Source organism: Diabrotica undecimpunctata, chromosome 4, assembly GCF_040954645.1.
Source record: "Diabrotica undecimpunctata isolate CICGRU chromosome 4, icDiaUnde3, whole genome shotgun sequence".
In the NCBI taxonomy this organism is placed as follows: domain Eukaryota; kingdom Metazoa; phylum Arthropoda; class Insecta; order Coleoptera; family Chrysomelidae; genus Diabrotica; species Diabrotica undecimpunctata.
The window spans coordinates 158,487,566-158,631,744 of record NC_092806.1 but is presented as its reverse complement, the minus strand read 5'-3'; the positions used below and the strand labels follow the sequence as shown (position 1 = coordinate 158,631,744).

The 144,179-nt window shown below is 32.7% G+C and overlaps 5 protein-coding genes across 12 annotated transcripts in view; 3 read left to right on the top strand and 2 right to left on the bottom strand.

The window, feature by feature from the left end:
- Window positions 1–22,145, top strand: part of LOC140440313 (bromodomain-containing protein 3-like) — a 90,300-nt gene extending 68,155 nt beyond the window's left edge. For all 6 annotated transcript variants that reach the window (XM_072530741.1, XM_072530740.1, XM_072530743.1 and 3 more), the window contains exons 15-18: window positions 5,050–5,138; window positions 13,778–15,084; window positions 15,819–15,990; window positions 17,449–22,145. In XM_072530741.1, the coding sequence (XP_072386842.1) occupies window positions 5,050–5,138; window positions 13,778–15,084; window positions 15,819–15,990; window positions 17,449–17,514 (1,634 nt within the window). In that variant the 3' untranslated portion in view covers window positions 17,515–22,145. The remainder of the gene's footprint in view (window positions 1–5,049; window positions 5,139–13,777; window positions 15,085–15,818; window positions 15,991–17,448) is intronic.
- Window positions 22,146–25,187: 3,042 nt separating this feature from the next.
- Window positions 25,188–67,034, top strand: GAPcenA (GTPase activating protein and centrosome-associated). Of its 3 annotated transcripts, none has more exons than XM_072530745.1 (16): window positions 25,188–25,346; window positions 25,617–25,733; window positions 27,715–27,937; window positions 28,058–28,235; window positions 29,780–29,994; window positions 32,485–32,639; window positions 32,841–33,029; window positions 34,634–34,921; window positions 47,614–47,779; window positions 47,954–48,201; window positions 51,872–52,060; window positions 55,115–55,426; window positions 55,750–55,924; window positions 61,302–61,582; window positions 62,424–62,591; window positions 64,973–67,034. In XM_072530745.1, exons 2-16 carry the CDS (start codon window positions 25,623–25,625, stop codon window positions 65,285–65,287), a joined length of 3,213 nt encoding a protein of 1,070 aa, XP_072386846.1. In that variant the 5' UTR covers window positions 25,188–25,346; window positions 25,617–25,622; the 3' UTR covers window positions 65,288–67,034. The 3 variants fall into 3 exon arrangements, with proteins under 3 accessions (XP_072386846.1, XP_072386847.1, XP_072386845.1); XM_072530746.1 differs by having other exon boundaries at window positions 28,052–28,235; window positions 61,332–61,582; XM_072530744.1 differs by having other exon boundaries at window positions 28,052–28,235.
- A 2,995-nt stretch (window positions 67,035–70,029) lies between these two features.
- THADA (Thyroid adenoma-associated protein homolog) lies at window positions 70,030–119,697 on the bottom strand. Its single transcript, XM_072530735.1, has 22 exons — window positions 119,415–119,697; window positions 118,396–118,727; window positions 114,825–115,071; window positions 114,449–114,675; window positions 113,103–113,323; window positions 112,776–112,960; window positions 112,541–112,722; window positions 111,213–111,393; window positions 106,625–107,173; window positions 102,856–103,163; window positions 101,921–102,307; window positions 97,723–97,855; window positions 93,121–93,351; window positions 92,406–92,666; window positions 89,548–89,736; window positions 85,251–85,405; window positions 84,817–85,091; window positions 78,890–79,381; window positions 78,160–78,304; window positions 76,143–76,296; window positions 72,355–73,806; window positions 70,030–71,931 (listed from the first exon to the last, which is right to left on the bottom strand). Exons 1-21 carry the CDS (start codon window positions 119,565–119,567, stop codon window positions 73,378–73,380), a joined length of 5,436 nt encoding a protein of 1,811 aa, XP_072386836.1. The 5' UTR covers window positions 119,568–119,697; the 3' UTR covers window positions 70,030–71,931; window positions 72,355–73,377.
- Window positions 119,698–119,781: 84 nt separating this feature from the next.
- Window positions 119,782–124,776, top strand: LOC140440311 (zinc finger CCCH-type with G patch domain-containing protein). The gene is made up of 6 exons (XM_072530736.1): window positions 119,782–120,055; window positions 120,106–120,468; window positions 121,387–121,857; window positions 122,077–122,197; window positions 122,614–123,101; window positions 124,649–124,776. Exons 1-5 carry the CDS (start codon window positions 120,020–120,022, stop codon window positions 123,078–123,080), a joined length of 1,458 nt encoding a protein of 485 aa, XP_072386837.1. The 5' UTR covers window positions 119,782–120,019; the 3' UTR covers window positions 123,081–123,101; window positions 124,649–124,776.
- Window positions 123,119–127,324, bottom strand: LOC140440312 (protein TEX261). Its single transcript, XM_072530737.1, has 5 exons — window positions 127,119–127,324; window positions 126,989–127,068; window positions 123,873–124,094; window positions 123,709–123,814; window positions 123,119–123,341 (listed from the first exon to the last, which is right to left on the bottom strand). The coding sequence occupies exons 1-5, from the start codon at window positions 127,186–127,188 to the stop codon at window positions 123,226–123,228; spliced, it is 594 nt and encodes a 197-aa protein (XP_072386838.1). The 5' UTR covers window positions 127,189–127,324; the 3' UTR covers window positions 123,119–123,225.
- Window positions 127,325–144,179: the final 16,855 nt, after the last annotated feature.

Sequence of the window (144,179 nt, the reverse complement as noted above, 5' to 3'; positions counted from 1 at the left end):
GTAAATATGTGGAAAAATTGTCTTTGAAAACTAGATTTTATTTGCTTTATACAATGAATTTGAAGGTCCTTGAGCTCTTTACTTTTCCTTTAGGTTGTTTTTAATGATCTTGTGGCTAAGAATGCAATTTACTCCTATTTTATATATAAATACACCAATTTTGAGTACTTCCTTTCGAAATTTTTTCAGTATTTCCAACTTTTGGTGCAGATTATCTCACAAAAAGGTTCAAAAGGTCCAAAGAGCGTTGTATATGCTTATCTGTAGTTCATAGTGGAGTAGGGGGAGACTATGTATAAGAGAAGAGATATTGAGGAAGAAAGAAAAACAGTATGACAAATCTTACGGAAAATGTTGACTTGGTTACATTTATATAGTTTTCTTCTGATATTTTCATACAAATGGATCTATCAAGCACTGGATCATTGTGGACATCTTTTCTATCTTTTTTAACCACTGAACAATTCCAAGATGATTTTGCTGGTCCAATGCCATTTCCCATAAAATACTAGTTTTCTTTTTTGACGTCACATGGTCCATGGTTCGATGTCATACTCATTTTTCAATATGAATACTCATTTCCTGAGAATGACTTGTTTTCTTATGCTGGTCATGTAGAAAAAGTTCCTATGTCTTGTGTATACACCGGCCAGACGAATTATTTTTCCTCATGATGCTACAGCTTTATTCACAAGTCTGTTTCCTTATCATATGTATTCATTATCTCAGTTTTCTGTGGCCTCCTTTTGGTGTTCTGTATTTTATTAGGGTACCTGTCAGTATGCCAGTCTATGGAAGAATACAAGTAAAAAAATACAATTGCTTTCCTTGTTGTTTTAGAACCTGTATCTATTGAAGACTTTGATTTTTCAGTTTAGGGAACAGTAGCTCTCAATCTCCGTACATAGTTTACCTTTGTGATAACTACAACTTTTTTGAGTCGGATTTCTGCTTATATATTATCAAATATAGAAAATATTGCTTAAATTTTATTAAGATTTATTACGATATAAAGGTTATTGAAAATAAACGAACAGATAATAAAAAATACAGTTAATTTTGGGTTATCACTTACGTTATTCCACCCCTCACGATGAGACATACTCTTACACCATTACATTCTGCACCAAAAGAGGTATGCAATTCATGAATTTTTATAAGAATAATTGAATCATTTCAGTAGGTGGTAGAAAGGTAAGCTAACGTGAACACCACAAAAAAAAGCTAGTCCGTGGTACTGTATGGTTTTAGATTTTTTTTATTATTTTTTAATGGTCGGCAAAGGCTGATATGTTGGCCTCCACCCACATTGTTTGCACTCTAGGGCTGTTTTGTTCTTTTGGAGGGTTTAATTTTTTCATTATTTTTTATGTGAAGTATTTGACAACATACGTAAAAGGTGGACAAAGCTGATCATGATCAATTTTGAGTTTATTTGGTACTTTATTGGTAATTTTACTTGAGAAGAGCAGCTTGTCCATTATATTTCGAGTTAAATGATCATCGACAATCTGCTAGAATGATTTTTAACAGGAATATAAAGGTTTCTTTTCCAGAAATTCGGCTTGTTTAAAATAGAATATTTTAACTTCAATGTGAGATTTGGCATCGATGTTCCATCAGTAGATGACCAACGTTCGTTCTGAAGCGGAAGTGACGTCACAAATAATTGTCAAACTACATAGGACCACGTGATTAATATGACTGTCAAGTAGAGATTGTAGAATTGATGAAGTGGAGAATTTTATTCTCTTTACATATAAATTGAATATCAGGCATTTGATTTTGGTTTCTTTTAAATTTGTTTTTTTTTTCGTAAATATTGATCTTAGTGAATTTAGATTCAGAGTTTGGTAATTTATATGAAAATACTTTTTCAGTGATATATCGAATGTAGCACTTGTTGAACGAAAATTGAGAAATTTAGAATTTGCTAGGGATCAAAAATTCTATACAAAATATTTTGATTATGATTAGAGAACCACGTACTAATGTCAACGCCTTTTTCTGATCATCAGTAATGAAGATACGACAGTGCTCTTTTTGATTCATTTGACCTCTCCACTTAAAACCACGCTCTGCTCTGCTTAAGGCCTCCAATCATTGATTATTTACTGCTTCGTCCACTTTACCAAAAATTCTTCAATTTGGGTGCTAGTGAACGATATTACAGTCGACAAAAATCTCCTTAATGTCTTCGAAAAGTTTCCAGTCATTGATTATTTACTTCTTCGCCCACCCAATGCTTTATTTTGGCAAACTTCCTCACACTCTGGTTGACAAAAGCCCCCCTAACGCCGTCTTTTGGCTTTCGACAACCCTTCGGTCATTAATTATTTATTTTTTAGCCACTGCCATCCAAAAGTCTTAATTTGCCCGACTCTACGATGCTCACGTGGTCATATACAGTTTTTTAGTGATGAGTGACGTCACTTCCATTCCTGAACGCAATTTTGGTCTGAATACTTGATATATAATAAAACAGCCGAATAAAAATCAATACAAAGTCCTATAAACTCAACAAAGTAATGAAAAAATTAAGGTGGCAGTTAACTTATTACGAGGCGAGTATGTTAGCAATTTTTAATGTCCAAAATATAGGTAGATTATTATAAAAAAAGATATTTCATATCAGGATTACTTATGTTGTGATGTAAAATGTATATAAACATATAATTATTTACGAAGGAAATGTAATTCAATTGTGACTAGTGTATTTTTCGAAAGAGAAGGAATTTTTTTTATCGATTAGAGCAGCGACTGCAGAATCTCGCGCAGCAATGTTAAGTGGTGTTGCTAATTTGTTGTTTTTGTATATAATCTCAATCTGCTAATACAAGGTGAGTCGTAAAGAATGAGTATTATTTTACCCGAAATTGATACAATAATATTAGTTTTTTGTTGAATATCTCAAACTCAAGCCTTAATAAATATTGAGAATAAGATTTCAGTATATTTTATTTTACTCGTAAACATAAATGGAAAATAAAAAAGGACGAAAGTATATTAGAACACATGCTTAATGTGGGGTCACCTCCAATTTCAATATATTTGCTAATCTGAGCAGTTATTTTCTTGCAAATTTCCCCCCTTTTGAACTTCTGCTTTAAGTTTATGTCCCAACCTCATTTTTCTTTTTCTTATTCATTCATATATGTATAGACGGTGTATGCGTATAATTATACGTCGGGCGTTTGACTAGTACTCTCTAGCGTACTTTCAGAGTCTCTTGAGCCCCAGATCACGTCAATAGTGCATTGCTAACTATTTTTAGTTGGTGACGATAAATTTATACAGTCTATAATAGCGTGTTTTGCTTACGTAGCATTGTGTAAGAGATGGCGTAAAGATTTTGGATTCTGGGTGCCGTTATATCTTTTATTGGCACAATTAGGGAGCTTTTATATCTCAACGGCTTCTAGAATATTTCTTGATTTATATAAACGAGATGTCACAATTATACCACACAAATAAAAAGATATCTTCAAATATGGTAGAGTTTCCGAAGATTTCGATTTGATTGGCTATGGTGATTCGATTTTCGACAATATCGAGACATAGAAGGTATAGAGCTGTGTCGTTACAACATAATGTAAATAACATTTATGTTTTTGTTATAAACAAAGACGTAGTCGAAATACAGAGATTAGTGGATACTATAAGTCACATCTTGAATCTTGCAGGCAAACATCAAAGTAAACGTTCTAGCTATAGCTAGACACAAAAGATCACAAAATTTTCAAAATTTCGATTTGGTGTGTCACAATCAAACATTTGCTCTGTCGTGTTTTAAAAAGCTGACAGAAGGATTTTCTTCTGTATTATCATTGTAAGAAGTATTTTCTTTTGAGCATTGTTGATTCGCAGTCGATTCATACCCATACGAATAGACTGCACTTACCAAACAGGTCTGTAATTTGCTTATAAAAGTGCAATATGTGGCCATTTCTGTAGTTTAACTGTAACATCAAAAAAACTATGTGTCGACATAACACAGTGGATATTTTTCACGACTGGATCTTTCGAATTTCTTGTAATCTTTTCATCTTTAGCGAATGGTGAACAGTTCTAAATCCCTTTCTGAAATAAGTTTACCTCATTTATAGTTATTTAGTAACTTCTAGATAAAATTCAGGAGTTTCATTGGATATTTTCTTTAGATTTGTTAAACTCTATTCTGTGCAAGCAACTAAAAAGTTGTAATGAAGTGGGAGGCGGTGTAAAAAATGTTGCATCAAGATAAATTTTTCCTGATGTATTTCCATTTTGATTCTGTAGTGTAAAATATAACTGAAACGTCATCAGTGAATTATGTTTATGTATTAGGTATTAATATTTGTCCTATGAGCAAAAAATTAATATACACGCTTTGAGGTCATCGGTAAAATGTTACACATTCTTTCACCCTGTATAAATAACGTACTTTTTTGATAAATGTAATATTTCTACAGTTGCTGTTTGATCTAAAATTACTTTAGTGCAGTATGGTTGTACATACTTTTTCTCACCTAAAACAGATTTTTTTGCACTCATTTATAATATTGTCAAATACTTTTATATAATTTTTGTCTTTGTATTCGGCATTCATTTTAAATTAAATATATTCTCTTATCAATTTCACTTCTTTTTGTTTTCTTTTTCTTTTTTTTTTTAATATAATTTAATATTTAAAGACGGGGATCACTGGGAATTGTTTACTATGTAAATATACTTAGGATTTATTTTGTAAATATAATGTGAACTTTTTAGTGTTCGCGAGAATAAACTTATATCTTGCCTCTAGAGTAGGTTTTTAGAGTTTTCCAGGCTAAATATTATTAGGAATTACTATTTGTATATTTATTTAAAGATAATGCGAATGATTTCTTTCAACAAAAGTAAAATGTAAGCATTAACACTGAACGATGTCGAGAATGAGATTTATTAAATTTAATATATAATGCAAAACCTTGTTTTTGTGGTAAGACCTTTTAACGAATAAGAATTGTCCGCACTCAAGGTATCAGAAAGCGATAACGAGAAGTGTTTACTGAGCAAAAAGTTTTATAGGTGGGACGGCGAACCGACAGGCCAAAAAGAAAGCGAATAAAAAATCACCTAATCCTTCTCTAGGAAGTTCCACCACCACCACCACTACGGTATGTATGAAACTTTATTTTTTTTTTATATATAAGAGATAAGTCTCTTATATAAAATCTTTGAAACGTATTTATTAGGTTATGTTAATTTAGTTGAAACGATTAGAGAGATGTCAGTAGTCGTTATTTTTTGGGAAAGCGACAATACTATTATTCCAGTATTTAAGTGTGAAATACAACTTCACTAGTGACCAAAATTCTGGAAACTTTACAAAAAATTTAGTTTTGTTATCAGCATTCCTTTTTTTTCACAAGACTTCACGGCTCCACACAGGGGGGGGGGGCAACGTTGGCCCCATGGACGTATAAACATAGATGGACCCAGCAATAAGATACCTTAAACACAGACTGTTTTAAAGCTTCGATATTCCTGGACAAGAGGGTAAAGGGGAGTAAAACGGGTATCGATAGACTGTGATACTTCCTCAATAAGCATAAGCGTGCTTGAATTTTTACTCGCGGGGATAATTATTCAGAAGTTAATAATTGGAAGTAGTAATAATGTATAAAAACACGTTTTTATAGAAAAAATAAAATACAATTTTATTTGCTTTAAAATTAATAGAATAAAATATAGTTGAGCTCAAGTTAATTTTTTAATAGGTATCAAATAATCCTACGATAAAAAAAAACAATTAAAAAATATACATTTGTCAAATTTAAGTACATACCTATATTTATTGATAATGTGTTAAAACATATTTTTTCAAATTGTGACAAATTTGTTTTAATACAATATCAATAGATTCCACGTAGTAAGGGTTTCTGCTACAAAATTATTTATTGATCATTCCAAAGCTCTTGCTGGCATTTGACATAAAATTATTAGCAAATATACCTACTTATTAAAAAGTAGACGTGAAAATGTATAAATTATTGGAAAGCTATTTACCGAACAGAAATATTAAAGTAAAAATGGTAAATAGACATAATAGAAGACGTTGGTATAGAAATAAATTTTTATTGATTGCGAAATAAAGCAGTCTTAGTAAGAACGCTTCTTATGCGCACGGTGTTAGCATCTAAAGTAGTCCTCGTTTCATGATGAATTCCAATTTTAAAATATTTCTCAAGAACCAATTTTAAAAGTTGCATAGAGTGACCATCGATTGCATCTTCATCATACATATGGTCACCAAAATGCTCATAGATTGATTTTGGGACATTTTGTATGGTTTTATTAATCAAAATATTCATAAGGTTTTTAACTAGTCTGTTGTAGATATTTATAGTTTTATTAAAAAATCTGAAATATTTTTCAGCTTCCTTACAAGTTTAAATAACCAAAAAGGATGCTTTTGAAAGGTTTTTTTATACTGTTTTCTCTGTTGAAGTTTAGAGTAAGTTTCATCATTAATCAATATTATTTGGAAACCTACATAGAAAAATAAATGAGTTTTATTCATTTCACTAATTTATTGTTAATTCATGAGAAATGTTAAATTAAAAAGCTACTAAACAGATCTTTTTAATCAGATGATGTCTACTTACAATTTAAAAATGTCTATACTAATTTCATAAACTAATATCTTGTTCAATACATTAATTAATATGAATAAACCCAATGGTACGCCTATGAAAGACATATTTTAAAATGTAAACACACAGGCTTCCTCAGTTCCTCATCTTAAATAATGTAAACAAACAGTACTTACAAATTAAATGAGACATTGGGATGTAAATATTTCGTTTTTTTTTGCAAATGCAAAACTGTATCACTTAAAATACAGCCAAAATATCGAAAAACAACTTTTCCTCATCTTGGGTAAAAAGTAAACAAAACATGGACATGACATGGAACAGCATTTGAAGTTTGACGTAGAGCCATAAGACAGAGAAATTTAAACACCGTTGCCATTAATAAATAGGTTTCAGTGCTTCTACATATAAAATAATTGGTTGATATCTGTTATCCGCTATTATTAAATGATATGCACACTATGTGCACATTTGATGTTTTAATTACAATTAAATATATTAATATAAGTAATAAATTATTATTTTGGTTTGATAGCACCTGTAGAGTATAAAATAAATATAGTAATATTTTCAGCGATACGTGAATAAGATATTGTAATAAAAAAATGTGACAACATTTGAAGGTGCTGAGAATGTGACCTAGTCAAATAATTTTGGCTTCACATTTTTATGTAAATAACTGAGTCCATCTGTGTTTATACGTCCATGGTTGGCCCCAACAGCGTTCGTCCAATGTGAGTACCGATAAAACTGTGTTGGGTCCAATGTTGGCGCCAACGTTTTTGACATGCTCCATCGTTGGGAGTTTTCCGTGGGTTGTCGGTTTTTGCGTACACATCAAAGGGATTGGCGCCAATACTGGTGTTGCCGTTGATGTCGACCACACATTGGCGCTACAGCAGTGTTCTAATCGGCGTAGAATTATGCAATTTGCGCATAATTTAGTTGTTGTTGAGTAATTTTTGCATTCTGCATAAAATTACCTAATTTTGCTTAATCTAGCAAAACAAAAGAAAATAAACCAATGACAAGCCACAGTTTATAAAAAGAGTCCGCGTCTTCTTTTACAACATGTAAAAATCGATCTTCGGTCACCTGAGCAACCTCCATTGAGTTGTTTAGGATTAGCACTCCGATACACGACGCGACGGTGGTCTATTAGAACGGGGTTTATGCTTCTTACATAAATAAATTATATATATATATATATATATATATATATATATATATATATATATATATATATATATATATATATACATCTGGTTTTTTCAGTACCTTTCAGGCACGAAAGAAAAATGTACTTATCTAAATATTTTACAAAAATATATTCTTTTAATTTTTACATATAGATCATTTTGTCCTAATAGACCGCCGTCGTGTGGTCACGTTACTTTTAAAACATGTACTTCCATGTATCGGCTGTGGTGATACATGGAAGCTTTGATGCAGAATATAGCCAAAATAGAAGGTTAAGAAATTTGGAAATTTAGTTAATAAAAGAGTAAATGGGATTTAGTGCCTCGACGTCAGGTTTACACTCATATATTCAGTCTGCAGTTGCCAAATACGGCATCTCTAAAGATCTAGTAGCTGGAGACAAAATGACATAAAATTCGCCTTTTTTGTAGCAAAATATAATCATATACACTCATTATCACGCTGTAGCCGCTGCAATTTCCATGTTGGACATGTTGACGTCAGGTCTAGAGGGAACAGACTGATTAACTAAATAACTCTTAATTAATTAACCATTTAAATTTTTATCATTAATAGCGACAAACTATATGCTTTTAAATATTTTCGGTCTTAAAACTACGTTTTAGATCACTTAAAATTAATTTGTACATTGAAAGCGAACGTTCTACATCGACAAAAATGTAATTGGAGCATATTTCAAGGCATAAAATAAATCTGGCGTGTAAATGTGTAATTCCCAAATTAGGCGAGTTATGAAGGTCCAAGTGCACTCAAAGTGGTTATAAAACAATAGATAAAAAAGTCTTGTTTCTCCCACTTTTTTTATATTTATTGCTATTTTCCAGATGAAGTAATAAATTTAAATATTTTTAGCCAGTCGTATCTTATAGAAAATTCAATTATTGCTATTTTATTTCATTGCAACTTTGCTCCAAAATGAATCGTTTTAAAGTTTGAAGCAATGACAGTAAAAAAAAAACAATGATTTTAGTAATTTTTAAATATTTTAATTTTTTTATTAATATTCCCGACCTATTTGAGAGGGAGGATACGTCAATTATTATTATTGAAGTTATCACACAACTTTTACTGCAAAAATCCGAATGCCACCTCTTACATTCACCTCAAAACAGATTCGCCGTGGTTTAATATGGATAATTTGATTAAATCATATAAATAATTCATCAGTAAATACTCTGCTTGAATCCCATTCTATTAATATTTCTATTACAGTTATATCCTTTTTGTAAATACATGCAGTTTGAGCTTGTTACTGTTAATCTGCGAGATTTATTTCGAAAAGAAAAAAAATATTTCTATGAGGCAACTGCAGTAGTCATCAAATTACGACCATGTCCTCTATATATAGAAGTTTGGTTATATACCTTTCCAGTATGCTAAAATAACTTATCAATCGCAAACTTTACTTAGGTGTATTAGGTAAACTATACATTTACATCTAGCCCGATCAAAAAACACTATGACCCCAAAAAAAAATTAAATCAAGGATAAAATTTTTGGAATAGGTAAATGAAAGTGTATATTTTTGTAGCTTTAGTAGTTTCTGAGATATAGCGCTTTATGTAACTGCTTATTTGGGTTACCTATTGGATGCGCGCGCATATAAAAATGACACATTTTTGAATTCACTAATTTTTTAATCAATAATTTTGGACAATTACCAAACATAAAAATTTACGAAGAAGACATAAAATGTATAAAAAAACCTCAATTTAATATGAATATGAATGAATTTGTATAATAAATTAGAAATTATTTAATTTAGAAAAGTATGTTTAAAGATACAATTTATACAATCATTTAAATTAAAATTCCTTTTGGATTTACATTCTAGAATGGTTATACAATAGTTATATTTAAAATTTTATCATATTATTTATAAGGGTAACAATTTGTGTTGGGTTAAAAGAGAGCAATATTTTTGATTTTATTTTTAATAGCATGTTTCGAAATTTAATCAAAAATATCTTTGTTGAAAGTAAATAAAAAGAAATGAAAATGTTATGGTAAGTATGTAAAAATGTGCTTTTTATAAATCAGTTTTTATATTTTTTGTAACTACACTGCGCGCCAAAATTAATGCCTAATTTTAAAATTATAATTTCAGTCGTAATGAAAAAAAATTGTTTTTGAATCGCGGAATTAAAAATTTTAAAAGTTAAAGAAAATTAAACTAGTGGTGATCATTGTCTCCTGGCATTTATTACTGTTTGACAACACTGAGAATTATCGTTCTTATTTCATCTTGATCAATTTGATCCCAAATTTCAACTAATCGCAAAAACAGTTGATCTAATCTGTTTGGTACGTTAAATAGTTGCTGTAGTCGTCTTCCTATGACGTCTCAAACATGTTTTATTGGTTTGAAGTCAGGACTTCTCGCAGGCCAAACTATGGCAGGAATCCCAAACTCCTCACGATATTGCTGCACAATTCTTGCAATGTGTGGCCTGGTATGCTTTTCAAAAATGTCTGCAACGTAAGCGTAACACCCCTAAGCGTACGTACCTGTGTGACGTAAGCCGCCCGTGATCTATTCTAACTCCGTACGAGCGTCCAAATTAATTCTACCTTACACCATTACCGAGCCTCCACCTGTCATCAGAAATAAGAGTATCTGGATTCATCTGTGAACAATATTCTTCCCCAATCGTCAATATTCCAAACATCATGTTCAGGAGCAAAATGCAATCTTTGCCTTCTATGATGGATCATTTTAAATGCAAAAAAAAAACACGTAATAAACTTGAAAAACCACTTGTAGATTAAGCACAATGTATTCCAACTCAACTAAATTCGAATTAAAATGAAGCACAACTATCATGTTTTTAATTTGCCTGCAAAAAATGATACAAATATCAGCGTTTTTTACCGTTCTTTTGATAAATTTTATAATATACCAGAGGTAACAGTAATATATTATATATTATCACAAAAATCAAAACATTAAAATTATTTGATTTACCAAAATTTTTAAAAGTATGCGTTAATTTTGGCGCACAGTTATTTTTTAATTAAAGTTCAATTATTATAAATAAGTTCAAAAACTGGTCATGTTTTAATAAAAATAAAGGTATTTTTTCCAAACTAATTTTTTGAAATGAAAATTGGAGAGCATATTAAAGAAGACTTTACTTATATAATAACACAACTGTTAGAAACTGTCAGTGTGGCTCTTGCGCTTTCTAAGCGGCACACAAACAGAGCCCATGCTGTCATATTCTTGTTGCAATACAAAGTTTTGGGATTTTTTATATTTTTAATATTTTATATTATGTCTTTTAGAAGAAAATTCTGTAAAATGAGTGTTGAAAAGGTTAAGCAGTTGACAATATTTCTTGTTTTATATATGGGAAAATATTTAGAATGTGACAGTGAAGATAAAGTTGTATTTGTTAAACGTGGGAAAAATATTTTACTATGCAAGAATTTATGGAATGAATACACTCGTCGCAAAAAAATTAAACTAAAAATTATTCAACAAAAATGAAAAATACATATCTATGAAATAAAGAATTTCAAGGACAAATTGAATATTTTCGTATTTGGTATTAGCACATCTGGCTCTAATGACGCCCCTCAGTCTCTGTTGAAGGCTTCAAAGACCTTATGTTCTCCAAATCCAAATTTTCTAATTTTTCCGTTAAAAGATATGGGCTCTTATGCATCTTTCTAGGTAGTCTTAAACTTGCTCAATTGGGTTTAGGTTTGGGCTGACTGCTGGCCAATCGAGAACTTGAAACCAACTTCTTGAAGATATTGCATTGTTATTCTAGCAACGTGCGGGCGAGCGTTGTCTTGCATAAATACGAAATTATCTCCAATAATTGGGAACAAAAGACACGATATTTTCTTCAAGAACCTCTCTTATATACCACACCGATCAGCTATCAAGGACTCCCAAGGAAACACTGTTAATTCTGTGACCTGCAAAGCAGATGCCTTCCCATATCATAATCGAGCCACCTCCAAAATTTCTGGCTGTTCTTATGTTTTTTTTTGAACCTATTCTCTATCCTTCCATTGTTGGATATAGGTCTCCCCCAGTTCTCTCCATATTTCCCTATCTTGAGCTGTTCTCTGCCATGTGGGACCTCCTTGTTTCCTGATGTAATCTTTCCACCACATCTGTGGTCTGCCTCTTGATCTCTTTGCATTGTATGGACACCACTTTCCGATGGCATTGTTCCATCGTCCGTCTTGGAGACGTTCATTGTGTCCAGCCCATTTCCATTTCAGTTTTTCTGCTTGTTCTATCGCGTCTACTGTCTTTGTTCTGGTTCTGATCCACTGGTTACGTTTTCTATCTTTAAGTGATATACCCAACATTTGTCTCTCCATCGCTCTTTGTGCTTTCCTTATCCTATCCAAATTGGCCTGTGTAAATGTCCATGTCTGTGCTCCGTAGGTGAGCACCGGTATTATACAGGAGTTATATACCTTGCTTCGTAAGTATAGAGGGATTGTTTGATTTTTTAGAACGTAAGAAAGTTTGCCGAACGCTGCCCATCCCATTCTTACTCGTCTCGATATTTATTCTTATGTTACACTGAGTTCTTATGTTACACTGAGCAAGTCGCTCACCGGCGCGTCTGTAAACTGGAATACGTCTGTCGAATCCACAAAGTGCAAATCTTATGCACATCGGAAAAAAGAATATTAGCCCAGTCGTTAATATCCTTATCGACGTGTTCTCGTGCGAACCTTAAACGAGCCATACGGTGTGCCCTCGTTAACAGTGGAGCAGTAGCAGACATTCTGGCTCTGATTCCAAATTCCCTTAATCTGTTTCTATCTGAATTGAGACTTATTCGAACATTACGGACTGAACATATCATTTCGCAGTTGTAACATGACGTGTACGCAAAGTCTGCAGACGTAAATAACGGTCATGTGCACCTGCGTCATCCTGAAATTGGTCTTTTTGTGTAACCTTCATTGTCTCTGTACTTTCTTAAAGCTCTTGAAACGCTGGATTGGTTGATTCCCATAACATCACAGCAACATTGCTGCGATCGTCGTCTCCAATTAAAGCTACGATTTGGGCTGCTTGTTCTGACCTGAAATTACTAATTTTTTGTAAGAATGCACCTCCTCGTTAAAAAATCAAGCAGACATAGTATACAGATCAAATTCTCCAACACAAATGTCCAAAATAAATATTTTCTCTCTAATTAACGTTTTGTTTACTTTCTTTTTCGGCAAAAACACGTTTCAACCCTGAAATTTTATGGGTTCTAGACACCTAAAGGAGACCATAGACGAGTATTATAACATTCTGTTAAAAAATGAAAATTACTTTTATGTTTTGTGATTAGTGTAGGTGAGTCAATTATTATTACAGTAATTATGTGAATTTTAAATGCTTTTATCATGAATTCTAATATTGACGTTGTTTTCACAGGTGTTCCATTTACGACTGAGAAATATATCTATTCCTCCATTATTTATAATTCAATGTTTTTGTCTATTTTTACCAATAGTAATAATTAATAATTCACATAACGTTTGAGGTTTTTTTTGTTATATTGACTTAATAATTCAATAATTAAAGAATATTATTTTTGGTGGGCGAGCGCAACTTTGGAGTTAAAAAAGTTTCCAAAAAAGGGTTATATCTCAGAAACTACTGAAGCTATAAAAAACTTTTTTAGCCAAATTTTTAAGGTAAAGTCACAATAGTTTTCATAGATAATAGGTTTCTAAAAAATTTTTATTATTATACGAAATACAACCCAATATATGAAAAGTCAATCCTTTTTGCAAAATTGTAAACTTTTTTTTATTTAATAATTACACTTTCTGCTTATTCCCAAATTTTCATCTTTGATTTTTGTTTTTTGGTTTTAGCAAAAATTTGTATATGATATGAAAGCTTAAATATATTATCGATATTATAGTTATTTATAAATATAAATGTTGATTATTGTTTCCTGCAGACTATAAAAGTACCGCCGCCTCAAACAACGGCAACACCTGCACCACCGTCACAAGCCGCACCAGCTATCACAACAGCAGCAACTGCTAATTTAACAACAACTGTCAGCGTACCACCACTTACTACTACAACGACAACGATAGCTGCACCAATTCAACCGGCGGCAGTTCCAAACGTCGCAGTTCCCGCGCAAACGACGCCAGTCGCACCCGCCTTTACGCCGAGCGTAACCGTCAAACCATCACTCCAAGCCGCTCCTATCGCTCCAACGGTGCCGCCTCTAATTAAGTCGATCGAGAAACTGCCTGTTACAACTCACTTACCTCCTACCGTTCCTACGATAACGCCTCCAACTGTACCTCAAGCTCCTAAGTCGGTAGCGTTACCGACTCCTTCGCCTGATAAACCTAAACCTAACATTATTTCTCCCATTGGTACTTTTACCGACCCTATCGAACAATCATTGGCTAGTCTTGAACACGATATTAAGCAGAACGACCCTATGGACGTTATAACGGCGTCTACTATGATGCAAATGCCTACTACGTTGAGTAATCCTGTCGTGTCACATCCACATCCTAGCTTAAACTTAAATCCAACCATTAACCATCCTATTTTACAGCCTAGCACACTTAGTATGGACTTGAAAGCGCCTATTATGGGAACTATGGCGCCGAGCAATACCATGTTGCATCACGGATTGCAACAAGCGATGGAAACGGATATCACGATACCTCCACCACCCACCAATATGTTACATGGGCAGAACAATGGTTTTGGCATGAAACACAATTTTGATCTGACTACAAATAACAACGGTCTTTCGTCGATGGGACTACCGATGGAAATGTCGATATCGTCAATGTTCGATCCGATTCCGCAAAATATTAACAATCCCATGATGAAGAACGATTCCCAACTTAAGATGGACGATCGCATGGATACCTTAGGCGGACTTTTGAACGATAAAAAGTCTAATCCTCTCATACAAAAGCCGATGTCGCAATCGTTTGGCTTCAAGAACGACAAACCAGATCACAATGTCAAAAACGCTAGTTCCTGGTCGAGCTTGGCCAAAGGAAAATCACCACAAAACAATATTCCGGGCGGCAGCAGTAAGCAGCAAGTTATGGATAGTTTTAAAGCATTCCAAAATAAAGCTAAAGAAAAGGCCGATCGCGAGAAACAAAGGCTGGAGAACTTAGAAATGAAGCGGCAACAGAGGGAACAAGCGGAAAGGGAGAGGTTACGAGCCGAAAACGAAAGGCGAAGAGAACGAGAAGAAGAAGATGCGCTGGAGAAAGCAAGGTAAGACATTTTGTAGTATATAAATTTATTTTTTGCAAAATCTAGCAAAGAAAAGATATTGTATTTTTTTCCAACGCCAGCATTGTATACATCTGTTCATTCTTCCTCATTCAGCTTCTTAAAGAGATGAATCCTATTATTTTACATAATCTACTTGTACTCGAACTTTTCATATTGCTTAGTGGGTTCCATTATCTTTTGAAGGTCTTTCACTGCTTGGTTTGGTCTTAGCACATATTTCTTTGCAGTTGTACATGGCTTTTAGGGATACTGCAACGGGAATAAAACTCTAGGTTCGATTCCTTTACACTATTTTTTTACTATCTGTACAATTGTTTTTGCGTTTTAAAAACACAGCTAGATCAACTCCATAACAATAACCGGTTTTTATATAGCTATTGAGTAATATTCTAGGTGATAATTCAGGTAACCAATGGAAAAATCCAGAAGTGTCATTGAGGTGATTTTCATAGGTGACTCATTGTGAATCTTTTGCTGTCTCACAATAAAATTTTTGCTGATCCGATCAAGGAAGGGGCCTAGTTCATCAAAACTAGACCAAATTGACAATGCACAGTTAAGCCTTAGTGTTTTATTCAAATTTAAGATAGGTGGAAGTATTCCACTTAAAAAAATATCGTTTGTTCCCACTTTATGAAATACCCTGTATATTTAAGTCTAACCATACTAGTTTTCCTTGTTTCTTTTATTTGACGACCTATTTGACATTATAGGAAAGCTGTAGCGGAGCAGCAACAGCCCATAGCAAGCCAAAGGGTAGAAGAGCTGAGGTCGTCGCCTGGTGAGGGAAGTACGTCGCCAGGTTCCTTAAGTTCTGGTTCCGAAAGGATATCGGAGAGAGAAAGGCAGAGGTTACAGGAACAGGAACGGAGAAGAAGAGAAGTGGTAAGTAATAGATATTAGAGATCGAGTTTATTTCAGACTATTGTAAGAGTATTTAAAATCAAAATTTCATCAAAATCAAAACATTTTAAAGCGATGTCTTTGTGAACCTGAGTGCATATCTTAAAAGCATGTGGACCTTATCGTTTAGTTTACTTACTATGAATTGTTAGATAGCAGCCTTAGAATCTAGTCTCAGCGTAAAATCAAACTATTAAACATTATTCAAGAGCAGGAAAACTCCCTAAGTTTTCAAACAAATTTTTTGGCAACTACTGTTGAGGTAATGGATTTTGACCAGAGCTACGACCTTGTAATTGTTTGCGCAGACTGCAACTGGCGCCGATTCTCACAAACAAGTGAAAGCTAGGTGAAAAAATCAGGCCCACTCGATGATTCTCTATAGCCCAAGCAAAGTAGGTTAACTTGTTAAACTGTTTGTTCGGGCTGTTAGGCCGTTGTCTTCTGAGATTATTTCTCGACGTTTCGCTAACACTAGGAGTTGGCATCCTCTGGAGATGTTACTGCTACGCTTGTAACCTGAAAATGACGCTGCGTTGTACGTTGTACTACGTAGGCAATATTTATATTTCCCACTCGCCTCCCCTCCAATGGTTTCGGCTTGAGGGGGCGTGTCGTTGTTTGTAATAGCTTTTCTTTCTTCGTGTTTGGCGGGAAGGGTGTTTGTGGATTTTAATATTCATCATTCACTTTCATTGTCACTGCCAGTATCTCTTATATTCATTATTAAATTTGCCACATTATTCATAACATATTTTCTATCTGTATAAGCATTTTCAACTTTTGTGACTTTAGCGCAAATATTTTTCAATGCTAAAAGTGACTTTACAAGAAATTTTTCTACACAAGTAATTTAAAAGTTACATTGCTGGCAACGACTTCATTCTTCACCAATGTCGAAGCATTATAATCTGCACCATTTTCTTGGGCCCATGTAATGAAGGTATTGAAACAATTTAATGCTGTATATGTTTTTACTTTTACAGTGTTAGTAGTTGATGGCTTCAATATTTCTACTAAGCTTTCTTCTTCCTGTACTGCTTCACATATTTCATCTGTCATAATTTGCTCTGTTTCTTTGGTCTCCTTAAACCAAGAATTTAAATCTTCACTTGTCTCGAATCCGCTTTCTGTTAAATTTAAAACCAATCAATAATAAGTAGATGATCTTCAGGATCACATTGTAGACCATATCTTTTTCCATGATGAAAATAACACTTTTTTCTTTATGAGATAGCTCCATATATGAAAGTTATTGTTCTAAAACAAAAACTTTTTTACCCTATTGCAATATGTTTCATATAATTTAATTTTAAAATATTTATTTAAAAAGAAAAAATTTAATTTGATGGTAAATTTGATTAACTGAAATTAAACAATACGCCATATTTTTAGGTAATGCTGTGAAATTGTTGTTATACTGTTTTTTTTTTGTTTCAGATGGCCAATAAGATAGATATGAACATGCAGAGTGATCTAATGGCTGCTTTCGAAGGTTCGTTATGAACGGTGATAGTCGTGTGCGTTTGACTGAATATTAAAGATAATAGTAAAAGAGACTCCACGAGCCAATTTTTTGTGTATTTATGTATTTATATGACAATTTTAATAGGTGTTAAATAAAATGTTAGACGCTCAAAAATTTTTGAAAAATGCTTCCATTATGATGAGTTTCGCTTCGGATATATACCTCTGATTTCTTTGAGTTGATCATTTTTTGTGTTCGTGGCTTGACTCTCGATTTTAAATATTTTTTTATATATAATATATAAGTTGGACATTTTCAACATGGTTTGTATATATAACACTATAAATTGATTATAAAGTTGTACATAATGATGTTGGGTTGATTATTGTGTTAGTTTTTACTTTATTTTCTATTCCTCCTTGTCATTGTTTTATTTTAAAGCATCTTTTGACTTTAACGGCTACAGGACGGTCCAAATATGCGGCCCAATCCACTTGCAGATCATTTCAATTATAATATTAATATTATTTTAAAATATTTGTACAAAACTAAGATGAATGTGTTAAATTCAAGTGATCAGCATTGGATTGTATACCTGTGCACACCTTTAAATTGTTGGCGTCAATGTTAGGACGACTCTTTCAAATAACCTTGTCCTACACATTGATCTACAGTGGGTATTTAAATTATTAAAGCCATACGGAGAGTATTTTTTATCTTAAAAGGATTTGTAAATGAATGCCAAGGTATATTAATTTATGTTCGTTCATATTTTGTTTCATAATCACACTTTATGAAGTTTAAAACGAGTAAAGAAATTGGGCTTTAACATGAAAATATTTAAAATTGTACCTTATTTATAATATTTGATAATATCACCCATTTCTTCTTACTTTATCTGTAAGCTCGACATTAATGAATTGGATATTTCTTTTTTTCATCAACTTCCAAAGATTTGAAGACTTTTACTAGCTAATTTACAGACCAGTCGAATATTTTTCCATATAGATAAGGTATATAAACATACTAGACATTGAAAATGAACATAAAAACGCCGCGTTATTTGTAAATTCGGCATGATATACACATGCTGCGCCTCTAATCGTTTCGCTGGTCTGAGGAATACACTAACTTAAAAATACGTCATTTTGCACACTTCAACGACGTTTGAGTGTCTGGTACGTCCAAAAATAATGCCAGCTTATTCATTTATTTATTTCATAAAGTGTAATTACCTACTTATTCGTAAACTAAGTATTAGTTACGTTTTGGCTCAATTGCAAATAATTTTCGATCAAGAAATCCAATTTTACTATGTGGCTCTAATAATTAGGGCATGCACTGTATACCTTTAACGATTGGTTAAAATGCGATACTCATAGTATTTAGTTTAGTAGATGATTACAGGTTGTATACTTGTTTATTTTTTTTTTTTCGTAAAAAAATCTTAAAAATGATTAATGTTCACATAAGAGTGTACTTTTAAAAGAATTTGTCACGAATGTAACGATGTTCGATAGTTTAAGGGATGCAATTAAACAATATATCATTAATTTAATTACAAATACCTATCCGATTTGGTTTTCCTCAATTCGGAGCCATCTGCCAGAACTTACATCTCACTACGGTTCTGAAAATGCATTTTTTGCTCTTATTTATGATATAAATTAGTCTGCTTGACAATAATTTAATACAAATTGTTTTTATGATAATTTTATTGGATTATTTTTAAAAGTTTGACAACTGACGTAACTGCATACACGAATTGACAAATGAACTACTTTAATTGACAAAGAAACTACTTGAGGTGATAAATGAACTACTTGAATTGATCAATCACCTATTTGATGGTATAGTGGTCTTGATAAATGGCATATTTATTAGAAATGTCATTAATATCATTAAAATTTGCCACTAAAAGCATGAGAATTAGAATAAACTAAGAACTCTACACTAATTCTTCCATAATTTGAGCTTGAGTGTCCAAAATTTTGACGCCTTCACTATATTTGATCACCACCTATACATTAGTGGGGGGATTGTACACAGATTGAAATTCTTATTTATCTATAGTTTTTTATCAAATTACGTGAAGATTATTTATAAAAATATCAAATTTCTATAGATAATTGGTAATTTTAGTGCTTTTTTAAAAAATTATATTTTTATATTTTCTCTAAAAAATGCATTTTTGGTTACCCGAAAATTTTGGTAAAATCTACCCAAAGGTTACGTGTAAAAAGCAAACACTTCTCGTTTTCTATATTTATATCTAATTAAAATTTCCGACCTATTCAGTAGATGTGAGCCAAAATTATAAGTTTTGCAGTTAGAAAATCGTTAAAAAAATGTTTTAGTAATCACATAAGGTCTATTTTTTTTTTCAAAAACATTAAAAAAAGTTTAAAAGACAAAAAGATTAAATGGAGCTAGCATTATTTGAGATTCAAGTTTATTCACTTATTATTTGGTTAATATAGATGTGTACACTTTTGTAATTTAATATTTTTGCAAGTTGAAACAAGTGATTAGTTGGCAAATCGAGATTTTTTGGATCTAGCAGAAACTTTTAAATTGTATTTTTCATCCAATGTTTTAAAAAGTAGGTAGCTAATCAGCGTAAACCTCTAAAGAATGTGTAGACAGGAGGGAGCTGTGCAAAGAACTTATTACCATGCCCTCGTATGTGATTATACAAGGACACGAGAAATCTTTTATTCAAAATTAACAACGCATGATTTGAAATGAATTAAAGTCGGAAGGAGCCAAATCTGCCAAATACTGAGGATATTATCATTATTTGTACTTCCAATTTCCATTTCTCAATCGTTTTGGGGGAAGCTTGATTGTAGGTTAAAGATGTCGTCTTTTGCTTCTTGTCCCTCTTGCTATACTTTTTAAACCAGTGGATATAGTATTATTTAAAAGATAAGCTTAAGTTAGATTTGAAGAACTCTGCCTTTGTACATTTTTCGTAAACATTAATAGCAATAATTTTTCTGTTCTCAGACACGCACGCGTTGTTTCGTCGCAGTTGTGTATATTTTCGTGACCGTCGGACTCTTATTTTAGGCTAATTACCATCCTCAATGAGCTCCGCGGACGAGAAATATTAGCGAGTGTTGAAATTACCAAAATGGTTTAAACGTAGACTATCACTGAAGCTATTATTTTAATAAATACGTACAATGGACCAGTCTTCATTAGTAATTGCTTGTTTTGGTGTCACTATTGTTGAAATGACTTTGTTTTAGTAGTTTAAATCAAAAGAATCCGTTTCAAACATGTTTTAAAATTAAACCAAACTTGTTTTACCGTTTGTTAATCTGTGATGTTGCTTTGGAACAGATGCTGTAAAGTAATCGATAGAAAATCGGTTGTGAGCCAGTACTGAAATGCTAGGAATCGGATCATCGAAAAGAATCTTTCATCGTGGCGGGTTTATAACATTCTAAAATAAACCATCGCGAGGTCGTAATTCAATAAATCATGACTTAGATTTTTCCTCAGTCTTAACAACTTAAATTTTTGTACAAAACAACGCAAATGAAGACTTCTTCCCATTATTAAAAAAAATCTGCCGCTATTAACCGTTTGGTATAAATTATTGACTCCTAATGACAGAAATATTATCTGAGAACAGAGTCGTTCTAGGAATTATGATAATGGTTCTCTTTGTTGTGTTTTTTTATTTTATTTTTGCTTTTTCTTTAAGAAAATATGATGTAAAAATATCTGTAACATAATATCCTGATTAGTGTGTAGAAAAGTGGTTCACATTACCAAAACGAAAATGTTTCCCCATTCGTTGTGTAAGTTTATTACAGTTTTTATGGCGTAACAGTTCTTTAAATATAAATGTCCGATCAATTATAAGGTAAACTTAGATTATTGTTTGATATATATTTTGTTGGTAACTGTACGGTCGCGAAAAAATGCCTTAGATAATTATCAATCGAGTAACGTCATCTGTAAAATGCTTTTGTTTTATTTCCACCAATGACGTATAATAAATAGACCCAGCAGTCGCCTTACTAGAAAACATTACTAAACTATTAGTAAATGACTCTCAAAAATTTAAAATAAAATATGCAAACACACAAATGATGACAAACACAATGTCAGCTTCGTAAAAGTCGTGAACATCTCGTGCAACTTCGTATCAAAACAGTAAACATTAACAAAGGCAATCATGTTTGTGACACATTATACACCAGTGGATGAGTCTATATATATTATACGTCATTGTTTCCCACATTTTACAGCTGCTTGAATTTTGTTATAGATAAATAAATTTTTGAAAATAATGACACGTTTAGACAAATAATTAAAATCAATCATGTTTTTGATGCAACCTCTTACAGCCAATCTTTTAATTTTATATATCTCTGTTGAAAAGGAAAGTTGCCAAAATAAAATATATTCATCCATTTTGTATTATTTTCAAAGTGATTTTTATAATGACCATATTTGGGGTGCTGTTACGGAGCCCGTTTAAAACGATTTCTACCATTTTTTATAAACTTGATGATTATGATTTATTACCACATTAATTTATGTAATAATTGTAAAATAATTTATAACATATGTATGGCTGTTATCTATTTTTTCATTATTTTGAATTAAAAGTCATGAATAGTGATGTTAGAATAAACATTTAAGAACTAAATCGTTGTTTTTATGAAACCCTTTAAAACTCCCGATTGAACTCTTCAGTCAGCTCGATATGGACGACGTGGGAAGCTTTTTTGGGACTTGATGTGGTACGAAAATGCCACTGGTGAGGTAAGAAAACGCGAATATAGTTCTCACATTTTTTTTCATTGGTCCATTTCTTTCTAATGCATGTACTAGATAGTGACAAACAATTGAGCGAATACTCGAATAACGAACTGTTATTCTGTGAACGAATATCTTAATGAGGTCTAAAGCACATAGGCGGATCATCAAAGTCATCCGTGTCGTTGTCCAGAACAGGTGTGGTAATTTTGAGTGGATCTATTGTTTTTTTCATGTGGTTTCATAGTTTCAAGTTTATCAGTAATAAACAACAGCCAGTATTGAACAGAGGGATACTACTTTTTGTAACTGTAGAAATAAATAGTTGGTATGTCGTCCGATATTATTATGCACAATATAATATAGCTACAGTAGGTCCGTTGGATCTTTGCACATTGTCATCATTCGAATTATAGGAAATAAATCAAAAAATGTGAGCCAAACTTAAGTCGCGTCGGTTATAAGAATTAGAAAATGGCTAATATTACAATGGACGTTTTTATACTTCTCTTTTCTTTCATTTATTGCATTTTGAAAACTTGATATACATTTATGAACGTGATTTTCCAATTTTTGGAAACCTACATGTTGCCCAATAAGATCTACATTAATAGACCAACCAAGTTGGTAAAAATAAGAATTTTTTCGTCACACCTGTATAGACTGATTTGCAGTTGAAATGTATATATGCCACGATGTAATATACTCAAGATGAAGCCTATGAATAAATACTTGCGTACAAGGTAACTAATAACAATGGCTGACTCTTGTTTCCGGAATGTTAGTGGTGTATGAAAAAAATGTCCATATATCGTCGGCTGTATGCAGTAGTGGCACAACACAAAAACCGGTAATTTTTCAAAACAGGGGTTTAAAGTTTGTGTGACAATAATTTTGTCTTATTTGTTTTATTACATGGATTGGGATTTTCAATAAATTTTGGTTTATTTGGGAGAGCGTTAGGTAGCCTTTAATGAATTGTAACAGACTTTCAAATTCAACCCTTATTTTGAGTTATGCCAATATTGCACATCAACATTTTGTCTTTCAAGACTAATTAAAGCAAAGACAAGACTGGCATTTTTTTTGTTATTCCTGTCAACTGAAATAAAGGTTCAATAAGAATACTACAAGTAACTTGAATGAGAAAATATGTTTATTAAAAACAATAAGAAGAACGAAATATAAAAGTATATATTAATAATACATAATAGGAAAAATTATGATTAACAATGGTTTAAATGTCGGTAGAAATCAGCTGAATTGGTGGAACACTCTTTGTTTTCATGAAGGCTAGTAAGGTCTTTTTTCTTTTCATTTCATGGCAGGCTGTCAGTGTAAAACTTTTCTAATTCTATAATATCCATGCTTTCTAAACATTTTCTTGGTGGTAACATACTTTTTTAATTTTGTATAACCTTATTTTAGGCATTTTCTTATTATTTCGTCATTAATAATATTAAATATGTAAAACAAGGTTCAATTTGTCTTCCTTGCCAAATTCAAAATTTGCTCCCATAGATACTCACACAGCTGGTAAATGGTATTCTAGAAAAAACCTTCAGTGATAACCCAGTCGCCAGCGCTCGTTCCACAGCCATATCCGACGCCTAAATGTTTCGGCAGAAACCTAAGGCTGGTATAGATAACACAACCTTTCTTTTGGAATATCAGTTATCTCGGCTCTTTGTGTGTCATCTTTCTCGAGAAAAATAAAATCTAAACATTTTAGTAATTTCAGAAAGTTATGGAGTCTTCTAAGTACGAGAATTTCTTGTTTTTTTTCGTAATTTCTTAGTTTTCTTCTTTGTAAGAGTGGTATAGATAAAACTGAATCTTTCTTCTGGAATATCAGTTATCTCGACTTTTATAGTTCCTTATCTTAGACGCAATTTTCTTATTATTTCGTCATCAATAGTATTAAATAAAACAAGGTTCAATTTGTCTTCCTTACCAGATTCAAAATTTGCTCCCATAGATACCCACACAGCTGGTAAATGGTATTCTAGAAAAAACCTTCAGTGATAACCCAGTCGCCGGCGCTCGTTCCACAGCGATATCCGACGCCTAAATGTTTCAGCAGAAACTGAAGGGTGGTATAGATAACACTGAATCTTTTTTCTGGCATATCAGTTATCTCGGCTCTTTGTGTAGCGTCTTTCCCGAGAAAAATAATATCTTCTAAACATTTTAGGAATTTCAGAAAGTTAACCTGAGTTTGGTTAATTTTTCTATGCAAACAAGATAAAATGTCACTGAGCAGCACTGGTTCCGACTAAAACATGGCTGATTCCGTCTGCGCGAACGAGATGCGTGTACGTATTTTTTAAGAAGAGTGGGCATTCGGATTGTTTATTATTCTGTTGTTTATTTGGTCTTGGACTCTTTTAAACCAAAAATCTCAATCAAAACTAAATGCCAGATATTCAATCAGATATCCAGTCAAAAACGTTCATATCTCCGCACAATGACGGATCATTTCGACGAACTGATATTAAATAGATTTTAAAATGAAATACATTCAGTCTTACAAAATCCCACACATTTATATACATTATACAATTATTTCTATTTCAAAGACAGAATAGGTAGAAGTAACCAAATTTCAATGTCAAAAAAATTACTCTGTCCACATTTGTCAAACAAACCCATAATAATATTGATAAAAAAATATTCCAATTTCTGTAATAACTTTCCCCGAAAGCAAATATTTGTTTTTAGTGTTATATATTAATGTCTTCTAAATCAATATTTAATTCTAGCGCCGCAGATTGACACTCTATACTGTGCTGCCACGAACGACAATTTAAAAAACTACTACAGTTATCATTCTGTTCTGTTTGTTGATATCAAACGAGAACTATGTTTTATCTCTTTCAGCACCTCTCCCCTTTCATATATCTTTTTCAGTTTTTCGACAATGACAAAGAATGCCATAATGTTTATTAGATTTGATTCAAGGTCAGTGGCCCAAGTACTAAAAGTTGTTATTAACTTTTGTATAAAAAAATTAATTTTGAAAGTAATAATGTAACGTTGGTTTTTAATGGAACAACAAAATTTTTTGGTGGAGTAAATACTCACTAATTAGGTAATTATTACACGATCACAGTATTGCTTAATTTGTTTATATACATGTGTAGATTTGACACTAATGCTAATATTTGTCATAACAATTCTATATTTTATTCTAAATTCCAGATATTATTCGGTGTTTACGATTAAAGTGTTTTAAAAACAAGTCGTTTTTATTTATTGACAGTAGTCTTTAGTTGTCATTATTAAATAGTTCCCGGGGGGTTCATTACTATGAATACAATGAAGTAAACATTGCAGTTTATCCTACTCCCTCTTTTTTCAGTACGTTATGGAGGATAGTTTAAGCGTAAAATCTACTGAATCGGTAGCCACTAGCGAGGAATTTGATTTTATTGGCGATAAACCTGGTGTTTCCAAAACTCCCACCTTAGATTTTCAGGTAAGTTTTTCCTGGCTTTATTATAGCCATTATTGGTTCTTTATTTGACAATAGTTTTAATAGCATAATAAACATTAAAATTCTTCTTCCCACCTTAGTTTTAAAATTATTGTAGGTATATGGTTTACATGTTATTTTGTACTCACAGAGTTGAAAGGGCATTAACTACAAAAGTTGTTATGTCATCCTCTGGTTGGTACCTTCTGCCTCTTTATAAATTGTCTGGCCACAAGTGTTGTGTTGTGTGATGCATTAAGTTTGTATAATATTAATGAGAAGATCAGTTTGATCTTTTTTATTGGTTTGTTTTGTCTTTTCTTCAACTGCTAATCAACCATAAATATTTATCTTCAACAGATTTATCTATTCAAAACAATCCAAGTCCACAAACCACAGTCATATATAAAATTTTGAGAATGATATCTGAAGTGGAAATTGAAATGTCAAAATATGCATTTTAACTGAACTTGTGGTTAATTCTTATTAAAAATAGTAAATATTTTTTATGGGTCTGTAGTAACCATAGACTAGGACTAGAAAGAGCAAAGAGAGGAACTGGTTTCTATATTAAAAGCTTCTAAACATTTCACAAATGTAGGAAATTAACGATGGAGAAGTAACTTGTTGAAATAATTCATTATATTCCTTTGATGTATATCTTTACAGTTGTTTTTGCAGATTAGAGTGGTTTTTTTACATCAATGCAGATTTTTGTTTTGAACTCTTTTTTTTTCAATGTTTGTATTTTGAGAACGATTTCCGAAGTGGAAATTGAAACTTCAATAAACATATTTTAACCTTTAATTGTGGCTTATTCCCATTTAAATAGTAATTGATATTGATGCTTGTAGATGAATTTTATGAACATAGAAAACAAATATTAGTTATTTATAAAGGTCACCAAATTTTGATTGCAGATTTTTCAATTGATCTAATTAATAAATGGCAATTTCAAAACAATCTTGTGAAGAAAATTGTGTGGTTGCTTAAAGCATTCAAGAAAACTTAATTTTTATTATAGTATTGAAAAAATTGAAATTATTTATATTTTTATCAATTTTTGAGTAGTTCTTATCATTTTTTAAAACTTAAATGTCAATAAGACAATAGTGTATACATTGTGTCCATCGAAAAAAGAAATTTATCTGTGAAAAACAGTTTAAATGATATTTAAACTATTTGATGAACTGCTTTGAAAATTTTACCACATTGTTCACACTATATGACCAAACTTTTCACACAGTAGCAGGTTGTAGATTGAGGTTTTACAATGGTTACCAAGATTTATTGAAAATTGAAAATTTTTAATTATTTTTTCTTTATTTAGAAGACAGGTATATTTAATTTTATTTTAGACCCTTTTGTTTTTTACTGATAAGCAAACATACTAACACACAAACTTAATTTTTCAAACTATAATTTAGATCAGGGAAATAATTAAAAAAAAAAAGGCAATTTTGGGATCAGGATTAAAGATACCATTAAAAGTAAGTATTTGAAATACAATTTCAAAATTTTGTCCTAAAAAACACCAAAAAGGTCAAAATGGCATATTCTAAAAGTTGTAAAATTAAGTTGTTGCTTTTTAAATTGCAAAGTAACGCAAAATTGTTAATAATTTATAAATCTTGTAAAAATCAACCTACACCTTTGATATGTATCAACAATATATCTGGCAAAGGGCAGATGATTTTGAGGTTGAGGATGATGTTGTTGACCCCTATTTGGCACCATTAAACTTTTGTATGATGTGGTTTGTGATTCAATAGTCTCTTGTCAATATATACCTGCATTTTCCTATTTGCTAGTCTGTTACCTGTTGTACAAAGGTTTTCTTGATAAAATTGTACTACATAACCTTCACAATCATGGGAAAATATGAATGAAATCATAATAAAATGTTTTATAATTACAGTCCCGTTAAATAATAGCTACATCTTGCATAATCATTAAACTTGGATATTGTAATTGAATGTTTTAGAACGGAGACCTAAATGAATTAACAAAAGCATTGAAAGAAGTTTTACAAGAACCAGACTCTGTAATGAGCACCACTGAAAGTGAAGAGAAAAAAATTGGACAGAGTACATTCTATGGCAAACCAGTACAACTAGGAATGGACCCATTAAGTCAAGGACAGTTCTCTCCAATTGACCATTCAGACTCTACTAGGATAGATTCTGGCAGTGAGGAAGAATGTAGTAGTATGTTATTTCAATATTTACCATTATTATTAATTTATTTGACGCTTTAGGTTCTTGAGTGAAAGTCATTAATGAAGCTTTGTCTTTTATAATATTGAGTTATATTTATAAAAGTTTCAGATGTTGATCAAGATTGTACGATATTCTCGGGAGTAACATATCTGGGTGCAGCTGCGATAAATGCCCCCAAATCTGAGGGAGAAATCCAACGGAATATGACAATTTTGAATGAGCAAAGTGTGGAACAAGGGATTAAAGTTGCTGTGTCTGTGCCGTCATCCTCTCAGGGACTTGTTGTGTAAGTTATTATACTCTTTATTCATTTTTAAAATTTTACTATTAGAACTGATAAAAATGTTATTACTATACAGTTGTATTGGTAGATTTGTTTTAAAAGTAAATATCAAATGCTAGTTTGTTTTTTACACAAAAAATTGAATACAAGTAATTTCAAACAAATTATTTTTTGTCCCCTTATACTTAATCTTAGGTAACCCTGCCAAGAAATAGAAGAAATCCAAAAGCTGCACCAAACACTGTTACCGCCAGTACAGTGTTGCCAAACTATAAAAGCAAAAACAGAACTCTCAAAACATTAAGAATAAGCATAACACAGAAGCTTAAGAACCTTTGAAAAGGACACAATTGTGAAGTGATGATTTGCAACAATAACATTTATTATAAGTTGTAGATGAAGGAAAATGTGAAAACAATACAATTTAAATTGTTTTAATAAGAAATATGACCTCCCTGGAAACTTTAACTTATGAAACTTTGAAAAGGACATAATTGTGAAGTGTTAATTTAAAAAAACAACATTTAATGAGTTATAGACAAGAAAATGGGGGAAAATACAATTTAACTTGTTTTAATATCCTTGCATGGTTATATGGGAAGCCACCTTGGAAGGAAATAGGTTGTCTTATTTTTGTTTTACAGTTTTTTTTTAATAGTTGTGTTCTTAATCAGTTTTTTGTTGTGCAATATACTTTACAAAGTCTAACTTTTGCAATAATTCACAGACCTTCAATCGCATTAAGATCAAATGAGTGTCCTGACCATTGTGGAATGATATGTTTTTGTGCTTGAAATATTTCATGGACATATGACACTGAACTGAATTTTGTTGAAAACTTTTCTCAGTTTATTTCTAGCAATTTACTAATATCTTTATAAGAAAGACACCTTCAGATCGTCTTCTTTAACAGTTATTAAACTATTTATCCAATATGAGTTATCTGTAAGTTTTTTTTTGTCACTCGTCACACTCTAACAAAACCAGATTGTTTTCTTTGTACCAGAAAATGGATCTCATCTAAAAACGCCACTTTTCTCTCATATTTAAGAGTCCAGCTCAGATATTTTTGCCAAAAATGTATCGTTTTTGCAGTCACAGTAACTTTTTGCAGTCTAAAATTGTTCATCTAACTTTTTTTATACAGCTGAGTCATGTGCAATAACTCTAGCATGTACTAGGTCTTGCTGAAGATCTTCGCTTGTTTTCCTAAGGTATAATTTACTTTCCATTGAAAAAGCTTCATATTTGGCTGCTGCCTTCCTTCTTTTTTTCATATTTCCCTTTTTATATTCTCCTCTGTGCCACTTTTTTGGTTCAAAATATTGTTTGTAGTGTCTAAAGCAACAGTACAAATCTTGGAAATAGCAATATCAATCTTAGTGCGCTTTTTGGTACACATCTGTACCAAATGTGCCGAATCTGTGCGCTTTTTTACTCACTGACACTGTCAAATATGATGTGTTCACATTAATTCACGCAATACTGTAAATATAAAAATGTTTTCAGTAAATTTAGTGTTTCTTACTAATGTTTTTTTTTTCCAGATTATATGATGCATTAAGCAATTCGGTAATATCCCGATATGAGATACATCGTATTCTGTTCTACGCGCGCGGACCAGCCGACAGTCCAGAGGCAAGTTGCTTCGCTTTTACGTGGTCCCACGGAGAGACCCAAGAATCAGCCATTTTTCAGTGCCACGTGTTCAGATGCGACATAGGAGAGGCAGTTTCGCGCGTTTCCTCTTGTTTCGCAAAAGGTAAGTGAAAAACATTTCATTAGACTAGATAATTTGGATGGGGTCATCACATACTTACAGTTTGAAATATTGACTTATCGGGTCTGATCGATATGTTTTCGCACAGCAGAAGCTTACAACGAAAATGAAAACATATGGAATTTAAGATAATTAAAGAGAGAAAATACCTTTTAAAAAAGGAAATGTTGATCGATAACTATTTTTATGTTACACGATGGATTTTATGCAACGATGGAGAGTGAAAAAAGTGATGAACTTTATGAACCACTTGTTGCTATTGGCGAACAGGAAGTAGACGATGAGCTGCTCTACAGCTTCGTCGATGCGTGGAATCCTCTCATAATATAAGTTACCCTCAAGAAAAAAATAGACAAATGTAGTAGCTGCCATAAAACTGAGCCTTGGGTTACTCCCAATATAAACAAAAGCCATAAATTAATAACTTCTCTAGTGACCTTATCAATATTTTTTTAAGTGCTATTGATTTAATGATCAATTACATCACATACTCTAAATAAGAAATATCAAATTTAAATGACCACAAAGAAACCAACAGCATATATTTATTTAACTAGAATTTCCCAGAAAATATATTAAGTATGTAGAATGTTAGATTGAGCTTGAATTTCTTTAATATTTCTCTCCTGATATTCGTCGGCGAAATCTTTCATAAAACGCTGAACTGTTAATAAGTTCCAGAACCTATTTATCACAATGAGCACAACAAATAATTGTCCGTCCTATAAATCAACAAAGAAATAATTCAGTGGCGATAAAAACGTGCAGCCGAACAAAGAAATAGCCATTATCTTTTGGTGTTTGGAATTCATAAAATTATCAAAGAGTAATAAATCAAATCCTTACTGTTTTGCTGCAGACATAATCAAATCCAACAGCTATTAAACTTTGAATAGCTTTTAATGTAACTTGATATCTCGTACGTGTGTTTTGATACAAACCCTTTTTTAATAAAGATAAAGTTTATGTGCAACATATTGTTATGCTACGGGGGTTGTTCTAGATTTTCTAACGACAATGTGATGTTTGAAGTAATTTGTTGGTCGTTTGAGGATCTTATAAAAACGCAGTTATGTGTATATTTAATAAATTGTATGCATCGAAATGATGCATTGAATAAAAAATTTTTAAATCACGCTCCTTTCGAATAAGAACATAGCTTAGATGAAGCTATGGTATCATATTTTGGAAGGCATCCCACGAAACAATTTATACGAAACCAACGAAACAAACCCATTCCTTGGGGTTATAAGCTTTGGATAGGTACTCTTCGTCTAGGTTATATTGTATGGTTTACGCCGTATCAAGGCAACTCAGTGCAAATGCCAGCCTCATACAATGATAACTTCTCATCCATGCTCTACTAAATGAGTTAAAAACTAGAGGTCTTTTCGGTACAGGTACAATAAGGGACAATAGAACTAAAATGTCCCCTATTCGCTCTAACAGCTATGAAAAAAAAAGGAAAGGGGAACTTACGATTACAGTATAGTGTCGTTACAATTGCATCAAACTTTTGTTCAGTAAAACCACAACACCTAGTCAAACGGTTTTCCCATAAAGAGAAGAGACACATTTTTGTTTCTCAACCAAATATGATAGAGCAATACAATTCTTTTATGGGTGGCGTAGACCGCTGTGACCAAAACATTAGTCTTTACCGGATCTCTATAAGAGGGCAAAAATGGTATTTTCCTTTAATAGTACATGGAATTGACATGGCTATTCAACACGCGTGGCAATTGGACCGGAAAGACGGAGGAAGCAAAAAAAACGAGGCCAAACAAGACGGAATCCCAACACGGTCTTACATTCAAGATATGATGGTATGATCCATTTAATTGTTTATCAAGAAAAACAATCTCGTTGCGGACTTTGCAAAAAAAGGTTTAATTTTTGTGCGAAAAATGTAAAATACCCCCTAAACAATGTTTTAAGAATTTCCATACTTTGTAATTATTTTTGTATTAATAAAATTTTACTTTCTAATATATATTGCTTCTGACAGCTGTCCTTTTAAAAGAACATGACATATTTTGACAGCTAATGCAAAAATAAGTAAAAGTATTTAAAGTACTTAAATTTCCTTTAAGTAAAGATAAAATTAAAAAAAAATAGTTTCAGTAATATGTGGGTTAAAATTGTTGAAAATATAAGTTTATAAACAATAATTTTGCAATAAATAATAATTGTTTTTTTTTTGAGATTATTATTGCTTTCAATTAACTTTATAAGAGGTTATCGATACTAAGAAACTCTTTTTATTAACGTTACATTGGAGTCCATCTATTCAAGAAAATCTTAGGCCTTATCTGTCACTGTAAAACGTGGATACATAAAATACAACAATTTTTATAAAAATACAATAAAAAAAGAATTTTTTTAAATTAACTTATCGAACAGCCCTCGTATTTAAGGACTACGTATAGTAAACACTACTTCTATATTGTAACACGTAGTTTTTTTAAACAGCTTTTCAAAGAGTGCCCAGATCCGTGAGTACAATGAGTAGTTCCATAACGTCTGGTGGTGACATTATGACCGGCTCTATTACCACGAATTCCGAAGCCAGGATATTGATGTATGTTTTCGAGGTTAATCTAGAAATAAAAGAAGATGATGGCAAGGTAAATACATTAAATTATCTTAAATTATTATTTATGAAAGTTACAAATTACTGAATTCTTATTGAAAAAATGTACGAAAACTAAAAAATAAATTTCTTATTTATTATTTAATTTAATATGAACAAATCACTCACTTTTTCAATGTTGTATTTGTTGAATTAATAACTAGTGGAGTAGTAATAAATTTCTGTTGTTTCTTAGGGTTCTTATTCGGCGGTAGGCAAGGATAAGAACGGATTTAGGCTGAAGGCGAACGTAGGAAAACAGCTGTGTCTAAGCATTCGGCAGGTATCGGATAATGGACCTCATTTGTTCATCGAGCGTTGTTTTGGAGTACTAGTGGCTGCCGGAAGACACGTCAAACATTCTGACATGAGACTGTTAGAAATGGTAAGAATATAACGCATGTTTACATTTGTTTGTCAACATTTACTACATTTTTATATTTTTTATGGCTTCTGTCAGCATATCTTTACATTTTTTAATTCGTCTATCAAAGGTATTTTTGTTCTGAAAATATTTTTTTACGTTTTTGTTTCTATTCTTCAAACGTTTTTAACTTTTCCTATCTCCCCCCAACATTCTACACATTTATGTATTTTTTAATTCGTCTATCAACAATTGTTGTAAAAACAACCTGTATAATATTGTAATAGTATAGTTATTTTATCAAATTGTGCGCTCAGGTCGTCAGCTATCGTGTTAACGTGTGTGCGACTGATTCCCTACATCAGGGACCCGTCCTCCCCTCGTTATATAACTTAGGACAGACAGTGCTAATTTGCCTCTCGGCAAGTAAAGACGGGCTGGGGTGTGATCCCGAAAAGTGCGTGGTGCGTAAGTGATAAATGCGCTTGTAACCCCGGTGTTTTTTGTTAAACGTATATCAGTTTGTTTCTCTCAATTCTATATATCTCTGTTACTGCCTCCCAGCACTGTAAAGCTAATGATATTTCTATAACTCTTTTTAGTATTACCAGAATTGCGATAATTATCAATGTTGAATTAGCCCTTAAGTTCACTATAAATAAATCGAAGGAAAAATACATTTTAATTGTTTTATTGCTTCAGTGGTCCTTAATAAATATTCTGAAGCAATTAGGTGTTCAAATACGCCTCTCTTAAATGTGGATAGTTTGGCAACAAAGTTTACCCTTTCCAACAATTATAACATTTCTTTTCGCTTTGTCAATATTTTTGGTTTGTTTTTTATACCCTTCAACATTTTTTTCCCATTTTTTTTTATATCCTTTAATATTTGTCCTTTTTTTTAATCTTCTGCTAGTATTTCTACATTTTTATATTTTGTAAATCCTAATACTAACAAGTTTAACAAATTTTTTTGCTGTCAACATTTTTTGCATCCTCTAGTAGCATTTTTTCCACATTTTTATATTTTATAATTCGTCTACTGTCTTCTTTAACTATTTTTTTGCTCTTCAACTTTCTTTCACATGAAAGACATTGACTGATATTTTTATAATTTTAAATTTGTTAAACATGTATGAACATGTTTGACCACTTTTTTTGTTTTCAAAAAGTTCAAAAGAAGTTTTTTTCATTGCTCAAATAATTAATGAAGTTTTAATAAGCTTACAGCACATGCGTTGGATATTTAAACGTCATTAGGATGACTTGCCTATGAGTTAAATATAATTTTAAATGACACACAATGTTTTTCGTTAATTCTAATAATATTAGTTCAATTATAAAAGCTTAACCCAAACGAAAATCCTTGTTTCATTGTTTAAAATTGTATTTAAACATTTTAAATTAGTTTCCCAATTGAAATGTCTTGCCCAACTTTTACTTTATCTGATTAGTGATAATCAGAAATCATAATGATTAGAATCATATTAATGAATGAGATAAATTGAAACTTTTTTCACCAAATTTGCTTAGAATCTTGAATCTGAGCAGTTTGCGGGGTGTTAGTAAAAGAAGCTATTTTTGCCGGTATTTTCAGTACTATAATAGCAATTATTCTCTTTCAGCAAGAACAGACTGCTTCCGGAGCAGCTGCATCACACGAGCGAAACTGTACGTTGATATCTGCGGACTGGGATCCAACGGAAGACAATTTTGAGCTACTGAATACCGAAACCCCGAAAGATTTCAAACAGTTTATGACCGTGGCCGTTGATTTGGTCATTAGAGGCATACAGGAACCGGTGAGATTTTTAATCGAGACTCCTGTCCGAGTGCATTCCCAGGGGGAGAGGACTTTTTGGTATTTCCAAAGGAAAAGTCTGGTTCAGCAGTTTTTCTTAAACTTAAAAGAGGTAAGTACCATTATAATATCATTTGAATTTCAAAAATGTTTGTCCTATTTCTGCTTTTTAAATTGAAACGAAGTTATATGTTTACTGGCAAACTGGAAACTTCTTAAGATGTTAAGTGCTCCTTCCTGCGCTTTTTTACAGTGATGAGTGCGTTAACACCTTGCAAAATAACGCAAAAGATGGAAGACATATTAAGTTGTGAGATAGTACGAGATAAAGCTAGTTCTTATACCTGAGTTGACTTCCGTCATAATTAATGATATATATATACCCGGTATTTAGGCGGCACACGCCCTTCCGGTAGGGATCTATGGAGGAGTATCACCGAGCCGCAAGCCCTTATCTCTTGCCGTACTGCTCCACCATAGGCCGATCAGATATCAGCATATTCTAGACTAAGCCGCAGATTCATTTTAGAATTTTAAACTGCTGCGTTAGCCTTTTTGTTTTCTGTCACCGAGCTGGGGATCGAACTGACATCTCTCGCAGTGAAGCGAAGGAGAAGCCAGCCGCCCAGCCCGCTTGGCTATCCGATCGATCATAATTAATGATGCTAGTAAAAAATAATAATTAATGATGCTAGTAAAAAAACATTAATTAGTAGCCATTTTAATTATAAATCAAACTAATAATAAAAATAACTCAACAAGAATAAAGTAAGTAAGTTCTGGAGCCAAGATATTCTTCTTCTTCCTGGTCCCCTCTTTCCGTAGACCTTTCCCTGTAATATAAGTTGCAGCAGGTTATATCTATGATCGTTTCGCATTATATGTCAAGGATATTCTAGCTTGCGCTGTTTCACTGTGGATATAATTTCACATGTTTTATCCATCCGACGTAGAACCTCAATGTTTGTTATTCGGTCCACCCAGGAGATCCTCAGTATCCGTCTATAACACCACATCTCAAACGCCCTGAGTTTTCCCATGGATGACTCGGTTAGTGTCCATGATTCAACCCCATAGAGCAGCACTGTAAACACGTAGCATCTCAATAAACGGATTTTCGTTTTTAAGGGTAGGTCGTGGCTCTTAAATATCTTGCTCATTCTGACAAATGCTGACCTGGCTTTTTCAATTCTTTGTTTTATCTCAACTGAGTGGTCCCATTGGTTGTTTATGGTGGTTCCTAAATAGTAGTAACGGGGCACTTGGAGTATTTGTTGTTGATCTACCAGAAATTGACCAGGTGGAATATGCTTCTTACTGATGGCCATGCACTTTGTTTTCTTGATGTTAAAATCAAGCTCGTATTCTTGATTGATTCTCCACTATTGCGTTACTAGTGTCTGTAAACCTTCTAAACTGTCTGCAAAGAGGATGGTGTCGTCTGCATATCTGATGTTATTCAGGCGCTCACCATTTATGAGAAAACCCTCTTCGATATGCTCTAAGGCCTGACTCATGACGTTCATGACGTGTTCCGAATAGACGTTAAATAATAGGGGAGAGAGTATGCAGCCCTGTCGTACTCCTCTCTTTATTCCAACTTCTTCTGTTAGTTGGTCTTTCATCCGAATGGTTGCTGATTGGTTGTAGTGTATGTTCTTGATTACTCGAAGGTCTTTGTTATCCAGATCAGTTGCCTTTAGTATATCCATGAGCTTATCGTGCTTGATTCTGTCGAAAGCTTTCTGGTAGTCGACAAAGCATACATAAATATCGCAGTTGACGTCTCTGCACCTTTGAAATAATACCTGAACCGCGAACAAGGCTTCTCTTGTACCTAATGCATCCCTGAATCCAATCTGCGTTCGTGAGCTCATGTGGCTCAATGCACTGATAATACGATGCTCTTATTTCTTTTAGGTATAGCAATAAATGTAGATTTTAACCAGCTCTCTGGGATTTTTCCCGAGTCATAGATTTTATTGAACGTTGTCGTAAGTCATTTTACTCCTTCGTCTCCCATGATTTTTAGAAATTCGGAATGAAAGTTTTCGGGCACTGGTGCTTTGCCTGCTTTGGTAGCTTTAATTGCGGCTTCGACTTCGTCTTGAGTGATTGGTGGTCCTGTGTCGTATTCCATAATTATCTGGTTAGGTTAGGTCCTTAAAATAACCGGCCCTGGCCTACTACTCCACAGAATCAACACAAGAGCAAAATAATTTAATATGACGAGCTCAACTCAGGAATCCAAAACAATAGTAATCTTATAATTATGGAAATAATTAAAAGTGAGAGGTTGATTGTAAGAACGATGAATTAAACTATATAAATTAATTCGACGACGGAATGAAACTTTAATAAAGTAAATACGTCCCTGGAAAATATACAGATAATCAACATCCACCCAGTATCAAATCTACATAAGTCTGTTATCTTGACAACAATAAACAATTCGATCTCTAATCAATTTCATTCAAATAAATATTTCTCTTGATGGAATTATTTTAAGTGGTGATGTTATAAATTGTCGAACGTCAAACATCCCGTAACATTTTTATCATATTTGTTATGTAATTTTTTGTAAATAAAAACATTTTTCGGTAATTTTTTAATACGATATGACTGGTTGACAAGAAAAAATGACGTTGTTGTTGTGGATTTTAATTAAAGTAGAAAAATACCATGTTTACATTAAATTAACAACTGTAGGAGGGTGATTGATAATGTTATGATATATTTTTTTCTTAATAGTAACAACACGATCAGTTATTATGAAGTTTTTTTTAAAAATAATCGACTGTCATTTAAAAATCACTTCATTACTTGATCAGACACAAGAATTATCAATAAATTTTAAGGAAATACGGATACAAAACTTTTAAAATTTGATAACGAGAAATTATTTATATTACAGTGAACTTCTGGTAATCCGACTCCCCTCTAGTCCGTCGTCTCGTATAATCATTTGAACAATGACAAATATTTTTCACAATTTGTAACTTCTTCCGCCACGCCATGATTTTTCCTCGACAAGATTGTGCAGATTGTGGTCTGTTGAAGGCTGAGTTCTTGGGAGCGACGTGAAATCGACTGCCTCGATTTCTCCTGTACGCTCTCATGGACAGCAGCGATGTTTTCGGCAGATCTTACGTATCGTCGACGCACGGTGTAGGTTGATTGTTTTCTAAATCAGTGCACTTAAATTTATCCAAAACACGCGACCGTAAAATGTTCGAAACGCGCGGCATATTCTAAGAACAAAACACCCATTTTGAAAAAACAATTTTGTTATTTGCGTACAATGTATTATTGTACGCTTCATCGATCCATAGTGATTTGACAAAACAGCTTGATTAAATGACAGCTAATTTGACAGATGAAGCCTTTGAAAAATACATAAAAATTTTTCATGTATCATTGTCCAATGAATTTTCGATAGTGGTGAGAGCTGAGAAGAAATCGTCACTTGTGCCTGTTGTGAAAGCGTAGGAGGGTAGTATAATAAGAGATTTTCTTACTTCGCTCAATGTGTCTGGAATTGGCAGTTGTTCTTCGTTTTTGTCCTCCTCCTCATCTTCTTCTTAAGGTGCCCTCTCCATTACTGAAGGTTGGCTATAACTACACCAAATTGCTCTCTATCTTGAGCTGTTCTTAGTATCGAAGTGTCCTTGCCTGTCTAGTCTCTTACATTTTTTAGACAGGAGCATTTTCTTCTTGCTGGACCTCTTCTTTCTTCCACTTTCCTTTCCATTATCAGTCGTAGGAAGTTGTATTTTTCTCCTCCGTAAATATGTCCTAGATAGCTTGTTTTTCTGCTTTGTAGTATGCATTGAAGTAGTCATGTTTTTTTAGTAATTCTCTCAGTTCGTCAAATCTGCTGATTATCTATTCTTTTTTGGATTTCCTGATTTTGCTTCGGATGGTTTTCTAGGTTTCTGTGTATTCTTTTTTTTTTTCTTGCGTTGTTTTGTTGTATGTTCTCTACCGATTCTCCTCCTCATCTAGAAGTGAAAAATCCAACAGTTCAGTCCAACATGAACATAATCCCCAAATGTTAACTCTCCATGATTAGGTAGAAATCCTCATCTTGAATCAGAATTTGTAATTTTTGACGGTTTTGATGACTGTTTTACGTTTTCGATTTGCGTTCTGAAGCAGTTGTTATACGTGGTGGTAGGGTTGACATTTTTCCAGGCCTTGATCATGATATTAGCGGTCAAAACGGTTATGTTCTCCTTTTCACCAGTTTCAATGCTATCTAGCATTGATACAATTTCTCTAGCTTAAAAATTTTTTTTGAACATTTTAAAACCAAGCCTTGGCCTAAAAAATCTATTTTCACGTGGTCTAATGGTGGTGGGTTATTATACACGGTGCAGATAGTCCAAAATAAGTATAATTATACGTTTTTTCTTTTTTGTGTCACTGTGTCTCTTACGATTTGACGTAAAATTTTTAAGAAAATAATATAATTCAAAATTGTGAACTGTCGATTTCTATGTAAATGTTTTTTATCGTTCTTGTCGTTCATTCGAAATGGCCTGTTACAGCCCTGCATTTAGTTATTCCATACACTCAAAAATATCGACAACTTTGAATAAGTCTACTGATATAGCAAAAAATACGTTATCATACTAATAACTTTAAATTTAATCGTTGTGTTAGTTATTTCCTTGACAGTTGTGTGAATGGTTTTGTTTTTAAATTGTCGTTTCACAATGGAAATAGGTGAAAATTATTCAAACTTTGGTGTTGGACCAATATATTACGTCACGGGTAAGTTATATTTTAAAACAAAATATTCAGTATTGAACTTACAGTTATCAACATCAAACAAAATGCTATTTTTGACTTTAGTAAAGACTTTTCACGAGGATTTAAAGTTTGTTTTATGTCAACATGTTTTCTCCAGATAAGTTGTTGGATCTTGGGAATTTGTTTGTAATCTCAAACGAGATTTGAGATTTGATGGACAAAAGAAGTGTTTAGGATGACTTCATCTTCTTCTACGGCCCAAATTGAGCCTTGGCCTACTTGATTTTTTGCCTCCACCCTTGCTTGTCTGTGGCTGAGCTTCTCCATACACGGACTCCTAAAAGGGCTTGTGCGTCGCTGTTTATTGTGTCTTCCCAGCGCTTTCTTGGCTTTCCAACCGGTCTCTTTGCCTGCATTCTAGCATTCAGTGCTCTTTTTGGTAGCCTATCCTCTCCCATTCTTATCATATGTCCGACCCATTGCAATCTTTGTATTCTAAGTTTAGGATGACTATGGCGTCCTTTTTATCAGCGGGAAAAATGCCTAGATTTTGATGTTATTGAAGATTTGTCAATGCTTTTCTCTCGGATTGATTAATGTTTGAGGAAGTAAATTGGTGATGGCTTCTTCAGTTTGGTAGATCATTGTCTCAACTGGAATGTGACATGGGATAACAGAGTAACTGAAACCTTTATTTTAAATGTTGAACAGCAGTAGAAATAGTAGAAATGGAAGTGTCAGAAAAATACTGAACCACTGGGGTAGGTTTCAAAGCGGCAGTATTGGGAGTTTGTTGGGTGATTAGATGTGCTAATTTGCATTAGTTCGAGTGGTAAATTTAGGGGCTGTGAAGATTTAAAAATATTGTAATTTTATTACTTAATATTTTAATGGAAACATTTATTTTCGATAATAAATTTTGTGATTATTACATTCTTTTTTCTGTTTATTATCTACTTCCTGTAATTCATCTCAGTATTATGACATCCTCTGCTTCTAATAGCCTTTAGTCTGTGGTTGGATAGAGTATTGTTTATGATGCATACTTACTGGCTTTATAAATAGTTGATTTTATGGCATTGTATGCAAAATTTGTTCCAAAATTGTGCAGATTTACTCAAAAGGGTTATAACAGGTGACGAAACATGGGTTTATGGATATGACGTCAAAACTGAGCTTTAATCGTCCCAGTAGAGGCATTCTAGTTTGTAACGATATATATTTTGCCTAACTCAGGGTAAGATCATGGGGTAGAAAATTGGGGACAGAAACTATGGGGGTGAAAATAGGGCAAGCAAAACAAATCGATACGTATGCGAACGGCACTCAGGGGGTTGTTGGAGAGCTGGGGTCGTGGATAAGTGAACAAAAAGGGTGTCAGATTGGGGTATCTACACAAAAAAATGAAACAAAGGGGTTACTTACACAAATCTCCTGGGCAACTGGGCAAATAAAACAACAAGGAAGGGCTTCTAGCTATTTTAAGGGAAGGACGCCGCTTCGAAGAATCCTAAACTTACTGGATTTAGGAACAATATCCTAAAATAAAAAACACATAAAGGGTTAGGAGATTTTCTAAATAAAAACAAACAAAATAGATCAGAGAAACAAATCAAAACGTTTATTTTTGTCTCATACAAACAGTTATCAAACATATAAATGGCACAAAAAATATACTATATAAATAGTTGCCAAATACAGAATAAAAAAAACTTACATGTGTCCATTTACAAACTCCAGTGGTTGAAGATACTACAAAAACTTACAAATGTTATCGCACAGAGATTAACCTTTTTTTTAAACAAACAAAACAAATAAATATCGAAAAAAATAAAGCTAGCTGTCATATGTTAACATTAAATTTTAAAAAAACAATTAAAATGACAGCTAAGTTAAACCATAAAATTTACAATTTATTAATTATTACAAATCCTTTTAAATTTAAAATGAAAGCAATTATTGTTTATCAAAAATAATGTCTATTCATTTTGGAAAAATTAAAATGTTAATTGTTACCTTAATTTCACTTATTTTGCACTTAACTTTAAAAAAAAAACTTGTTAAACATCTATGGAACATCTATCTGGACATATTCTCCAACAGGGACAAAACAACCATTTCCATACTCAGGGACGAACAATCAAGAGATGTAAAATTAGGATCGGTGGAGGAAGCAAGCTGACGACGGAAAAATTTCTTCAGTGCCGGTGTACTGCACAAATCTTACGATGATTACTCTGTTCTAATCTGCCATTATGCAAAGAGTATTATCAATCACCTTAACCGGTCTTAAGACATAACACAAAAAAATTGAATCGACTCGCGATTCAAAATCGCCCAAACATCTCTCTACTCTGAAGTTTCTTGCTTGACTCCCTTCGTTAGATTTTACCAATTCAACCAAAATAAATTTCACTTTACGTCTCACAGCTAGTTTTTGTGGTCTATGAACCTAAACAAACAATCTACCCTTCTTGACCTCATTCTTAGCAACGAACCGACAAAAAAAACATTGAAATATTCCCAGTTTTATTACGTATTAGAAAAATTGTATTACCTGACTTGCAATATTATATTAGGGGACTCGAATGTAAACAAATCGTTTTCAACGAAAAAAACCACTTTTTTAAATTCGTCGAAATAACACATAACACGTATTATATTGATTTTAGTTTTAACCGGAATAATCTTCTACCTGAGAATGTAACAGAGACAAACACATCTATATTTTGAAACAACTGAATACAAAACTTAAAACAGAATTTTTACTATTATATAGATATTAAATATTAACAAATTTAAAACGCTACAAGTTCCGAAAGAACAAAAAAGGCTCGGCAAGTGCAACGTAAAGGTTATGCTCACTTTAAAATCATTTTTGCAAAATTTATTAGCAATTTATTTACAGTCTCAAAATTAAATACAATGTTATCTGTCATTAAAAATTATAAATACTGTTCGTGTAAAATCTAGTCAATAAATGCCTCTTCATGAACTTCATGAATGTCATGGTCCTCCATTCATATCTCGCAGAACCTTAATTTCTTTTCTCATTGTCGTGGAACTCCTGTACGTCGAAATTGACCCCTAGAGATCTACCATATAGACCACTTTGGGAATCTATTGTCTAGAACAACTATTTATACTTTTTCGAATCTGGGAACTGTCGACCCATTAATTTTAATTCCTATCTGTATTATTTGTTGAAGAAAAAAAAAATATTAATTGAGAATATTGTGCTCCCATAACACTTGCTTACCGCCTATAGCCGGCCCTGCTTGTACATGCAAAATCTTTCAGGAATTGTCACCGTGTATTCAAGACAAAAATTCCACTTATATATTCTAATGTCTAATTTATGTGTATAACAGCTGTTATCAACAAATAATTGGGACACACAATTTGATTTAAGACGAACGTTGCGTCAATATCTAGTTGTTTATATTTTCATTAGTGTGTAAAAACGAATAATTTTATCGTTAACATTCATGTGTTTACTTCAGTTCGTTTCCTTCGGAAATATCAGTTCATTAGTTAAAAAAAACCTGCCGGGAATAAAATTGTTTTTAATGTTCGCTGGTTTGTTAATTTATCTTTAAATTTAAATATTGCTATTACTACTATTTATATTTGTATATCATAATTATATGCCGAGTTTTTGAATAGTGGAAATATTTGTAGCATTGAATTTGAGTTGATATTTGAAACTGTGCCAGTGTGGAATAGTTTATGAAAAAAACTGAGTATAAAGTGAGTACAATTTTTGATTAACAATAAATCGTTTAATAAACAAAATAATAATCATCATCAGTGTTATAGTGACATCGACTATAGACGTAGATCTCCCCAATCTTTGTCTAATTTTTATTAATATTGTTGGATCGTATTGTAATTTTGCTTTCATTCCCTGGTGTTTTCAACCTCCTTGTCTTCTTCTTCCTCTTTATAAGCAATTCTGCTTATGTTCTACTTGTTCATTGGCGGATAAATACTTCTATGGAAGGTTGTCACTCCATCTTTTGCGCGATCGTCCGATACTTCTACCGATTGGTGACTTATCTCTTGCTATTTTGACGACACGGGTCTCCTCAATTCTGCTAATGTGGTTATTCCATTCTATTTTTCTATTTTGTGTCCATTCATTTATACACTGTAAGTTTACATTTTCTTCTAATCTCTTCACTTCTCTTTCGATCTCTACAGCCAGGTTACCACCGTTCTGATAGACTTTAAGATACAGCTCATAGAAACAGGATTATGCCTCGGAACAGAAATGAAATAATATGTCGTAATATAATATGTACCTTTTCGTAATATAAAAAGAAGGAACTGATGGATTATACTTCTACAGGCTAAAAACTGTATATAGTAAAAGGGTTTGATTTCACGTCTAGTACCTCTATATATTCGCTTATACATATTTCATTCTAACAGGAATCATCAAAGCGACTGGTACAGAAAATATCTGTATCTCAGATTCTGTATTCTTTATTGTTTTTGACCATACTTCTGGTGTAATTTGGGCCAGAGGCTCCTTCCAAACTGTCAAAGACCTTGCAGTAGAATTGCCATTTGTCCAACATGATCGGGGTAATACCGTTTACTTACTTCCCATATATTCTATCTACCTTATACATTGGTTCTGGTTTATTTCTATAAGCAATGAAATATTCAAAGCATATCCAGTTGCACCAATTTTATTAAAAACCTACCTCTGGGCCTGTTTAAGCAATTGAGGGTTTAACATTGTTTGTTCGTGCGCAATATTGTTATTTTCCAACCATACTTTTATTTCAGCTTTTTTTGCAATAGATATAGGAGCTTAATTAATCATTGTGCTATGATACGGAACATTATCCATTATAATAATTGATGGTTTCTCTAAATTATTCAAGAGCTGATGTTTAAACCATTTCAAAAAGTTATAACGATTTATTTCTCCATGGTAGTCAGTATTCTTTGTTTTTGACGAAAAAAAAAACAGTTCAGCTCCCTGAATAAATCCATTACAATTTCCTGCATGGAGAACGATGTATTTAAAAAAAGTTTAAATTACTAAATAAAATATATATCTAAAAAATACTTAAATTAACAAATATATAAATGAACTTTGATCAGATAAAAGGCATATATCGAGCACAGTTTAATTTAATCTTGCCCAAGTACTTTCGATCCCTAGATCATCTTCAGGGGCATTTCGTCAATTGCGGCCTATCCGACAAGAACAAAATGTCATAAACATATAAATATACATCACACTACACTACAAAAGGACAAACAAACACTTTAAAATTATTTAAGAAAGGCTGCATTACGTGTAGACACTACAAAAGGACAAACAAACACTTTAAAATTATTTAAGAAAGGCTACATTACGTGTAGAAGCCGGAGACAGAATGAATTTCTGTCTCCGGCTTCTACACGTAATGTAGCCTTTCTTAAATAATTTTAAAGTGTTTGTTTGTCCTTTTGTAGTGTAGTGTGATCTACATTTATATGTTTATGACATTTTGTTCTTGTCGGATAGGCCGCAATTGACGAAATGCCCCTGAAGATGATCTAGGGATCGAAAGTACTTGGGCAAGATTAAATTAAACTGTGCTCGATATATGCCTTTTATCTGATCAAAGTTCATTTATTCGAGCATTCAACCTTATATTTAAATATATAAATATTATGCAATTAGTTGTCTTGGGTATTATTGAAGGTAAAATGCTTCTTACATTTCTAGTATGTAAATGCTTCTTGTGTCGAGCGGCAGTATAATAATGAGTTTGAAAACGTAGCATAACTGCCCAAAACCAATACAATAAACATTCAATTTTTGTAAGTAAAAATAAGTATTGAGTATTTAATGATAATATAACATTTATTCAATAAGTAACTAACAAAAAATATAAACCATAATAATATGTAATGAATGTAGCTTTAATGCGATATTAAGAAAATAAGTCTGAAGTAAATGTTCAAAATGTCCACCTTCAACGTCTATACAAGTTTGTAACTGATATTCAAATGACCGAGCCACATTTCTTAACATTTGTAAGTCAATTTTATTAAAAGCTTCTCTTATTCTATTTTTCATATCATCTGGCGTTGTTGGAGGCTTCTGGTATACAAGGACCAAACAGTTGGTCCTCCTCTGCCTCTCCACCTCTCAGGAAAGCTATTATTTAGATGATTGTGAATAGGAGCAGTGTGATGAACTGGTGCAACGTCGTGTAAAAACCACATTCGTTGTCGAATATTAAGCGGTACATTTTGCAGTAGTATTGGCAAATGATTATTTAGAAAATCCAGATATGGCACAATTCACACGACCGTCAAAAAAATGTGGGTCAATCACATAATCGCCAACAATACCACCCCAAACATTTATATACCACCTAGTTTGACTATGAGTGTTACTAAAATAGGGATTGCTTGGTGCATAGTAATGAAAATTATGCCGAATAACCGTTCCATTTTTGTGAAATTTAGCCTAATCTTCAAAAAGCACATAATCGAAAAAAAAATTGGTCTCTTTGCACTTGCTGCCGAGACCATTGCCAAAAAGCTAATCTGCGTTAATAATTATCGACTGTCAATTCTTGATGTAACTATATGCGGTAAGGATGCAGTTTATGTTTACGAAAGATTTTTGCCGCCGACATCATATTCCTTTTCTTCACTTAGAACAGTTTTGGTTCTTTCATTTTTTTTTTTTCATATAAAACTGACCCGGGGCAAAAAAAAACGATTCATTAATTTTTCAAAATCCCTTGCGTTTGGCTTTCTTCGTTCAGGATATTAAGTAAGCAATTTCTCGAACTTTCTCGTAATACCCAAATCATATCTGTTAAATACTCTACAAAAAAATTATTTCCTTAAAAAGATAATGATATGAAAACTGTCATTTTTTCAAAGCCTACTATTTTACCTTTGTAACTGACACAAATGGCCTTTTACTTAACTGCGCGTCACAATCAGCAGTTAGGAATGTTTTATTAAACATTCCTGGCGTAGAATACTGTTGATATAACAATCTAAAATTTGTTACATCAATTTTAGATTGTTTTGCTTTCTGTATTGTGTGAGTTATTTATTGAATAAAAATAATCTTGTTTATTATTATACAAAACACATTATCTTGTAGGAATTTTAGGAATCTTGCATTTCATTAAGGAAATATGATATTTCCATAATATCACATTTGTTGATACATGCATTGTATATTTTTATGGCTTATGTTTTTTGTTAATTACTTTGAATAAAAATAATTTTGCTATATTATCACTCAATGTTGAAGAAAACTAAAAATATCTCGGAAAGTAATGAGTTTAGGTATAGGGAATGCTATATAAAAATGAAAGAGTATTATAAGTACAATATTTCAAAAAAATAAAATATAGGGTGATCCATTTAAAAAAATTGAGAAAATCGTAATTTTGTTTTGTAGTTTACCCTGTATACAAAGTTTTGTCAATGATTTCAATTAAACTTAATTTAAAAACTACAATATATTGTTTACTTTATTATATAAAATAAATAATTGTTTATGCATTACTTCTTTATATACATGGTGTTGATTTCATACAGATTTCAAAATAAAAATGGTCATAACTTGTTAAATACTCTGTATCGCAATGCAAAACCCAATACTATAAAAACAAGAATTATGAGAAGAATACAAATTTAAAAATTTGAAAAAATATACAGGATGTCCCATTTAAAAAATTGTAGTAGAACTCAACATATTTTCCTAGTTTGAAGAATAGCATTGCCTACATTATAGGAAAAAAGAAGTACTTGAGTATTAAAGAATAGTTATCTAATATCCCTTTTTATTTACTCCAACCTATCCATATTTGTATATATATATATATATATATATATATATATATATATATATGTGACACAATGCCACGAGACAGTACACAATGTTATCAATTGTTTTATTCGACATGATAAGGTAAAAAACTCAAATAAACATGTACGCATTCATGAATGTAATAATTAATTGGATTATTTTTATACAATTTAAATTAGCTGTTTTAAATATTGTTTAAGGTTGTCTCCGAGCTCAATGACGTCTATTACGAAGTGCTAAACATGGAAACATCCGGAGAATTGGATCGAAATCTTCTGAATCTGAATTTAAATCTGTCCAGTTTGATACATTCTCCAAGTATAACATCGATAGATACTCTTACGCCCAAAGAGGAATATTATTCAGGTAAGAATTGTTCTAAAGTAACAATGTTAGTCGGTTATATGGAAAAAGTCAGCTCAAGACCTACCCTACCTAGCCGGCCCGACAAATAATGTTCACCTTTTTGGAGTCTTTGTAAATCACACATGTAATTTCCATATATTTAAACTCTGGGAACTAATTTTAAGATATTTCCAGATGGCGATGAGCCTCTATTGAGCGGAACTGGTTCTGTGTCCAAGGACTGTTCTGTCGACGTATTAGAATCTTGGGCGGACATTCTACAAAAATGGAAATCGACCAATTTCAAACAGAGACCAAAACAGTTGTCGGCGCTGGTAAAATTGGGCGTTCCCGAGGCACTAAGAGGAGAGGTGTGGCAGAGATTAGCTGGAATCGACGAAAACTCGAACATGATGGAAAACTATCGATTGCTTATAACAAAGGTGAGCTAGTTTGTACCGTTTCGAATATAATTAGTTGGTTAAAGCAGGGCTTCCCAAACTTATTCGTACTTTGACGCCCTTGAGACTTTGCTAATTTTTTACAAGGCCCCCTCAAACCAACCCCCGATAATACTTACCAATTTTAGTACTAGCCTAGTAACAGGTTATAGTTATAACGAAAACATTATTTGAACATTTATATTTTTTATTAGAAATTAAGAACTAAATCAAAACATAGGCACAAAAATGAAAAAAGAATATTTATTGGCTGGTTAATGTGAGGGATGTGCTTGTTTTTTTGAGCGCAGCTTATGAAACCGGGGCTGCAGTTTGCAAATTGCCACTCACACTTCTTTTTCTAAGTTTATGTTTGACCTGTACTTGTTTTTAATCACTGCAACTGCAGAAAAGTCCGTTTTGCACAAGTACGAATTCGCAAATGGTAAGCAGCAGTGGTAATGGCATGATTTTCATGAGAAAGTGAACTCCAAAATTCAAACAGTTTGTCCTTGACGTATTGAAGCTTTAGGCTGGAATCGCAGAACAATTCTGTCAGTTCTTCTTCCTCTGTTGAAAGTGTCGATGGCGTGGATGACAGGAAAGAGTTTCTTTCAGTCATAATGCTCCATATCTTCGGGAAAATATTTCTCAAAGTGTTTGCTCAATGATAACATGTGTTGTGTAAACATATTTTTTAAAGAGAGATCAAGGATTTCTATCGATTTTTCTTGTAGAATACCTTGTAAAGCAGGGAAACACACAATTTCTTGATCTTCTAATTTTCTCTTCCATAAGAGCAACTTCTTCTTTCATAAGACTATTGTTTCCATGCAAAGACTTTAATTAAAGATCATTTAATTTGTTAAATATGTCACACAGGTATGCTAATTTTATTATAAACTCTTAATTAATAAAGTTTTGCGCATCATCGTGTGACTCTGTATGTACATTTCATCTAATTTACTTACCGTTGCACGTCATTATCATTGACACAGATCGAAGTTGACATAGTTGTCAAAGTATAAAAAAATCCTGAATCCATTTTAAATCAAATAGGTCGCATAATTATTGCAAAAGTGGATTATACAACAAAACAAATTAATATTTAATGTAAATAAATAGAAACAAAATAAAAGTTAAAAATAATCTTGTTAAAAACAATTTGAGCCGCTTGTATTCGTCGTATAAAGATGTAAAATGGAATACTTAAACAAAAACAACACTTTTTTCATTACTTATTAACATTAGTCAACACCGCAACTGTCAAATAAGTGTTACCAATTTATGCCAAAATATCACCTTCGTTCGATTACAGTTACAGTGTGTTCCGAACAAATGTTCTTCATGAAAACGCCATATAACCCATTTATACAAATTAAATGAAACATATTATTGTGTATTTCTTTAAGTTAACATTAATAGAAATCTTTAAATATTATTTCTACGCGTGTATAATAAAATATTTCTAGTGGCTGTAATAAAAAAAAAAGCACAAAAACTAATCCTATAAAACTACAACGGAGAGTAAGACAAGGAGACACCATCTCTCCCAAACTATTTACCCTTGCTCTAGAAGACATTTTTAAGAAACTAGAATGGAACAATAAGGGTATCAACGTCGACGGATCATACTTAAGCCACTTGCGATTCGCAGATGACATAGTTTTAATAGCCGATAATATCCAAGAACTAAATGATATGTTACAACAATTAAATGCAGTTTCAGGAGCGGTAGCCTTAAAAATGAACTACAACAAAACAAAAATACTGAGCCGAGACCAGACAAATATAACAATACAAAATCATACCATAGAAAATGTTGAACATTATGTATATCTAGGTCATGTTATCAAACTAGGAAAACCAAATCAAGATGCTGAAATTAAAAGAAGAATACAACTGGCATGGGGCGCTTTCGGCAAATTAGCATATATCTTGAAAAACACCTCCATTCCTGTAAACTTAAAGAAAAAGGTGTATAACACATGCATACTACCAGTTTGTACTTACGGCTTGGAGGCAGTAGCCCTTACCAAAAACTCTGCTAAAAAATTAGAAACAACGCAAAGAGCAATGGAACGAGTCGTGCTTGGAATATCACTAAGAGACAAGATTAGAAACACCGAGATAAGACGTAGAACGAAGATTAGGGATATTGTGGAAGAAATTGCAAAAATGAAATGGCGCTGGGCAGGTCACGTAGCCCGATATAATGGCAACAGGTGGACAAGGAGAATTCTAGAATGGAGACCAAGGACGACAACAAGAAGCATGGGAAGACCTCAAAAAAGATGGGTAGATGACATAAGAACAGTGGCAGGCAAACAGTGGATTAGACGGGCGCAAGATAGAGAAGGACGGAAGCAATTGGGAGAGACCTACATTCAGGAGTGGATGGAAAATGGTTGACAAAGAGAGTGGCTGTAATGCCAGTGTACTCGGCAAAGTGATTCTAAAAAAGAACACACCTACCGCCTAAATATTTCGTGTTGGTATCATGTGACCTCATGGGCTATGATGCGGATGACGTGCAACGGTAAGTAAATTAGATGAAGTATAGATACGTGTAAAATTCATTTCTTAATTCGTATATACGTGCGAGTAAGTTTCCTTTGAACAGCCAGCAAGAGTTGCAATAGTAATTTAAAGAGGTGTGCTCGGTCCCTATTTCTTCACAAAGTTGTTGTATGGAAAAGTCTCTAAAGCTATCCATCACAACACATAATTCAGGTGTAACGTTTTTTGCTGCTAAGGCTTCTCTATGTATGACACAATGTGTCCATTTTACACTTGGAGCCTTGGTTTTGATGAGAGCTTGTAGTCCTCCATACTGTCCAGACATCGCTCAGGCACCATCCTTACACACGCCTACACAGTTATCCCAGTTAATATTATTTTCAGTCATATATGAGTTTAAAATCTCGTATCAATCAGTAGCTTTACAACTTTCATATATTTTTCTGCAAAATAACATATCCTCACATATATTTGTTTCTTGTATGTACCGTACATAACATATCAATTAAGCATCATCATTACTATCAGTCTCCTCGTCCAGTTGAATGGCAAATAAACCTGAAAGTTTCCCCACAATTTGCTCATTAATATTTTCTGTCATGTCGTGAATACGGCGACTAACCGTATTGTTTGAAAGAGGTACATTTTTTATTTCTTTAGCTGCCGATTCTCCAATAAGTATCCATTGTTAATATCAAAAAACTCCGCATGCATAATAAAACAAAACAAAAGCTTGACTAAATGATATAACATGCGCGACAGTAGGGAACACGGGGGAGGGGAGCCGACCGGCGAAACAGAATGCGCCCGGCGCTTACTTGACTCCAGTGTTGCCAATGTCCGGATAATTATCCAATTTTCGGATAATTTCGTGGAACATCGGATAATTTTTGGATTGAACTATTTTTTGAATAATTTCGGATAATTCAAGGGTCTATCGAGTTGATGTTATATTTTTTATCTGATTTATTTATTAATACATATATTTTATAGTCATTTAAAATCAAATAAATATATTTTCTGTATTAAAAGTCCGCCATGCACAGTTTGGGAACCCCTAGGTTAAAGTAACACTTGTTGGTTATATATGATGATTTTTTTTCTGGACCGATCGCTGTTCTATCAATGTGTTGATTAAAAAATATTTTTCTAGGAATCCAGTTGTGAAAACGTGATTCAGCGAGACATAGCCCGAACTTTTCCGGCTCACGACTTCTTCAAAGAGGCCGGCGGCTTGGGACAAGATTCTTTGTATAGGGTGAGCAAAGCATACGCCATCTATGACTCAGAAGTTGGATATTGCCAAGGGCTGAGTTTCCTGGCAGCGACTCTACTCCTACACGTAAGTTTACTATTTTTTCTTATTAAATACGTATTGTTGACGAGTGCAGATCATTTATCCCGTACTCAGCGTTTGGTCAGAAACAATTTTTTCTTCAAGGTTTGATGATCAAGCCTGTTTGAAACTTGCCTAGTAAATACAGACTATAGATAAAGTCACGTTGAGATGGCAGTGTACGGATATAGGATAACAGCGTTGCCAATTCTACTGCCATTGTAAGTTTTGCTACTTTTGTAAAATAAGCAGGGCCAAACTCACGGTAAACTAAGATATGTTTAGGTAAGCTAAAGTTGTTAATAGAAAATTCGTGAATGAAATAAATGGTAATAATTCCTAAAATGCTTTTATACATAATACCGCAGTTAATAGGGAAAAAAATATGAAAAATATTCTACAGGTTTTTTAATGTTCTAAACGGTAGATAAGGGATAACTGATGATAATTCCTTGAAGAATTACAGCCAATTTTGCTTTGTTTATTTTTTAAAGAAAGATGAAGTTTGGAAAAAATCATTTTTTTGCCTATTTTGTTCCTCGTGCATTTTAGGGAAAAATGTTTCAAATAAATGTTGCAGATCTTAAACAGTTTTTTAATTTTTTAGTTTGTAAATTAAAATACATAAACAAATGACTGAGATAATTGCAAAAAACCCCTAATTGAGGCCCCTAGAACACAAGGGTGTAAGTGCAGTTGCTTATCACTTAGCAACTGATATCTAACAACAGGCACGTACTTTTGGCTTCAAACTTTCTACATTAACAACAATAACACCATCAAAAATTACATGTCATTGAAAACATGCTGAAAACTGAAAAAGTGCTACCTAGGTTTTTAAATTTATATCGAACTTTGAACAAAGATTTTTCAAAACTTTGTTTTTGGCACTTACACCCCTTGTGTTCTAGGGGCCTCAATTGTGCACTAATTTATTAAATGTTCATAACTTTATTTTTTGCATAATGACGTCTAATATAACTACTTGAAATTATGTCGATTAATGAGTTATTTAAGTGTGCTACATTTCAACCAGATCAACTAAATATTTTATTACCTTTACTGAGAAAAGAATACCCCCGAAAAACAATTTTCAATCATCTTCATTTTCATAATCTAGTTCATCTTCAGAGTCATCGTTTAATGAAATTCTAATAGGTTCAATGTCATCTTGAATGTTGTCTACTGTCCAAAAATTATTCTCCAATTTTATAACATGGTTGACGTAATTTTTCCAATGTCCATTGTTCTGTACTTTATCATAACCTTCATAAATCAATGTTTTAACGTCGTTTTGTTTGAAACTTGAATTCTTAGAGGACACGTACCGTTTCACTTCACTCCACACCATTTCTATTGGGTTCAGTTCACAGTGATAAGGCGGAAGTCTTAAGATATGTACATCTACGCGGAATTGTTCGTCACTGTGATTCCTGTATTTTTCACCAATACAATCAATTTTGTATTTGTCATAAATATTTTTAAATACATTAGCAGTTTCCAGAAGTTCATTTTTTAAGTAATCTTCTTCAAAATAAATGTCCTTTTCATAGAGCCACTCCTTAATTTGACGTTTCACCCAATATTGTTTGGGAAAATTTAATTTCCTAGAGTGATAAGATGCATTGTCCAAGATAATGACATTCTTTTTATTTTTTGGGAGATTCGGTATTAACATCTCTTCAAACCATTTTTCAAATAGATCTCCGTCCATCTCTTCATGGTAATCTTCAGCACCTTTTTTGGCAAGACAAGTGATGTCAGCACCTTCAACAAATCCGTCTTTGTTTCCTGCATGGACTAAAACAAATCTTGGTCCTTTTCCGGTCGGAGTTTTTAAACCTGTGGTAAGTCCATTTACGAAAGCCTGTCGGCTATTTTTTATTGTTGTATCTTGCCATACTTGCCCATTGGTTATTCCAGTATTAACCAATGATTCGTCCATATAAATGATATAGGCTCCTTCGTTCCTCAGTTTCTTTATTTCCCGAAGATAGTGACGCCTCCAAGCGACTATTTCTTGTTTTTCTATTAATATTGAATTTCTACCTTGTTTGCCATATATAAAACCCATGTCGTGCAATAGTCTTCTCAACGTACTCTTGGAAAAATTCGGAAGATGCTCCATTTGCTTAATTTTTTCTAGTACTACGTCAAGGGTTGGAGGAATATTGTCCATAAAAAAACCGTGCACTACTTGTCTTATTCTAGACCGAGTTGCTTCATCATATCTATTCTCACGACTATTCAAATAACCGGTTCTTTTTTTTTCTTATAGGAGTTACGAGTGGACCATTTTTACTTTCACTTCTATATCGGAATATCGTTCGCTCAGAGACTCCAGTCATAGCAGAAACTTCCCGCACTATTGTTGATACACTTTTATCATTATTACTGTTTGATAAATAGTTAAAAACATTTAACACTATTTTTTTGCATTCACTATTTAACAAATTACCGTTTTTGAATTTTATTACACTCGCGGCCATTTTGACACTGATACGACACAAACGTCTGATATCAACTGAAAATTCTTTTAATGACTCTCAAGTATTTACCTGAATTTATAATTGCTGGCATTAGACAATAATTTTGAATTTATAAATAGGTATATTTTTTTAATTCTAAATTATTTTTTAATGTCTGTAACTGTAAATGCAGGTAGAGAAAGTGTGTCATTAAAAGGACATTAAGATCAAAAACGGATTATACAAATAATTATTTCATTTCCACGAATTGTAAACAATTTTGAACAGAAGATATAATTCCGAAAAGACCAGATTTCCGAAATATAACTTTCTATTTTTAAAATACCAACAGAAAAATTATATAATTAAAAAAATGTAGTATTTTTCCGTTTCATATTAATAAATATTTCCGAAATTATAATTCTTTTATAGGAGCCGGCCCATAACGTACGATTGTAGGTACGATTAAAAACTGACAACAATGTAGTTATTTCTGGCATATAGAAAGTACAGGCCTATCTCTGGAACGCTGCTATCTGAATGTGAATTTATCTATAGTAAATAGCTCTTATATTGCTTTTTTTGTTTGCAGATGCCGGAAGAACAAGCCTTTTGTATATTGGTGAAACTCATGTACGACTACCATTTGAGAGACTTGTACAAACACGGTTTTGACAATCTATATTTACGTTTATACCAATTAAATAGACTAATGGAAGAACACCTGACATCACTGTCTTTACATTTTACCGAGCACCACGTCGAGACACACATGTTCGCCTCGCAGTGGTTTCTGACTCTATTCACTGCCAGATTTCCCTTGTATTTCGTGTTCCACATTATAGACATTTTTCTTTTGCAAGGTATTGATACCTTATTTCAAGTTGCCATAGCTCTTTTAATGGTAAGTATAAAGTATTTTAAAACTTTTTATGCAGGAGAGAAAAAACTACTAATGTTAAAACTGTATGTATATTTCAGCAAAATATTAATTAAATTAAATCTCAAGATTAAAAAACATTTTAAACTTACTATCCCATCGACAATTTTCTTACCTACGACTATGTTTATATAAACAAACGTACCTTTGAAATGGCACCATCTAACATGACGGCTGTCAGATGAAGCCTGCCTAAAAAATTTATTTAAAAATCCTTTATAAGGATTTATTTTCGCCTGTCACATCGTCTGCCTGAGTATACAACCATTTTTTTTTATCTATTTTAGATGTGCAAAAAAGACCTCCTACAGTTAGATTTTGAAGGTATATTAAAGTACTTCAGAGTCTCTCTACCGAAAAAGTGCAGATCCGAAGAAGCTGCCAAACAACTTATTAAACTAGCCTGCAGTATTAAAGTGAAGAAACTGAAGAGATACGAAGCCGATTTCATAGCTCTCAAAGGTAAGTCGATAATGAACGAAATAAATCAATCTATCTACTCTAATTTTTTTTTATTTGTCATTGTCAGTCTTTTAACTGATACAGTCATATATTTTTAAAGGGAGTAGCTATTTCTCTGTCAGTAGTTCAAATGTCTCTCAACTGTAAAATACGTTTTTTTTATATTAAAGAGCAAAATTAGCTGATATTTATCGTGATATAAGTGATATTTATGGAGAAAAAAACATTACGAGTGATGAAAATAAGAAACTACGCAAACTTTTGACGATATTCGTTTCTCTGTGAGTAGTTCAAATGTCTATAAACTGTAAAATAATTTTTCTTTGTCCGAGAGCTTGAAACGATCTGATATTTATTGTGATGTTTATGGAGAAGACATTATGAGTGGTTAAAATAACTGCTTCTGAATAAGACACTTCCACTTATAAGCATACATTTTTGTCTCATGGTGATACAAGAAATATTATGCACTTAGTTTTATATTTTACATAAAAGGTACTAATTAACACTTCACTTAATAATTCCTAAACATAAATAAAACAACAACTTGCAAGCAAAATTCGACCTTAGTCAACGAAGTAATCTTCTTTTAGTTAATACACCCCCATTTTCTCAATAATTAGCTTATTTGATCAAAATGTCTTTTCCTTGCCCATTCTTTTAAGGTATGCAGTCAGTCAGTATTTGTGTGTTACATTTTCTGTAAGTAGTTTATATGTATCTCAACTGTAAAATACGTTATTTTTGTGTCCAGGAGAGAAAGTAGCTGATATTTATGGTGATATCAGTGATTTTGTGAAAAAAACATTACGAATGGTAAGAATGAGAACGTTCGCATAACAAACTTTTATTCACTAGGCGTATATATGTCTCGTTGTAATTCAAGCAATTCTGTTCTGCAAAGTGAACTTCATGTACTTCTGCCATCGTTGTAATTACTTGACACACTGGACTGTGTGGTATGCGTCTCTGTGAGTAGTTCAAATGTCTCTTAATTGTAAAATACGTTTTCTTTGTGTTAGAGTGAATCTGACTGATATTTATCGTGATAGATGTGAATGTTAGTGAGAAAACATTAGGAACGATAAAAGTAAGACCATAAATAATAAAAAAAAATCGACGTTACGTAAATATTACACGGTGTTTCAGTTTCTCTGCGAGTAGTTCAAATGTATCTCAACTTTAAAGCGAGAAAGTAGCTGATATTTATCGTGATATCAGTCACTTTCATGGATAATGAGAATAAGAACATAAGTAAGAAGCTTTCGCTCATAAGGATGTTTTTATGTCTTGTTGCGATACAAGAAATTCTGTTCGGCAAACTTTTGAGTACATGAGGTGTACTTTTGTCATCTTTGTGATTGCTTGAAATACTGGACCGTGTTTATGTTTCTCGGTGAGTAGTTCAAATGTCTCTCAACTATAAAATATGTTTTCGTTGTGTTAAAGTGAATATGGCTAATATTTATCGTGATATATCACTTTCAACGATACGTAAACAGGGTACGGTGTTTTAGTTTCTCTGTGAGTAGTTCAAATGTCTCTCAACTGTAAAGTGAGAATAATTACATGAATCAGAAACTTTCACTATAAAGGATGTTTTTGTGTCACGTGGTGATACAAGATACTATGTAGTTCTTTTTTATATTTTACAGAAACGATACACTTCACTCACTAAGGCTAGACGTAGCTAATAGTACAATAACTTGCAAACAAAATTAAAAACATAGTGCAATGCACTAGTACCAACGCTTCTCTAATAATCCGATACTTTTTTGATAGAAAGATTTGTCTATGCACCTCTCCCTCTAATAACCTCTCCCAATTGATCCAGATTTAGTTTTGTTGACTAGATCTAATACCAGATCTAATAAAGGGGACATTTTTTCTTCATTAGTGGCATTAACAGCTTCTTCCTTCAAACAAACCAACAACACTACATTCGTTATTTCTCAAAAGTAATTCATAAACAAAATAGACAAGATATTTTTTAGGCGGACGAGGAATTTTTTACACTAAATTGTTAATAATTATAAAAAGACGCCGAAATTTCTGCAGAAAACATATAGGTCTATAATACCTAAAAAAAAATTTCATATTATATTTGGATTTGTCACGGTCTTGAACAGGGTCTTTCCCTGTACTAGATGGCTCTCTGAATATATCTGATCACATTTATGTGGGAGTAGAGTCGTAAAGTTAGTTGTAGGGTACGATAAGTGTGTGATTGGTAGAAATAAATACACTTCTGGGTTGTTTATTTCAAAAGGGTACCAATGTAAAAAAAAAACGTGGCAGTAAAACGGTCATAAAATTGAAAACAATCGTTCGTTACATAAAATCGATAAAATATAATTGCAATTGATTTATTTCTTTGATTAAGGTCTTGAAAGTGTTTTATTTCTTTGATAAAGTTAGTTGTAGTTGTGTATAGCGCTGGTATGTGCATCTTTTGGAATGTTTCTTGGCTGCTTAACTAATCGCAACAAATACGGTATGAAACATGAAATATGTATAAGGAAATATTCTTGTGAAAAAATATCACAGTAAATATTTATTAGTATAAAAATAGCTTTTTTGAATACAGAAACCAATAATTTTTTATGAATACATAAATATATGTTACAATTTTCTCAATTATTTACAGGTAATGTTTTATAACTATCTTTTCGACACTTTTTACACGGAGAAGGGAAGATCTTTTCAAAATACATCGTACGGAGCATACTGGGATTTCTTTTAACAAAAAACCTCCACCCGTTGAAGAAAGCATGGTAGACAACCTATGTGGTAGTCCTTGACCATGCCCCTTCACTCAATCATCCGCCCTCCGTCACATCTACTCCACTCCGCTTCATTATGAACATTATCGCTGCGTTTTTTCGCTCCAGTCTCTCGTTCTGTTTATTACCATAGCAATCCTACCATCCACATCATCATCACTGGCTCGACAAACCTTTTTGGGTCTTGGCCTGTTCCAGGATTCTTCTCCATTCTGATCTGTTTCGTGCCTTTTTTCTCCAGTTTTTTTATTTTTAAGGTTGTTATATCATTTTCTATTTGTTCTAAGTATCTCAGCTTCGGTCTTCCTCTTGTTCTTTTTCCTACTGGCATCTGTTTGAATATTTTGTTTGGTATTTCGCCTTCTTCCATTCTTTCTACATGTCCTATACAACGCAGCAGTCCTATTTTAATGTTATAAGTTATAATATCCAGTTATAATATCCCGATCCTGGTATATTTTGTATAGTTCAGAGTTGTATCTTCTTCGCTATATTCCGTTTTCTTTTGTGCCCTTATATATGTGTGTCGCAAGATTTTTCTTTCGAAGGTGGCTAACAATGTTTCCTCTCTTTTAGTGAGTGTCCAGGTTTCTGAGCCGTATGTGAGTACCGGTCTTATTAGGGTTTTATATATTTGACATTTTGTTTTTCTTGCGACGTTAACTTACTTGCGGTCTTAACTCGGCACTGGTTTTCTTTTTATCTAACAGCATTCTTAATGTTCATACTTAGCTCTGACTCTGACTCAGTGATCCCTAGATCTATATTTCGGATTTATGTATCCCCTCTACTGTTTTGGCTTTAATATTCTCTACCAGCCCTCTGGCCTTCTCTCTAGATCTAAGTTTGATGAGGATTTTTGTTCAAAAACCTAATCTTGCAGATTACCTCTACGCTGAGACTGACTTGTAGGGAACCTAGCATCTCTGCCTAGGAAGTTTCTATTGAATCTCTCCCAGCAGAACACACCCTCAATCTTGCTCCCTCACCATATACACTCAAGCATCTTCCAAACTTTTCATCCGTTTAAATCCTCGGCAACTGTTAGTCATTTGCTTTCTGCCCTTCCCTTCAGAGTTCTGCATATTTTTTTTCGTTACCACCTCATGACACTTCATTTTTAATGTTACTCCTGACAGCATTCTCCTCACAAAAGCATACTGTTTTAGCGCTCTCACTCTCTATTGAGTCTTCCTCCTTCCTGCATACATGCATCAGTAGGATCACTATCTTCAGTCAGTTCCCATAGCTTCTCAAGACAGTATGGAGCTAGATCTTTACTGTCACCATCTCTAATCCGAATCAGTTCGTAACCTGCTTTACCACTTCCCGTCTGGGTGCCCATCTCCTTTAAAATCATTCTCCGGTTAGCTCCTATATCTCAGCTTCCGTCGCTTTCTATATCCTCGTCATCAGATCTTTGCGTTATGCCTGTTTAATTTCTCTTTTTGTTGTTAGATTTGCCTTCCATTGTTTTCACCATCTTTAAAATTCAATAAAAAAAAAAAAAAAGAAAAACTTTCTAAAGTTATCTAGCAAGCCGTTACAGTTAGAGCTTCGTTACAGCACTAACCATCTTCTATTTTGGAAATTATTCGCGTCTTATCTGGCTGATTTAAATGTCTTTGCAACGTAAAAATTCGTTTTGTCAAACTTGGTAAATCTAACTGATTGTCATTTTTAGCAATCACATTAGTTTTACGTTGGGAAAAACCAGTGTGTGATGGTTATCGTAACCATCAGCTCGTTGTTCTCCCATAAAAGCTGATACTGAATTGTAGTGACACGTTGAAATAAACCCACAGATACAGATCATCTAAAGAATACAATATTATCTTAGATAAATTATCCAAATTTACCTTGGAACTCTTCATTACAATTTTGACGTAACCTATTTGATGTAATATTTTTTTGTAATAATCATATTTCGTTTAAAAAAAACTTGAAATATTAATTTAAAAAGATTGACATGACAAATAAAATTTTGCTTTGGCTTAAGTAAAGCATATTAAGGCTTTTATGACGAACTTACCAAGGAAATAAAAATTTGCAATATCCATGTGATCATTAGTATCATATCCACAGTTTTTTGATAAAAATGAAGTCAATTTCATAAGTAATAATAACATAAAAGTTATTTATGGATAAATAGCGACTTCACGGTATTTTTGTCACTCTTTTATTCTCTCAAATACTCTCAAATTACAGACTGCTGTTCTTGCTAAAGAGATAAAAAGGAGCTAGTACTCTTGTTAACTGGTTAATACAGTCTGCTGTGAAAATATTTCGGACAAAAGACAACCAAAATGTTTCGCTCGCTATGCAAAAATATATTAAGAGTCTTAGAAACTGAATTCAGTGTTATCACCTGAACACTACCCACTCAGATATGATGTCTGTAGAGCTAAAAAAGTTTCCCGAAACGGATAATACACGTCGTTATACGTCTAGATCTAATGCTTCATTATATGAACTTCTTTTTTTATCATATTAGTATAGAAATACATTTTTTTTCATTGAATATAATTGCAAATTTTTATTTCTGCCACGCTTGGCGCACAATTAAGAGCCTTTAATGTGCTATACTTCCATAGACAGCTGGGAAATTATCAATTTGGATTCAGAGGCTGCCGATCAAGCGGAGAAAGAGGCGAGCGAAGTCGAACAGCTCCGACTGGCCGTCGTGCGATACGAAGACGAACGCAAGATGATGATGGACGAGATAAGTCAACTGAAAGAGATGTTGAAGAGAGAGGTGAATCAGGCGGAGAGTGATAAAAGCAGTAACGCGGCCATTATTAACGACTACAAGTTGATAAGGCAACGGCTGGATACGCAGTTACACGAAGTAAAAGCTGAGCTGGATAGCCTAAAGGTACGTAAGAGATTTTGTGTATAATATATTTACAAACCAAGAAAAAGTACGAGTAATTCGTGATCCGACGGCATATTCATTGGCCGAGTCTGTGGGCAAGGGTCTGAATATGTTTAAAAACTTGACAACCTTATGCAGGGTACTACATATTTATACAAAATAATTTTCCAGTTAGTAACAGTTTTCCTATTATAACACTAGAACAGTAGGAACTTTTTTATTTCTCTGAAAAATTGAGATAATCTTGTATCTTGTTTGACTATTACGTAATGTTATCGATTTCAGCTTTTGTGTTTCTTGCGTCCATGTATATTTATAAATATTTTTATTTCTGAAGAATCCGTTGGTGATTTTTAGGTTGTTTAGTTCGCATAATTCAAACAGACGTTCTTCGTTATCGTTTTGTTCATCCTCCCCAAATCTCCCCACTACTTTATCATTTTCTTTCCTTCCTGTTCTGCTGTTGAGGTCTTCTGTTATAATTATCTCCACGTTCTTCTTGATTACCTCTATTTGGTGTTAATTTCTCTATTAGTTGTTCCGTGAAATTTTCTTTTTCTACTCTCGAGGAATCGTCCGTTGGTGCATATACTCCGAGTATCACTGTCTCTTTACCGTATATGTCTATATGCATTTTAATTGTTTGGTATTTATTTCCGCAAAAAGTGTGTCAACATAGACAAACGGTAATTTTATTCGTAGTGCTACCATCTGCGAGTTACAATAAGAACTATTCAGTTTGTCTCAACTATTCTCTCGCAATTTTCTAAACAAAAACGAAATTGGCATACATCTGAATCAAATAATATTATTGATACCTATATCGATTTGTTATTTTTAGACTAAGGTATCGAATTGTGAAAGTTGTTCAGAGCATTTAGAAAAATCGAGTATAGATAAGACGACTAGTAGTAACGAAAACGCCAGTGAAGAAGAGAGGATACGAGAGTTAGAATTAGAATTAGCCCAGGCGAAATTGGCTCATGTTGAAGCTGAATGTCGTAATCAGGTAACATATGTTATAATTTATTAAATAAACTGAGATTTGTATTGTACTATTCAAGTATGATGTCACACGAAGAGATACTGTTTATAAATATTTAAAATACAGTCGACTCGCGTTAATTATAATTATAAATCAATATATTTTTATGCACTTGGTAATTCGAACGAAAAATATTGACATTGACAGTTTTACGTGCAGTAAATGTGGACGGATCGGAAAAACTTAAACCCTTAGTGATAGGAACCGCAATCAAAAAGCTTGGATGACGACAGAACTTTGTAACAATTGGCTTTTAACAGTTTAACAGGACATGCAATGGCAAAAACGGAAAATTTTTACTGTTTTTAGACAATTACACTGTCCACAACAGTCCTACATTGTCCAACGTGGAACTCTACTTCTTTCCGCCAAATACAACTTCCAAATTACAACCACTGGGCCAAGGGATCATCCATAATTTTAAGACGTTCTATCGCAAAGAAATTGTTAAGCTCGTTTTAGAATCTTTCGACAAGCAGCTAACTGCAAATATCACGGTTCTGTCAGCTATTTTACTGATTGACAAGGCATGGAAAAGTGTAAAACCCCTAACAATTCTCAACTGCTTCAAAAAATCCGGTTTCTTAAAAGAGAATAAGCAAAATCTTCCAGTACTTGATGAAGAACCAGCAATAGAACCATTAGTTGACATCAGCGGTGTGAGTTTTTCTGACTTTGTTTAAGGGGATGATGTTGCTGTCTCAGGTTCACTAACCGATGGCGAAATTTTATCTATGAAAAAAAGTAACGATACATCTTCCTTGCTTCCGAACCTTTGGCAGAGGTGTCAGTTAAGGAAGCAAGATCCACCTTCTGTCTACAAGACGAAAGTGATGAAAAAGCATTTCAGGCACTTTTTCTCTTAAAAAAAAATTACTGAGCAGTCTGAGCAACAGCAATGTGCTTTGAAGCAAACCAGTATAATACAGTTCTTTCGAAAGATTGATTAATTCACATTATGAATACATACATGTATGTACCTCTAAACTTTTGTCATCGTTATAGAATAGCAGTTAATAAATAATAATTCCACTAGGAAACTAAGTTCCTGTAGCTGGCTGTATACAAACGGGCTATATTACAAATACATTACAGAACGTTTTCGGAATGTAAATTCCATCATCAGTGTAACCTGAAAGTATGTAACCACTTTAATTAAAAAGAACGTAAAATTTAAAATCTTGACTAAGGCTATGCAAAATGTGATTAATACTTACGAAGTATACATGCATACAAGTAAAATATATGGGTGAAAACCCTTTAAATGTTATTAATTTATAGATATGTTACATTATAAGCCGAGATCGTTACATTATAATGTATACAATATAAATTAATAACATTTAAAGTTATTAAATAATAATAACAACCATAACATTGACCGATTAAATGACGTGAAGAGAAATGATAGAGGCATACAACCAAATAGAACGAGCTGCACAAAATAGTGGTCTTAAAATCAATCAGACCAAAACAAAATATATGCAGGTAAGAAAAAACCCAGAAATAAGGCAGCCACAAAATATAACAATAGGAGAATACAACATTGAGGGGGTAAAAAACTTTATATACTTGGGATCCCTAGTCACGTCTGATAATAACATTGCGGAGGAACTGAAGAGGCGAATATTTATTGCAAATAAATGTTACCATGGCTTAATTAGGCAACTAAGATCAGATAACGTCGCAAGAAAAACAAAATGCCAAATATATAAAACCCTAATAAGACCGGTACTCACATACGGCTCAGAAACCTGGACACTCACTAAAAGAGAGGAAACGTTGTTAGCCACCTTCAAAAGAAAAATCTTGCGACACACATATATAAGGGCACAAAAGAAAACGGAATATGGCGAAGAAGATACAACTCTGAACTATACAAAATATACCAGGATCCGGATATTATAACATTCATTAAAATAGGACGGCTGCGTTGTATAGGACATGTAGAAAAAATGGAAGAAGGCGAAATACCAAACAAAATATTCAAACAGATGCCAGTAGGAAAAAGAACAAGAGGAAGACCGAAGCACGAAACAGATCAGAATGGAGAAGAATCCTGGAACAGGCCAAGACCCAAAAAGGGTTGTCCAGCCAGACCAATGGGAAGGTCACGTTGTCGATAAACCCCGTGTTTCTATTCTAAGAGAATTTTGATGTTAGGTTGCTAAAAAAATTATTGAGGTTATGTTACTGAATTTTATTTGCAGTTTTTACAGCACCAATCGCTCAAAACACATGTTAACGGTGTCGAATGTTACTTATTTAATCAGAAATGTCAATTGCATCACTCATAGTACTAAATTAGTAATTTATGTTGTATATAACTGTTTTTTCCCTTGTAGAATTTGACGCACCAGTTGCGAGCGACTGAAGTAGAATTGACGACGGCGAAGAACAGTTGGCCGCCTTGGCTGAGCAAAACGTTGAGTTCGATAAAGGAAGTGGCCAACAAGAAGGAGTTTTCGGGTTTTACAGTATCGAACTGCACAAATCTTACACCGAACCAACCGACTTTTGTATCTCACATCAGCGCCAACCGGCGCGAAAGCGTGCCATCCAAGCGTGACAAAAGCCTACTGACGAAAGAACCCCGCAGAGAATCTGTGCCCATTATAAAGGATTCTCAGAGTTGCAGTAGCTTGAAAAGTCACCATTGAATCCATGTCCAATTCGTAGATTTCACCTACAAGCTATACGTAACATTATTGTGACGTCACGACGCCATTTTTGTTGAGGTTAGGTCTAGAACTTGATTTATCTCTAATGGTTCTCTTGAGAAATATTTCAGATAAGTTTTTAGTCCATAAGTTATAAAATTCTAATTTAAACCAATTTTTCTTTCTAAATCATTCACTGGTTTCTAAAAATCAAGTAGCAATGAATTATTATACTAAGTTCCCAAAAATAATTAAAAATTAACTAACAGACAATTTGGTTTATTGTAGATCGTGATTGAGAACCTAACCTTACAAAATTTGAAGTTATGACGTTATCGATAATGTGACATATTGTTGATTAACTTTGATATTTTCTGTTTTAACTTTTTTTTTATGTAAAGTTACCAAAATATTTTTTTTAGTTTTTAGGATCCTTTATTAATACTTTACATAATATTTATTACTAAAATTCAATATTTACGTGACATTTAAGTGTAGAGTGTCGATATAAAAAAAAGTACAATTCATCAAACATATTTAATGTAAGAGATTCGAGATTTAATGAAAAATGGCTAGAGAAGAGTGTGGTTACTTCTAGTCATACATAGAGTCACAAATGGTAGTAGACTAATTAAAAAAAAACATTGCAAATTACTAACTTGAGATTATACAAAAATAGCATCACATCTTGATAGAAACATAACAGAATAATTTTAAACACCAAAATATTTATATTCAAAGTAAAATCTTAGTAAGTAGTTGTGCCATTTTTTTACCATTAACACATCTTTTCCAGGAATAAAAGTTTTGTTAGATTGTTTAAGCGAATGTAGACAACCAATAATACTCGAGTCAGTATTGCTGGTTGTCTACATTTGAAATTTTACAAGATGAATTGTTCTTCTCTCTATACTTAAAATTATTTTAAACCAATTTAACTACAACATTTGTTGCTCTCGCAATAAAATTTCTTTTTATTTGATCAGAAGTGAGCATAAATGTTTGTTAAAATGTTGAATCTCCTTTTCCTTGATAATTTATTAAGGAAAAACGTACAAACATTAGAATGTTATTTTTAAGTTGTTGATGCGACTAAAAAATTGTTTCGATCGTTCGTATTATCATACGAAATAGTATTAACCCGGAAAATTGACAAAATGTTATTGTTTATACAAGCTCCTCTGAAAAATTACTCCGATATGAAATAGGAGCTTAAGAAATAATTTTTTTTGATGAATAAAGACATATAGAACATTTTATACTTATATTGTGCATTTCATGAGTCTATAAGTCAATTATTCTATTTATATATTCATCAACAAATGAGTAAATACTCAGCATTGATATTGTTTAATTAAATTTAACAACACAGAGTACCCAACTAAAAGACGTCAAATGTCATATTTTATATTCCTTTGAGATTTTGTTCCTTTTTGAGATTTGATTGACATTTGACATCCAGACCTACTTTATATCGGAAATAATAAGACTTTTTTATGTTTACGTTTACTAACAGAGTGCTTTATTCTCTATAAACGTTTTCGCAAGATATAAGGCAGTTTTTTTCATTTTTTTTGACATTACGAATAAGAAAATATATTTTTTGTGGCTTGTGTACCAACTTGTAGCCATATTTTTTTAGTGATATAGTTGTCGTGATAGATATTTTTAAGTTGTTTTATTTTATCTTAGTTATTTATAATGTAATGTTGTTTTCACTAAGAAAAAATATATGCACCCATTTGTATACGCAGTTTTTTTTCCAACCCTAAATATCAAAAAGTATAGGAGGAGTCAAAGAATGTAGGTTTTAGTATCAGTGCTTGTACTAATTCCCGGATCTAAGTTTGCAAAAATTAAAAAAGTCCAAAAAACTAAAAATATCGGTTAGATACTAGGCAAAAGATAAAAAGTATGAAAAACTACACGTACATTTACAAAGTACATTAAAAAATCTGATGTAGAGAACAGGTTTAAAATTTAGAACTAAAAAAACAGCAATAAAAGTGAAAGAAATGGTAAATAATATAAAAAAAAGTGTGTTAACTTTAACGAAAGTAACTGAATATAGCCGCAAATGTCAACCATGGAAAAAATATTTCAGTTTGGCAGTGTTAGCATGTTTTTATAATGGATATGTTGCATGGTACAATGAATACACAAGGTATGATACATAATTTTCTAAAATCGGTTCGCTTTCGCGCATGACGTAGTCAAGATCGCTTATTCCCGCAACATTTGAATGTAGTTGTATAGGAAAGACTTTTAATTTTAAGTTTTTTTATATAATTTGGCTAATTTAATTATAGTAATTATAAAGAGATGATAAAATTATGTTATTATAATATTTATCCTTTATAAGACAAGTTTTAATTATCTTTTATTACACGTAGGTACAGGTTAATTAACTTATACTCCAGAGTTCGATTTTTCAGATGTTTAAAAAGATACAGAAAAGTGGTAATGGAGGTACACAAAATTTGTACGTATATGTACCTACTGAACTAAACACAAAATCAAAATAAATAATGACAAAGTCAACTTTATTTATATCGAATGAACTAGCTGGCCATCGAATATGAGTGTAGTGAGGGCACACAATATTGCACAACATTTAAAATGACATTTTTGTAATATTCACACATAAAATTATCTTGGTATTGTTTATAATAATGATAACATTGTATATTTTAATAATGATAACATGATTTAACAAAGAAAAATATGTTATTTTGGAAGATGCTAAATTGATTTCCTCTGAAACAGTTCTTATTGCAAATTGCATAGCAGGCTGAGGCTAATTTCTTACTTAACAAATCGATATGAAAAAACCATTTAAGGTTTCATGACTAATAATTAATAAAAATAAAGATTTAGACTTACGTCGTTGATCTAGAAGTAGTAAGAAGCTGCTCAACATACTTTTTGGACTCTCTGTGTTCGCCTCCTTGTACGCGTTTCTTTTGGTTGGTTAAAAGGGTAGCCGATGTTGATTTAGGCAAATAAAGACTAGGTACTGCCTCAGGTTTGAGTTTTAGACCCTTTTTAGAAACGTAATTTAAAAGTTCCTGTTGTAGATTTCTTTGGTAATCTTCAGTTTTAAAATGTGTATAACAAATTCTTGCAGTATTACAATTAAAATTATCCTATCTACAACAAGATATAATCCACAGTTTTCTGGTCACGCTATCTTTAGGAAATGTATGAAACCTAAAGATTTTATCTTCATTGTCACTATTGCAACAAGCAATTGCACAGCGTACTTTGAAAAAGGTACAAAACCAGATATACAATGGCAAATAAAAACTTTCAGTTTTACAAAAAAATACTATACAGTATAAATAAATAGTAACTAAACACCATTTGTATAAAGACATATATAAGCATATATCTAAATTATTTTTCTATTATAAAATAGATGACTCAGTCAGTATTGAGATACTTTAAAATATATTTATTATCTCATAACTTGCAATAGTCACCATTGATAACTGATATTATTGTTGAACTTTTGTTTTTATACAAGCTTTCTGTCTTGCCGGTGTAAAGTCGTCTGAAGTCGATGTTTATTGTGTTTTGCGTTTGAACTAATTCGTGTCTTATTTTCATATTATTATAATATTGTTTGATAAGTAAATTTTGCATATAATAATAATCGGTAGGTTATAGTAATGTGTATATTTTTTATTTTACTAAATTTTATTATAACTCATCTAAAATACCATATTGAATTGTAAAACAGATTTTTCTCTATTGTACTCTATTTTGTTTTTATTTCAGTAAAACTGCTTGGAAGTGAGTGACAGTGAATCAGAATAAGCAAATCTACTACTATTTACCTATTCACAGTATTTCCTCTGCAGAAAATTTTTAAATTTCAAGGGATTTGCATACAAAAAGAGTACTTATATTATTAGTGAAAATTATTATGAAAACCAAAATAAATATTTTGCCTGAATCTCTAGGAGAAGTAAAGGTTTTACGCTACTGAAAATATATTTTGTATTCAATTATAACCAAAACAAAACATTTAAAAAAAAATTAGATCACTTTTTAACCATAATTTCAAAATTAATGTGTACGTTAAGCTGTAATAATGGGTTCGAGGTGGTTCAGGCGATCTTAACTACGTCACATTCCTGGGCCAGCTGTCAAAATGTCATGCGCAATATCATACCTTGTGTATTCATTGTACCATGGATATGTTGTATGCTTCAAATATAAAGAGAGAAATCTTTAAAAAAGTACATTTTGATTATATTATGTTATGAATTTTGCAATTTATATAAAACAAGAACGAATAAATATTTGTTTCTTGGGAAATTAATTGCAGTTATTTTTTAGAAATTTTTTTGGCAATTGCCAGATTGCAACAGACAGAGACAAATATTTACTCGTTATTGTTTTATATAAATTAAAAATTGCAGAATGACATATGTACTTATATGTAATTATAATATCATAATATATTCAAAATGTACTTTTTAAAAGCTCTTCTCTCTTTGTATTTGAAGCATACAACATTATGCATTATAAAAACATCTCAACATTGCCAAACCGAAAAATTTTGTTCCATGGTTGACATTTGCGGCTACATTCAGCTTGAACTTTCGTTAAAGTTAACCAAAAAGTGTTTCCAAAATTGTACAACAAAACCCAGGGTTGAGTTTACTGAAAGTACAAGCTGATCATAGCCGCAAATGTCAAACACAACAAAAACATATTCATTAATAAAAACTACATTGTTTGAAATGAATAAAATATATTTGTATGACAAAGTATAATTTTAAATTTCTTTCGGAAACTCTAAACTACAATAAAATGATATCGTTTAACAAAGAACCGTTTGGAAAATCAGCCGAATGACCAATTTACGCACGGTTTTAATACAAATTAATTAAGAAAAATAACAATTTTTGTTGTCTCGGTATTAAAATAATTTACAGTATTTGTGTTTTCCGTATAAATTAGATTCAAACTCTTTGGAAAATTATTGCTAATATGACGTACAGGGTGGCCCAAAACAAGTGTTTTATAGAATTGTGTACATTTGTCAAAAACTTTCACTCAATTTATAACACAATTTTAAAAGTATTTTCTATAATACAGGATAGTATAAAAATTTATAAAAGTAAGGAAAAAACTTACACTTTTTTTAATGTTTATATAAAAACTGAACCAATTTTATTGAAATAATATAGTATAATTCAAAATCATCAAACCGATATCAGTTAAAAATGGCATTTTGGAAGATAATCCTTTAGCCCACTTTTTTTACTATTATCAGTGATGAAATAATATAAAAATTGTGAAAACTAAAGAGAAATAAAATGAGTAGAGAAATATCAAATTATAAAAGGTTACAAAACTTATAACATGTCTAAAATTTCACTTAACCGTGCCAAACTTTTGTGCACATCTGAAAATTACACTTTAGGGCATATTCACACAATTCCCATCGATGGACCATCTTGCATAACAAAAGATGAACATATATATTTATCAGATACTCGGGAATTCAAACTTACACGGAGAAAAACCAAAACTAGATACATGACCAAATAAGTTATACATTCATTCATAAATTATATTTAGTACGCATGTTGTATCTGACAAAATGGCACCCATACGCCATTTTTAACGATTACGTAACTGAATCCCGTCAAAAACTGTGATTGACTACCTTAGTTTGTTACCCAAAAATTATTAAGAACACGTTAGCTGCCGCAAGAAATTTTTAAGAATAAAAAAAATTCTGTGCCGCCGGCTTACAATGCGAGAGCTGTACTTTTAGATAAATACACTGGCAGTTTTGGTCACAAGAAAAATGGTTTATTATTGAAAATATAAGAAACACTTTTAGAAAATACACAGAAAACCAGAAGTAGTTGATGTATAATGATAGTATAGATAAATATCTTGAGGTTTTTGGGCTGAAATTGAATTGTGTGGCAGGTTTTGAAAAGAACTTAAAGGGGCATTAAAATGAGATATTAGGTGCAAACGATCATATTTAGAGTAATTTTGGCATCCGTCCACCATTTTTAATGATTAAATTACTGAACCATCAGTACATGCTCCTTCGTTCAGTTATCCAGACATTCTTTTAAGTATAGATTTTTTTCAATTTCAATCGATTTTCCCAATCGTATAGATTTTTGTCTGACGAATTGAGGGACGAAGTGAAAATGAGGGGCCAGGCTTGTTCAACGTCCTTGAAAAACTTTTACATTAGGAACGGACAATTTAAAATTTTGAGAAAAAATTTCCATGGAAAAAGTCAGTCGTCAATAACCAATTGGCATTGACAGAAAACTACTCGATGAAATCTTAATTATGATAGGGTTGCAGCCGGATGCGTAAATGATTTGTTTTCAATTGATAAGTAGACAGTAAAGGACACTTTAACACCAACCCGTCGAACATGCGCCAAAAGCATCTAATGTGTCAAATTCAAATGTCAAATGTGTCAAACTGCCAAATATTCGAGTTTTTTAAAGCACTGACGTTTTTGACGTATACATAACGGTTTTTGCGAAGAAGCTTGGCTTGCATTCAGTGATGTATCTGCCAATGTTTCATTGGCATGATTTACTTGACCAAGGTCTACAAGAAGTATCGTTTTTAGATCTGCGCGGTAAAGCCTCACCCATCGAGCAAAAAGACAAAAGAGGGAATCTAATCGTTATGAAAAGGCGACCAAAAAAGTGGCCTCTGATGGCGGACATATCCGGAAATGCGAATGCGCCAAATTTAAATTTTCCGACCCTTATTAACAGTAGCTATAAAATAGTTTTCAGAATGTGTCTTAGACGAGAAAATTTTAATTAAATATTAACGATAACAGTCTAAAATGTGAAACAATTGTTAAAAAACTTCAATATAAATAATATTTCATGTGACAGTTGGTACAAATAATAACATAACCCAACTAAATTTGATTTCTTAAACAAGGAAAGACTCTCTTTTCTTGTTTAATTTGGCCTCTCAAGATGGCACTTCCTGTCTAACAATATTTTTGCCCCCACTACCTTTACATTCCCTCTTTTGTCTTTTTGCTCGATGGCCTCACCATAAATGGCATTTAGTGAATATAATTTTTGCCAGAATATTTTTTTAAATACAAATACAGTAAGTTATAAAATAAAAACTCAAAGTTGGACTTATTTTTTATTTCAAACGAAAAACTAAAAAATTAAGTTAATATTTGGAACTTAATCATTATTAATAGTATTTTTTTCTTAAATCTCGTAATCTTTTATAATGTTATTGGACGAGATAGTGAAAATAGCAAATTAAGAAACAGTATTTACTTAAGGTACAGAAAACTGGCGTTAAAATATGCTGACAACTTAATAATATGAACTAAAAAATAACAAATAAGAGTGTGTCCATAAAATATAGGAAAAACTTTTAAAAGTTATGTCATGCGCAGTAAACAGCAGAGATTCAAGCCTCGACTTTCATTATTTGACTTTTGACTTCCACAAAGTAGACGTTGTGTACGAAATATCGAATATATAGCTTCTATAATATATCCTTGTTCCTCCGGATTGTCTTTCTTGTGCACAGACTGCAAAATATCAGTTTTTTCCTACATTTGACAAGCTGCAAGTTGAATTGTAAGGTTTTTTGTCTATTATTACGTCTCTAGAAACTGATCGGCGCTAATAGGAATAACAAAAACGAGTGAAAATAGGCAGGTACTTTAAAAACGAATCTAGATTAACGTTTATAACCAAAAACCTTTGAGTTCAGTTGAAAACGAATTACAATAAAAGTTAGGGGACTGCAGGAGTGTGTTGACCAGCGGACTGTACCAGTTGATCCTCGATGTTAGTATCAGTGATGTGGCAAAATTTTAACAAAACATTTGCAATATCACATGGTGAGTGCAAGGTAGGCCTAAAATTGTTGACTAATATATCACAAACAGCCAATTCCGTCAACATACGCGGGAATTATAAGGGAATTTTTGGGCTCCATTGTCAATGGCTTCTATGCTACAATAAAATTTCAATAAAACTTAAAAAAGTTCTTAAAATGGTATCTGTACCGAGTTCTGGTTAACATAAAAACAAAAAACATAGTCAAACCGTCGGCCTTTTATATCTCAAGACCGGATCATAAATCTTCTTGATAATCCATTTGATATGAAACAGATCATTGTGCTCGACCTGCTTGGTCAAATAACCAATAATCGTCTCGTTCAAATACGTCCTAAATTCATCTATAAAATTTGTATTAATTTCGTATCGCTCTAAAAATTTAATAGTCGACTTTAAAGCACATATCACAGACACTTTGGTTTTGTACAACATCATCGGAGACGAATGCTTCACCAGCGCATCGAGAAGCATCGTGGTGACGAGCAGAGTATGCTCCTCGATAAATATGGATTTGTCTTCGTAGCTCAAACCGTCCTCGAGGGTCCATAGGAGCTTGTGCAGAATTTCCGCGCACAGATCCATGAATGGAATGTTTTCTGCGTAAGAATTTAGTTCACCTCGTTCAAATACCTTAAAAAAAGAAGTATTAAGTACGGTATTATTGTATACTAAATTTTAGACATAAGCGATTAGATTTTAGACATTAGTGATTATTACTACAGCAAAGTATTAACACCATGGACGTATAAACACAGATGGACTCAGTTATTTACATAAAAATGTGAAGCCAAAATTATTTGACTAGGTCACATTCTCAGCACCTTCAAATGTTGTCACATTTTTTTATTAAAATATCTTATTCACGTATCGCTGAAAATATTACTATATTTATTTTATACTCTACAGGTGCTATCAAACCAAAATAATAATTTATTACTTATATTAATATATTTAATTGTAATTAAAACATCAAATGTGCACATAGTGTGCATATCATTTAATAATAGCGTATAACAGATATCAACCAATTATTTTATATGTAGAAGCACTGAAACCTATTTATTAATGGCAACGGTGTTTACATTTCTCTGTCTTATGGCTCTACGTCAAACTTCAAATGCTGTTCCATGTCATGTCCATGTTTTGTTTACTTTTTACCCAAGATGAGGAAAAGTTGTTTTTCGATATTTTGGCTGTATTTTAAGTGATATTTGTAAATAGTGAAATAAACAAATTATAATAATGGTGCTACAGTTTTGCATTTGCAAAAAAAACGAAATATTTACATCCCAATGTCTCATTTAATTTGTAAGTACTGTTTGTTTACATTATTTAAGATGAGGAACTGAGGAAGCCTGTGTGTTTACATTTTAAAATATGTCTTTCATAGGCGTACCATTGGGTTTATTCATATTAATTAATGTATTGAACAAGATATTAGTTCATGAAATTAGTATAGACATTTGTAAATTGTAAGTAGACATCATCTGATTAAAAAGATCTGTTTAGTAGCTTTTTAATTTAATATTTCTCATGAATTAACAATAAATTAGTGAAATGAATAAAACTCATTTATTTTTCTATGTAGGTTTCCAAATAATATTGATTAATGATGAAAATAAAAAAACCTTTCAAAAGCATCCTTTTTGGTTATTTAAACTTGTAAGGAAGCTGAAAAATATTTCAGATTTTTTAATAAAACTAGAAAATATCTACAACAGACTAGTTAAAAACCTTATGAATATTTTGATTAATAAAACCATACAAAATGTCCCAAAATCAATCTATGAGCATTTTGTTGACCATATGTATGATGAAGATGCAATCGATGGTCACTCTATGCAACTTTTAAAATTGGTTCTTGAGAAATATTTTAAAATTGGAATTCATCATGAAACGAGGACTACTTTAGATGCTAACACCGTGCGCATAAGAAGCGTTCTTACTAAGACTGTTTTATTTCGCAATCAATAAAAATTTATTTCTATACCAACGTCTTCTATTATGTCTATTTACCATTTTTACTTTAATATTTCTGTTCGGTAAATAGCTTTCCAATAATTTATACATTTTCACGCCTACTTTTTAATAAGTAGGTATATTTGCAAATAATTTTATGTCAAATGCTAGCAAGAGCTTTGGAATGATCAATAAATTATTTTGTAGCAGAAACCCTTACTACGTGGAATCTATTGATATTGTATTAAAACAAATTTGTCACAATTTGAAAAAATATGTTTTAACACATTATCAATAAATATAGGTATATACTTAAATTTGACAAATGTATATTTTTTAATCGTTTTTTTTTATCGTAGGATTATTTGATACCTATTAAAAAATTAACTTTAGCTCAACTATATTTTATTGAATTAATTTTAAAGCAAATAAAATTGTATTTTATTTTTTCTATAAAAACGTGTTTTTATACATTATTACTACTTCCAATTATTAACGTCTGAATAATTATCCCCGCGAGTAAAAATTCAAGCACGCTTATGCTCATTGAGGAAGTATCACAGTCTATCGATACCCGTTTTACTCCCCTTTACCCTCTTGTCCAGGAATATCGAAGCTTCAAAACAGTGTGTGTTTAAGGTATCTTATTGCTGGGTCCATCTATGTTTATACGTCCATGATTAACACAGAATAAAAAACAATCAGAAGGCAAGGATATGTCGCTTTTCATCTGTGGCCGTCGGTCATGCATTTTGTGAATAGACAGGATTGAATTGTATAAATGTTGTAAACGTTAGACAGGTCTGATACGCCAGTGGAGTGGATAGTTTTTTACAGTAATTAACTATACCACGACGCTATTGGATCCGCCTAAAGAATGGCGGGAGCTGTCTACGCGAATCAGATGCGCGCACTTACAAATTCTGTGGAAGTTATTCCTCTGATTATTTCTTATTCTGTATATATTTCAAAAAAACGTATATTGATAAAAAAGTACATAAATTTACCTCGGAGACGTCATTACTGGATGAATCTGGAAAATGGCGACAGCACCACGAAAATAAAAAGCAAATGGCGCCATCTTTCGGAAGAATTATGGAACTCAAGTTTAATAGATCTTCTCTGGCTTTTTCTGCTATCACGGGCCATTTCTTTCCGGAGCTACAACAAAATAGTTTATTATTGTGCGATAATGCATGTTAAAAAACTAGTTTTATATATTTATACACTCAGTTGTACGTTTTTTTTTTTAAATCTGGTGCGATGGAAATACTAAAAAAAGTATGAACACTCCTTATCAATTATCTTACATTAAAAACTGCTAAATTGAAGCGCTTTATTCAACAAGTTTCGACCCCAACTAACAAAAGCACTTGAGACAAACAGTTCTCCCCTCCTCAACTTATTTATTTGAAGACTATAAAGTGTAAATGCATTTGAAACTACATTTTTTATTTAAAATATTTTTTCTACGGCGTACAGATTGTTGGTAAATCGATGTTTAACGCCCCTTACGAGGGGGGTTTAGAGGGAAGTCGGAGGGTAGAAGTGGTAAATTTTTTGGCATATTTTTTGGGGTCCCAAAATTGATATTCTCAGCAAAATTTTAGAGATTCAGCGGCATTTTCTTCTCTGATGACTGGGAGTACATTGTTCATCAACAAAGTCTCTTTCTGGTCTAATACACTGACCCTTCTTCTAAATGTGCCTATCTTCTAGAGATGTTGGCGACCACATTGACCCATCTTATTATATTCACAGCAGCTCGAAATAGATCGGTTTACGTTAGACCAGTCCACTTCCTAAAATTGGCCAGCCAGAATATACGTCTACGTTCAGATCCTCTCTTACCCTCAATCTTGCCTTGTAGAATCAATTGTAGAAGTCGGTACACTGATTAGAACGCTATTTTAGCAATGGGATGTATTTTTTGGAGAACGATTTATCTTTAGTTTCAAAGTGTCCGTCAGATTCTACAATAACATCTTCGTTTGATCTAAATCTCTCCCATTGGGGCATGTTTAGGTCTGCAAACATCCAGTAGTCACTGGGGATAAAAGCTGAAGAATAAGGTAGATACCGAATCAATTCAAGTTAAAATACAAGTAGTTTCATCATCATTATGACCAACCGGTAACTCGGTCTTTTTTCTTCATCATTACTGCCAATTTATTTCTTCAAACGTATTAGTAACACTTTATAATATTTGCTTTTGATGGTTCTTCATTTCTAAACCTTATCGATGCACAAAATACCTTATACATCCCCAAACTCGAAAGCCTAAATCTTTCCAGCTATGTTTGGAAGGCTTTCATTTGTTGCTGTACACTCATCTAACTCTCGATTGGACTTGGGATTGAACTGGTGGATAAATGTTTCATTAATTTGGTTCACACGTTCATATCTTTAACCCCACGTCTTTTGATCACTTCAACTCCTTTTGTATCTTAGAGAACTTCAATTATCGTTGTCTCCAACGAAGCAGAGTCCGAATTACACTTACCAAACCAGTGCTAAAGCAGTGTTTTGCTCAAACGAAACTTTTCAACGAGAAAACAATGCTGTATGAACACCAAATTCGGATTTTTCTAGTTTTCGTAATTGCAAAAGTGTCACTTAATCTATTGTAGCTTGTAAACTAATAGCCCACTTTGACAAGTGACATTTAAAGATTGTTACATTTTAAACGATATTTTCTATTAGTCGTGCCATCTACATATCAGTCTCATTTCATGAGTGATTTCTCAAGGTAATGTTCTTCCCTATCTTTTGCAACTGAGGTTAGGCCAAACTCTGATATTCCTGAGCCAAGATTTCTTCTTTCTTCCCAAGCCTTCCCTCTACTCTTCCTTGCGAACTTACTTAAAACTGTACGAACTAGCTTACACTTATGCAGTATAAGATAATAATACATAACCTATAATGTTGACATTATAAATAAGTGTCTTTATTTTATCGTGTTAATTGTAAAAGTAAGCAAGTTTTGTAGTATAGACTTTATAAGTGAACAAAATAAACACTTACATGGTTTGTTGTTTATTGGTGCAACTTCCCAGGAATACTTTCACTTTCAGAACGGTCGCAAACTCACTCATAGCGTTTCTCACTATTAACTCGTCGTCTTCTAATAAAACCAGTATTATATGTAATACCATATGGAGATCATGAGCTACAAAATAATTTCCTTCAATTAGCTAGTACATCAATAAGAATATGGACATAAAATATACAAATATTAGCTGTATACTGCTTTACCAAGCGTATTTCAATAATTCATAAAGATATTATTCTTGTCCCTTTAGAGATATAAAAGAAGCTGTGAAAAAAAGCAGGTAGCGTCTGTGAGAGTCCACGACTCAACTCCGTACAACAGTATAGGAAAGATATAACATCGTAGTAACCTGATTTTTATGGGTAATGATAATGTTTAGTGAAAGTCCATATCTCTGATTCACTTCTGTGATTCTATTCATTAACTCCTGGAGGGCTTCATAACTGTCAGCGAATACCACCGTGTCATCCGCGTATTTGATGTTATTGATGCATTCTTCGTTAGAGTGAAAACTTCTACTTCTTGAAAAACTTCCTCAGAGTATATGCTAAACGGCAAGGGTGATAGTATACATCCCTGTCGGATCCCTCGATAGATTTTTATATCATCGGATTCTCCTGCCTCTGTACGGATAGACGATGTTTGATTCCAGTAAAGATTGCTAAAGATAAGTTATGATATGTAATGTAAAATTGCACTTACTAATTAAAATACTATCTTCATTACAATATAAAATATAATTTTTAGCCAAAAAATCACAAACTGCCAGTCTCCTAAAATCACTTGCTGCCGGAGAAGCGCTATCCGCTAGTACTGCCACCAAAACCTCGTACTTTAGCACATTGTAATCCAGGTGCAGCAAAAACGTGCTGATACAACTAATCACAGCACTGATCACGTCTTCGCTAGGGTTACAACTACACAATTCGAGCAACATGTCCAAAGTTTCTTGTTTGTTCGTGTTCAAACACTTGATGGCGCACGGATAATAGTTTAGCAGCAATAACAACAACACTTGATCCTCTTCCCTAACGTATTGATGATGTTTGATTTCTTCTACTAGGAACTTCTTGAGATATTGGTGGGTGCTGGTTAGGATTTTTGCGATAGACTTTCTGTCGAATGTGTTACCCAAGAATCTGACTTCGGGGGGTATTTGGATTTCTTCGGTTTGGTATAAACTGTGTTTGTATCCTAAAACATAAAGTACATTAATAAAGTACTTATAAAATTATAGAAAAAAATGTGCAATCGTTGGCCAACGGCGATATTTTGGAAACTTTCAAAATGATATACTAATTAAGTTTCCTTTCAACAGTTATATGATTAAAATATGTGGTTTTTGATTTTAAGGAGTGAAAAAACTACCCTTTTTTAGCAAAAATTAAAAACTGCAGATTTATGCATTATTTAAATGTTAATCGTGTTTAAGTATGTTAAATAAAGATTTGTTTATCATATGGGAGTCCATGGTATAATATATAATTCTTTTTTGACACCTAAAAACTACCCTTTAAGACAAAGTTTGCGAAACAACTTATCTAATAATGCATTTTATAGTGAATTGAAATCAATTATATTCATAGTTTTATTTCGAAACAATTTATTATTTTCAATCCTTATAAAAACCACCCCCGACACTGAAATTTTAAAATTTTCATTGAGAGCATCAACTGATGGAAGAAGTGATAAGAATTACATATCAGCGTTTTTAGTAGTAGCTTCAATAAAAGCGCATTTTCTCAAGAAAAGCTGATAAATCTTGCACACTGCTCAAATTTTTTAACTGTTTGCAAGACTTTTTGCTAATTTCTCTGGTCTATTGATGCATTTTTTCCTCCGAACATCGTCCCACCAATAAGCAGTCTTTCGACCTCCGCCGCTCCATCTTCAGAACACCTCATCGTACTCAGGAACAACTGTCACTCTCACACAAGTCGTTCAATTTCTGCTGAAATACTCATGCCTTCCATATTATTATTTTCCACCCTATACCCTACATTCTCTCTATTCTATTTCCTCTCTCTCAGCTGCCATCTTAAACATTATGTCTCATTGATCGCATAGATTCTCTTTCTAACCCTCCATCTTAGCACCAAATAAAAATATACTTTATTTATATTATACTTTATTTCGACGACATTTCAGCTATTGTAGGTCTTCCAATGGCCTACGAAAAATTCCATAAGAAGTTACGACAAAGCTACTTGTATTGATAATTGGGTTAATTAAATAATTTTAGGTTTGTAGGTAATAGTTAAACCTCCCTAAAACCGCGATCGTCGATTAAAGCCGACAACTGATTCTCACTCACATAAACACATTGTAAATATTTTTTACACAGTAGTTTTTTTCAACAGCGAAGACAGGAAGTCGTAAAATTCTATTACATCTTTCGGTGTGAGATAAAATTCTGAAATCGGTCTAACCGTACCATACATTTGATTTTCGCAGGCAAAAATCAAATAATGATTTAACCGGCTATGATACTGCGAACACTCACCAACCCGTCCGGCAAGCGTGGTGTTTTATTGCTAATATACCCCTCAAAACACAACATGTTGAACTTGAAACAAAATGGAACGATACCCCAGGTGGGTAGAGCTAGCAGCTCAGAATCCCACACCGGAAAACCGATTAGCCTCACGGATTCTGGGGAAGGCACAAGCTCAACAAAACGCACCAAAATAGATACGAACAAACAAAAACAGTTACTACTAGCCACATACAACATTCAATCGATAGCTAAAGATGAAAAGATCTACGAATTAGAAGAAGAACTATCCAAGTGTGTTGCCAGTGGGATATTGTAGGACTGTCAGAAGTGAAAAGAAGAGGCGAACGATGCATGTATCTAAACTCTGGAAATCGCCTATACTATAAGGGAAAATAGACGAAACATACGGTGGAGTAGGATTTCTTGTCAAAAAGTATCCCACACCATACATTTCTACATATAAAAACGTTTCTGATAGAGTAGCTTATATTATAATAAACCTAGATAATAAAACCAAGATCAAGGTTATACAAGTGTGTGCTCCCATAAAAACACCGAGGTATACATCAGGAAGAGGTAGTTAAAAATGTTCTACGAAGATTTGATAACAGCATTAGAAGAAAATGATATAAAGTATACCATCATTATGGGAGATTTCAACGCAAAATTAGGTAAAAAAAAAGAAAATACTGAAACTAAAATAGGGTTGCATGGTTATTGCAACCTATTGCAAATTATCTAACTTCTTGCAACAAAATTTATATGCCATGAACACACACTTCAAGAAACCAGCAAACCGAAAATGGACGTGGATATCTCCCGATAAAAACACGAAAAACGAGATCGATTACTTCTTGCGTGGGAACAAACATTTTTGAAGATATAACTGCTCTCAATGGATTCACAACTGGCAGAGATCTTCGCCTTTTAAGAGCAAGAACTCTTGTTAAACAGACGAAAACCAGTAGAAACAGGCCAGATAATTATTGTAATCAGATAGATCAAACTAAAATGCGAGAGAAGGGAGATAAGTACAGAGAAGTCTTAAGAAAAGAATTTGTAGAACATTATCAACAAGAATATTCCGACATGAACACAATAATAAAGAAATGCAACGAAAGCTTTTGATAGCAGGACCGACTGTTGCAAAGAAAACGAAAAATAAAGAAGACAGAATAAGTGATGGAACAAAACGATTGATGGAAAATAGACGCACATTTCTAAGCGAAGGAAAGCGAAACGCCGATGGAGACAACAGAGGAGTTCGCCAGGGAGATGTTATCTCACCAAATCTATTCACACTTGGACTGGAAGACGTGTTCAAAGATATTAAGTGGGCAGATAAAGCAATAAATGTTAATGGAAGAAAACTGAGTCATTTGAGATACGCTGATGACATTGTATAATATTTGCTACAAGTTTCGTAGAACTACAGACCATGATGACGCAACTATTTCAAGCTTCGGAAAAAGTAGGTCTTAAGATGAACTTTTAAAAAACAAAAATAATGACAAATACACCGAACATTAGAGAAATAACGTTGAACGGCATAAATTTAGAAACAGTAAGCGAATATGTAGACTAATGTAATTACTAATGTAATTAATAGACTAATGTAATTACTCAAACAGTAGAAAAGAACAAAGGTTTAAAGATAATGAAAAGAGAACTCACACAAAGTAAAAAAGAAATATACAAGCTAGAAGATAAAGACGGAAAGGCAACAACAGATAAACAAAACATTCTGAAAATAACTAGAGAGTTTTATAAAGACCTCTATACCAGCCAAAGATCACAAGAAAATTTACCGACACGAGTAAAGACTCTCATAAATCAGGGATCGGAAATACTTTTACCCATTACTGTGTCAGAAGTAAGATCAGCTTTAAAGGAAATGAAGAACCATCGATCGCCTGGTGACGATGGACTCGTTATTGAGGCAATAAAAGCAGGAGGAGAAATTCTATTAAAATCAGTAAGCGAACTGTTTAATAAATGCTTACATGCGGGTACGATTCCTAAAGACTGGAACAATGCAGTGATAGTCTTGTTACACAAAAAAGGTGATATTACTAAATTAGAAAATTATAGACCCATCAGCCTCTTGACACATATGTATAAACTCTTTATGAAAATCTTAACAAAGAGACTAACACCTAAACTTGATTTCTATCAGCCCAAAGAACAGGCAGGCTTTAGGAGAGGATATGGCACAAATGACCATTTGCACACCATAAAGATCTTAATTGAAAAATGCATCGAGTACAACATACCACTGGTTCTTGCATTTGTCGATTACGAGAAGGCTTTTGATACTGTAGAGTTTGAAACCGTACTGGAAGCCCTAAATCAAAGCCGAATAGATTACAGGTACACGTCACTAATCAAAAACATCTACGAGAACGCGACATCAAGTATACGACTACACGAAGACACAGAAAAATTCAGCTTAGGTCGAGGAGTAAGACAAGGAGACAATATTTCACCAAAATTGTTCACGGCAGGTCTAGAGTCAATATTTAAGAACACCCAATGGCAAGATATGGGCATCAATATAGATGGAGAAAGATTAAATCATCTGAGGTTTGCAGATGATGTCGTATTAATCGCGGATAACTTACAGGATACGGTTTCTATGCTACATTCGCTTAAAAGTCTGTCTGAAAGAGCAGGATTAAAGATAAACTTTGAGAAAACTAAACTTATGACAAATCTCGTAATGAGTGGAAATATAACTATCGACAATAATACCATACAACAAACAGACACTTACAAATATCTGGGACACGAGATCAAAATAAACAGAGACAATCAAACAAATGAAATACAGAGGCGAATAGGCCTGACATGGGCAGCATTTGGCAAACTAAGCCATATTCTAAAAAGTTCAATTCCCATGTGTCTCAAGCGAAAAGTTTATAACCAATGTGTTTTGCCTATACAAACTTATGGAGCAGAGACTTTAACACTCACGCAGAAATCTGCGAATAAACTAAGAGTTACACAACGAGCCATGGAACGTGCAATGCTGAATGTGAGCCTCCGAGACCACATAACAAACCGACAAATCAGGCAAAGATCAGGAGTTCAAGACGTCATCGAAAGAACCACGAGACTTAAGTGGAACTGGGCAGGACACTTAGCCAGAACACAAGATGGACGATGGACAAGACGAATTATGGAATGGAGGCCCAGAAATTATAAAAGAAGCCGAGGACGACCACCGACTAGATGGACCGACGACATAAAAAGAGTAGCGGGAAACTGGCTACAAGCGGCCCAGTGTAGAGAACACTGGAAAGAACTGAGGGAGGCCTATGTCCAGCAGTGGACGGGATTGGCTGATTGATGATGATGAAGCGAATACATCTACCTGGGATAGATAATGAAAGTTAACAAAGAAAATCAAACTGCCGAAATTACCAGAAGAATAAGGTTAGCGTGAGCAGGATTTGGAAAACTGAATTGGATCTTGAAAAGCACTAAAATAGAACAATACTTGAAAACCAAGATTTACGATCAGTGTATCCTCCTTATACTCACGTATGGTTCACAGACGTGGACACTCACCAAGTCTAATATGGATAAAATAGTAAAGACACAAAGAGCGATGGAAAGATCATTGCTTGGAGTGAGACTTAGAGACAAAAAAACAAACAAATCATTTAGAAGCAAAACCAAAGTAAAAGACGCAGGAGAACATGCTGCCAAATTAAAATGGAGCTTCGCAGGACACAATGCACGACTAAAGGATAAAAGATGGAACCACGAAATACAACAAACGAGACCATGGTTAGGAAAGAGAAACAGAGGAAGACCACAAATGAGATAGGCTTAAGAAGATCGGAGGACACAACTGGAACCAAGTGGCGCAAAATATAAAACACTGGATTGATTTGGGGGAGGTCTATAAATATATTTATTAAATACATTTTATTATATATATCGTAACGAATACAAAACTATCATTAATTTATGATAATTTATTCACATTTCTGAGAATATACTACCTACAAATTTGATTCTCAACTATATAAATATATTATCTTACTATTTTCAAGATTAGCAAGTAATTAAAATCATGAAACTTACATAATTGAAGCTCTAAGTGTTATATTAAAAAAACACTTACCTGTATGCACCTGATTCAAATATATCAGCAAATTAAGACAAAACCTTCTCATCTCGAGATCGTGTCCGTAAAGTTGACATATAATTTGGTTCGTTACCGTCGAATAGGTCAAATCTGTTTCTTCGAGTTTGTTTATTACTATATAAAAGAGTAAAGAGAGTCGCACTTGGCAATATTTACTTAACGAAGTTACCGGCTCTATGTTGGAAGTGATTTGTCTCGAGAGAATTTTTACGAGGTTTCTCAACATGTCTAAGTCTTGATAATTTGGATATCTAAAAGAAACGTTCAAATAAAATCCAAAACAGGTCGTACATAAAATAGTTATTTAAGATTAAAATTTGTTTTAAGGCGGTCATTTTCATAAATGTTTATCGAATAATCCTCGTAAGTATATTAAACAAGTAAAAATATGTTGGAAATAATTGACTTACTTGGTAAGTATGAGCATAACCAATTGCAGGTAGAGGGACGCTGTCATGTGACTAAAGTTTTTGCCAGCGAATTTTAATATCTTAACAGTCTTTTGAAGGTAATCACTAATTGGAATCTCAGGCACAGTAGAATTTGATCTTATAATATATAACACCTAAAATATAGACAAAATGTAAGTAGATAAATATTTTTTATTTGTCACATTCAATTCGAAGAACCTTAGAAGTGCTGAGATTATTTATGTTGAATGTCTAAAATAGAGTCTCCATTTATCTCTGTCGTTCCAAAGGTTTTCTTCGAATCCCCTCTCCCTTAAGTCTTTATCGATTCCTTCTCTCCAACTTAATCTCGGTCTACCTTGCTTTCTTCTTCCATGCGGTGTAAAGTTCTCTGGTAAGGAGTTTGATCGTCTGAAATAAATCCCTCGATTTATTTCGACAGCCATGTTCCTCCATCTCTTTCATATTTGAGATATGTAATCAGCTTTGTCTTTTTGGCACTGTTTTCTGATTTCTTTCCATAACGCTCTGTATTCATTGTTTGTTCCGTATCTCGTTTTATGTTCTTTTCTGAGTTGAATCACAGTCCATGTATTATCGGATATCCACGGCTTACGGCCCGTGGAAACCGCTGCCTCACAGTGTTTTGCAGCCTCGATTACCTTATCTTTGAGATAGATCCAAATGCTCTCAGGGTCACTATCTACTTGGTCTAAAGAAAGAGGTCTTCTAGGTTTTGTTGTAAGTCATTGATTTTTAATGGACTTAGAGACATGACTTTTCTTAGGGGTCTTCTTTTGGGGACTTTAAAACGAAATCGAACGTTCAATACTACTGTACTGTTAACTACACTGTAGTAGTGAATTAGTGAGTGAACTAGAAGTGACTGGTGAGTGTAGTAGTGTCTGGGGACTCGGGAGACTGAGACCTCGGAAGCTCTGAAGAAGACATCAGAGAGGATGTCGAAAGCTCAGCCCAATGGATATCGACGCGGTTCAACCCGGAAGACTGGTGAGTTTAATATTAATTTTTATAATAGTATTAATCTTAGCTCTAGGTTTAATTGTACTAACCGCGGAGATCTTTCCGAATATATATATATATATATATATATATATATATATATATATATATATATATATATATATATATATATATACACTTGCGTGCATAGAAATCGGCCCACTGTAAACTTTTGACTTTAACTATATTTTTTTCAAGAAATATTTATCAGATCACAAAAACAAATATACTGTTTGAAAGACAATTTAATATGCTTTAATGTGAGTATAAATTTATCAAGAAGGCTTATCGTTTACATGCGTAGTAACCGGTAAACAAATGAAACGTGTTTATGTGGTGATTGTCACGAAAATAACAAATTTGTCTAATTGTAAAAGTATTGCCTTTGCAAGTGAAATTTGCATGTTATTCGTTTTTCATAATCTCAGCAGTGTTCAAGTGTGTTAGTTAAATGCATACTACACCACAAAAAGCCGCCCAAGTTATTGCTCTAATCGAAAATGGACTTAGTCAGCGAGCTGTTGCTAGACAATTGGATATGACACGCGCAGCGGTTCGAAGAGTGTGCCAACGTTATGAGGAGACTGGATCCTTTCATAGGCGACCTGGAACAGGCAGACGGCGATTTACAACCGCTCGTGATGACCGCTTTATTGTGTCAACAACATTAAGAAATCGTCACCTTAATGCCGTTCAGGTGCAACGACAGCTCCGTGAGGTGCGAAGAGTGGCTGTTAGTCAGTGGACAGTGAGACGAAGACTGCGGGAAAATATCCTGACCCCTAAAACACCTGCGATTGGTCCAAAACTTGCTCCAGCTCATCGGCAAGCACGCCTGCGTTTTGCACAGGATCATCGGAATTGGACGTTGGAACAATGGGGATCTGTTCTGTTGTCAGATGAGACCAAAATATGCCTCTATGGTAGCGACCGAAGAAGGAAAGTGTACCGGAGACCAGGAGAGAGATTTTCAGAATGCTGCTTTGAAGAGCGTGCTTATGGGGTTCCTGCATGATCTGGGGTGCAATTTCTATAGGAGCACGAACCGATCTTGAGTTCATTCGTAGGGACGACCGTGTTCACGGAAGAAGAGGTTTAACAGCTGCCAGATATATCGAGGAGATTTTAGCAATTCATGTGGTACCTTACGTCGACTACATTGGAGACGAATTTATCTTTATGCATGACAATGCAAGGGCACACACCGCAAGAATCGTGCAAGATTACATTGCAGAAGTCGGTTTTCAGGTTATAGACTGGCCAGCAAACAGTTCTGACCTAAATCCGATCGAACATTTATGGGATGAGCTAAAACGAAGAATTCGAGCTAGACTTCATACCCCAAACTCGATCCCAGAGCTTATTCTTGCAGCAGAAGAAGAGTGGCTTAACATCCCACAAGCAACAATAGCAAACTTGATTAGATCTATGCCTAATCGTATGAGAGATGATATTAGGGCAAGAAGAGGTCATACTCATTATTAAAAAATTAAGTGTTAAGTTTTAAATTGTCAATAACCCTATTTATGTTAATAATAAAAAAGCTTAATTTGCTTAATGAATTCATTTCACTATGTTAAACATAGGAAGCCGAAATAAGTTTTCATAAATTTATACTCACATTAAAGCATATTAAATTGTCTTTCAAACAGTATATTTGTTTTTGTGATCTGATGAATATTTCTTGAAAAAAAAAATAGTTAAAAGTCAAAAGTTTACAGTGGGCCGATTTCTATGCACGCAAGTTTATATATATATATATATATATATATATATATATATATATATATATATATATATATATATATATATGTATATATATATATATAAATATATATATATATATATATATATATATATATATATATAAAATAAAGTTTTATATTGAGGTTGCAGTCATTAATAGGGCAGGAAAGTAAAACTCTTTGTTCTTTAATCAAGCTTTCGCAAAATTTATTTGCTTCTTCAGGATATGCTAAAATATGGTATCAGTAAATACAACGAAATTAGAACTAAATAGCATTGTATAAAACTAGTAAAAAAACTTACAACATGAGGTTAATCCATTAAATTTTCAAATTTGCAAAACATTAAAACTTAACTTATTTTAAAAAATTATACAGTTATGTAAGTACAATATTCCAATTTAATTTAATTTTGTAAAAATTCATTTTGACATTGATTATGTTGATGTTTGATTTATGTCAGAAAGACACTCGTTTCTGTTTATTATATTTTTTGTTGTTGATAACTAGCTCTTGATTGTTATTATGGTTACGTACAAAGTGGCGCCAAATATGAATATTTAAATTTTTTGAAATTCTAATATTTATAGTCAGAAAATCTAATATTGGAAAATTATAGTATTAATTTTCGTAAGACAGAATGTAATTATAGATATTGCTTAGTTTATCAATATCAGTTTTTTTATTAACGCATTGATATTTATTTATGCATACCATTTCTAAGAATTCTCTTTTATTTAATTGGTTTTCGCGTCTTAATATATTAGTTTCATTGAAATTAAATGAATGATTTTTATTAATTGCATGATTTATTAATGCACACGTATTTTTATTATTTCTAAGGTCACTTTTATGTGATGTTAGTCTGCCTATTAGATTTCTAGATGTGTGTCCGATGTATGACTTATCAATTAACAATCAAGAGCTAGTTATCAACAACAAAAAATATAATAAACAGAAACGAGTGTCTTTCTGACATAAATCAAACATCAACATAATCAATGTCAAAATGAATTTTTACAAAATTAAATTAAATTGGAATATTGTACTTACATAACTGTATAATTTTTTAAAATAAGTTAAGTTTTAATGTTTTGCAAATTTGAAAATTTAATGGATTAACCTCATGTTGTAAGTTTTTTTACTAGTTTTATACAATGCTATTTAGTTCTAATTTCGTTGTATTTACTGATACCATATTTTAGCATATCCTGAAGAAGCAAATAAATTTTGCGAAAGCTTGATTAAAGAACAAAGAGTTTTACTTTCCTGCCCTATTAATGACTGCAACCTTAATATAAAACTTTATTTTATATAACGTGTCAGTCAATAATACCTAACTACTTTATATATATATATATATATATATATATATATATATATATATATATATATATATATATATATATATATATATATATATATATATATAAACTAGTAAACACTTTTTGTGTCATAAATATATCTAGTAATAAGAAATATAGAACAGAAATATTATACAGTTAAGTAAGTTATTTATATTTACCTACCAGTAGTAAACAGCCATGGGTTTCGTTATCTTTAACATCCGATTGACTTAATCTATCAAATATACTATTTAAATGACTAGAAATTTGATCGCTGCGAATAAAAGGAACTGTGGCCCAGGCGGCTAAATCTCTCGTCCTATATACGGAATTAGACAGACAAGTCGTCAAGTGTGGCACGTATTTATCCATCTGAAAACAAACATTGAACTTTGTATACGTTAATATAATAAAGACGTCTTTTTTTAATTGATGGATTCGACCGTTACTTGATGGAAATTCATTTTATGTAACAATAAAACACTGAAAACTTTGTTTTCAAAACTTCCACAAAATTTATTTTAAATTCTTATCACTACAGCTGTTTCGGCTAATTGCCTTTCTCAAGTGATCTGTTTTTGGCATGGGTTTACACTTTATAGTCTCTAATGAAATAGGTTGAGGAGGGGAGAACTGTTTGTCTCAAGCTGGTCATTCAGAATTATATCTGTGTTTTTTAATTTGTTGATTTCCATAGATTCCAACAAAGATAGCTTAAGGCCTTTATTTTGAATGTGTAGAATTTTAAATTCGTCATTAAAAGAATGATTATGATCTAGAAGGTGAAGTGCGTATGTAGAATCTGTTTTTCTATTATTGAAAGCCCTTTTATGTTCTGCTATTCGTTTATTAAAATTTCTACCTGTTTGACCAATGTAAGTTTTTGGGCAGTCGCTACATTTAAGTTTGTACACACCACTGTGTAAGTGTTTTTTATGTTGGCTCTTGTTGTTTTTAATATATTTGCCTAGGTTGTTATTTGTTCTGAAAGCGTCTTTTTTTTGTTGCCGTTGACAATTAAATAGTTCATATAACGAAGCCAGATATAAAGAGGCTTCCAGAGACGACGTTCGGATAAATGACAGACATTATGCGATATCAAACACTGGCGATACGTCACCACTTCACTCAAAATTATCTAGGAAGTCTTCTGTGAGACTATAAACCCGTTGGAGGAATGAGTGAATAGTAAATAGTTATACAAACAATTTAATTGATAGATACTGACTTCAATCGGTACAAAAGTTGACCGAATAAAAAAAAAACGAGTGATTTATATTTGAAGAAGAGATCACCTCGGAACTGGACGAAAATCTCTTCATACGAGTAATTTTATAATGATTAAAAATTCTTAAATTTTGACGACTGCAATAGACGATTAATACTTAATTGTTATGTGTTTTCTGTTCTTATGTATGGAGCAGAGGCATGGACACTCACTGATGCGTCTTGCAGACGGTTGCAGTCTTTCGAGATGTGGTGCTATCGTCGCATGCTCAGAATATCATATTTACATCATATAACTAACGACGTAGTAATGCAACGTTTACAAAAAGAACCTGAAGTCTTGAAATCCATTAAAGAAAGAAAGTTAGCATACTTCGGACATATAGTGAGAAATGAAAATAAATACAGAATCCTACTATTGATATTAGAAGGGAAAACAGAAGGAAATAGAGGATCAGGACGCCGCCGAATATCCTGGCTTAAGAATTTGAGACAGTGGACAGGTATGACCACCACAGACCTATACAACAGCTGCTAATAAAATACGATGGGCCATTGTGGTAGCCAACATCCATAGAGGATAGGCACTAGCAGAAGAAGAAGAAGAACAGACGATTTGGGAGGAGTTGAATTTTTCCGACGAAGAATCATTTCCTTATTTTATCATATGAGATATTTAATATCTGTAAATTGGTGAATACAAGACAATTAGATAAGAATTGCAAAATACAGTTTCCATAATCTTTACAGCTCAACCACCTATTCTGCCCTCATTGTCAAAGAATCTTAGTAAATCACCTGTTTGAATTGTTCTTTGATCTTGTCAGTATAATGTACCTCGAGTAAATTTAGTCTAAGTGGGCAGATTATTACATTTTTAATTAGATTGTGTGCGAGTTGATAAGTTTGATCTAGGAAATTTTGTAGAAAATATATCTAAGGAAGTTATACCCAAGGGATGCAGACATATTCCTGTAACGTAAAACGAGTCCAAAGAACTCATGAGGCCAAATGGAACTCTATAAATCCTTGAAAGAGCTATTTACAGCAGTGATAATATCGGAATTTGACGAAAATCTCTCCACGAACAATTTTATGTTTGGAAACACTGGGAACCAAATCTGGAGATGAACAAGGGACCAAATCCAAACCCAATTATTATATTTTGACCAATGTAATCCAAAGGTTTGTGAAGAGGTAAGTTATCCCCAAAGCCAAAGAAAAGCGCTTAGTTTTTTAGCAAATGAGGCGGATTCTCTCCGATTTTGTCCCAGTAAATTGAATGTGAAGTCGAAGAAGCATAATATTATACATTTTACCCACTGTTTGAAATGTTCTTTGGTAGAGATTATAGTGCATCTCGAGCCTAAGCTAAACCTCCAAAGGTCGTGCTTTAGTTTAAGTCTTGTTGGAAATAAACAACAAAATAGTTTCGAAATATTCAGTGTCAAAAAACTCATGAACAAAATAAAACTGTGTATACCGATGACCTTTTTCGCTGAAAACATATTGACTATGAAATAGTCCTACTCCAACAACTGAGCCAACCTAGAAATAAAAAGTGGACTCTAAATAGCATAACCCATCGTGTAATGTTACAGAAAAGGAATTATTTACCTAGTGGGTGATGAATAGATGATCTAAGAACCAAGGTAAGGAACCAAAACCTAAAATAATCAGGCGACAAACCACCTAGCAAGACCATTTACTATTAATTAACTCCACGGTGGTGTGCACAGGTTAAAAAATGGGGAAGCTGTAGCTACAGATGATAAATACTACCTCGTAATATGTATATGTAAATGATCACTTACCTGTGTATTATACTCTTCAAAATGTGATGGATACAACCTAGCTAAAATCATTAATACTGGATGTAATAGAAGACTATCGCTTTTACTACTCTCGTTTGTTAACGTTTCTAACAAAAATTGAAACAATTCGGGATATCTCAAAAAGAATACTCGAACTGTTAACCTATTTTTTAGGGAAAGATCGTCGGAGTCTTGCGTTCTTTGTACGCCGAACATTCTCGTTATCAGAGCGGCGTACAACAGAGTTGCTGAGTTCCTAACCTAAAAACAAAAAAAAAACGTTCATTATAAGTATGTAGCCACAGAAACAGTCGGAAAGTCCACTTTGAGGTTATCAAGTTGAGAGAATCAATAACATAATTGTTTTGGGTTGAATAAAGGCGGTCAGACGTCGCTGCCTGGGGTTCTGAAGCCCTTCAGACCTTTTGTGTGCGTTGTACGTTCACTTCCCCTTATCTTTCGTGCCCTAAATTTTGGTCTGCTGTTTTAAATTACTTTATGTTCCAGTACGCGTTTTTCAAAGTTCTCCTTGTTTGTCCGGGTACATCCTTAAGCTAACGTATTGACACACCTTTGTGAACATTTGCCAGTCTTTTTTAGGTGTAGATTATTTCTTTAGGAGGCAATTATCGTCATTTTAATAACAAATGTTGTGAAGAATATAGTTTAAAAGTAAAATAGTTAAAAAAACTCAAGATAATTCAATTGAACTTACCCCCCAAGTTTCGCTTTGAAATCCAGTAATGGCCACGATGACTCCCTGTGCGATATAGGCCGTGACCATTTCCCCCAGTCGGCTGTGACGGAACATCGCACGCAAAACGTTCATGCAATGCATCCTGTATTCGTCATTTTCCGTTTCAACGTTCTTACAGGCGTCCAGAAGTAGCGTTATGGAGAAGTGGAATCTGCTTTTGTCGAAAACTGGTTCAGAACCGATAATAGACTAAAAAATGGAAATATTCGATATAGATTATTGGCTCGATCCTTGTGCATAAATAACGTTATTGAAACAAAATTTGAAGCAGCAAAATGCATTATCAAATAAGGTTTAACAATACGTAAATTACAGTAAACATTGGCATATTTGATCTAAAAATATGCCGAGTATGATGGTGTTGACGAGGCCAGAGAATATATAATAGCAAATTTAACCAAGGATTAATTTTGTTATTCTAAACTGAAGGGTGAAATTTACCCTAATGAAAAACGGTTAGAGCGGTGAATATAGGGCCCTTGAAAGTAATGTAGTCATATTGACGATATAAAAGATTACTTTATTTGTCCCATTTTAAAGCTTAGTATTACTTTTTCGGGTTATAATTCGACGGTTTATTCATCAATCCCCCCACTTCAGTTGATATATAAATCAGCATGTACAGAACATTCCTTTCCTTTCCAAAAAATTGTTTATCCTGCAAATAAGTCCGATCCAAGCCCTCCACGACTTTTACTCGATTTGAACTAGTTCCAAATGTGGTGAATACGATTAATATCAGGACTTCGAACAGGCTATTTTTTGAACTTTGAAAAATAACCTAACATAACATATCAATATCTTTATTTTTAGAAAATAATATACATTCCGTGAACATAAAATTATTAAAAAAAAACAGTGTCACAAACGAAAATATTATTTACTTATTCCTAACCGTTACATATACAAATAGTCCTCCACAGAATATGGCTCAAGAGCTACCAGTAATTTAAAAATTTGATGTTTATACAAACTTAATCTTTCCTCCCTTTTAATAGGTTCAGGCAGTTTATTAAACAATTTGATGCAGCAATAAAGAGCGTTTTTTTCTGTTATACTTAACCTGTGTATTGGAATTTTATAATTATATAACCTGGTATTTACTATACTATTGGGCTCAAAGTTCCTAAAGAGTATTTTATTCTTATATAGAAACAGTAAGCATTCTTGAATAAATACAGCGTAAACTGTTAAAATATTATTACTCCTAAAGTGCCCTCTACATGATTCCCTACTTTTTAAGTCAAACATAACTCTGATTACTTTTTTCTGAACCAGAAATACATTATTTATGTCCCTACTGTGGCCAAAATTTATTAGACCATATCTAAATTTTGCTTCAAAATTAGCATGATACACTGTTTTTAATGAGTTACTATTCATGTATTTTTTTCGATCTCTAAAGCTGTAAATCACTTTACTCAAAGACATACATAACTGGTCAACATGTTTATCCCAACATAAAAAACTGTCAATATATAATCCTAAAAATTTGGTACTGCTGCTAATATTTAAAGTGTCATTATTTACAATAATACTGTTTGGCATATCTGAATGTGCATAATTTGTCTTAAACAAAAGAAGATCTGTTTTATTTTGATTTAAAACCAACCTATTCATAGAAAACCAGTCTTTAGCTTTCTGGAACTCTAAACTAGCATTAACGCTTAGAACAGACATGTCTTTACCACTGACTAAAATGTTTGTATCATCTGCATAATTTGTTATGCTGGAAGTAGTATTAGCCACTAGACCATGAAGATCATTGATATAGATCACAAACAGTAAAGGACCAATCACACTTCCTTGTGGTACTCCAATATTGATAGTGCTTTCAGATGAGATGCCTATTTCAGTGTTTTTATGTATTTTTACTAAATGTCTCCTATTTGCCAAGTAGGACTTAAACCAGTTCAATGCTGGTCCACGTATACCATATTTCTCCAATTTATCAAATAATAGGTCATGCACTAAACAGTCATATGCCTTTGATAGGTCCAAAAAGAGACCCAAAGCCATATGACCAATCTCAGTACATTTCAAAATATCCCAGACAAACTGAAAAATCGCAGTCTGAGTTGATTTTCCCTGTTGATAACCATGCTGATTTGCACTAATAATATGACATTTTGTTAAAAATTCTGTTATCCGCCTATACATAGTCATTTCTAAGATTTTTGAAAAGGAACATAGAAGGCTAATTGGTCTATAGTTATTAATTAATTTAGGATCACCTTTTTTGTAAACAGGTGTTACTATGGCAGTTTTCAGGCATTCAGGAAATACACCAGATTTTAGTGAATTATTTATGATTGTAGTGAGAGGATTCACTATCTCCTTTATACAAAGTTTAAGGATTTTAGTGGGTATTTCATCAATTCCACAACTCATTTTGTTTTTTAAATTTTTAGTTATATCCATAATTTCAGTTTCTGTCACAGGTGCGACAAACACTGAATTTATGTTACTTGCAATGTTGTCTTTATATTCAGTGTATTGTAATTGAGATAAAGTGTTATTTAAAGTAGTATTTAAGTGGATCATGTATTTATCAGCAATCTCTTGAGGACTATCCTCTACTTTTATTGAATTTACACTTTTTAATTGACCATTAATTTCACTAACAATTTGCCACATGCATTTATTTTTGTTGGCAGCTTCAGACATCCTGTTTTCATATAGCTTTGATCGTTTTGTTATTAGTTTCTTATTATATTCTTTTTTTACCTGTCTATAGGAACCATAGAATTTATGGTTAATTCTGCTCATTGTAAACAAGATGTCTAAACGAGTCTTACATTCTATTATCTCTGGATCATCTCTTTTATTAAGGCCTTTTTTACGTTGCCTAGAATCTAACTTTTTAAAAGGAAAGCACTGATTGAATATATACAGAAACTGATTTAAGAAGGTATTCCATTGATCATTTACACATTTGTAACTTAAATTAAGCCAGTCATGATTATGTAATTTACTTATAAAGGTTTCAATATTATTTGTACTAAAATGTCTTTTCATTTCAAGAGTATTCGTTTCTGCTTCCTCTACCTGAAAAGTTAATTTTTGGGCAGAATGATCAGAGATTCCAGCGTGCAAGACTTCTACTGACACATATGATTGCATAATAAAGGCAGATATCGAGCACAGTTTTATTAATTAAATCTTGCCCAAGTAATTTCGCTCCCTAGAGCATCTTCAGAGGCATCTGAAATAAGCCAAAAAACGTTTTTTTTATATGAGTATACTGAGTATACCCATTAAGAATTTATTAATTTCATACTTTGTTCAACATTACTATTTTATTCTTCAATCATTTACAAAAACTAGTTTGCTCAGGTTCAATTGATCTATAGTTGGCGTTACACTCTCCATACCTTTGCGTAATTTATATATACCATCTCCACAGTTGTATATTTCAACATCTCCCACTGTTGGTCAGTTGGTCTTGAGTAACGCTTTTACATATTAATTTTATAGTTCTCCCATATAATTTTTAGTATTTTAATTTCATTGTCAGATTTCTTCTTTTCTACAGTATTGATAGTAGACCCTTTTAGTAGTAGTCAACCACCCACTGTGTAATAGATTGTTTAGTCTATTTCTTGCATTCATACTTTATGTCCACTTCAATTGCTCTCAAACTAACACCCTAATTATTATAGACAGATTTAAGTGTGAGATCTGTATTATGCAATCTAGTTAAAATATTCTATATGTCATACTTCATCAGTTGATTTCCTAGAGTAGTGTCAGTTGGACCTTTGGTCAATGCTTAGTTACATAGAATTTTGAAATGTGCAGAGCACACCTACATGATTGTGACTGCCCATTCAAGCTGTCATATGTCACATGTCACCTAAACATATCCGTTAATACCGGGAACCATTCTCTCTACTGATGCCGACCAAAATGTAGATTCGACCTTTTAAATTATTTTAAACTGTTTGTCCTCGTTTAGTGTAGTGTTATGTTAAACTTTATGTTTAATTTTAAGTGTATGACATTCTGCAATTGTTGGATAGCCCAAAATTGATGAAGTAAGCCTAAAACGTTAATCACAAAAAGAAAAAAATTATCATCCATTAACTTCGAGTTTTTATCGAGGTTAATCAATTTCTTCATTAAAAAAAAAAACGTTTTTTGGCTATTTCAGATACCCCTGAAGATGCTCTAGGGAGCGAAAGTACTTGGGCAAGATTTAATTAATAAAACTGTGCTCGATATCTGCCTTTATTTTTCAAAGTTAATTTATTCGAGCATTTATATCAATTTATTTTTAGCTTACAAACCTCTTCAAGAGGTAAATTCTGAAAATCTTGAATAGTTTTCCCATTTGATTAACATTGTCTGTAAGAGCCAACGCTGAAATCTTCTCATGAATCCGACTATAGATTACAAGCTGTGGTAACTTTCATCGATTTTTTAAGTTTTTGAAACATAAAAAAAACTATCCTAAATTTTTCGGACGACCCGTTTTCTCTGATACTTAGTGTACTGGTATCATAAAATTAGTCGAATAACATTAATAACATATTTAAATAACATTAAAACAAAACTTACGAGTATCAAAAAGGGAAGTCCGGCACTTCTCCTTGTTGCACACAATTTGTCAGACTGCTTGGCTCCAGTACATAACATCAAGGCGTCTTCCAGCCAAAGTGGGGGAAGGTGATTCAAAAGTTGATTAGACGATCTTAAAAATATGTTAAAAATGGGTTATTATGACTATAACCGCAAAAACTTAAAATTCAATCAGTCTATTTCCTAATATCTTATACAGAAACATTGAAAAAAAATCGCAATTAAAGTAGTCATTAGCTTATATAGCCTTACTTGGAAAATATATGTGTCGTATGCATTTGTCAGGAATTTAATAAAATTCATAAACAAGGTCGTTTAAAGTCAAACCTCATTCAACTTATGTAGCATATTTTTAAGTATTTTCAAAAGTTTATTTAACTTAACAAATTTCATGATATTCTTAAATTATGATTTTTTCAATGGCGCTAACTTTTTATAATTGTAGAAATATCGACTATTCTTGATAATGATCTAGTAACGACAATGATAATCACGAAAAAAACGTTGGTAAACAAGTAACGTTACGAAGCATAGTCAGAAGTGTTTGATCCAGACTATAGATGGCGTTGCAATAAATGAAATTACTATTTTGTTGTGTTGGAGCACTTATTAATAGTAGGCAAAACTGCGACCCACAATCCAAGGCAAAGTAGAGAGGGCAGAACGAGTGTGAGACGAACACAGTTATCTTGGCTGAAAAGTCTAAGAGAATATTATGTTTTTAGTTCAAACAACTCTTTAGAGCAGTTGCTTGTAAAGTTAAAGTAGTTATTGATCATTGCCGACCTTATTTTTATAGCACTTAAAGAAAAATAATTGCCAAATATCCTCTTCATTTGGAAGATTTTGCTTTATTTGATTTTCATTTACTCCAAACAGCAAAAACTTCGTGTGTTTTTGCTGTCCGTAAGCGTACGTTCTGTATGTTGAATCAAAGAGCGATATCTTAATAAAAGAAGTAGAAAAACTATTTCTTTACCTACTAGACTGAATGAAAAATATTAATCCCAGAAAAGCGCCTGGATTCGACGTGGTAACAGCAGAAATGCAGCTTCCAAAAAATAATCAACAGTGAAAATTACTTACTTAATAAATGCATCATTCAGACTTAAGCCTGTGTCGATTTACTGAAAAGTTGCAGAGGTCATAATGATATCAAAGCCAGGTAATCCGCAAAATGAAGTTTTATCATACAGACTTGCATTTCTGTTGCCTGTATTGTCGAAACTACATATTTGAAAAAATATTGCTAAAAAGATTAAAACCAATACTAGAACAAAGCAACCTCATACCACCTCATTAGTTTGGTTTCAGGGAAAGAAGGAAAGAAAGTTTGTTCAGCCGTTTTCTGGATGCTACTCAAGCTTTTGATAGAGTATAGCATAAGTACCTCACTCACAATCTAAAAAGAGTACTACAAAAACAACCTTCTTCTTAAAGTGCCTATCCGTTCCGGATGTTGGCGATCATCACGGCTATCTTTACTTTATTTATTGCAGCGCGGAACAGTTCAGTGGTAGTCGTGTTATACCACTTTCGTAAATTTTGAAGCCAGGAAATGCGTCTTCTTCCCGGTCCTCTCTTACCATTTACTTTCCCTTGGAGAATCAGCTGGAGAAGGCCGTAACGTTCTTGATTTTTATGTCATGTCTATAACACATTTCGGAAGCTTCGAGCCGATTCATAGATGCAACAGTCAGTGTCCATGCTTCCATTCCGTAGAGCAGAACTGTGAATATGTAGCAGTTCAATAGACGGCATTTTGTTTTTAATGATATGTCTCGACTGTTTAAAATGGTTCTCATTCTAACGAATGCTGCTTTTGCTTTTATTATTCGCTGTTTAATTTCTGTTGAGTGGTCCCATTGGCTATTTAAATTGGTGCCTAGATATGTATATTGCTCGACTCTTTCGATATTCTGTTGGTTGATTGTAAGTAGAGCGTTTAGTATTGGTTTTTTACTAATTGTCATAAATTTGGTTTTCTTTATGTTAAGAGCTAGTCCGTATCTGTTGCTGACTTCTGTTATGCGATTTGTTAATATCTGTAAGTCATTCAGATTATCGGCAAAAACTATAGTGTAATCTGCATATCTAATGTTATTCAACCATTCACCGTTTATTAGTATTCCTTTCGCACAACCGTCTAAAGCTTCCTTAAATACCCATTCAGAATAAATGTTGAACAACAATGGAGACAAAATACAGCCCGGTCGTACTCCACGTTCTATTGCAATTTTATCAGTTAACTGGTCTTCTATTTTGATTTTGGCCGTTTGATTGTAGTAAATGTTTCTGATAATTCTAAGATCTTTGTTGTCAATTCCAATTTCTTGCATTAGTCATTAATTTGTCATGTTTTACTCTGTCAAATGCCTTCTGGTAATCTATAAAGCATACGTATATGTCACAATTCACATCCCTGCATCTCTGAAATAGCACCTGTACAGCAAAAAGGGCCTCCCGTGTTCCCAGAGCATCACGAAATCCGAATTGTGTTCTTGTTAGTTGTTCCTCACATTTTGTATATATTCTTTTGTGAATGACCTTTAGAAATTTAAGTAAATGGCTCATAAGGCTTATAATTCTATAGTCTTCGCACTTTCTCGCATTGGATTTTTTTGGAAGATTTATAAAAGTTGACACTAACCACTCTTGGGGAATTATGCCTGTATCATATATATTGTTAAATATATTTGTCAACCATTTTATGCCATCATAGTCCATAAGTTTTAAGAATTCTGAGTGAAAATTATCAGGGCCTACTGCTTTACCATCTTTGGTGCTTTTGATGGCATATTTTACTTCTTCGACTGTAAATGGTGGTCCAGATTCGCAATTGGTGTTTGTTGTAATATCAGTGTTACTTCGTATATCTTCAAAAGTTTTTTCTACGTATTTAATCCAAATATCTCTTTTATGCTCTATTTCCAGTACTATGTTTCCCTGATTATCTGTCAGGAATCCAGTGTTCTTGTGTTTATATAAGCCTGCCGCTTCTTTAATCTTTTTATGGAGGTTAAATGAATCATGTTTTTGTTGTAATGACTCTATCTCTGTACACTTCGAGCTAAACCAATTTTCTTTTGCTATTTTAATAGCCCTTTTTATTTCGTTATTTATGTTGTTGTAGTAATTCTTATTATCTTTAGCGTTTCTTCTGTCTTCCATCATACATAGAATCTCCTCCGTCATCCATTACTTTTTATTTGTTCTTTCAGGTTTTAAGTATTTCTCTGTTATTTCTTGACTTACTTTGTGCAAATTTTCTAGTTCTACATCTGTGTTATCTGTTTCTGTACGGGCCCATGGTTTTTCTGCACGAGCTCACGTTTTTTCTTTTAGGCGTTTTTGTACCTTTTCCTTTACTGTTTTATTTTTCAGTTGGTTAATATCGTACTTCATAATTTTTGGTCTTTGAACTTTCTTTAAACTAAGTTTCATTTTGGCGATAAGTGGATTGTGGTCCGAATTTATGTCGGATCCCGGGTACGCTTTAACAGATGTTATAAAGTTTCTAAATCGTTTGTTAATAAGAATATAGTCTATTTGATTTCGTACTGTGTGATCTGGAGTATCCTGGGGAGATTTCCACGTATATAGTCGTCTTGGAGGAAGATCATAAAAGGTGTTTGTCACTAAAACAATACTCTCAATTATTGAACACTTATATCTACAACAGTTTCTTCAGGGTCACGCAGACGGATGGCCTATTCGGGGTTGAAAGAGGGGGTACCTCAAGGTAGTGTACTGGGGCCATTGTACACTAATTATGACGATCAGGCTATCCTATGAATTGGAGAAGACCATGACGAAGTTGCAAGAAAACTCAGATAAAAATAGGGAGAATTTTAGTGCATGTCAATTTCACCTATAAAATAGAGCGATATCAGCCTATCAGAATAGATAACATTCATGTCCTTGTTGCAGATTCTGCAAAATACCTGGGATTACATTTGAACTGACAAGAGACTGCGTTGGAAAGTCATATTAAAAAGTAGACATAGGAAAACACAAAATTTAGAAAGTTGGACTGGATGCTTGGAAGAAATTCTAAATTATTCATATTGATAACAAGCTACTGATTTACAAATAAAGACCAGTATAAACATACGGCGCACAAATCACAGAAAAAATAGTTTTCTAATGCCGTTATTATATATTTAGTATCACTTACCTCCAAAACGAATCACATATCACACAAAAACCAACATAAGCTTGCTCAAAGACTCCCTTATGTTTACTAGTTATAAAAACATCCCAAAAGAACTGTCCAATCTTTATCATGACACTGAGCGGCAACGTTACGCACTCTTGCTCCAATTTGATCGTTTGTCTGATGAGTTCAGCCAACAATAGTGTCATTTCCTTCATCGATCTCCAAGCGTACACAAGAACCATCTGTGCTGTGGTAGATTCGTCCGATTCGTTTATTATTTCGAAGGAATCCGGTATATAGCCTTCTGGAGACGGATTGCACACTATCGGCATTAAGTGATCTTTGAGTTTAAGGCACAAAGAGGTGAGATGATTGAAGAGGCCCGCGTATTCCTTGTTGTTTTTCCTGGAAATCAATAAAACTCTTGTAAGCAAAAAAAATCTGTAAGATAAAAAATCATTTTTAGATTATTAAATGAAACACCTTGTAGCTAAGTAGTGAGGCACATATTAAAGTATAGTGAAGTAGTAGGTTTTTTAGTAGTAGCATGTAATCAATCTGATTTCTTACAATACTTCCCACAGAACCCTGTGGAGATTTCCAGGTGTATAATTCCTTGGGTGCAGCTTAAACCAGGTGTTCATTATTACTAATTGATTTGCTTCCGCAAAAATCTCCAATGAATCTCCCCGATCGTTCCGGTTTCCTAGTCCAACTGCAAATGATATTTTGCTGCTCCAACTTTGGCGTTGAAGTCACCCATGACAATTCTTAGGTCTTTCTTTTTCAACATTTTCACGACTTGGTTAATGCTATGGTATAGTTCTTCTACCTCTTTTTCTGTTCCTTCTGTTGTAGGTGCATGCACTGAATTATATTGATGTCGATTGGCGGCCCGCGTGTTGCTCATCCCTGATTTATTATATAAAGCAATTCTATCCTAATGATCTTACCTTATATCTCTGGACTGCAAAATATGTCTGATGCTCAAAAACAACCCATAGCAACAAACTTTTTTATTAACGACGTCTTGTTCAATGTTCGTTTGAGTGATTAGCTTTCCCGTTAAAACAACCAGCATATCCAAAGTGGGATCGTGATCTTGTTCCCGCGTTTCTTTATCGTACTGTACAACGTCGTAGAAAAACGGCGATTTTGCGCAAACTTGAAGCAAATACGCTGCCGAGACAGTCTTCGCAGGTTTGATATCCAAGGCGAGGTTCAAACAACGCTGCATGTATTTGAAAGTGAATTCCACATTCTAAAAAACGATATTACAAAGATTAAACAAGGTGTGTTCGATTAATCGAAATTGGAACAATGAAATTCGAATATCTAGCGACTAAATAACATGTATTTCTATTTTAAAGAACAGTAATTGACGCCACTAGACCGAACAAACTGAAAATTCTATGAGTTTCGCTATAATCGTTAATGGACGTATTACGTTCAATATTATAGCAATATTTGCTTAATGTTTCAATACAAAAAAAAAAAGAAGAACCTTGTAAACCTTTTGGCTAAAGTTTTTAAGTCATGATCTCCTAGCTAGACACTTCTAAAGTAGACAAACAACAATACAATAAGTTGAGGTTTTCAAGTTGCGCAAGTATCTCTAATATGACTTAGCCACCACATACGTAGCCCGGACCGACGATTTGACGTGTCCTCCAAAGTACGATGACGGCTCAGTTCAATTAAAAATTAAAAAATTTCTCGTGCCATTGCCGGGAATCGAACCCCGGCCCACCAGCTTGGTAAGCCAGTACCATAGTCACTGAGCTACGACCGCCACAATTTTTTCCGTTACGTTGTGATTGAAAGTTGACTTCTGCGGAAGTCTTCTTCTGCCAGTACCTGATAATGTAACCGAAGTATTTCATCTTGCATTTTTTCATTATATTGACCAGTTGTGATGTTTGATCCAGCCGTCTAAAAACCTCAACATTTCTAACTCTCTCGACACAGCTTATCTTTAGTAGACGTCACTTTAGTAGTCATACTATACAAAGTGGGCGAAAATAGTGGAAACGTCTAAATATCTCTTAAATGGATTGGTCTAATTGGTCCGAATTGTACAAAAACCCTGATACGCTTATTCTGCAATATGAAGATTTCAAATTTGATGCTTGCAATGTTGTCAGATTTACCATTTTTCTGATATCATTAGTCACTTTGGTCTTTTAAATACAACACTGTGTATATTGTATTATTATTGGAATCCTCCCTTCTAAATACAGTGGAACTTGGATATTACGGCCTCGGTAGTTACGTCATCTTGGTTATAATGTCAATTTTTAATAGGTCCGGCCAAAAACTATTCAATAACATTATTAAAAACCCGGTTTTATCGGCTAAAAATAAAGTAAGCCTCGTCTATAGCGTCATAAAGTTTTACAGTAGGTTGTCGTTTTTTATTTTATGAAGAATAAAGTGCAATGCGTTTCCAGCTTTGCGATATTGTTCCTACCAAGAATGTGAGAAAGCCCGATTATCCCTTCGGTGAAAAGTTGTGTGACCTTGGCAGTCCTATGATTCCTCATTTATCAGTGCCAATATAACAGTCAAATTTTCTGTTTCAGAACAGTCAATTTAAGAAATTTTCGCTACCATTTTTTCGTATGGACAATGAGGAACCCGTGAACATTACCATCCTTGATGGGGTTCAATTTTTAGACAATGCGTGGAGTGCGGTTACGTCAGTGACAATTTGTAAGTGTTTTCGTCAAGGTAAATTGACTGTAGTTTCTCCCAATGTTCAGAATGTTGAGGAAATGCCCTTGTCAGAGTGGATACAAAAATTTAATGTAAACCAGAGAGAGTTTGGAACTACAATCAAGGATTACTACAAGGGTTGTACAGAATAAAATAACTGACTTTTTTCAGCATTAGAGAACTTTTTCATAAAAAATGTAAGTTTCATATACATGATACGTTTTATTTCATAATTTTTTATCTTAAGTGCAGTTGTAATAATAAATAATGCTGTAATAAAATTTCTTTCTACCTCTTTTATACCTTCACTTTGTTGAAGCGTCATTTTTTTACGGGACCCTTCAATGACGCTATAACCAAGTTCCACTGTAAATAAAACTTCTCAGTGCCAAATAGTTTTGAAATAATTCAGTAAATATAGTATGCTGTGATTTTGACAGTAATTCATAAAACTAACAATAGCTTGACGTTTATTGAAAAGTATTAAGAAATTTTCATATTGCAAAATAGGTGTATCCCTGTTTTTGTATAATTCGGGCCATCCATCTAAGAGATAATTAGGCGATTCCAGACTTTTGGTCCATTGGTACGTTTGGTTCCTCTTTACTTGGAGTCAACGTTATTTGTTCTAGGGCAAACTGCAATCCCTAAGTGTATAGGAAGTAATACACTATAGCATGCATTTGAATCAAATTTCGAAGCACTTTTTCCATTCCAAATAAATAATACTCCAACACGTTCAAAGTTTTCGGAATAAATATACAAGAGCCCAATGTCACATTAAGTCACATGTTCATCATGCTATATTAGTGATGTCCTGTGGCACAACGACGGAATTTGGACGACCTTCACGAAAATTACAATCTACAACCACGATTTTTAGCAGTTTACTACTTAAATTGTTGTGGTTCTGAAGTATGTTCTTGTGGCATTTTTATTTTATTCTTTATCTTTACTAATTTATTTTTATAACGTATTTTCAACTAAAATTATGGTTTAAAGATAGTAAATAGCTATTATAGCTATTTACTATCGTTAGTAGCTTTGCAGACGATCAGGTAGTGATTGCACAAGACCAAGACGACCTCAGCTACATGATGAAGAAACTACAAGAAGAATATACCAAGGCTGGCCTAGATATTAACCTCGCGAAAACAGAGTACCTATCTACAAGTGAAGAAGACATAGAAGATCTACAGATTGATGACAACGTAACAATCAAAGGAAAGGATAAATTCAAATACCTGGGGTTTATAATCACGAAAAATGCAACAACAGAGGAAGAAATTACACAAAGATTAGGACAAACAAGAACAGCAATCCGACAACTTAACTCAGTATGGTGGGATAGACACCTAAATATGAAGACAAAAACGCAGATTTATAAAACATTAGTGCGAAGTATTATGACATATGGGGCTGAAAATTGGATCATAAACAAGAAAAACAGCAGTAACATAGTAGCAACAGAGTATGCCTGCGAAGATGCTGCAGAGTAACAAGAATGGATAGGAGAAGTAATGACGAAATAAAGCAAAGAACGTCAATAGAAACAGACATACTAACATACATAGAACAAAAAAGACTAAAGTGGTATGGACATGTAAGAAGAACTAGTGACAGCAGATGGATAAAGAGAATAACCGAATGGAGCCTCATAGGAAGGAGGAAAAGAGGACGACCCCGAAAATCCTGGAGGAACGAACTAGACGACGCCATGAGTAAGAGAGGCCTAAACGATGGAGAATGGAACAACAGAGAGAGATGGAAACGGTTGAGCGAGGGAAGGCAGTGAATACTGTAGAATCCCTAAATATATATATAGATAGTAAATAACTTAAATTGTCGTATTTAAATTGTACTTATGAGGTATAGCGTAACAAGTGACGTGAAAAGCAGTGTTCTTTATAAGACGTTTATATAGGATTCAGCTTGGACGTACTATTTTGGTATAATTAATAATAAAAAAATGATAAAACAACAAATAATCAAATCATGTCTACTTACCGTGAATCCAATGTGGCTGAAAGGTAAATTATGTAATAGTATAGCGGCCATTTTCTTATTCGATTCGTACGTGTCGAATAAAATGCTGTGGCAGTTCTTAACATCGTCCTCAGTCCAAAACTTCTGCCACTGTTCCACAGTTACAAAACAATGAATAAACAATAACAACTCCAAACTGATCGATCGTCTCGGAAAGTTCGAATCGAACGTTAGATTCCCGATGAGATACTTCGTGAAATGTTGCAGAAATTTGCTGTAGGACTCGCCGAGTTCTTGGTAGACTGTTAGGGCGTTAAGCGTCTCTTGGAATGTGTCACCGGCGTCAACTTTTCTTTTTAACAAACCTATGTTTCTTGTAATAACTTGGAAGCCGGCGTTAAACCTGAACAGTGCTTTTTTGTAGTACGACGATATTTGTTTTCTGACGTGCGGAATTTGCGAAGTGATGTTATAGCACAAATATTTAAGCAGGTATTTTAATTCCCAGTTTAGGAAAATTTCAGTCGTTTTTTGGCTTTCTACCAGCGCCGCCAACACGAAAACTCGTATCTACGAAACAAAATGATTAATTAGGTTGTGCTTTACTCTGGCATTGAAAATAAAACTGTCAAAATGCGCCTCGATAAAAAAAATATTGAAATCAAGAAACTTAAAATACTCAAAAAGTTTCTACGTACTATTTATTCGAATAAACTGTCAAAAATATTCAAAATCGTGAGCGGTTACTTCATTGGTTCACTTGTACAATGAACACCCAACAAAATTTCATTAAAATACAGTTTTTTTTTAAATCTCCTAAATATTATAGTCTCATTAAAAATTGTATATTATATATATATACCTTATGCAGGGTACTACATATTTATACAAAATAATTTTCCAGTTAGTAACAGTTTTCCTATTATAACACTAGAACAGTAGGAACTTTTTTATTTCTCTGAAAAATTGAGATAATCCTCTTTGTATAGAGTGGGTGATGTTTGGTATTTGTTATGTATTCAGGTATTCTACAGTATTCACTGCCTTCCCTCGCTCAACCGTTTCCATCTCTCTCTGTTGTTCCATTCTCCATCGTTTAGGCCTCTCTTACTCATGGCGTCGTCTACTTCGTTCCTCCAGGATTTTCGGGGTCGTCCTCTTTTCCTCCTTCCTATGGGGCTCCATTCGGTTATTCTCTTTATCCATCTGCTGTCGCTAGTTCTTCTTACATGTCCATACCACTTTAATCTTGTTTGTTCTATACATGTTAGTATGTCTGTTTCTATTGATGTTCTTTGCTTTATTTCGTCATTGCTTCTCCTATCCATTCTTGTTACTCTGCAGCATCTTCGCAGGCATTCAATCTCTGTTGCTACTATCTTACTGCTGTTTTTCTTGTTTATGATCCAATTTGCAGCCCCATATGTCATAATACTTCGCACTAATGTTTTATAAATCTGCGTTTTTGTCTTCATATTTAGGTGTCTATCCCACCATACTGAGTTAGTTGTCGGATTGCTGTTCTTGTTTGTCCTAATCTTTGTGTAATTTCTTCCTCTGTTGTTGCCTTTTTCGTGATTATAAACCCCAGGTATTTGAATTTATCCTTTCCTTTGATTGTTACGTTGTCATCAATCTGTAGATCTTCTATGTCTTCTTCACTTGTAGATAGGTACTCTGTTTACGCGAGGTTAATATCTAGGCCAGCCTTGGTATATTCTTCTTGTAGTTTCTTCATCATGTAGCTGAGGTCGTCTTGGTCTTGTGCAATCACTACCTGATCGTCTGCAAAGCTTAACGTATATAGGTATTCGTTCCGTACCGGTACTCCCATGCCTTCGCATTTTCTTTTCCATGTAGTCAAGGCTTTTTCTATAAGTATATTTTGAATAGGGTTGGAGATGTGGAACAACCCTGCAGGAGCCCTTTTGTTGTGGTGAAGTCTCCTATGATTCTTGTTCCCATTTTAATGGACACTTTATTTTCTTTATACAGAGCTTTTGTAGCTTCTATGAGCTCCGTCTGTATTTCTAATTTGTACATTGCCTCCCATAGTTCTGACCTTGGTACAGAGTCATACGCCTTTCTCAGGTCCACAAATGCCAAGTGTATATCTCTATTTTTTGCCTTTTTCTTTTCCAACAGTTGTTCCAGTGTATTTTATTAAAATATAACTTTATTTATTAATCATATTTATTTGCACTACGCCGTTGGATGCACGTACCAAGTACGGAATTCAAATTGAACCCAGACAGTAGACAATAACCCTGTAGTTAGAAAGAGAAATCTTAAAATCCGTGAGACCAGCGATTCGCCTATTTAAAACACTGAGGATCTGTGCATTACACAAAGAGACCGAAGCGTTGCGATTCAGTTTGATATTGTCTGTTGTGGGAATTAGTTAAATACAATATTAATAGTTTTAGGATTATTAGTTATTTGACTATTAGTAAGATCGACTTATTCTAAAAAAGAATGGACCACCTCGGCCGAAACAAAAGTTTAATCGTTGTTGTAAAGTTGAACAATATAAAAAAAACTTCCAACTACAGTAGACTCCCTCTTAACCGGTCCCGCATTAACCGGCCGTCGTATTAACCAGTCTCTCGCTCCTCCTTGCCAGTTGTCAGTTCTGTTTTTGCTTTCGAGGAGGATTGAATTCGTCTTGTGCGAAAATGAGTGAGAAGCGTAAATGTGTGATTGTGACGATGAAAAAACGTCATGTGTGCTTAAACGGATCGAGAAAGGTGAATCGATAAAGAAAATTTTTTCAGAGTTGAATATGGGGAAAAGTACAGTAAATGACTAACGAAGGGATCGGTGTTCAATCGAGGATTTCTGCGCCCAAATGAAATCAGATAAGAATCTAAAAACTAGATGCACTAAAAAAAAAACGAAATTCGAGATAGTAGGTGAAGCTCTTTGGTTGTGATTCCTTCAAGAACGGCGAAGGGGCACAACTATTAGCGGCCCGATTCTAAGGGAAAAGGCTTTATGTATACACAGCAAAATTATAGACGGAGGCGAATTTATTTTTATTTTTATTATTTTTATATTTATTTAAAAAATGAATTGCAACTCTCGGATATAGCAATATTGATTCAATTCGCCAATTATTAGATTCTGGCTATCGTAAATCAATAAAAGACTTTAACGAGCAGGTTAAAAACAATCGTTACATTTTATCTTGTCTTATTGATTGTGTAAAATTTTGTGGCGTATTCGAAATCGCTTTGAGGGGACATGACGAGCCATCTGTTGGGCGAGCTGGACGAGCCATACTACTACTATCCTCGCTAGTTCTGAAGCTGAATTGATTCACCTGCTACAACGGATAGAAGACGTAAGCTTAACGATGGGCCTTACAATAAACAGAGATAAAACGAGAATCATGATAATTGACAGAGCTAACAACAATCAAAATCATCTAGTCATGATAAACAATATCGCTGCTGTAGATAAATTTGTGTATCTGGGCTCATTAATAACCAACAAAGGAGGCTGTACTGAAGAAATAAAGCGGCGGTCAGCAATCGCAAAAAGCGCTATGGCAAAATTAACAAAAATTTGGAAAAGCCATGAAATAACTACCGATACAAAAATGAGACTAGTAAGAAGTCTAGTTTTTCCAGTTTTTACTTATGCGTCGGAATGCTGGACCCTTACTGAGAAAGACAAAAAGAACATAGATGTATTTGAGATGTACTGCTGGACACGAATGCTGAGAATACCATGGGTGGCCTGAAGAACAAATGAATCCATACTGGACCAGCTAAACATAAAGAAAAGACTAAGAACACAAATATCAGAACAAATAATCAGCTATTTTGGACATGTGCTTCGAAGAAATGGTCTTGAAAAACTTACCATCCAGGGAAAAGTAGAAGGCAAAAGAAATAGAGGTAGATCTCCCACACGATACACGCTCCATTGTCAGAATGTGCTAGAACGGCAGAAGATAGAAAAACGTGGAGTAACATTGGGAAATTTAGCTAATAGCTTCATGATATCACGATACCTGCATCAGGTCAACGGCTAAGAAGAAGAAGACGAGCCATCAGAAAGCTTAAATCTAGGAATATACAGGGCCTCATTGATTTTGTATCAGAAAGATATGGCTATGAAACAACATTTGCAGGGAAATAATGTTTTTAAAGGTACGTTAAAATCAGTTCAAAATGACATATAAGCTATTGTAACTGTTTGCCAGAGATTAAAAAATAGGTTTGAGAGGCACGGTTTGTATCCATTCAGTGTGACGAAACTAATGAGGTTTTTACCCATTCGCCACTTGTTATTATTTTAAGATATGTTACCTGTTTCACATAGTGCCCGTGACATAGCCACAGAAATTAGAAAAGAGTTGGAACTGCTTAATATTTCCGTAAATCAGCTAGTAGGTCTATGAAGGAGCGGCTGTAATGTAAGGGAGAAAAGGTGGTGTTCAAAGTATTATAAGAAAAGATTTTCCTTACGCATTTTATGTACATTATTATGCACATTAATTTAATTTAATATTCCAGAAAAGTGTTTGTGTTCATGCAAATGTAGCCAACTTTTTTGGCAATTTAAAGTTCACATAAAATCAATAGACATTAACACAACTTACCTCTTCTTTTTGATGGATCATAAAACTTTCGAGTTTTTCTTTGTCGATCAATCCGCGCCAGTACAGGGAAGTGTTTTCTTTGGTGTCCATCGTTAGTTCCATCCCATTTTGGCGAGCGTATTGTAAACATTTTAGTAGAACACCACATTCTTGTACGTTACCTATGTAATCATTGGGAAAACTAAAACGAATCGACGATGAAATTATTTAAAAATTACCTAGTACAATTATGTAATTAAAAATAATTTAAACGTCGAGAAATTTACAAACTACAATTTTTTTAAACCGGAAGATCTTCAAAAACTTTTAAGTAAGGTAATTCGGGAAGGAGATCAATTGGATCTTAAAGTAAACACTACCAATAATCGTTTTTATAGTATAGTTTCAAAATTTTGGACAATAAATTCAAGCAATGGTGACGACGATTCAGCGCTATTCTTGGTTTTCCAGGAGCGTACAAAAAATGTTTGTAAGAGTGAGAGGTAACCCTACTTGTATTAAAGAATTTTTACAAATCATATGTACTACTATTCTCTCCCTAGCGCTAAGAAATTTCTAAACAAACTACACTCAGATGCAAAAAAAATGCAACGGAGAAAATTTTGGTCAAATTCAAAGTATTTCAATTTTTTTATTTTTAGCCCTAGTTTGATGATTTTTTAGCACACAAATTTTATTAAATAACTCACTATACTACATTAAAATTTATAAATTTTTACAGTGTGCTAAAAAAATCATCAATATAGAGCTAAAAATAAAAAAAAACTGAAATACTTTGAATTTGACCAAAATATTCTCCACTGCGTTTTTTTGCATCTGAGTGTATGTTTACACCGTTCTCTTATATGATATATGGTGTGAAAACTGGACGCTTACATTCAACACTTTAAGGTGCTTAGAAGTCTTTGAAATGTATATTTAAAGAAGACTCTTAAAAATACCCTGGACGAATTAACGCATGCATCAAGGAGTTGGAAATATTTGTGGTTGAAAAAAATATGAGACTGAACTGGTTTGGATTCACATTCACTGGTTTTAACTGCACAAGTTGACACAGCAGAATTAAATAAAATATGGTCGTGACTAAAAAATGCGATTAAGATAACTTGGATGGTTTCACAACTTTGTACACAGCCAACAGATGGCGAAATTTCGGACGGAATTTTCTTTACAACTATGTCAATTTTATTATATATATATATATATATATATATATATATATATATATATATATATATATATATATATATATATATATATATATATATATATATATATATATATATATATATATATATCTCAATCAAACATAATAATTATATACTTACACGATTCGCAAAACTGCAGGATGTAACTGGAAGGCCCTCGTAATAATCTTCTGACACAACGGAGTACAATGCGAGCATATGGTTAACAGCCTCGTAGGTGGAGTTATCCAAGTGTTTATCCAGGACTCCGCGTCGATTTCTTGGAAATGTTTCTCCATCATAGCCATGTATGTTTTACAAACCTAACAACATTATTTTGTTTAATACCTACCTATGTGAATTGTTTAAGATGTACCTCCTCTGAGATGGTCGGCTCCGAGATTACTTTCAGAAGATCTTCTACGAGATTTTTAAATTGCTCCAAGAGATACGCACAGCCGATGTGGGCGGAAATGTGCTCTAACGCTACGAACTTGAATTTCTGTTTAGTACCGGCGAGTTTGATGTTTTCGATTAGCTTGCTCAATAGTTGAGGACAACCTAAAATTAGTTCATCGTCAACTGCTAATACTAGATGGCACAAAATCATGGTAAAAATGTGTACTCTGTACTTGGTTATCGGTATATTACAATATATGACCTGTACATTAAAAAACTAATGAAATATTATAAATAAGCTTACCATTATTGTTATGAATAGCTGCAATAATCACTAGCTCAGCGAAAAACTGCCTGGTATAATTCCGAACACTGTCAACGAAGTGTTCAATGTGTGACCACACAAATGAGATCCCTTGAATGAACAGAGGTTCTATATGCTCCGCAGGAACGTTTTTCATGTGTTTACTAATGATAGAGAGAGTTCTACTGATTTCGACTATGAGATGAGAAATACTGGTCGATCTAGAACCATATGAAACAATTATTAATTGGTTTATACTCCATTAGAAAATTATTGTTATACATAATCTGCATATTTATTCTGCTATGAAACTGATTATAGCTTGATTATTGCAAATTTACAATCTATTCAATCTTTAACCTTGAGTCATCTCTTATACAGCTACTGGTTTAACAGGCAATATGGTTTTAGACATAATTCAACCAGTCTCTGCTAGTACTGACTTAATTACAAACATATACAACAAATTAGATATACGGTTAAACTGTGTATTTGTATCATTGGATTTGCAAAAAGCTTTCAATGCAGTTGACCATGACTTACTTATTTTAGTGCTTGAACAATATGGGATAACTGGAATGGCTTTAGTTTGGTTGAGGGACTATTTGAGTAGCAGAATATGAAAAGAATATTTCATGTGGAGTTCCTCAAGGATCTATATTGAGACCAACACTTTTCCTAATTTATATGAATTCATTATCCAATTTACTGCTGCAGTTAATGTTGTATCTGTATGCTGATGACTGTGCCAATAAAAATCCAAGAAAATTAGAAACTGATGTAGAAAACGACTTAATAGAAATAGATGAGTAGATTGTATCACAAACTCTCACTTAATATGAAAGAGTGCAGTTATATGATAATTTCAATTTACATGCACAGATGGAGATGCAGTTGAAGTTTGGGAAGTTGAAATTTAATAAAAAGGAGATGATCAAGTATCTTGGATTGTATATAGATGAACAACTTACTTGGGAACTACACACATTACAGATATGTCATTAAATATCTCCAGCAGTGGTCATGCTAGGAAGAATTGCTAAATTTATGTCTTTGAAAATGGTGTATTATTTTCTAATAAACTCACATCTGTGTTATTTAACAGCTTCATTTTCTTACTATTACAGAGCATTTTGATTAATAAATAAGTTTCAGTTCATAGTATAAGTCTCATGATCGGACATCTGCATGCAATGTGTTAAAAGACTTTTAGTGTAAAAACAAATGTCTAATTTGTCTTTAACATACAAAGCATACTCACTCATGCTTCATAATTATCAAATAAACTTCGTAAAATATCATCAACACTTAAAGAAACTGCTTTTGGATTTAAAAAAAATGCTTACCTTTTAGCACATTCGAGAAGACCTTCATAAACCAAACACAATAATGTCTTATCACCAATTTTAACTTGACACATCTTTTCTTTTGGCACAACATTCAAAATGGATCCATAAGTAATTACTAATTGTTCACATTCTGTAAAAACACTCAATTCATGGTCTCCTAATAACAGTTTCTTTTCTGGATTATATTCTTCTAAAAGTTCTAAGGCGATACAATCTTTATGTTTCTGAAAATTATAGACAGACAATATATTTATATATATATATATATATATATATTTATATACATAAAAAACTGTAAAAAACTTTACTAACGGCACACTAACCAGTTGCCTACCTATTTTTAGAGCCATACCACTAAAAAATCTATACTTACCACACTAACTAACAATTCTTCAGGAACTACTTGGAAGGAATGTGCTAAAATTAATCCAGCTTTCGTTTTAATATCGAATCCAACTTTCTCACAAACAATAACTTGATGAGACAACAAAATGAGTTTCATTCTGAACTTTTCTGACATTGTCCTAATATATGGAACATCCCTAACAAAAATCGATAAAATCTGCTTGAGGACAATATTGATCATTTCCAGCAATGATGAGACATTTGTAAAATTTGACCTGAAAACAGAAATGCTGAAAAGTTTTTTCTCTAATAGCTCATAGAAATAGTCCGTTAATGACAGCACTTTGTTAAAATGTTACATTAAAAGAGTGCTTACTACTGCTAAAAACTAATAACTATATTAAAAACTAAACCTAGACAGAATAAAACAAGTAAAAAACACTATACATCTAAATTAAATTTTAAGTCAACTTTTGCAGGCTAGAAATTTGTTTCAAAAGCAACTTTTATTTCATTCACAGAAGAATTTAAAAAGTCTATATCACAGTTAATTATCACATTGTTACATTCTTTTAACATCTTATTTATGGGTGAACAATCAGTCTTATTAGTTGAGAACAGCTGTTTGTTATTAATTCTTAGATCTATTTTTGGAACATTAAATTTAATATTATTTATAAAAAAGCAATCTTTATATTTAATGTGATTTACAACATAGTAAATATAAAGGGCTGAATGAAAATTTCTTCTATTATCCAGTCGCTGAACTTTAAAACAAGTTAACATAGTATTATAGAAAATCATGTACGGATATATACCAAACTTACTGACATAAAGAAAACTACAGAATCGTTTTTGAACCTTTTCAATCAGATCAACATTGAATTTGGCTTGTGGTGCCCATATAATAGAGGCATACTCCAAGTAAGATCTTACCAGTGCATTGTAAAATATTAGAGTTTCAAATCTTTTAAAAAATTTTGAATTACGAATTATGAAGCCAAGAGTTCTGTATGCCTTTCCAATGATGATCCGATAATATTCATTAAATCTCAAATTTTGCTGAAACATTACTCCAAGATCTTTGCAAGTGTTATTTCTTCCAAGTACAGTGCTAGAAATTTTGTATTGGTTCTCCATGTATTGTGTTTTTCGAGTGATAGTAAAAACATGACATTTAGAAGTGTTTAGAAACATTTTACTATCATCGAACCACTTACTGAGTTCAGATCACATTGCAGCATCTCAGAGTCCTGCAGAGTTGAAATTTCTTGAAAAATCTTAAAATCATTTGCAAATAGCAGGCTTGTCGAAAACTTCGCACAGTGAGGCAAATCGTTAATAAATATAGTGAACAGAAGAGGACCAAAGTTGCTACCTTGTGGTACACCTGATGTCGACATAAATGGCTTAGATAAACTGTTCCCCACTTTAAGATATGACCTCATAAGCATACATGCTTCAGAATCAAAATCAAATTTGTTTAGCTTTCAATAAGTATAGAGTGATCAATCTTATCAAAAGCTTTGGTACAGTTGGTAAAAATGACATCCAGCTGAGTTTTATTATTTATGGCCTCTACTGTAAAACTTGCAAAAACGCACAAATTTGACACAGTGGACTTCCCTGGTAAAAAAACCATGTTGTACTGGACAGAACCTATCTCCAAAGTAATTCAAAATATTGTTATAAAGCACACTCTCGAATATCTTCGCAATTGAATTGATGATAGATATAGGCCTACAGTTCTCAACATTACCAGATTTAAATATAGGTGCTATAACTGCATGCTTTAAGCTATCTGGAAATTTACTTTGCTTAAGAGACCAATTAAAAATTAGTGTGAGAGGGACAGAAAGAGTCTCTGCACAACCTTTAAAAATGTATGCTGGTATATTGTCATTACCTGTGGCTTTTTTGGTTTTAGTCTTTTAATGCTTTGGAGAACATTCTCAACTGTTATTTTTGAAAAGTAAAATCCCCCTTGATTCAGTGTACTGTTGAGACTATTTGATCTTTGAAATACAGAGCCAAGTATTTAGTTATATTTCCATTGCTGATTTCCATTTCTGGATCGAGTTTCTTTTTGAATTATTTGTACTGTTTTGTGTGGAATTTTTTGGAGCTGTACCTTTTTTCTTCCAATATATTTTCATATTTATGTAACTTATTACTGTCTTTCTATTTTCCTGTCTTCTGACCCTTTTCCTAACTTATACATTTTTTCTTTAAATGGCAAAAAATGCCAATTTAAGAATATAAACAGATTTTTCTGGGAAATTAATGAAAAAGTTACTTTAAAGGTTTATAAGGAAAAATCATAATCATAATGCAATTTTGCAATAATAAGAATAATTTTTTCTTCCTGTTTTTAATTAATTTTGTTAATATGACTCTTACTGTTTAATAACATAACTTTAGAGTTATTGCAACTTAAATTTTTTTTGGCTTATGTAAATGCGAAATATATGCTAACTGGGATAAACAATTTTAATATAATGGTCTCCCGTTTTATACCGCTCGCAGCTTTGGGAGTATAGCAGGGTAGTCTGCTATATCTAGGGCCTACGGTATACAAGGAAGGTAACATGGCCAGTGCTACGCTTCAACCGCCTATTATTACCCCTGGTTTTACCCAAGGTACTGATTTTATTCAGGCTGAGTCGACCTGGGTCCTATAGACATTTTTAAAAATGTCTAGTTATTCTTGCCGGCGGTAGGATTCTAACTCCGGACCACCGGCATGCGAGGCAAGCATCCTACCACTTGCGCTAAACATAAACAATTTTAAATAACATTTAAATGATTAGATGAAATGCTCTAAAATTTTTATCACATTTCTGAAAGTAGCTAGAATGCAAGTTGATTTTTATAATAGTTCATAAAATTTATTAAACTTAAGAACTTTGGACTTGCAGTTTTCTAAGCAACAAAAAATATATCAACAAGCAGAAAACACAATTTTATTTTGCTTTTTGTTTTGTTTTAATTTTTACTGGCAGGTGAACACTGCAAACATATTTGCATTTTTTTATTGCTAATAACTAAAAACCAACACTTAATAAACTGTAGGATAAGTAACTTTTTTGCTGATTTCTCTGAGCTAAGTTAAATTTGTATTTATATGATTTTCAAATGTTGGGTTCTTTGAGTTGTATTGTAGTTCATAGACCATATAGACTTATTTGCTATTTAGATTTAATAAAAGTCTGGAAATGTATGTAGACAGTATTTAATCTTCATGTGTGCAAGAACAATTAAAAATGTCTTGAAGTTTGGGCAATATGATAAAAAAAAGAAAAAAAATAGATGTAAGACTGATAAGAAAATTGGTCACAAAAACAAAAGGACAGCCTATATTTAAGACACTATTTTTTTTATTTTACATTTGCTTTTGCAAATTTTCTTGATACACTTAAAGTTTACCTTTCACAAAACCAAAAAATGAAATAAATAATGAAGTAAATGAACTATCAACATCAGCTTCCTAGTCATTAAAAAGTCTCTGCTTTTATTTATTTCATACAATATGATGATACTGTAGAAAATGCTTAAATATACTTATATTTTTAAAGTGCTAAAATAATTATCTTACTTACTTTAGTTGATCCACAAACCCATCATAAAGAGCAACATACAATGGAAACAAATATTTATTAAGATCATTATTAAATGTGGTAGAATTCTGAATGATGTATATAAAATTTAAGAAGTCTGTGCCCAGTTTGATGTTGCATTTTTTGTGTACTTCAATTGCGGCTAAAATATGGGAAACAGTACTCGTAATAATAACATCTGTTAAATCATTTTTTGTAATAATATCCAGGAGATATTTCTTTAAAACCTTTTTTGAACTGTACTTAATTAGAAGATCCATGATGCACCAGATTAATTCAGAATTAATATTGTCCTTAGTCTTGCAAAAATCCGTCTGAAAAAGATAATAAAAACAATAAAAAAATTAACTCATTAAATTACAAATAATTTTTGAAAATATTTGTGCCGTATCGACATCATATCACACAACTATAGGATAATTCTATGGTGTAGGACATCAAATCAGGATTAGTATGCATTTGGTAAACAAAAACAGGCATAAGTGATTTTAAGAAGTTTGAACAATTATAAGATTGAAAAAGAGTAAAAAAACAAATAGAAATGCTCAAAAAGCAAAGGGAATATATAAATGGGGGAAATTGATATCTGAATTTATAAAAAATAACTTAGAAACAGCAAAAAAAAAATTAAGAAAAACAGTCCAGAAAAATTAATATTTTAAATTTGTAAAAATCTGATTTACAGAAAAGAAAATTACAATGATTATATAAATTATATATCAATAATAACAGAAATCAAGACATGAGTGTCTTCAAAACTCATTCCAGTAAGGTTAACATTCTTTCTAGATATACTAAGCTTTCCTACCGCATTGTTCACCTTAATTAAATATGTATTTTAGATAAACTTAGAGAAATCTTTTACACTCATCTTCTATAACTTCGCAGTCATATTTCCAACCACACACACAACTTCTAAAAATTCTTTTTAGAACATTTTTTGAAACCCATAGACAAAAATGTTAAATCGTTGTTACATTCTTCTAGCTGTATACACTCACAATTTCTTTCATAAGCTCTTTCTGTTCATTTTCTTTAGTATTATTTTCTAGTTGCAATAAAACACTTTTGAGCCGCTCATCTTGGATAACCTCAAAGGGTAAAAATACGAATTGTAAACCCTCCACCTTCACATCCTCCCATAAAAACGGCATTTTATAATATTTTATTAAAGAAATCTAGAAGCAACATGTACATTCCACAAAAACTAAATAATTTCCATGCGGTACCATGCTATCGCATCAATAAAAACGTGAAAATGAAAAACCTTGGAAATGGAAATGTCAAAGCATCTGTCAATGTTACATTTGAACTACTGGGCATTGTATATGCTAATTTCTTTTATCTACTCTGTTTATAAATTTTTACAAATTATTTTTATGAAATAAGCGATGTTGAGTGTGTGTTAGTATAGATCAAACTAATTAAATATCTATATTTATAATGTTGATCAATATGAAAGTGAGAATTTTGACAACCTATTCTATTAGTAAAAGGCCAAACCATTGTGATTGGTGATTGAGATGAAATGAAAAACATATTAAAAATGTTTCAGTTTTAATTAAATAAATAGTAATAAATGTATATATAATTTTGACATATAAATATGGATCCTGACGAATTAAATTTATATCAACAACAGGTTTGCTTGTTCCTTTAGGTTTATCATATCATTTACGATTATCTTTTTAGTTGATTCAGATAAATAACACACTATGTTCTTGCTCAGAAGGGTCAGAAAAGGAGGAACTACTCACGTTAAAAGCCAACATTGAAGAATTGTTAGAACTGACTACCGAGGATAGCAGCGAAAAATTAAACACTTGTACTAACAGCATTGATGATGAATTCGCAGCGTTTATGGAGGAAATGGAAAAAGAAGGAGCAGTGGAGACTAAAAGTATTAAGGATACAAGCGAATGTAATAAACAAATTAATTTAGAAGAGATCGAAGGGAAGAAATGTAAGGCTCCACATCACCATCATTGGGGCAATGTTACGTACCACAATGCTATGATATGTTCAGTGGTCTCTAATGAAAACGAAGAACTTAAGGTATCATTTTTAACTTTCCTGTTAACTCCTTTAATTCAGAATATTTTATATAGTAATTTTTATACATAGATAGATACTGTATTATAAGCTTATTTTCTTAGATTAGATATATCCATTTTCTTAACATTTAGCCAACATTCTTTGCTAAGGAAATTATAGATATATAACTGGCGTCATTTCGTCAGAAAATGGAGGTGTAAGGTGTTATTATTATCTAACCCAGTACATCTTGTAATTCTCTTCCCTTTTCTCTTAACCCTTAGTTGTATCAAACCCTTATTCACAGATATTTCACATAATTTAGTGTTTCTATTGAAAATTCAGTTGGAAAAGTTCAAGTCTGTTTGAATAGCAGATAAAATTAATTAACACCTCATACATACTGAATGTATGTATGTAATCTACACATTCTTCTTCTTCAAGTTTTGCTCCTATCAGAGGTTGGAAATCATTTTGGCAATTACAATTTTGTTGGTTACGCACCTGAATAGTTCAATTGAACTGTATCTAAACTATTCATGGAGATTGTGTAGCCAAGAGATTTTAGGTGTCCTACGCTTCTTCTGCCTTCAATTCTCCCCTGCATTACCTTCCTTAATAATTTGATATACCCTATAAATTCCTGTTGCTGTATCTTCATTGACCAGGTCCAGCTGCCAATAGTTACCTTATGATGAAATTATTGTGGCAGCATAAAATATTCTATTGTGCACAGTTGTTTTAGTTTCCCTGGAAAGGAAAAATGTCAACAAGATTTTCCATATTCACCTTGCACTTGATCACTCTGCGTTTTTTGTTGTATCTCTTCATTCCACCAATGCAGAACTGAATGTGTTACATATCTTCTTCTGTCTGTTTATTTATGCATCAATGATCTTTTTTTCTGAAATTGTTTAGTAAAAGCCTTTTACTTTCTAGGTAAAGGTCCTTTTTATAAATCCCACCCATCAAGAAATGCTACCTTGTCCTTTCTACTACAACTCAGATTGTAAATTCTCAGAGGAGCAGTGCAAATTTTCTCATGGAGAAATAGTACCCTATTCAAGTCTTCAGGAATATGTAGAACCAAATTTTGACCAGCTGGAAGTCGGTAGTTCAGTACTGGCAAAACAAAATAATAACTTATGGTACAGGGCACATATTAAGAGTATACATGTAGATAAATGTCTAGTCAAATTTGATAATAGTCGAAAGGAACAAGAAGTGAATTTAGAACATATTTGTCCATTGGAAAATTGTAATGGAAGTAGTGACGATGATAATGATGGAGATGATACTGACGATAATGAGAATTTAGAAGCCGAAAGTAATCAGGAAGATATTATCAATATGAGCCTGACTGTTAAACCAATGGATCAGAGAATGGGTGATTGGGAAAAACACACAAAGGTAAGTTATATCAGTAAACTATTCAGTTACTAATAAAAAAGCATGTGCTTATAATATTTCTGTGACATCTCAGCTTTTAGTAATAGGTTAATTGTATATCTAACAATTTTATCATAACTACCTCTATTCTACACCTTCATGAATATTTTCAAGATTAAGACTGATGAGTATGGCTTGTGTTCGTTGGATGTATTGTTACATACAGTTTTCGTTTTTCAGGGCATGGGCTCAAAACTAATGATGAAAATGGGATACATCATAGGAACTGGTTTAGGAAAACGTGCAGAAGGTATAATCAATCCTGTCAGTGCTGTTATATTTCCGACAGGAAAATCTATAGGTAAGTATAGCATTGTAATAGACAGCAATTCATGGTCATCAATGATCATATAAATTTGTCCACTACCGGATGTAAGCGTCCTTTGAATGCTTTCATGTCTCTCAATATTTTGCAAATTGTGTCAGAGAAAATTGCAACACTGTGGACCAGGCAAACAAGTTTGTGCGATGATCTCAGTACTTTTGTAGCAGTATCTGAAGACCAAATAGTGCTTCTCTCGTATGAAGCTCCACACCAAATCCAAATTTATTGTTTCTGGCGTTTTTTTTTTCATTCACTGTATGCACATTGAAGCATGATTCTGAGTGAGATGTTAAGAATGTCTCATCAGTCTAATCAATCTAAACTATGAGGTTCTTGTAGTATCTATTTTTACTCTACTACTATTGTCATTTACCACTTTATATTTTTTTCAGATTATTGCATGAATCTCAGGGAACGATCAGGTGGAGACAAAGATCTCTTCAGCGTCGAGCGAAAAATGAAACGTATCCAACGAAAACAAGAAAATCAAAGCAGAAAAGCTTACGAAAGGGATACGAAAAAAGAAGACCTTTTTACCTTTATCAACAAAACCGTTCAGGCAACCGGTAGCCAAAACGATAAATTAGAAACCAGACAAGACATAAAGAAAGAATCATCTAGAGATTTAAATATTAAGAGTATGACTATACAGGAGGACATAAGAAAAGCTGAAAGAGAGCTGGACCAATTACAAAGCTCTTTAGCACGACATACTGACCAAACATCCGATATAAACAAGAAAATACGAGAAAAAACCACTCGGTTACTAGCGGAACTTACAAATTTACAAAAACAGGCACAAATGATTAAAAACGAACAGGGTATGAGAGAAAACAAGAGGAAACTGACGGTATTTTAAACTTTAGAGATAGATTTGAGTGTAAGTAAACATAAAAGTGGTTTTTAAGAGTTTATTACAACAGAAAACAAATCCGTTTTTTATAAGTTAAAGAGTATACATTAAAAGTAATAAATTATTATTTATAACTATGAACATTTGTCTTTTAAAAGCCTTTCTTTGTTCTTAATGGCAGAATTGAGTCCTTAGCGTAGTTGAATGCTGTTAGCAAACCGACCTTCTTTTTTCTTTTGGAGAAGTAATTTGATACAACGTCCGTATCTAAAAAAAAAATTATAATAAAAGTTAATCTGTAAAAAATATTAATATATTAAAAGTGTTAAAATACACCTCTTAAAAATTTAATGTAACGCCTATGTTGCGCTACTGTATCAAATTTTTCCATTAGGTGACGAAAATCAAAATACAAATTTATACAATTTTGAACATTAGTTATTAGTTTAATATTGCAGAATGTTTAAGTAATCCCAAATACATGAAAATTATGGTAAAAAGGAATTTTTTGCTATCACAGTGACGTACGGCGGGTTAATGAGGAGGATTTAACCCTATCAAATGATTTGAAGTAAATCGCTAAATTTTGACATAAAAAAAAGGCACAAAATACTGAAATAAACTATATATTTACCTGTTCCTTCTGATATACTTGTAGGTAACACATTGTCATTGGCTGACAGCGAAACAAACAAAGCAAATGGTACTAACCACAAAAACAATGTGAAATATGCTAGTACCTAAAAAATAAAAGTTAAAATATTTACATCAAAAGGTTTTTCTTTTTCATTTTCTTACCTCCGAAAACGTATGGTATACTGTAGCGAAATAGCTGAATGCCAAATAGTGGTTAAGAATAATAAATACAACTGTAGTGATAAATTCCAAAGATAGGAACACTACATAAGGAAAATTTCTTAATATTACAAAATGGTTTAGCTGAGCAAGTAGTCCACAGACTACAACGGAAGTTGGAAAACTTTCAAATATCCATAACAGAGTATATAATCCCAAAGTAATCTGGAAAGAAAAATAATTGTAAAAAATATCGAGAGTGGATGCTTTAAAAAATTTCTTTTAGTTTTTATTATTTTAGTAGTATCGCAATACTGTTAATATGCTAATTCTAAAAAAATTTTTACCTATATTTATCAATAACCACGTTAACATATTATAGTATATAAATAAACTACCAAAGAATATAGACGCTTAGCGTCTATATTCTTTGAAACTACTATTTTACTACGTTTGTATAATAATTTTCCCAAAAAACTAATATCCGCATCATAGACCATCGCAAAATAGATGGCAACAATGTACATGTCAGTATAAAAATGCTTGTCAACTGTCACTACCAAAAAGAAGAGCAGCTACGAAATTTAACCTCAATAATAAAAATATACACACTATTAAAGATTTTTCAAGTTTTCGAATATATTTTAATTAAAAATGCAGGCGATTAGACCTGCTCTATGCCCGAGTACGTATAAACGATATATATTATGTTTGCTACCAGAAAAAATATTTTGAATTAAGTAATAAGACACCTAATACAAATCCATTTCTTGTTTCAGATCTTTTACTAACAAAAAGGAATTTTACCACATCAAGTACTGTGAATCTAATACAAAAATGGAGAAAGGAACGAGGCTTACCAATGAATCCTACCAAATGGGGTGTTTTAACTGATTCTCCAGATTACACTTTCCTAGATGGTAGAATTACACCTTATGGACAAGGCCAAAGAGAGAGGATCTTAGAACAACATCAAGTAAAGATGGATATCATAAATCTTACAAAAGAAATAGATTTTGCTGTAGACAGACACAAGAAAATGCTAGAAGACGCTGAGAATAAGAAAAAAGCAATATTGGATAGGAAATTAAAACCTAAAGGACTAGAGTTGTTAAAAAAGGTTAAGACTAGTGATAAATAGGTTTTTTTGTATTAGTAAGTATTTAAAACTGCGTTTTTGTTTTATTCAAATGTATAGATGTAATTAGAAAGTTGTTATAATTTTTAATACATTAAGTTTTTAAAATTAAAACTGTGTTATTTTTTATGTGTTATTCTACAAGTTATTCTTTTAATTTTGCGTGAATTTGGGGGCTAAATAGACCCACTATATAGTAATTGAAATGAGGACTCTGAAGAAAATAGTCTACAGTATTGAGAGAAGAAATATTGATTGAATATTCATAGAGTAGAATGATAAACATTTGCTAAAATACTATAGAAAAATTAGAGGAAAGAATGCTAATAAAATTACTTAGAACAGAACTTAATATTCTAAAATTCAATACTTTACCTGTCATTTAGTTTGAGCCACCTATGAAAGTATTTGATAAGTTTGCTTTTGCCAGTGTTGAATATATGTAAAGTACATTAGTGAGAAAAACCAACTACATATGCCACAAATGCATACTTTACCAAATACAGAATATAAATCTAAACAATTAAAAGAGTAAATTTCTACCCTCATCAATGAATGTGTTGCTAAAGAATAAAAGTAATCCAAATAGACTGTACCTAGGTTAGTATAAATATCAATATCAGACATTTATTATTTGTAACCCGTGATCTCATTCAATCCAAAGTGTCCTTTCTGAAACTTTGGTTTTTCACAATGGTTGTAGATCGTAAATACATATTCCTTACCTTCTTTTATCTACCTCTGGATTGCCAGATACACTCATAATATCAAATTAAGACAAGGGGTAGGGTTTATTTTCAATATTTTTTTTTTGAAAAATTGTTTAATATAAATTTATTTATAACATTAGTACATTATAGTACAACATTTCAAGAGTATTATCTGAAATTTTGGTACAAAAATTTTAAAAATTAAGAAAATTATAGCTAATTTTTCAAGATGAAAAAAAAAAATTTTACTTTGCAGTGTTCACCATAACTTATAACTGGATTATTTGTTAACCAAAAAGATTTCGTTAGTTTATGAGTTTTCCTAGGTCACAACGTGGAGATATTGTTCATTTTATGTTTTTTTCAAATTTCAGAAGTAAAAGACAAATTTTTTGTATTTTCAAAAACTTGTTAAAATTTGACTAATTTGATGTTGTAAAATTAATTATAACAACAAAATGGACGATATCTCGACGTTGCGACCTAGTCATTTATCTGTAAAAGAAGTGTGCAAAATTTGAGAAGGACCGATCAAGTAGTTTTGGAGATACAGTGAACACTGACTTAAAATATTCTGAGAAAAATGAGTTTAAAAAAAGCTTATTTTTTATATTCACCCAGTATCGTCTATTAGGCCAATATAGCAAAGACCTTCCTGCCAAAATATCTAGAGCATCTTTTTGCTCATGTTTTCGACAAACTCTGTCTTTTTTTAATATGAGATTTTTTTCATAATTATGAAAACTTTAAACTGTACTTATTCCAATTTCTATGTGAGTGCTCACTCAACTCACTCACCTCACTAACTTAGCTCAATCACTTACCCACCTCACTGACTCACTCACTCATAAATGCTTATAGCTCCATCAATTTTGCTCCAATCACTCTGAAATTTTAACTGGATACTCTTGAAGAGTTATACTATCCAATAAAAAACGCAAAATAAAACCCTACCCCCATTAATAGACTATGTACTAATTGCTTTTTTAATACTTTGTTCACTGTATAATATAACTAATAAATTGTTATAAAAAAGGCCTGAAGTGATATATTTGCAAGTCATTGCCAGTACAAAAAAATCAAATTGAAAAGTACATTCCCCATTTAGAGAATAAAGGGTCATATTTTCTGGGTTTATCAACAGTATAACTTGTTATGTACCCACCATAATTTTGTAAATCATAATAACAAATAAATAAAATATACTCATATATCTCATTATTAAAAAAAAACCCTATAGGAGAATGTGGTTTTAATTTAAAATGCCTTACCGCATTTAGCCACCAAATAACTTTTTTGGCTACTGTAGTATATTCCTCTACTAATTCTGCCAAATAATACAAACCAGCAGCTGAAAAATAGCATTTTTTATTTAAGAAATTCAATGAGCACTTTACTAACCTATAGAAATGGTAACAAAAATAACTTGTATTATTATCGCCACATATGTTATAAACGTTAAAAACCACATATTTATGCAAATTTTATATCATTTTTGAATATTATGATAAGTATTATTATTTATTTACGGGTTTTAAAACCCTAAGTATTTATGATGTGGTCTCTCTCCTACTGTGTTTACCTTTTGAACTGAGTGACGTTCGTGTAGTGACGTTTATAAATGTGAAGTTAGTCATATTTGGATCAAACTGTGCTTGGATAGTTATCCATGCAAGAACTATCTGATAATTAGGAGATCCTCAAATTATCTTAAAATATACAATTAATTTGAAATATATTTGATTCTTCTAATTTTGAAGATCAGTTATTATTCTTTTAAAATGTTTTTCGACGTAATGAAGTTTTACTCTTTATGTTAACCATTAAATATATGCCTGCGACAAATATTTTAACAAAATTATAATTTTATAATCATTTATTGTTTCAATATAAACGCTAATGGTGATTTTAATTTTTATCTGTTTTTAGATCCTGCCATCTACAGGAGTTTGACCAAACTAGACAGTACATACATTGGAAATCAAGATGTTCCTAATGTTGGATTTCTTTACTTATCTTTACGTAGTAAGTCGAGAAATATTCAGATAAAAGTAATGATAATATCATTTTGTTTAAATAGGACATCATTGTTTAAATATCATTGTTTAAATGTCCTATTTAAACAATGATAATATGCAATCGATTGTTGTAGTTGATTAGTAGATAATTGTTATGGTCCAGTTTTGTGTAGGCCAATTTGGGCATGACGGTAGCCGACACAAATATGCTAAATTACTTATTTTTTAAATAAAAATTAATGTATGTACAATCTACAATAGGAAACTTTTGTAGATTATTATAAAACTAATTAGTTGTTTGTAGGGGCAAATGAGCAATAACCTTTTGAACGCCATAATATTTTGCTTTTATTTTAACAGAGCAATAGCCAGCTTTTGCTGAAAGCTACTGATCTTTGCACATTACGACATCGAGAGGGACAGATCGTTCTTCGCCATCAAAGCAGTGGCATCTATGTGCTCTAACAGCTAACATGGAAAGTCTTTTGGAGACATTAGTTGAACCTTCAGAATTTGAATTTGTATCAGCCCGAGTCGACTGAAGAGGTGGGGACTACACCGAAATAACTGTTACATCGCCTTTTGATACCGATTAAAAGGCGAAAGTTTTGGCTCATTTGTGCTCCAACACCATAATACTGGGGTTTTATTCCATCAGAGCAGTACCAAGTTTTTGCTGAAAGCTATTAATCTTAATATTTAGCTGATACAGTTGTTTTCTAATCAATGACTCGCAACTCATTTCTGTCTATCGGACCTTTCTTTCTCAGGTCCTTTGCTACACAGTCCTCCACTGTAACATTTTTATTTCAACTACCCCCATCTTCTTTTCCTCAATCTTCTTTACAGGCCTTACTTCACCGCCGTACACCAACGCAGGTCTCACCACACTCTTGTATATCTTTCCTTTCAGCCCTTCGTCGATTTTTCGATCACAGAATACCCCACTTCTTCGCTTCCAATTAAACCGACAAGCCTGTATTCTGTTTGCAATTTCCCGATCCAGTGTCCCATTTTTCGTTATGTAGGAGTACCAAGGTTTAAATTCTCCTACTCGTCCTAGTCTTTCTCCACGCAATTTTACGTTCCCAACCTTCCCTTAATCCCAACCACATATAGGTACTCCGTTTTCGTCTTGCCAACCTTAAATATGTCGCTATCATTGTTTAATTCATTTATTATTTGCAGATAATGATAGTGAAGTATTCAACCAAGTAGAAGTATTCAAATGTCCTGCATTTACGAAAAACTAAATAAAATTTTACATAAAATATGATAGAAGTCATAGAAACCAATAATCTGTAAAATGTTTTTCGTGTCTCATCAATAAATAAATTGTGAAATAATTTGATTGTTTTATTTTTTCAACAACCAACCAGTCCTTTGAGTACTTAAAAAAAGCGGACAATTTTTAAAGTTTATCATCAGGACAGCAGAAGAGGCAAAGGGTTAGTTGGTCCTTAGATAATACCTGTTTGAAGGAATAAATCGACAATTTTCAAGATTTAGTATCAGGAGAGCCGAAACGACGGGTGTCTCTCTACTGATGAGAGAGAGCCCAATTCAATTAGATTGTATAAAGTTTTGTCTATATTTGGGCGTATTTCCAAAGAATTTTTGAATTAAAATTATATTAGGAATATTGTGTTACCTAACTTTAGGCGTATTTTACCTATATTTTAAATTGCATGGGAAATAAAAGACACTTATAATAAACAGTTTATTTTTGTAACAAGGGTTTATTAAAATTATAGAAAATAAATGTAAGCTGGTTACATTTATAAAATATACAGAAACACTATAATTTATATACTCAACTTAATAGATGACTGACCAGTTTGTAAGTGGGTATAACCGACACCCTAAGCTAAGTATTCTCCCATAGTCTGGAACATGTCTGGCATGTTTCTGTATATGAAAATGATGGTCATTCTTTATAGGATCCATCAAATAATTGTATTTAAATTTGATGAAAGTGTATTAAAAAGTTACCTTTAACTATCATATTTGCTAGAAATACTGTAAGTATATTTGCTTATAGAGATATGAAAGAGAAAATCGTAATATAATGAGTGGTAATATGTTAAGTTAGAAATGGTCACTATTTACAAACAACATATGCTTTACTTTCAACCTAATGGCAAACGTAAAATTTTATAGTCAAGGAAATTACAGAACTCTACCTTTTGGATCAAAAGTAAAATATATTACGAATTTATTAGCCATTTAAAATCGTTTCTATGCCATTAGTAGACAGATAAAAAGAAAATGTAGAAGTAAAGGAAAATATTGTTTGAATTGACTTGGACTGATAATAAAGTGGTTAATGCCATATCCCATTACAATTAATACTAGATGGTAATCAATAAAGTTATCCTAAAACCAAACTATGGATAGCATATGGTAAAAATATAATGCATAGGCCTGATCAACTGCAAGCAGCTAGTCCAGATCATAAGTAGAAGTAATATATTTATATTTACTATGAATTGATGAGCAATTAAAAATCATTTCAGATATAAGATAAGTATGGTATGTTTACGATGTTTATTGTCATTGTTGGAAAAATATTATTAAAATTAACTTAAAATGACAATATAATGAGCAATGTCGGCAACCGGTGATGTGTATGTAACCGCGCACTATTTGAAATTACAGCCGGGGGTCCGTCATAAGCAGGGGTCCAACATGGGTCCAACATAAGCACACTTCCCCTAATTTTGAGAAATTTTTCAACTTAGACTCCATTTAATTGAAACTCTACATCTAGAAGTGGGTTATGGCTAAAGACAAAAAATATGGTTTTTTAAAAGATAACTAATGCATGTGGGGGAAATAAGAATGCTTAGGTGGATAAGTGGAGTGACAAATGGTGTCCAGTTATAAGGATGCGCCCGTAAATCTAACATGATCCAACGTCTTCAAAAATAAGCTTCTAAAATGTATATTGAATGGAATATCCTTAATACGTACGAAACAGTGATCTTCATCGTAAATTCAATACCGAAACGTGCGGAATATTACCTAATAGAAGATTTAAACACGGATAAAACCATTTGAAGTTAATTAAATAGCTATGAAAGCCAAAATAAAAAAAATGAATAGTCTAAGAATGATTTTGATTGACATTAACCAGAATTCAATAAAAAAATATTAATAATATTGCTTATCTGCCAATAGCTATAATCTTCAATGTCGATGTAATCATAAAAACGCTTTCTAAAAAAATATCTTCGATGATCTTATCTACGATTCCACATCCCTTCGATTTTGAATGCCTTCGGGCCGAAAAGCCCTTTTTTATATTTCTTATTTGTGTATATACCTCTGCCCCCAAACCCTTATTTCCCGTACTGCTAAAAATCCAGCAGCTGTGTTTATCCGTAAAAGGGTTTAAATCGTAGATAGCATTACCTTGCATTTTTTAAACCTTTTTTTGCACTTGAAAGGGTGAAACCAAACACATGTAAGGGTGCGTTTTTTCAAATAAGGAAAAGGGTGAAAAAAGTGATTTCCGTACATTCGTTGTTTCTTTTTCTTTTTAATTTTTTTTACAGATTCTCAGGGTGTCAGATTTGTTCGGGTGGCTTAAGGGTGTGAGTAAAGGGTTTTATGGGAATTTCATGGGAAACTTGAAAAATGTGGCGGTATCTGAATACAATGACTATTTAAAGATTTAATGTCATCGTACGAAACGGAAGGGTAAACGAAGCACCTTTCAAATGAGTCCAGATTCAACTCTCTTAAAAATGATGTACAACCGTAATAAAAGTCGTTAGAATGCCTCAACACTTGCAGAGGGTAAATCAAGTATACTAAGTTGCTTAAAAGTAATATTTTTGGAAATCTATAAGGTTTTACGTGTAATATTTCAGGTAAGTTTGTAAATAATTTTATAAACCACTATTTAAACTAAAATTAAATGAAAAATAGCAAGTGGTTTATTTCATATCAAGCAGACACGACCCAGTAAAGGACCTAAGGAGTCAGATCAACAAAGTATCTGCATTGTCGGGATGTCTGCGGGCTACAAGACTTGCATAAGACCGATCATGACATATGGCATAGAAGTGCGCGAAGATACCAACAAAACGAAACAGATGCTAACGGTTGCCGAGATGAAAACCCTAAGAACAATAGTGGACAAAACAAGAAGAGATAGGGTGAGAAATAAAAACGTTAGAGAGCAGTGCAAAATTCCAAAATTCAAGATATTGTAAGATGGGGAAGGCAGCGTAAAAGGATGTGGTACAGTCATGTAAGACGAATGAATGAGAATAGACTCCCAAAAATTGCCCTAGAAAATAACCCGCCCGTTCAAGACCTACAGGAAGACCACCTAAAAGATGGAGGGATAGTTGGCAATCTACCTCCTAGGAAATTAACCAGAGGCAGCTTCAGAATTAAATAGATCGAAAGATCTCCAAGAAGTAGAAGAAGAAGAGAGGTTTATTTCATGCACAAATAATATACATGTAATTATAGGCTATGCCAGGAAGAAAATCTAAACGCCCTTTACGAAAAGAATGGCAAATAAAGTAAGGCCAAGGAATTGTTAGTTCGCTTGAAAAATATTTGAATACTTCGACTCCTCAACAACATGTGATTTTGGGTCCTCTCCACTTTAACTCAACTGAATTTCCATGTTGTACTTTCACAGAAACTATAGATTGTACATTTGTAAGGTCAGTGAGCCAAATATTGCCACCTTAACGTTTGGTTCTAAATAAATCCTTCACTTTTCATTAATACATTAATAAATGAAAACAAATTTGGGTAGTAGTAAAGAAATGTATTTTCTTTAACAATATTTAATTATCATTCAAAATCTATATATCAATAAAAAAACTAAACAAAAACTAAATAAAGAATACTTTTTTATTGATGTTGTGAATGACAGTATTAGGATTACATATCTCCTATTATTGCCACCCATGTCAATATTAGGCACTGCGGAACTGCAGTTAAAAGTAACACATTTTTCTAAAAAATAAAACCAATTAAGTAGTATAAACGTAACAAATATTTCTGAAAAATATTACTTAAAAACATTGAGGGCAAGTAAACTTTTCTTTGTCATCTTTAGTCAGTCCCACACAGGTCTCGTAAACATAACGATACTACACTATGCATAAGCGGATGTCTTCTTTATTGCAGATGTTACAAAATGGTAAACAATACCACAATACTTGATTTCTTTGTCGTACTGCTATTGTTGCTTTTTTTACAACTTTGATTGGATTATTCAATTTGTATTGGTGCGAACAAATCTTTGGTAACTTGCTGGGCTTCACTGTTTAAAGCTGGCTTTCTCTTTATGGTGGATACTTTAATTTCCGGTGTAATCAGCAGCCCTGTATCTTTAAAAGAACTGTTTAAGCATTTGGAGTGAGAAGTTGTTACCTGATTAAACCCAGGATTACATTTTGTTGTTTCTTTTGTAACCGTACTGCCTTTCTGTTTATATTTTAATTCAATTAGTGGACTGTCATCTTCAGAGGTGCTGCTCCTCTTAGATATTCTCGTAAGTTCATCTTCATTAGAGACATCGCCAAGTGAGTCATTTGTGAAGACTAAAATCTGATAATGATTCGCTACTTGAGACAGTAAATAAACGCTCCTTTGTTTTTGTTATTAGTTTTCTCTGCCACTTGATATTCGCTTGTACTCGCCTCGTTTTTATATTCGGGTTCAATCGACTTGCTAAAACTTCTAACGACATCTGATAAATCTTGAGAGCTACTGTGGTTTACTTCGTCTTCTTCTCTGTGAGTGATCAATCTTTGTGCAAAGGCAGCTTCAGGTATAGCGTCTGGTCTAAACGGATAAATAAATGCGGTGACTGCAAAACTGGAGATAATGTTTGATGGTGTCATTGCTTTTAGCCAAACTGGAGTAAAAATTTCTCCAAACCTCTTTTTGGTAATCGACTTGCCACGGTTTGCTGTTAAAAACTGTAGAACTTCTTGGTCCCAAAATGTCTCAAAGCTTTAAACAATGATTTGTCCATAGGTTTTAACTCATGTGACGTGTCGCTAGGAAGACAAAATAAAGTTATGTCCATGCGGTAAGTTGCCTCAACTATGGAAATATCTAAGTGACTTGTAGCTCAATCAAACATTAGTAGAGTAGGACCCAGGTTTATGAATGAAGATAAATAGTAATAGCTTTTTGAGCCAGGGGGCAAGTGATCAGATCATTCAAGTTTAAATATTTGGCCTTTAAAAAGCACAAAAAGCGGTACAGGTTGACCAAGCGCATTTCCGCAACCTACAATTGAAACGTTTTCTCCGTGCTCGGGTGCGGTTAAATGTACCCGTTTTGCTTCCCTTTTAGCAAAAACAATTTGTTGCTTTTGGATTGTCAATCTGCATCTTTTTTCGTCTATATTATATATGCTACTTAGATTAAAGAAACCCTTTCTGGTTTCTTTAATCTAAGATATGCTACCAGGTTTGTCAAACAGGTTTAGTTGTTCTATGGTATCTCTTAATTTATGAAAGAAGTCATCGACGATGCCTGCACAAAAATAACTTAAGCCATTTTCTACCAGCTTTATTTGACCCTTTAGAAAACGGATTTGGTATACTTATGATTTATTGTAGCATAAGAAAACACACTTTTCATTAGAATTTTGCTTGTAATAGGCATACCTACCTCAGCTAATCTATGAATTCTTTCGACAAGATCATTTTCTTGTGCTGCAGACAACACCGGTCATCTTCCAAGCTTTCTTACGGCATTTTGTGTTCTGTGATGAAGACCTAGCGTTGAGCGAGGAATGTTATAATGCTTGGCAGATCCTTTGATGGACATTCCGTTCGCTATGCGTAGATGTTCTTTTGACCATTCAGTTCGTTTTCATGGCATTCTGCAAAAGTTCATAAAATACTAACCACATTAAATAATACGAACAAGCCAGAAGTCCATTAATTGAAAATAAAAGGAAAAGAAAACAGCATAAAATTATATAAACACTTTTGCAAATAATATTCCGACGAACTATAGCTATTTCCCTAATTTATAGAAATCTGCTACGAAGATCTGACATCATAATAAGTTGTTAAATATTTTACAATTACGAATAATAATTTCTAGATAATAATTTATGGTTTTTACACGGTTTTATGGCACTGTTTACGACCGCTTAATATCTTACTAAAAGTGGAGCTAATTTTGTACCTACATTATGGTAATTTCTTCAAAAATTAACATTTTATTAACTTCATATATGTCTCGCATTATAATATGAAATAAATAACAGCTATTTATAATTTTAACGTAAAATATTACTTGGCATTTCTTTAAACGGTGAATTCCTATTATAAAAATATAGACATAGAACTTTCGAGTCTAGTATTTATGCAGGTCAGACCAAAAATAGGTATAATTTTTAGAAAAAACTGTTAAGATTTGATTTTATAGTGCCTCTACAATTCGCTTATACATATTTCGTCCTATCAGGACTCATTAGAATGCCTCAAGAGCTTCCTACTGAGGCGGGGTATAATCTGGTTAAATGACCAATAAGCAATTTTAATCTATCCTAAATTATTAGAGTTGCTTGAAATCAAGAGTTTAGCCTATGGTGTTCTCTTAATCTAACCTGATAAATAACGCACCAAAGTTAACATGCACCATGATCACAAGCACCATGCTCTGTTTTTTCACTGTCATTTAAACTAATTTGTCTGTGTGTTATTCGACGTTCTCATAAAGAAAAATCAATGTCAAGGTTTTTATCATTCTGTTTACAGAAAAAACCACTCATATCAACGTTATATGATTCAAGTGAATCCTCTGAGCTCTCTTCTTTAAAAAAAGCCCTCATCCAAAATGGTTATCCCGAAAATCATATCAATAGGAGCATCCATAGCCATCAATCTCTTGCTGTTTTTTCTTACATCAAAGGTGTCACTGATAAATTCGACAAAGTTCTCAAATCAAAGGGAATAAAGATAATATTCACCTCTCAACAAAAAAATTAATCTCTTGTCGGATATGTCAAAGACAACATTCTAATTAAACTACACGGAATTTAGAAAATTCCTTGTGAAGACTGCCTACGATCTTATATAGATCAAACCATTTGTAGAATCAAAAACAGGATTTATGAACATTCCATTTATGTTTGCAATTCTGATTCAATTTTAGCTCTGGTAAACATAATTGTCATACAGTTTACAAAATTGATTTTAAAAATTCTATGACCATAGCCTCCAACCATTTCTATAATCCAAGAATTATCCGAGAAGCCATAGAGATCGAAAAATGCTCAAGTTGTCTCAATAAAAGTGATGACGGCAGACGGCACCTGGTTACTTTCGACTTTCGACATGGAGACCTTTTCTAAAGAAAACGTCCGTTCCGTCTACCAATCCAATTCCCGCCGTCAATAATTTATTTGGAAAAATAAAACCAATCTCTAAACATTGTTCATAATTATTCAACTTTATTTTATCCATTTGTATTTTTCCTTCTACCTGCAACCTAGCCTAGTGATGTTTAAATGAAATGTATTGGACGGTCCCTAGACGAGAAATGAATGTCCAGGTTTTACTCCTACCTTAAGACCTTTAATACCGAACTCATATCTTATCCAGATTTAGCCATACGGCTCAAACTCTCTCTAAGGGAAAAAATCACTCATCCCAGATACCTACGATATAAAAAGAAGCTCTGGTGAGAATATCCCAAAAATTTTCGTACTGCTTTCGTACTGATAATATGGGAGATGGTTTGTTTGGAGAATCCCAGTTTGATGGCTATTTCTTGATGAGGGATCTTTCCTACTGAGTCGTGCCGTTCCTTATATTCAGCTGCAGCAAATTTCCAGCAACCCCCGGTAAGATATTGGATGGTTTCTTGAGCTTGATATCCATATCGGCATTTGTCATTTTGGACCTGAGGGTCTTTGACGATATATTTCAAGTAATTTTTGGTTGGTATAACCTGATCATGAATGGCGAGTAATGAACCTTCTGTTTCAGGGAACATCTTTCCTGATGTCAGCCAATAGTTCGATGCTATATTGTCTACATGGTCTTGACTGACCTCATTGGGATCTCGCCCGAGCAGAGGTTTACCCATCCAGGTGCACATTTTTCGTCCTTAGTAAGATGGTTTATGCGCATTTCTGGTTCACTCAGTTTGATCGGTGTTGTATCATCTACTGCACAAATCGCACGATGTATAGTAGATGTCTCAGACTGCACCTGAAAATAAGTTATTAAATTAGTGTTTTTCTAGTTGTTCATTTATATCCATAAGTCGTCGTCCTCATAAATACCGCGGTAATGTCGTTTTTTCTACTGCACTTCGAGGATGGTGTTTTTATGCCTTTGTGAGGTGTGTTCGTACTTTTCGCTCAAGATTTTCTATATCCGTTTTTATCCACTTAACGATACCAAACGAGTAGTTAAGCACGGAACATGCATAGGTGTTTAGTGCCTGTTTAAACAAATTTTTACTGTTAAGGTGTGAACGAAGCAGCTGTTTTACTCTTCGTATAAACTCAGTAGTTATCTCAGTTTTCATTTGCTTATGGTTAATCTTCCGTGGTTGCTTTATTCCGAGGTATTTATACATATCATTTTCACCTATGGCCTCGATGTTCTGGCCATTTTGTATATCGAATCCGCCGGGCTGAACCTTTCCTTTGATTAAATTTAAGACACGGCACTTGTCAAGATCGAAGTGCATACTAATATCATTAGATTAGATATCTTATTATTATTATTGTAACATTTTTTTTCTATTCTTTCTTACTGTTATTTTTTGGGTTTATAATAGACGGTTGTGAGTGGCTTAGTGGCGGAAGCCCATGCAAAAAAAACTGTTCAGTCACTATCAACATTTCAAATTACACAAATTGACACAGAGCTGAAATTTGGTAGACACCTTCGGTTCAAAATTACAAATAAAATACCAAAAGTCCCCATCGATCCCATATCTGCTAAAATAGTTATTCAAGGTGAAAGGTAAGAGGTCAAAAATTTTCGTTTTTTATTTTTCTTGTAAAAGATAAGTTATATAAAAACAATAGATGAAACGACAATTGTAGATCATAAAATGATTTATAAAAATTGTTAATATAATTTTTTCCAGAGATTTACCATTTCCGATTTTTTGTAGTTATTTGACCACTATTTTTTTTAGCTAACTTGACCGGAGTAGCATACACAATTTTCCTACGTAAAAAATATTTTTCAGAAAATAAAAAAAAATACAGAAAGAAGCCGAAACGGCTAGACTGACCCGAGAAGAATTTGCTGCTTAATCATCTCCATTAATTAAAATACATAGTAACCCAATATTGGAGATACCCCTTTTAAAAAGCTTTTAAACATTTCATCCCAGCGGGTAAATGAGAATCGAGAATAAAAAACAGAAATCTTCATTAAAAACGACGTTTCGAATTTACATTTTAAAATTTTGTGCTTTGTCATCGCGTTCGTTAAGATTTTACTAATTATCCGAGAAATATTTTTAAAAGATTCGAGTGGTTTCTGAAGATGTGGAAACGATTAAGATTTTTAGAGGTACGTGGAAGACCCTTGTCAGAAATTAGTGGACGTAGGATGTATCTTATTATGGAATTGACGATTACGATGCAAACTTTTGAATAAAAAATGAAATGAGCCGTCATAAAAATCAGTTGGGCATCTATAATAATAAAATTATTTTTATTGGACTACTTTTACGTTTAATCAAGGATCACGTTACAAATATTTTAACTGCTATTGATATTTCATGACATACGAGGGCTGGGTTAAAAATACTCAGACTAAACAATATCACTGTCAGATGTTTGTTTGTTAGTTTATTTATGGACAACCCCATTCTTCTTCTTCTTACGGTGCCTATCAGTTCCGGATGTTGGCGATCAGCATAGCTATCCTAACTTTACTTGCAGCTATTCGTATTGAACCACTTCCATAGGTTTTGAAGCCAAGATATTCTTCTTCTACCTGGTCCGCTCTTTCCAAATAGCTTGCCTTGAAGAATGAGTTGCAATAAGCCATATCTGTGTTCATTAATCTGCGTACATAACATGGTCAAGATATTCTAATTTGCGCTCTTTGATTGTGTTACAGCCCCGTCTGGTTATGCAAAAATCATCGATTTCACGGCAAAATTTTTCGCAGATATCTGGAGCTTTTAAGCCATAGGTGGGGGTTACTAGATGACGAATAGATAAAAAGTACTCGTATTTTTACCTTGCGTTTTTTTTAAACAATGATTTGTGGTCAAAATTTGATTTTTTGTCTATAGTTTTGTCTATAGTCTATAGTATAGTTATATATCTATAAGTCTATAAGTTTTTTCCCTTATATTTTACATAAACAATATTTATATAATTTTTTTTATATAAAGAATATCTTTATTTTCTTGTTTTTTAAATTAAAATTGATAAATAATTTACGGAGATATTTGCAAAAAGGCAGATTTTTTTCACTAATTTATAAATTTTATTATTTTTTTTATTCACAAAATAAAATGTTATTATTACATTTGAACATCGATGAATTACCGTCTTTTAAATTTGTGCGAAATTTCCCGTCGAACGGTCAAATAGTTTAAAAGTGATTTAATTTATTTATCCCTGAGGCTAAATATTTAAACTATTGAACTTGCTATATTTTTCTTTAAATTTCATAGGATTCTTTAAGACTTAAACTATCTCAGAAGTTAAATGCATATTGCGTTGTCATCGAAATTATTTACAAAATAAACGTTCGAAAAAGGGGTATGTTTTTTACTTATAAACAATTGTAATAACTTCTATATTTTTCAGGCTACAGACTTGTACGTACAACCATTGGATAACTGGTAAAAAACTCACATTAAAAAAATCCATCTATGACCAATAGGAACAAAGTTAGGGACTATTTTTTAAAAAATCATATCTCCATTGTTTAAACATTAAGAAGTAAAATTTGCACAAATTTTGAATGAAAATCTAAACTTTATATTTTTTTTCATTTTATATCAATGATGTAATAATACTTTATGTAATAATACTTTATATAATATTTTATAAATTAAATTTCAGGTAATTTTTTACACATTATATTATTATATTCCTTATATTAATTATAATTATGTTGATTTTCCGGTATTTTCCGAGAAGCTAAGAAGCTTCGAGAGCCAAACTAAACAAAAAGTAAGTTTTTACGGTGAATTTCAAATGAAATCAGTTTTTCCGAGGTTTCCCATATTTCCCAGCCAGTGAAAACGATCTAGTTATTCATATTTCGACGAGCTACCCCAGATTAAAAAAAAGAGGCTTCTAGGTACAATGAAAGCCGAAATAATGTAAATTTTTCCTACGTGTTTCAATTTGAAGTTCCGATCTCGAAAAAAAAAAAAACGGAGCTGGAATAGTTATCCCCTCCACTTTCCTATGTCTATCATTCGAAAGTACCTTCGTTTCGAAGGGTTGTAAGTTTCGAAAAATTGGATGAATTTTATAGCTATAAGTTTCAATATAAAGTTTGGATTTTCATTCAAAATTTGTGCACATTTTACTTCTTAATGTTTTTAAACAATAGAGATATGATTTTTTTAAAAATAGTCCCTAACTTCGATCCTATTGGTCATACAAGGTTTTTTTTAAATGTGAGTTTTTTTACCAGTTATCCAATGGTTGTACGTACAAGTCTGTAGCTTGAAAAATATAGAAGTTATTACAATTGTATATAAGTAAAAAACATACCCCTTTTTCAAACGTTTATTTTGTAAATAATTTCGATGAAAACGCAATATGCATTTAACTTCTGAGATAGTTTAAGTCTTAAAGAATCCTCTGTAATTTGCTAAATGTGTCTAGCATCATTAATAGAGCAAGTTCAATAGTTTAAATATTTAGCCTTATGGATAAGTAAATTAAATAACTTTTTCCGTCGACCATCCATTTATGATTAATTTTAACAGCCTCAAAATTATTGATTAATGACCCCTATTAATGAATGATTTTCTATTAATGAACGATTTTATTATAGTCAACACAACATACATTGCTTGTATAATAATTTAACCACATTTAACGCTCTGTGATTGGAGTGACCTGTGGTGTAGGCAACCAAACATATAGGTACCTATTTATATTCCCACTAAAAAAATTATTTAAAATGACATAGCCGCTGTAAGTATATGTCATTATTTATCGTTAAGTAAATAAAAATTTAAACTAAGATATTTTTATTTCTGAAAAGTTCGGTCGACGGAAAAGTTTTGTAACGAACTCGTGAATTAAAATGGCGATTAACAATCTCGAACATTAACGAGAACATTAATCTCAATTGTTAATCGCAATTATTAATACACTTGTTGGTTAAATAACTATTAAACTATTTGACCGTTCGAGGGGAAATTTCGCACAAATTTAAAAGACGGTAATTCCTCGATGTTCAAATGTAATAATAACATTTTATTTTGTTATAAATTATTGTTAAATGATAAAATTATTGTTAAAAAAAAAACGCAAGGTAAAAATACGAGTACTTTTTCATATATTCGTCATCTAGTAATCCCCACATATGTCTTAAAAGCTTCAGATATCTGCGAAAAATTGTTTCACCTTTTTTTTAACCAGACTGGGCTATTAGTGATCTCGCATTCCTTGCCCATTCTACATAGGACCTCAACATTAGTCACACGAACCCTCCATGCATGAAATTCGTAAGATGCGCCTGTCACACCACATTTCAAAGGCCTTGAGCTTTCCTAAAGAAGCTTCAGAGAGCGTCCATGCCTCTACTCAGTATAATCATGTAGAAAATACATAGCATCTGATGATAGAGATTTTGGTACTAAGTGGTAAATCGTGACTTCTGAAATGCTGATCTTGCTTTCCTTATGCGTTGTTTTATTTCAGTAGAGTGGTCCCATTGACTGTTTATGTTATAGTGTATTTTTATGTATAAGAGAGTAATAAAACAATAAATTATGTATGCAAATCCCTAAACTGTTGATACGGGTGACTCAATGAAAAACAGATATTTGTCAACAAGTTTACAGAAGTATATAGGAAAACAATTTTAAATTGAGTATGACCACCAGGTATAAAGGTTGGAGCAGAATAGAATACAATAGTTGTGAGGGTTACTAATCCCTAAATAAGGTTGCCAGTGTCGGAGTAATGGAGGTTAACAGATACTAATGAATTTGCAAGAAATGTAAGATGTTTATTTTATTGGTTATATATAACCAATAAAAGTTTAATAAGTACTTACCTATTTGCAAAATAAAGTTTAATTAATTCTTTAGATAAAATAAAACGTTTTATTTTATCTATTTGCAAAATAAAGTTTAATTCTTTGCCTATTTGCAAAATAAAGTTTAATTCTTTAGATAAAATAAAACGTTTTATTTTATCTGAAATGAGTGCATTCCACGAAGTAAGGGTTTCAACAATCAAACATTTAATTCTTTAATTCCAGGAATCTACGACAGTAATTGACTAGATAATTACCTTCTAAACTTATTCCACAGAAAATGTGATAGTGGGTTTTTCCATTTTGTATATAGGAAGGTCCAAGTGGCGTATTCAAAATTCTTAACAGTTCACTAAAAGTAGGTACTTCAGTTGCAAGGTGCAGTTTATTGTGTATACTAGTGTTATGGAAAATTTGGAAGTGCCGTGTAAACGCCGAAAAATTGGTCCTCTAACAGTTAATGAAAAAACATTAATATTTAATTGTTTTAAATCATTTACAGACAAACGTTTATGTGGAAGTGTTGATGAGACCGTTGAGTTAGTTAGCAGTACACTTGGTGTTGGGAAATCTAAGATTTACAGAGTTATTAAAGAAGAGAAATGTGGTAGTTTTCAAATGCCACGTAATGCTCCAGGGAAACCAAAATTTCAAATAGAATATCATTTTAAAGAAGGACTTCGACGGAAAGTGCATGAATTCTTCTTTAGACAAGAATTTCCAACATTGGATAAAGTTCTTGTCTCAGTTCGAGATGATAAGGATTACCCAGAAATGAGTCGAAGTACGTTACGGAAACTTTTAAAAGAAATAGGCTTCCGCTGGAAAAAGAATCCCAGAAAGTCTATTTTATTAGAAAGAAGCGAAATTGAAGCGAAATGGAGAAGACATTTTCTAAGAACCATAAAGAAAATGAGAAACCAAAAAAGAAAAATATTTTATCTTGATGAAACATGGATCAACGAGGGTCATACACCAAATAAATTTTGGCAGGATGAAACTGTTACAAGTCAAAGGCACGCTTTTGTAAATAACTTATCTACTGGTTTAAACCCACCATCAGGAAAGGGACGCAGGCTGATAATAGTACACATTGGCAGTTCAGACGGTTTTGTTGAAGGTGGTTTATTAACTTTTGAATCAACTCGTACCGGTGACCATGAAGACATGAACGTTGATGTCTTTCAAGAATGGTTCGAACAAATGATAGATCTTCTTCCTAAGAACTGTGTAATAGTAATGGATAAGGCAAGTTATTACTCCAGACTTATAGAAGGACTGCCCACAACCAAGTGGTTAAAAAAAGACTTGCAGAATTGGCTGAGTTCAAAAAATATTACGTACCATCCCGGATCTATAAGAAAGGAACTTTATTCGTTGTGTGCCCTTCATAAAAAAAAATTTAAAAAATACGAAATTGATGAAATTGCCAAAAATCGTGGAATGACAGTACTTAGATCCCCACCATATCATTGTGAATTAAACCCGATTGAACTGGTATGGGCACAGATAAAGAGTGAAGTTTCAAGAAAAAATACCACTTTTAAAATTCATGATGTTAAACAGTTGTTTTTGGAGGCCGTAAATAATGTAAAACCTGAAAACTGGGAAAAGGCAGTAAATCACACTATTAAAGAAGAGGAAAAAATGTGGAAGCTGGACAATATTACTGATAAAATGATCGAGCCAGTTATTATAAATCTTGGTTCTGAAAGTTCATCTTCTGAATCTGATTTGGATTTGTAACAAGTAGCTGTAAGTTTTATATTAATATTTTTATTCATCTATTTAACATACCTTAGACGGTTTTAAAAACTCTTTTTCTCTTTTGTAATTTTTAAAAATTAAAAAAAATGTGAATTTTTTAAAACCCTTTTTAATGTAGGCCAGTCAGTTCTAATATAGTGTGTGATAAAAGAGGTCACTTTTGTTTACATACACATAACACTTTATAACACTGAAATAATTCATTTATTTTTTACAATTATTCAAAGTAATTTTTCAATTAATCTTGAGCACGCCCATGGAGTGGTCGGAGGTACCAGTTAAAATTATGCTAATTACTCTCTCGTTCATAAAAATAAACTATAGTACCAAGATATGTGTAGCTGTTTACCCTGTCAATTGGCTGTTGATTTACCAAAAAATATATGTATTTATTATTTCGCGCTTGCTAACTACCATGTACTTTGTTTTATTCGTATTGAGATCCAGCCCATATTCTC

Bases quoted from the DNA above. Each gene is read 5' to 3' on its own strand.
- GAPcenA (XM_072530744.1), top strand. From the start codon at position 25,623: ATGGAGGATAGTTTAAGCGTAAAATCTACTGAATCGGTAGCCACTAGC. The intron at 34,922-47,613 runs GTAAGTACCATT...ATATTGTTTAAG, and splicing joins TTTTCTTAAACTTAAAAGAG to GTTGTCTCCGAGCTCAATGA. The intron at 52,061-55,114 runs GTAAGTTTACTA...TTTTGTTTGCAG, and splicing joins CAGCGACTCTACTCCTACAC to ATGCCGGAAGAACAAGCCTT.
- THADA (XM_072530735.1), bottom strand. From the start codon at position 119,567: ATGCCGTTTTTATGGGAGGATGTGAAGGTGGAGGGTTTACAATTCGTA. The intron at 85,406-89,547 runs GTAGGTAAATAT...TCTATATTTTAG, and splicing joins CCCATGGCTGTTTACTACTG to GTGTTATATATTATAAGATC. The intron at 79,382-84,816 runs GTAAGTGTTTTT...TTTATGTTTTAG, and splicing joins TTTGAATCAGGTGCATACAG to GATACAAACACAGTTTATAC.
- LOC140440311 (XM_072530736.1), top strand. From the start codon at position 120,020: ATGGATCCTGACGAATTAAATTTATATCAACAACAG. The intron at 120,056-120,105 runs GTTTGCTTGTTC...TTATCTTTTTAG, and splicing joins TAAATTTATATCAACAACAG to TTGATTCAGATAAATAACAC. The intron at 120,469-121,386 runs GTATCATTTTTA...TTTACTTTCTAG, and splicing joins ATGAAAACGAAGAACTTAAG to GTAAAGGTCCTTTTTATAAA.
- LOC140440312 (XM_072530737.1), bottom strand. From the start codon at position 127,188: ATGTGGTTTTTAACGTTTATAACATATGTGGCGATAATAATACAAGTT. The intron at 124,095-126,988 runs GTAAGGCATTTT...TTTTCTTTCCAG, and splicing joins TTATTTGGTGGCTAAATGCG to ATTACTTTGGGATTATATAC. The intron at 123,342-123,708 runs GTAAATATATAG...TTTTTTTTTTAG, and splicing joins AAGTATATCAGAAGGAACAG to ATACGGACGTTGTATCAAAT.